Genomic DNA, 144,179 nt, shown 5'->3' on the forward strand with positions numbered 1-144,179 from the left:
CACACACACACACACACACACACACACACACACACACACACAGGTTTACTTTTGATAAGGGAGATATTAAAAATGTTCTTATTTCATAAATTATGTTTCTCAATCATTTTTAGCTCAACCCGATCAGCTCAGGCATCAAATCTCTCTCTCAAGGCTTCTGCAGAAACCTTAAATGTCTGTTAGCCAAAACAACACAGTATAGTGGCTCAGAAAAATGGAAAGTGTTAGCAAAACAAAGCTTAAAATGTTTTTAAAAAGAACAAAAAACCCATATCTATATTTCAAACAACTTTCCTTTTCACACCAATTTGCCAATTTTCCAGTGCTCTTTTACGTTTGGCTCTCCTCCCCATCAGTGAGGCTCGCCAGAACTTCGAAAAGCTGAGTGGACTGACTGGTGCCTCTTAGCTCACATAAATAAAAAAGTCCCACATGCAGGATGGGTGTCAGAATAATTTAACAAAAGATGAACTTCAGTGGCTACAGAAAGTCAAAGACTCATAGATAAATCTAAAGCACAGCAAGAGAAACAGGAGATTGAAGAGGCGATGTAAACAGCCAAGATAAACTGAAGACATGACTATACACTCATGTGCCACTTCATTAGGTACACCTTGCGAGGACTGAACCCTGTCTTTGCCTTTAAATCTTTGTAGCATTGATTCAACTACATGTTGGAAACATCCCTCAAAGATTTTGGACCATATTGTCATGATAGCAACCAGTGTTGGTCAAGTTACTTGAAAAAAAGTAATCAGTAACTAATTACTGATTACTTCCCCCAAAAAGTAATCCCGTTACTTTACTGATTACTTATTTTCAAAAGTAATTAATTACTTAGTTACTTAGTTACTCTTTAAAAACATGATTTACAACCTGAATAGGTGATAAAGTGATAGATCTTTCAGCCCAATTCTACTTTTTCTGCATAATCCATCATACAAAATGTAATCAAATGGAAAAGTCTCCTTTTAAAACTTGTTTTATTAGTTTTTCTTTTAACTTTATGCATCAAGCAAAAATGTAATTATATGCAACATTCTCTGACTGGAAGAAATTAGTTTAACATGTAAACCTATTTTCTGCACATTCCAGCACATAAAATAAAATATTTTTTGTGTTTACACTCAGTCTTTCAAATAGATGCAAGTAAAACACAGCAGAAAATAAAATAAGTCAAAGACTCAGCGGTCCTGTTGCTCTATTTTCACCTGTAAAGCAGGAGTAGAGTAGGCGGAGGTTTACCCTGGTGCAGGTGTGCCGCGGTCAGTGGAAGAATCCGCGAGTTTCTCTGTGAGTTTCCCATTACGTCGTAGCTACTCGGTGCTTGTTGGAAGTTTAGGGGTTTTTTCGCTGTAAAAAGAAGTTTTCTTCCCACGCACAGCGGACACTAATGTTTTTGTCACTTTTTATGGAATCAAGCTCAAAGTAAGGTCAGTACTTCCACGCTTTAAACGCTGCACGCTCATACTCTCTCCCCACTCGATATATGATCCACTGTTGATCTGCACACAGCTGTTGCCACAAACGTCGCACTCGCTTACGTCACTGTCATGAGACATTCTCGCAAAAAATCACGGTTTTAGTAACGCAGTAACGCAGCGTTCCTACGGGAAAGTAACGGTAATCTAATTACCGTTTTTGCAACAGTAATCCCTTACTTTACTCGTTACTTGAAAAAAGTAATCGGATTACAGTAACGCGTTACTGCCCATCTCTGATAGCAACACACAGCTGCAGTTGTTGGTTGCACATCCATGATGGGAATTTTCTGTTCCATCACATCCAAAATGTGCTCTGTTGGATTGGTCAGTGTGGAGGCCAAAATTAAGATAATTTGAACATCACCGTGATGGATTCCACCATCAGAGGATGGTACACTCTGGCCATAAAGGAATGGACATGATCAGCTACAATACTTTAGTGTTAAATAAGGCTCAGATGTATGCCAAGAAGATATCCCCCACACCATTAAACAGTAGCTTTTGATCCATGCATTTATGTTGTTTATGCCAAATTCTGACCTATCATCCAAACGTTGGAGCACAATTCAAGAGTCACCAGAGCAAGCAACAATTATTCAGTCTTCTATTATCTGTTATTATTATTAGTGGTGCAACGGGTCAAAGAACTCACGGTTTGGATTGGATCACGATTTTAAGTCATGGATCGGATCGATTTTTGGATCAGCAAAAAAAGAAAAAAGACAAGAAAAATGTAACTCGCCATTTATTTATTTACATATTTTTTGCCCATTAAAAAACATTCAACGTAAGACTCATATAAAAACTCATATAAAACAAATTAATGTGCAATATAGGGCAGTACAGAGCTTTGTATGTACCACTCTGCTGTGATATAATGCACGGTCACGGTCACGTAGCTTTATGTTGCCCTGGAGATCCACCCATCTGTAGTTAGGGAAACAGAAGAATCCTGGGACAGTTCAGCCATAACTTTAGACTTTTCCTGCTCATACATGCTTTTTACTGAAGTGGACGCGCAACAGGATATCACAGCGTGGCTCAACCATGTTCATCATATGTTTAAACCACTTGTTTTGCACAACGGAATACGTCCTCATGTCTGCAGCTATAGACCCCAATAGCTTTTGTAATAGCTTTAGCCCGGTCGGATTGGGCAGCAAAGGGCTGCTTAAATGCCGCAAACTCTGCTCCTCGACTTGGACCGCTTTTTTTTCTTTTTCGAATCTTTGGATCACGTGCGTGCCAAACCGTGGAGTGGGAGCGGTTCGGATCACGGATCAACTGTGATCCGTTCCACCACTAATCATCATCATCATCATCATTATTATTATTACTATTATTATTGTGAACCTGCGCTAATTGTACCTCCTGTGTCCTGTTTTTAGCTGCAGGAGTGGCACCCAGGTTTCATGTGTTTGATGTTTGATGTGTTAATAATCTCTGGCTCTCTTCCACAGCATGTCTTTGTCCTGTTGTCATCCACTCATGCCCAACTAATCCTGGCAGATGGCCGCCACTTCCTGCCCTGATTCTGCTGGAGGTATCTTCCTGTTAAAAGGGAGTTTTTCCTTTCCACTGTTGCCAAAGGAAGTGCTCCTAGGGGGTCATATCGTTGTTGGGGTTTTCTCTGTTTTCTTTGCATTATTGTAGGGTCTTTACCTCAACAATATAAACCCCCTTGAGACAATTGTTGTTGTAGTTTGGCATTATATAAATAAAACTGAACTGGTTCCAGAGATACTTTGAGATGAGTGGTTATTTAAGTTTACTTTAAACCTTACGTTAGGCTCAAAGCAGTCTGGCCATTCTCCTCTGACCTCTGAGATCCACTTCCCCCAGAGAATTGCTGCTCACTGGATATTTTCTCTTTTTCAGACTAGTCCCTGTAAACTCTGTAAAAATTAGTAGGTCAGCAGTTTTTGAAGTCACTTAAATCATCTTCCTTCCCCACCCCAATGATCAGTTTGAACATCAGCAGGTTGCCTTGAGCATGACTACATGCCTAAAAGCATTGAGTTGCTGCAATGTTATTGACTGATTAGATACTTGTGCTGACACATAGCTGAACCTAAGAAAGTAGCAGGAGAGCAAGTGAAAACTAGGAGGCAACAACAGAAAGTGACGCTCAAATGAAAATTAAACCTCAAAGCAAAACAGGAAATAACAAACAAAAAACAGAGGCAAGAAGAACAAGTGGTAGTGTACAGAAGAAACACAGTGTGGAACTGAGAGAGGAGCCTAAAACACAAGAAGCATAGTAAGAAAATCCAAATAGAAACCAAAGCTAAAAAAAAAAAGCTTAAAAACAGCAAGACAGTAAAGAAACCTCATTTAGTGCTGCGTAATTAACACATTGCAAACCCATATCTATTGGACCACAGAAAGCTGATAATGGCCCCGGGGCCTTATGTTTGACACCTCTGACACTGAGCTGAACTTTCTTTTGTGGGGCACAATGGTATCACTGAACTTCCCCAGAAACTTTCATTAGGATTCTTTGGGGTGAACAGAAAGGGAGGGCCGACTTGATGTGTGGTTTTGGGTGCTGTAGGTGTGCAGAAGGAAACTGTGGTTTTCCTCTGAGATGACCTGGAAATTCATTAAAAGCTGTTAAAGAGAGGTTGTTCCTGTGTGTTTACGATTCCTATCATCATCTGCTGGAGCCAACAGATCATAGCTTTTGAGTATGAGGTTAAGGATTTTGAGTGGTTGATGGAGCTCATTAGTCCTTTTCAAGTCAGTGAATTTTCGCCTGACTGTTGATTTCTTAGTCAGATTAAGTTGCCATAAGGTCACATAACTATAAATCAGATTTTAACAATGCATTGCTTAATATTTTTCAGGACAAAAACAAAGAAAAAGTTTCAGTATTTGCTTTCTTCATGCTTGCAGGTCTCAGATAACTATGTGAACTTTGTGGTCAGAAGTATGTGGACAACTCCTGATTTTAGTGTGTGGTTTTGGGTGGTGCAGTAAATGGTTTCATTCTCAGTGTTAAAATGAATAAACATTTTAGTCAGGGTTAAAGGTTGTTCACACTACTGTGTACTCATAGGTTAGGGACTTGCAAAGCATGGCCTGCTTTATCATAGATCATAATAAAGTGAAGTGATTAAAACACATGTAGCTGCTATTAGCCTCTATTACCGTCTGTTAGCCTCTATTAGCTGCTGTTAGCTACTGTTAGCACATCTAACATTGTTGAAGTTGGACACTTATCAAATAAGCTCTCATATGATGTGATGTTTTCAGAAGGAAAAAGTGTTTTTTAGAACAGTCAAGTCCAACATTAGCTGGCATAATGTTCGCTTATAACTAGAGATGGACCGATCCGATATTATGTATCGGTATCGGTCCGATACTGACCTAAATTACTGGATCGGATATCGGAGAAAAATAAAAAATGTAATCCGATCCATTAAATATCACGAAAGCACCTCACAAAACTTGCAACACGCCGTAACTCACCTCAGAACGTTAGCACGTCGGAGCAGTATGCATCACGTGATAGAGCGGCTGTGGCATGCGGGACCTGTCGGTGGTCTGGATAGCATGTGGAGCTTCGCTAGCAACCCGGCATTTCATCTCCGACAAAGTTATCCCCGAGAGAAGTAAAGCAAGTGTGTAAGTCCATCTCTGAATGTTTGTAAAGCATTCCTGCGTTAAGCTTAACAAGCGATATATGGAGCGACTGCCTCTTCTTGCTGCTACTTCAATCATGAAACTGCTTAATGATCAGCTGATTGGCTTTTCTGTCGCGAGTCCATCTCTCTGGTTTGTTTTTGGCCCACTTTGCACCAGAAAGAGGAAACCAGCGGCTAAACAACAGCAGCACGTTTAAGCTTGATCAGCTGTTGTTAGAATTTATTTATTATTACTTTCTACTCGAGGATCTTTTTCTACGTAGCTGACGCTGGTAACTGTGCAGGGGCGGATCTAGCAAAGTTTAGCCAGGGGGGCCGATAGGGCATTAACAGGGAAAAGGGGGCACAAAGACATACTTTTCTTTCTTATTCTCATTTAAAATGTCTAGCTTTTAATAAATAATTATCCGAATCTTACACCGAAAGTTTTAATTTGATGTAAAATGAATAGAAGTCCATTACTGTATATAGTGACTATTAAGTCTAATATATATACCCTAGTAAGCTATAGTACTTTTTCCTTTGGGAAGGTACCATCTGTGCAGTCTGCAATTTTGTTGAAGAAAGATGTTGAATCTATTTAATATTTCTTGAAAAATAATTGATTTCTGTGCATTTTTTTTCACACTGCATCAAATTAAGGTTGATTACGTTGATTAAGCTTCATGAGGTGGAGCGTGAGGGGTGGTTCCCTATTTTTTATTTATTTATTTTTGTTGTTGCTGGGAGTTGGAACCCTATTAGTTAGGTTGCTTAATATTTACGCTAAGTACTCTTTAAAATACCAGAATAGGGAGGATGGTGTAGGTTTAAGTTTATTAGATTGATCAGTATTGCTGAACTATAAATATTTTTTTTTTGCATACAGGTATAACAGAATAGCTTTAGTGTAGTTGTTGTTTTAAACTTGAGTATGAACTTATACAAAATGCAGCAAGATATTTAAAAAACAGTTTTATTGATTAAAACACACTATATCGGATTCATATCGGTATCGGCAGATATCCAAATTTATGATATCGGTATCGGTATCGGACATAAAAAAGTGGTATCGTGCCATCTCTACTTATAACTAGCTGTTGTCTTCATTTAGATAGCTCATTGTTAGCTCTCCGGAGACGTGAGGGTGATATGTTTCATCTGCTATAAGTATGCATGACAATAAACATGTTTATGCATGCTTTCACGTGTTAGAGCCCTGAAATCAGTTCAGGAGATGATGATAATGCACAAAGGAGTTAGGAGGAGAAAGACATAGTAGACAAGAAATTATGAAAACATCCATCCATCCATCCATCCATCCATCTTCATCCGCTTTATCCGAGGCCGGGTCGCGGGGGCAGCAGCCTAAGCAGAGAAGCCCAGACCTCCCTCTCCCCAGCCACCTCCTCCAGCTTATCCGGGGGAATACCAAGGCGTTCTCAGGCCAGCCGAGATATATAATCTCTCCAGCATGTCCTGGGTCTGCCCCGGGGCCTCCTCCCAGTGGGACATGCCTGGAACACCAACCCCAGGAGGCGCCCAGGAGACATCCTTGTCAGATGCCCGAACCACCTCAGCTGGCTCCTTTCGATGTGGAGCAGCAGCGGCTCTACTCTGAGCCCCTCCCGGATGGCCGAACTTCTCACCCTATCTCTAAGGGAGAGGCCAGCCACCCTTCGGAGGAAGCTCAGTTCCGCCGCTTGTATTCGCAATCTCGTTCTTTCGGTCACTACCCACAGCTCGTAGCCATAGGTGAGGGTAGGGACGTAGATCGACCGGTAAATTGAGAGCTTTGCTTTTACACTCAGCTCCCTCTTCACTATGACGGACCGGTGCAGCGTCCGCATCACTGCGGCCGCCGCACCAATCCGTGTGTCGATCTCCGGCTCTCTTCTCCCATCACTCGCAAACAAGACCCCGAGATACTTGAACTCCTCCACTTGTGGCAGGAAATCATCCCCGACCCGGAGTGGGCACTCCACCCTTTTCCGGCTGAGAACCATGGCCTCAGATTTGGAGGTGCTGATCCTCATTCCCGCTATTAAATGCACATATACAGTTGTAAAAAGTTATTTAGGATGTTTCAATTAAAAGTAACTTATCAAATGTGTAACATATGCGACCGGTCTCTTTCGTCAAGCAGACTGAGATCCCTCAGTTCAGCTCCAACATGAAACAAAGGCCTAAAATCCAGCTTGTGTGTGGGTGATGGAGCACAGAGCAACAAAATGTAATATATGTAATTTTTTTGGTTCCAGATTTTGTTTGATGTCGATTTATGTAAAAAAGGTTTTTGTCTTGCTGCCCCCCAAAATAGAATATTCCAGATATAACCTGAGGCAGGTGGAGTATAAAAGGAAGCCAGTTGCTGTCTGAGAAGTTGGTCTGATTTTGAAGTCAATAAATGTCACAGTTTGGTTCTTGAATTTTATCTCCACTTCAGATCTCTTTGTTTAAACTTTGAAGCTTTTTACTTCCTCTTTTATTTTGGAATTCAGATCCTTGTGTGGTTTTCTGTGTGTTCACTTCCCTCTTCTCTTATTTACCTGCTACTTATAGTGTCTGAGTTAATCTATTCCTTTTTATGTGTCCCTCTGTCTTTATAAAGTAGACCGTGTTTTCGTTTTTTTTCCGGCTCTCAATGTTTCTGGATTGATCTAATATTCCTGTTTGAGATGGGGGGGGGGGGGTTCCTGCCACACCTTTATGAACAATGAACATATCCTTTATGTTCTTCAAAGTTAGCAGTTTTAGCAGTGCCATATTGACTTGGTCCATAGTCCCATCAGTATTTGAGTCCCCCCCAGAAGTTGTTGCAAGACAAAGACATCAGTATTTCATAGTAGCAGAAGAATGTAATTGAATGTACAAAGTGTCCACTCATTAAGAAGGGCATCTAAACAGCTGCTTTAACCTTTTATAATGTTCTAGAAACAGTAAATACAAAGTCATCAGGCTACAAATGTAAGGACAGGTGGTGCAACGGTTCCCTGGCAGACCACTGGTTAATTTTCGGCCGCTGAACTTTCTTTTGTTGGGCACAATGGTATCACTGAACTCACCATAAACTTTCGTTGGGATTTTCTTAGGTGAACAGAAAAGGGAGGGTTGGCTTGGTGTGTGGTTTTGGGTGCTGTAGGTGTGCAGAAAGAAACTGTGGTTTTCCTCTGAGATGACCTGGATTAAATTTAAAAAATGTGCTAAAGAAAGGTTGTTCTTGTGTCTTTATGATTCCTAGGGCACGTAAACCACATCTTTAACCTTTTATAGGGTTCTATAAACAAGAAATACTAAATGCCCCAGCAACTCATCCTAGGTGTTATGAACCGAGTGGGTCTGGGTTTTTGTTTTCTTCTTCCCTTTTCCCTTCTCTCTCTCTTCTTCTCTGTCTCTCTCTGGGTCAGCCCTTCCTCACCCATTGATATATTGAATCATCAGGCTACAAGTAAGACTCTTAAGCCTCTTTTCCATTAGTACCTACTTGGACTCATCACGGTTTGCCATGGTTTTCAGGGTTTTCCATTAGGTCATAGTACCTGGTACCAGGTACGTTTTAGTACCTGCTTGTCCCGGGTGCCAAGCAGGTACTAAAACATACCTGCTTGGTACCTACTAAGTAGTAAAATGTGAAGTTGTCACACGGCATGCCACCGATTTGCTGGTCAAGTCAGTTGACGAGTCATGAAAGTGTCTCATTCACAAAAATTACAACCACCATTTTTGAAACAAAAACAATGGGGCAAATGGTTGCAAAACCCCACTGTGGTCCCCGAGACTGACGAAAAGCCACAGACCAAGCAGCAGGTATATTCTTGCCTCACTGTCCACCATTGTTGTAGCACTCGTGTTGCATATTAATCAATCACACCCAGACCCGTAGCTATGATGGCAAACACGCACACTGGGTTTTAATGGAAAACCAGTCGATCTGAGTTGAGTCGTGTTGATCCACGGCAAGTCGATCCGAGTAGGTTCAAAAGGAAAAGGGGCTTTAGGTCGCCCCAGTTAGCAACCTGTCTGAAGACTTCACAATCAAAGATCACACATAGATTTACCTGCAGTTTGGGAACAACTCCACTCCACATCACCACCTGAACTTCCTAAACATCTGTGATCCACACTCAGCCTGCCTGCTCCCAGTTTCTTAAAAACACTTTGCCACAATAAAGATCAATACAGTTCAACTTAAAACACGTTGTTGAGTCTGGTTTGTGGGTCCTTCCAGTTCCTGAGGAGGCCTCGATGAATCACCACCTTGTGATGGTGCAGGGGGGTGACATATGTTGACCAGCGCAATTTGGTGGAACGATATGGTCAGGTGCTTTGAGGAGTGGTTAGTGGCGGAAGTTGGAAGCCTTAGTGGTTTTAAAAAGTGTCCATAAATAAACTTTTTGGTCTGTGATAAATGACAAAACTTCTTGCAGAACTACACGAGTATCATGTAAATACTTTTTTGTTTGTTATTATTATTCTTAGGGTGACATTTTGGGGGAAAAAATCTGTCTTTCTTCCAGTTACACTGAAAAAAACACAGACTCATATGTTATATATAGACACAAAAAAGATGTTATTTTAGGTAGTATAGTTTATTTGCATATACATTTTCCCTCTATATAGATTACACAGTCAAACTATGCAATTAAATATGTTGCATATTTGTCAGTTAGACAAAAATGAAACAAAATAGCAAACTCAGTGCTGTATCATTGTTTTTTAAACATCATGTTCATAACATCTCAGCCAAATTGTCTTTCAAGCGCTTATGCATAGCTGCTGATGTCTACCACGCAAAGTGAAAGTGTTACAATACTCGTAAAAACACAAGATGATTTAACAAAGCACATTTTTAACCACATTTAAATGTATGACTTAAATCTTGTTAAAAAAAAATACACACATCAGCCTCTGGAGTAAATTCTTGTGTACAACAAGTGCACGTCTAACTCCGAGCAACCATATAAACCATGATGGGGATGAAGCTCACAGAAAGGAGAGTGAGGCCAATCACCACCTTCTGAGGGGCATCTTCAGTCATCGGATCATTCTCATTGGTGCAGTTCTGGAAAAATTTCAAATGGATGTCGATAAAGAAGTCTTGAATATCAGGGTTTGGGAAGAAACAGCTGGTAATATTAGCCAGAAATTCCACGCAGTGTGTTAGGTCACTGTAAGCTCTGCAATAGATGGAGAAAAGTTAATGATGGGGGTGAAACAACTCCTCTGATAATGAAGAATATTTGCTCAAATGTGGTAATGTACTTGTATTTGTTTTTTCATCAGTTAAAGTATGAAACTTGCAATGTTTGAAAGTGTCTTATTGAGCCTGCAGTCACAATTTGACTTGAATGCAGCAAAAGTACGTAAAAAAGTAGAAACCTCAACAGAGTCAGATATAAAAACAAAAACAAAACAGCACATAAAATATGGGTGTAGCCACTCTTACATCTCACATACGTCCTTAGTTTCCTTCTGTCCCTTGTTGCGATCTCCCTCTATGCTGTGTTTGTCTAGTTCTGGTTCCCTAAAGTTTTAAATTTTTCTGTTGATTTAGTTCCTTTAAAGCTGACGATTTTCTTTCATCATCCAAAAACCTCCCATAACATTTAATTTCTTAGTTTTTATCACAAACATACACCAATAACTTTTAATTTGATATGCTTTTGTGTGGGGTGGCGGCATATTTCATAAGAAATTATAAAAACATAGATTTTAAGATTATGAGATGAAACTGTTGTGCTGGACCCCCAGGCACTGAAACTGAGCAGCAAATCAACCTTGAGAAAAACTGTTGTGGTTAAACTGCTTCCTGTTTGAAATTAAACAGAGGAGAGAGTGGGCTGAAGGAAGAGACCACTGCTCATATTAACCCTTCGGCAGGAGAGGCACTCGTTCTCTTTAAGCCTGTTTGGATGTTGAATATTTCCCTTTGTGACTTGTTATCGACCTAATGGGCTTTTTGACTTCTTTCCTACTTACTTTGTAATTTAGATGATATGATCACTGTTTTACAGTAAAGAACCAAAGCAAACACTACTATATTTGAGTATTTCCACATATATTTAAAAACTGTAGTAGCCAGTGACTTTTAAGATCAAAATTTACACCCAGATGACGCTCACAAAAGTCACATGTCAGGAGTTGTTAAGCACTTCATTGAACAGTCATTCTCTAAAACACATGCTTTCATTTGAGTAAACCTTCAGATGATCTGAAAATTCCAAGGTTGGATATTCAAAGCCAAAAAACTTTTTGCAGTGACTCCCAAGCTAGGCGAGTGGCTCCAGCAGATCCCGGGAACAACATCGGAGATCTCTGTCTAGAAGAGCGCAGTCCTAGGAACTGCTAAGATACTGCACAGGACCCTCAAGCTCCCAGGCCTCTGGTAGAGGACTCGAGCTTGAAGGATTGACCACCCACAGGGGCAAGTGGGGATTTATATATATATATATATTTAAATACATATATGAATTTTTAACTTCTTAAAAAACTACTACTGCTACTAGCATGCATGTTTCATTTTGTTCTATTTAACAAATGAAACAGCGCCCCTCTGGTTAGAGGTCAAAAGGGGTACTGCAGACATTCGTCCGGTATGTCGAGTCAACTGAAAATGACATCAGTTGATCAAAGTTTATCACAAAAATATTGTTTAATTATTCATTTGGTGTCATGTATTATTGTAGGGTCTACCTTAGAATATGAAGCACCAATTGTTGTTGTGATTTGGCGCTGTATAAATAAAGTTGAAAGGAAAAATTTTTGCCACTGGAAACTGAACGAAAGAACAAGCTGCAGAGTAAAGTGAGAGATGAAGAAAATAAGCGAGAGGTTAGCTTGCAGGAACTATGGACCACTTCAGAAGAAATGGGGCTTGAGGTAAACACTCTCTGCATGCTTTCCTTCCTGCACGTGGACAGTTATGGCCTGCTGAGGCCAACTGTTGATGTCACTGACAGGAGTACTTTGATACTAAGGTACATTTGGCATGTAAACTGTTAACACTGACTTTGCACTCTGACAATTATTTTTAATTTTTCATTAGTTCATGATTGTTGAATTACATGTACAATGTCACTCAGCAGTCCATCTGCATCTTAAGGATAAAGGACACTCTTTCGAGGATGCCAATGTTCACATTTTGGACAGAGAGGACAGATGGTTTGAAAGAGGAGTGAAAGAAGCCCTCTATGTCCACTGTGAGCGACCATCTTTGAACAGAGGCGGGGGTTTACGACACCAACTCTCTGCCATCTATAATCCAGTTTTGAGATCCCTTCCCAGACGCCTTAACGCCCACTCACATCCTGGGCCATCTGACCTCAGGAATTCGCATGATAAGGTGGGGCCAGATTTCACAATGAACACACCCGAAACTCTGGCTGATTGGGACCCACGCCCAGTTTCCCACCTTGGCTCAGGCGATTAGAGGATCATCAGGGGGTCCTTTTGTCCCTCTGTGGGGGGAAACTCCCACTAGGTTTATATCTGGGACTCTCCACCATTTGACCTTAGAACTGAAGAAGCTTCTCGGATGAGAGGTGAAACGTCTTCAAGCAACTTAAAGAAGTCCAGACGCTTTTCTTTGCAAGCTCCTTTGACTACGATGACCTGGATGACTGAGAACCTTCACAGACATACATGTACAATGTACATGTAAAAACACCTCTGTCCTCACCTAGTCTTCAGGCTTGTTCTAATCGGAAGGTTGGCGCTTTGATCCCTCTCTGTTCCAGTCTGCATGCCAAATACCCTTGGGAACGATACTAACCAAGTTGCTCTCTGATGCATCCATCTGAGTATATATGTGTGTGTGAATGTTAGGCTACGTCTAATCCAGATAAATTTGAAAAATGTGTTTTCGTCTAAAAACGCTCAGCATCCACACCATAGTTTTTCCCTCGTTTCCGAAGAGTTCAGTTGAAACGACTGAAAAAAGACGATTTGACCTGCATCATTTCCGTCTGCCGTTTATTTACTTTACGGCTCTTTGAAACGTCGCGGCAAAATGTCGAGAAAAAGCGCAACATTTTTTAAAAGGACTGACAACGCTGCAAGTAACACAAGAGTACAAAGTACCGAAACCAAGTCAGAATTAAAGAATTTGAAGAAAAGCTATCTGGAGCATGTACAGACTGATATTAATCTTTAATAGGGCTGTCAAAACTGAGAGCAAACAAAACAGCTGCTGTCCACCATCTTAGTTGAATTGGTCACGTGACTGCATCACATGACTAAAATGCTTCATCGTTTTCAAAAGGCTCCATTTTCGTCCCCACTGCGACTCGAAAACTGTCTTTTTAAATTTACCCACTTTGGAGAGCATTTTAAATCTCAGTTTTCCTTGACCAAAAACGCCATCGCAGTGTGGACGGAAGGTCAAAACGGAGAGAAAAAGATGCGTTTTCAAACAAAAACTATTTAGTGTGGATATGGCCTTAGACAGAAAGAGCATAGAAAAAGGTGCTTGGATAAAAGAGGCAAGTTTTGTGCTCAGAGTAGCAAAGCGCTTTAAAACAACCCGTCCATTACCATTTCCTTTTAAAGCTCTGTATGTAAGTATGGACATTTTTTTTTAATTAAAATTGACTGGGTATTGATGTGTTTTCTTATTCCCATAATTACATTCCATAAATATTAAAGGGGGCCCTATAGAGCCCATCTGTGGCAGCATCCCACTGCAGTTCCTCGAGTGGCCACATGGGGCTGGCACCAAAAGTGAGTCAATCCCCAGAAACACTCACGTTCAAATATGTGAAATTTCCATCCAGTTTATGTTTTTGGTGCCTTTTGAAGAATTTTTAATCGAATTGACTCTTTAAAATTGAATATGTGAGGCTGTCCAAAACATTTATAACTTTTGTGAGTGAAATTCTAGTATTTTATTAGCCTGTTATTCAACACTCTATAGATCAGAATTATGGAATATTTTACAGTTTCAGGAGCAAAACTTCACCAGTTTCATGTCTATGACATAGATTTTAGTGAAACAGCACTACTACCCTGAATCTTTGTGCTTTTTGAAGATTTTCTGAAGAATAAAGATTAAAAGGTCACGTCATGTTTCTTTAATACTGAAAATTAATGCAAAGAAGTCCAGAAAAGATGATTACATATTTCTCAGCAATAATTCTAATCATGCTGTTTTGTCCTTCAGAATATTGAGTTTTTAAATGCATAACGAGTATTATTCAGTGTGTTAAACATGGAGGTTTGTGGATATATTTATTCAGTTACCCGATGAAACGTTCCTGGACACACCAGTTATCTCTGCCGATATTCCACATGTCCTGGTGAAAATTTTCACCACAGTAGGTGGAACTGAAGAATTGCAGTGACTTCCAATCACAGTTTTCCCCAGTAATTTTATTTTCCTCATCCTGGAAACTCTCTGCAAAGTAATCAAAGATTTTTCTGACACATATGAACTAAAAGGAGGACACACGTAGAAAACAGAAGCTGACTCTCCGACAAATTTTTCATGTTTAATCTGCACTATATGCAAAGCACGTAAATAAGACGCGCTGATAATCATTAACTTACCTTCACCTTCTGCGATAACAGAACCTTGGTTACTTTGCAGTTTTTCCTCGACCGCCTTCTTCTCTTCGTAAAATGTGGATGTGACATTCTTTGGTTTCAGTGTACCTGCAGGCAAAACATTTTGTTTCACTCTAGGTATTATTGCACCTTGAATTCATAATGGTTGTTTATCCAAAGTGGAAAACGTTTTGCATTTAAATTTGATTTATGCATCAATAAGTCCTGTTTAGAAACAGATATGTAATTGGTGGACTTACAACAATACAAAATTCCTTTAAATCTGCATTCTTCCTTATGTTCAGAAGGGGGTAATTCCCTCTGCTGCAAAACAACTAGATGTTTCCAAGTCTATGAAAAAATAGTTCCCAACTGCCTTGATCTGTGTCTCAAGCAGACAATTTCCTGGCTTCCTGGCTGACTTAATCACTTATTTATTCTGTCCATTATGAAGACAGTTGCATGTCATTTATCAAAATCACCGTATCAAAGCAGTCCTGTCAGTAACTGAAGAAGTCACTTGGATGAGTGGCGAAATGTTTCTCCCACTGAAAAGGCTGGAACAAAACGCTCTGCAATTATTTAGACAATCCAAGGTACAGTGCACCAAACCTCTATCGCCCCCTCCTGCATCGTGGGCCCATGCCTCTCTGTTAGGCTGGGTTGGCTTTGTCTCATGGTCTAAGGCCACCAAGTGTTTGGTTTGAGCCCATAAACCTGGCCCAGGGCTGGAGCTTTGTAACCCTGTTCTGAGCAGGATGAACTGGTTTTTTGAATTGCTCTTTGGCTAGCTAGTATAACACACTTTTTGTGATCACTCAAGCATCCAAATCTGTCCAACACAGGATCCAGTCATTACATGTGCTGTGTTGGACAGGTTTCTTTTAATCCTAGTGGCATTTAAATGATTATGAATATATTCTGCAGTTTTGCGATTAGATGTGTTAATCACAGCCCATGTCTTATACAGTATGTTGGTCTGTTACACAGAAAGAAATCAGTAAATATCTGTATTAAATATCCTGGATGTGACCTGTGACATCTTGGACAAGAGCATTAAATGCATAAATGTATGAATGAAAACATTTGTGTGCATTTAGTTTGTATAGATGCCATCTTTTCAGATACACTACTGGAGATCAGTCACTTTCTGCAGTCAGGTGCGCTCTGTCCTCAAAACACATCATCAGTGTTTACAAACATCAAAAAGGGTGTAAAAATATTGATAAGGTAATGAATTTGCCAGACAGCACGTTTTCTTACTTGTTTAATTATGTTGCTGCATTTTATGAGCAATCTGTTTATAAAACACCTCAAAGGTTACAGTCTACTGTCATCAGATTTATGTTACAATTTATAGGCAACAGTTGCATTTTTCTAATGGAAAAACAAGAGTAAACCATTCACCAGACCAAAATGGAGCCTTTGATGGTCTATTTCTGGCTTCCACTTCCGTGTTTGACACTGTTGTACAAAGTATTTTAAGTAAGAAATGAACTTACTGTTGAATGTTTGGTTCCTCACAACTTCATCGAGCTGTCCCGCTGTGCTGTTGGCTGATTGTGATGTCACAGTACCTGCAAACAACAAATTCAAAGATGTTCCTTACGATCAGCTATGCCAGTCGGGCCACTTTTAAAAGGAATGCTCTCACTCTGACTTTCATTTGCCTCTGCTGTTTCCTTCATTACGCCCCCACACAGGGGGAAAACAATTCATGGAAATGTTAAAGCAAATCCAAAAAGCAGGAAATGTCCACAAAATCTAAAGAAAAACTCTCAAGTGAAGGCAAACACATACCGAGGACAAAAGCAGGCAAGAGCAGGTAGAGGATCATTGTGGACAGCAGTCGAGGCAGGTCTGTGACCCAACGTGTCTTTAGAGGCTATAATTTCCCTCCTGGAGCTCAGAGGAAGAAGGAAACCCAGCCCTCCTTATCTCAGCTTGCTGTAGATGCATCTGAGTGTATTTGTGCCAGGGTGTCATTGAGAGATCCTTGTTAAACATGCCTAGTGTTGGAAAACGAGCAGATGAAGATGCTGATCTGACAATGACTTAACATGATCAGATCAAAGACGAACCTACCAAAGTTAGAGAAAGAGCTTACCGAAGAAAATAAATCACAAGTTAGTTCCATTGTTACACAGTCAGAAAAAGCTTTGACTGCAACCATTTCAGCCTTGCGAGTGTCCGAGTAAAACCCCCACATATATTTTAGTAGCTAATTTTAGACACTGAATGTTGAGAAATGAGTAAAAAGGGAAGCGCAGATTAGCTTATAAAGTGAAATTCACTGATCAACATGTTTAGTTCAGTGGTTTTCAAATTGTGGGTGGAAGCCACAGCAGCTGCAATGTGATAGACAGGGCAAACTTGTGGTGGCTGCTGCTAAAATAATATTAACTTGGGTGATAATTTTGTATTAATAATGGGTCAGAAAGTAATCTTTGTTTAGCTTCTAAAGGTCGGCGCACCAGAAAAAATGTTGAGGACTCTGCACTTATTCTGCTCGAGCCAGTCAACATAACCCAGCACGAAAAATGTGTATGTTGTAAAAGGTTTTAATTGGTAGACTTTTCAGAAGATTCACTTCACAGTTACAGCTGCTCTGCATCACAGAGGCTTTCTAATTAATGCACCATCAAATGCAGCAACCTGCTTGTTTAACTGTTAAACAAGCAGGTTGTTGCATTTGAGTCAGAGTTGGATTTTCTATGATGTGTTCAGTAAACATCATCTGAAAAGTGACTGAACTTCCTTAAGTTTCTTGAAATTGTTTTAACCCTCATTTTTTTTGAAGTGTTTTCAGTTTTAAGACCAAATGGCAGAGATTCCCAGGAATTTAAAGAAGTCCAGTTGCTTTCTTTCTAAACTCCTTAGATTACTATGACCTGGATGAATGAGAACCTATACAGACATATTACCATGCACTTTGGGAGGAACATTCTTGAACTGCTGTGATATGAAAGGGAATCAAGAAAACTAGCAGATTATGGAAACCACCTCCACTTTAACCTCAAACGCAGACAGAGCAGACTTATTCCCAAGAGTTTGCACCATGGATCCACGGTCAGGGGACATAAAGTGAAGTTGATTCTGCAGAGAGCACAAAACCAGCTTCAAAGTGAAAAGATAAGACACTTCTCAGAAGACCCTTATGAGGAAAACATCAAGGGAACAGTTTACCCTGCCCGGGATAGGGTTACCGGGGCCCCACCCTGGAGCCAGGCCCGGGGAGGGTGCCTCAGGGCGAGTGTCTGGTGGCCGGGCCTTAGTCCATGGGGCCCGACCGGGCATAGCCCGAAAAGGGGACATGGGCCCATCCTCCCGCAGGCCCACCACCCACAGGAGGCGCCGTTGGGTGCATTGTGTGCTGGGCAGTGGCCAGGAGCGGAGGCCCTGGCGGACTGATCCCCGGCTACCAAGACTGGCAATTGGGACATGGAATGTCACCTCTCTGGTGGGGAAGGAGCTTGAGTTAGTGCGTGAGGTTGAGAGGTACCGGCTAGATATAGTCGGGCTCACCTCTACACATGGCTTGGGCTCTGGAACCAGCCTCCTGGAGAGGGGCTGGACTCTCTTTCAGTCTGGAGTTGAAACTGGAGTTGTTCGATCATAAGACTGTCCATAAGTGCACGTGGCACCAGGACGCCCTAGGCCACAGGTCGATGATCGATTTTGTTATCGTATCACCAGACCTGCGACCATATGTTCTGGGCAGTCGGGTAAAGAGAGGGGCTAAGCTGTCAACTGATCACCACCTGGTGGTGTATTGGATCAGGTGGCGGAGGAAGACACTGGACAGACCCGGCGTGCCTAAACGTGTAGTGAGGGTGTGCTGGGAATGCCTTGCAGAGGCCCCAGTCCGCGAGATCTTCAACATACACCTCCGGCAGAACTTCAACAGTATTCCAAGGGAGACTGGGGACATTGAGACCGAATGGACCATGTTCAGCATGTTCTTTGGCGAAGCTGCTGCAATGAGCTACGGCCACAAGGTGGTTGGTGCCTGTCATGGTGGTAACCCCCGAACCAAATGGTGGACACCAGAGGTGAAGGGAGCCACCAGGCTGAAAAAGGAGTCCTATTGGGCTTGGTTAGCTTGTGGGACTTCGGAAGGAGCTGACAGGTACCGACAGGCCAAGCAGGATGCGACTCAAGCAGTGGCCAAAGCAAAAACTCGGGTGTGGTAGGAGTTCGGAGAGGCCATGGAAAAAGACTTTTGGACTGCCTCGAAGAAATTCTGGCAAACCGTCAGACGACTCAGGAGGGGAAAGCGGTGCTCTACCTGCACTGTGTATAGTGCTGGTGGAGCGCTGCTGACTTCAACTGAGAAAATTGTCGGGCGGTGGAAGGAATACTTTGAGGACCTCCTTAATCCCACTGAGGAGGAAGCAGAGTCTGGGGATGAGGGGGATGACCCGCCAATTTCCAGGGGTGATGTCACTGAGGCAGTTAAACAAGTCCTTGGTGACAGAGCCCCTGGTGTCCACCCCGTGTTCCTGAAGGCTCTGGATGTTGTAGGGCTGTCTTGGCTGACACGCCTCTGCAATGTTGCGTGGAGATCAGGGGCGGCACCCCTGGACTGGCAGACCGGGGTGGTGGTCCCCATTTTTAAGAAGGGGACCACCACCCCGGTTTTAGTCACGGTTTTAGTCTCGGTTTTAGTAACGCAGTAATGCAGCGTTCCTACAGGAAAGTAACGGTAATCTAATTAGTAATCCCTTTACTCCCTTTACTCGTTACTTAAAAAAAGTATTCAGATTACAGTAACGCGTCCATCTCTGGTTATGACCAGAAAAGAACTGACTTATTTCTGATGTTTTTTAATGATAATGAATGCTTTATTTATGGGTGGACATGTGAGTGGAGAACAACAAGGAGCCAAGGATGGAGCCCTGTGGAACACCCCAGAAATAAACAACTCATTTCAGTAATGACGTTTGAGCTGGAGTGTCATTAACAGTCAGTCCTGTACGTCTTTACCATACAACCCCAAGTTAGTAGTCATACTAAATAATTATGAATTTTTTTTTCTGTTGTCAGGTGGCAGACTGTATAGTCATATTATTCTGGTTTTGCATTAAGTAATTGGATGCACTCTGTCCTATCGACATATGATAGGCCTGCTGCAGTCACAAAGTTTCTAATTGTGCTGGGACTGCCCATTAACTTCCACTGGACTCCCAGTGGAAGTTAATGGGCAGCCCAATTTCCTGATTCTTCATGATCCTTCATGTATGACTAGTAAAAAACACTCATAAGGGATTTCTTCTTTCAGGAATCAGGAAGAATGTGCAGCATGAATGTTAGACAGGAAACCCATAAACTGTGTGCCTGTCTGGACCTATTTACTAACACGACATGTTGTTGTTTTCTCAGTATTGTTGTAGAGTTTACCTTCACTTTACAATGCAAAATGTCTTGAGGCAACTGTTGTTGTGATTTGGTGCGATGTAAGTAAAACTGAGTTGAATTGACCTGAATTGCTCATATTGTCATGATAACTTAACCAGATGTTGGGAAAAATAGGCGGCCTGAAAGTAAGTTTACATTTCACACAGACAAGCTTTTACCCACTACAGATACACACAGAGGTATGAAAACAACAACTTCCTGTGTTTTGTGGTATTAAATGTGCAGGATGTCAGTTTTTTTCAGCTGGCTTGTCGGAGACAGGAAACTAAACTGGCATTCGGGGGTTTGCTGCTTGTTGACAGACATTAAGGGACAGTCGAAGGGTTTTAAATGGACATCTGCATCCTGGTTACAATCAGGTTTTTAAAGCAGTGCTTTTGTACTTCAGAAACCTAGTTTTGAGGTACACAGTATGACAGCAAGAGGAAAAGTGAGGGTGCTATTCAGGTGTATAATGCTGCAAAGACAGAGTTCCAGCCAGGTGACAACGACTGAGGAAGCATGAACAAGAGTGAAGGTTAAAGGTTACAGGAAGCCAGGATCTTAATGCAAACAAGTGCAAGTTAAATGAACAAAGTCAGATTGATTTCAGATTAACAGTTGCAGGAAAGAGAGCTTGATCGATCTAATTTATACATCACAGGGGCCTGCTAAATTACCACACTGTAACTGGATACTAATATTTATTACGCGTGGTTTTGTATGCATACTAAAATAATTTTAAAGAGCATTTGATCCTTCCCAAAGAGGAATAAACAGAAATAAAATTTTTCTTAAATGTGAGTTTATCATGCAGATCATTTGTGCTTATAATAACCTGTTAAAGGCCCCTAATAAGCCAAGAAAAACTCTGATCGGTTATACAAAGATATGCAGAACTAACATGTTAACACGTTAAACCTTGTAACAGAGTTAATCATGTTCATCTAGACGTACTGTCTTCACTGACACCACACAGGCTGTCCCTCTACTAGATGAAAATCTGGTATGTGGTGAAGCTGTTTTCCCCCCTTTCTTAAAGAAACCACTTAAATGCAAGTGAGACGTTCAGGTGTTTCGAAGTAATTTTTCCCCACACGTCACTTTTCACATGCGTGAAATCTTTCAAAGTCAGTCTTTGGTGGTTGATTTATCAACCTGAGTAAAACAACAACAACAAAAACTCTGCTTTACATTATTTGACTGAAAGATAAACTGACACAAATAAAGGATGTCTGAGTAAACAAACAAAAAAAACATGTTGATTATTTATTTTCAACTCATGAAAAACACAATTGTGCATTTGAGCTTTATTGATTAAGGAAATGATTGAACTAAGTATGAAATATGATGAGTGGTCACTTTTTTTAATACATAGTTTTTATGTAATTCAAGTTCCTTTAACGCTAACACTACATTATAAATGCATATCTATATTTAATGTACATCACCCACTAATAACGGCCTGTTCTTATTGCATATTGAATTTTATTATTTTCATTTGTTAGTAATAGTAGTTCTACACTACATGAAGGGTTATGCGTGAAAGCCACTAATCAAAGAAATGTATCTGCTTAAAATAATTATATGGGGAACATGAAGGATTTTCTGGCTTAAAATAGATCTTGGGGGCGGAGGTGTGACGTTGTGCATAAGTACCATAGTTAAGACACATTGTCAAGGCAGAGAGTGTGTTTCCTGTTATTTCTAGGAATTCAATACACAGTTGTGTATTTTTGGATGATTTCCCTTTAGTTGAAAGTCACAACCTCTTGTGGAGCACCCACAATTTCTGTATGAATGAAAAAAAAAACCCTGTAATGGTGAATGCTCATATTAAACATACAAACCTGTCAGACTGCTCCAAACACTTTATTACACTTTGATTCTTGGCTCTGTATGACATCATTAAAAAGGGTTATCCCAGGCACACTACTCTGTCTGTGAGCCAAGACACCCCATCAATCTGGTGTTCAGATCTTCTACTTGTGACGTGTAGCAAATCAAATATGATCTTAAATGCATTGAGGAAATCAATGACTGGTTGTGCCACAATTTTCTCCAGCTAAACAAAAACAAACTGAGGTAATAGTCTTTGGTGCCAAAGAAAAACGATTACAGGTCACCAGAGAACTTCAATCTATACACCTAAAAACCACAAACCAGGCGAGAAATTTGGGTGTAGTGATGGATGCAGACCTAAACTTAGAAAAACACATTAAGACAATAACAAAGTCAGCTTACTATCACCTCAAGAATATATCAAGGATAAAAGATCTGATGTCTCAACAGGACCTGGAAAAACTAGTCCATGCATTCATCTTTAGTAGGCTTGATTACTGTAACAGCATCTTTACAGGTCTACCTAAAAAATCAGTCAGACAACTACAGCTCATTCAGAACTCTGCTGCTCGAGTCCTCACTAAGACCAAAAAAGTGGACCACATCAGTCCAGCTCTGAGGTCTTTACACTGGCTGCCTGTCCGTCAGAGGATAGACTTTAAAGTTCTGATGCTGGCCTATAAAGCTCTGAATGGTTTAGGACCAAAATACATCAATGACCTCCTGACCCAGTATGAACCATCCAGATCCCTCAGGTCATCTGGATCCGGTCTTTTATCAGTTCCCAGAGTCAGAACCAGACACGGAGAAGCTGCATTCAGCTTTTATGCTCCTTATATCTGGAACAAACTCCCAGAAAGCCTCAGATCAGCTGAAACACTCAGTTTATTTAAATCCAGGTTGAAGACTCACCTGTTCTCAGCTGCATTTGAATAAAGCACCAAATCCACACTTTAAGCTTAAATTTCAAAACTTACATTTAACTACTGATTTTATCTACTGTTCTGATTTTATCTGTTTTGATTTTATATACTGTTTTGTTTGTTTGTTTGTTTGTTAATTAGTTAGTTAGTTTATTTGCTTGTTTTATTCAATTTTAAATCATGCTTTTTATTTGTTCTTGTTTCTAATGTCTCTGTAAAGCACTTTGAATCACCTTGTTGTTGAATTGTGCTATACAAATAAACTTGCCTTGCCTTGCCTTGCCTTAAAGGGGGAGGAGCTAAAAAAGGTTGTTTCAGACAGAGGATGAACTCTTCTAAATTGTGAATCCTGCAAAAGCTGCTATAGTAGAGTCCTTAAAGGACATATGAAGCTAGAACTGAGTACTAAAGTTTCCCTTTTGTACGTATATACATAATTTAAAAAAATCACCACAAACACAACTTTTCTGTGAAAGTATTCTTTATTATTGTGTTACAGGCTTTATCTGCACAGCACCTGTCACGCAGTTTCATGCAGTTGAAAGTCTTTCACGGATGACTGAACATCTTAAAAACACTGATGGAGAACGTCTGTAGGTGACAAAGATTGACTCATAAAACACACGTGAGGGTTTAGAAAAAACTATCTGTAACCCTCCCACACATCAAATAAACCACTGCAGACTACTACACTGTAGGAGGTACTCAGAGGACACAAATAGACAGTGAGCATTGGAAACAGCGTGCAAAACGAACACACATTTACCAAAAAAACATCACAAAATCAGTGTGTTGTACTATCTACCCATTCTCTTCTTATGCCTATCAGGGTCACAGGGTGTCTGGCGTTTGTGTTTTGTTTTATTATTTCCATAATAAAGCCACAGTACACTTTCATTGGGCAGAATTTTAAAGCCCTTTTGATGCTGGACTCATTCACATGCAGTGGAAAAAGGAAGCAGTTTTTCTAGTTAGTGATCAAAGACTTTATCGTTACATTTAGATAAAAGTAGAAGCAGCTCAATAGCTGCCAGTTTGCATATCTCATGTTTTGTGGTTTTGCACCCTTCTCCTCAGCAGATGAGCCTCCTTTCTTTTAAAATGAGCAAATGACTACTTCGTCCGCAGCAGCACTAAGCATCATCGTGATTCTGAGCCCAGGCTGTCCTGGTGTACTACTTACCTCACAGAACTGCTATCATAGAGAATACTGTAGTGTTCAAATGTAAAATTGGCTTTATGTGTGCTGAAACACTCCGTAGTTCTACATTAGCGGCACCTGTAGAAGCATTTCTATGAAATGGGCCTATCAGTGAAATATTTCAATTTCTTTCAAGTTCAGTTTTATTTATATAGTGCAATAATAGGAAGAAACCTCCAGCAGAACCAGGCTCAGGGAGGGGCGGGCATCTGCTGTGACTGGTTGGAGTCGAGGTTAGGAAGACAGGACAAAGAAATGCTGTGGAAGAGAGGCAGAGATGAATAATATTTAAATGCAGGGAGGTGTTTAAACACATAGTGAGTGACAAAAGGTGAGCGAAGAAGAGGAACACAATGCATCATGGGAATCCCACAGCCGTGTAACTAAGGGTCACCTGATCCAGCCCTAACTGTATGCTTTATCAAAAAAGAAAAACAAGTAAGCCTACAATCTGAGAGCAAAGTGCTTTAATGGGGTGATACAGTACTATAAGGTCATTAACAGAAGATGGGGTCTGATTATTCAAGACCTTCTATGTGGGGAAAAAATTGAGGAATTTTATAATAAATATTAAAACACAGACAGCAGATTTTGTTATGTAGACCTCAGTTTCAGTAAACAAATTCACAAATTCTTCCTCTGGCCTGTTGGAACAACAAATTTGAGTAAATAAGAAATTTCTGGTACATTTGCATTTTATTGTAAAAGATAGTTTCTTTCTTAATGTCAAATGTTTGCTTTGTTTTTGCTTTGTCGTTTATGGGAACTAATGTCTTTTCACACCTTAGTTTTGTTTTAGTTAACTGTAATAGTCTTGCTAGTTTCAACTTGCAGAACATTTGATACATTCACACCTTAAATGTGCTATATAAACCTGAACAACATGACATTTCACAGTGCAGTACATATAACACGTGTGTGTGTGTGTCTGTTGCGGCAGCGTTGACATGACTATATAAACAGCTGTGCATAGAAAATGATGTAGTACAAGAAATAAATGGAAAATATTTTTCAGGTTTGCTGTAAACATGTGTGCAATTTTAAGTAGCACAGACTATAAAGTCACCACGTGATGTTTTGAGGTCAGAGGTGAGAAATGATCTATTGAGTATCCTTTAAAGAGTGTGAACAGAATTAAGAGTAGTTTCTGTGCTGTGTACAAATTAAAAGGCATCATTGCATTACGTGCCATTTCATTATGTACAGTTTACTGAAATGATGATTCAGTTGGGCAGAGGAAGATATCCGAGGATAAAACATTGGACTTTATCAGATGATCAAAATAAATAATCTCCAGATTAAATGATAAATAACATTACTCACAAAAAGAAATGCAAAGAGTAATCTGAATTACAGACAACATGAAAAGAAAAAAAAATTCTAATTGTCTAGCAAAGTTAGACATAAAACAACAATTATGATACCCAGACAAACCTGCAGGACTAAGTCAGAACCTAAGACTCACGCTTTATCGCTCTTCTCACCTACCGATCCTTTTCTTAGTTTCAGAATTACGCTTCAGACCGAAGACAGTTCAGCCTCACTGCATGGCTGTTTTTCAGTTGCGGCACAAAAATGTTAATTTTTAATAACTGATATCTGTGTTTCAGCAAGAGTGCATTTTTTTCAGCAAGAGTGTATTTAAAAATACAATCAAAGTTTAATGAAAGGCATGCAAACCTAAAAGAGTCTGGGGAATTAAACTGCTGCTTTTTGGCGGATAAAACTGCAGAATAATATAGTATGGGCTAATTATGCAGTGCTAAACATGCCATATCAGCATTTGTCACAGTGTTTCTATCAGTAGTTGTCACATTAAAAATGGAACATTTGAACTGCTGTCATAGAGAATACTGTAGCTGCATGTGTGTTAAACACTGTGTAGTTCTTCATTAGGGGCACCTGTAGAAGCTAATTCAATTTAATAACATGGCTGTATGATAGGTAAAGTTATAGTAAAAAACACAAACACAGAGTGATTTATAATAAAACATCACAGCCTTAAAGAATACAAAGAAAAAATGCAAAGAAAAAAAAAGGTTTAAAAAAGTCTTTTTCTAATAAAATATGTTGAAGGTTACGTTTTTACAGTTTCTTTAGGAACATCGTATACTGCGCCTTTTGTGGATCAATCAATCTATCATTGTAGAAAATAACAGATGTGATAAAAATAAAACTGAGACTTTAACATCGTTTTATAACTTGAAATCCACTCTGAAGATGCCTGTTTCTGTTTCTCCACCTTTACATTTGTTGAATCCTCCAGAGAGATTTATCTGTACTTATATCACTGTGAGGAATCACAAGGTCAGTCAGCTTATGGAGGTCTTATTCTTGTAAAATAGGTTCGTATCACTGAAATATTTCACACGTGATAAAACCAGGATTGACTCATTTAGTAATGTATTTTCTTTATGCGTGCCAATTTTAATAAACTACAAATATGTCTTACACACATTTACCTGCAGAATTTTTCAAGGCAGTTTAGCAGCATGACAGTGACTTACTTTTATAAAAGGGATGATGTCGGCCTTTAAAAATTTAGAAAGTTTATAATAAATATTAGTGATTGCTGATGAGGTCAGGAACAATTCATTAGTTATTCATTAAAATAAATAATAATGTAATAATAACATGAAAATATAATGTTTTGAAGCTTTGAAAAGCTAGACATAAAAGACCAACGGTGATACCTGGAAATCTGCTGGTTTTGGAGGAAATTGTTTTATATATATATACAAACACTGAATTTCGCCATAATTGTATTCTAATAATCCATTAATGTCTAAATTATCCAAAGTCAACACTGCACTTAATATTATTTTGTTATTGGAAGGTTATTGTTATGTGATGATGTTACGATTTTTTTTAAAATGCATAGTAAATTATGAGACTCAGTTGACACACTTAGCTGCTTAGCTACAGGCAGTTGTTGGGATCCCAAACTTGTTAATGGTCTTCAAAAAATATAAACCAATGAAAATTTGCACATGTTACACACTGACATGGTGTAGATCTTATTATAACACAGTAACAGACAATTAAATGTTCACTTTTTCAAAGTGAGACTGAAAATGTTTTCCTTTCGATTTTTGGTAGATCGTAGTCATTTATTGACCCTTATTGTCACATCGCCAAGCACTTGACTAGACCTGTCTTTAAAGACCTATATTTAAAGACAAGTTAAATTGAGAATATTTTTTACAATTACTGGTCGGATATCATTGGTGAAAAAGATATAAAGTTCTTCAGATATGCAAATTCAAAAGTTGGAAGTGAAGAAAAACGAGCCAATGACTGTTGAGAGGTTGTTCACAGGTTGAGTAGTAGGTCACCACTTTCACATCGTTTGCACCAACCACACGTACAAACATGCATGGAGGTTTGCAATCAGAAGTTAACTAAACCACACTGAGGATTAAGGATTGACAATGTGCGAGCTCAGCTGTCAACATGCCAACAAGTTCCCATCAGCAGAAACAGTGCAGAGAAACCTATTGTACAACTTTCTCATGGCCTGCAAAGCAAACGCTGTGGTCTAATCGCTGTTAACGCCTCCACAGCGATCAGACAACTAGTTTTGCATACCCGTATAAATATGCGTTCCTGCACATTTAAATCAGTCAGTTGATCTGACCCATTTCTCGAATGATGGGAAACGTAATTAAACTGGTAATACTGCTTAATTGGATTCTAGAGCAGCTCGAGTCCAGAATGGAGTTAATGATGTTGCAGCCTGACGTCATTTGGAATAATGGATGCAAGCGCACATTAGGGGTTATTTTGTAATGTCAATATTGACTTCATTTATTTATCCTACTTTACTTACACATAATTCAGAAGATTTAGATTTTACAGCAGCATGAGCTTTGGCATTTCTTCATTTGCACTGGTACAGTGCAGCACAATGCAAACTTCTCCATTTGGCCTACAAAATTTCCACTGAACGTCTTGCTAACCTAAAGCATCAAATGCATCGATACTGAAATAAAGGGTAGGAGTTAAGCTGTGTAAATGGCATGGCTAGGGTGACCAAATTACAACAAATTAAAAGTGGGTCAAAGACTGTGGTTCTGTGGGACCAATGGTTAGTGGTGAAAAATTTGCACATCGTGTTGCTCACTGGAACAATATACAGTGTTTGTCTGTTTCCCCCAGGTTTTAACAAACAAACAGAAGCCAGTGATTGCTTTCATAGTCTGCGCCACTCTGTGTTACCTTTGTTGCATTGCAGTTGCAACATATCTATGCATCTAAACAAACGTCTATCTATGAGACATGTTTACTTTTGCAAAATGTCTGAATATTCTTCTATATTAGATAATCAGACTAGCTATGTCAAGGACCACAATAAGGCCTATCACTTTCTAAGTATCACACCTTCACTCAGGGAAACTACGAGGACTGAAAATTAGACTCCGCGTGCTTCAAAGGGTTGTCTTTAAAAGTTTTATTCAATAAATAACCCAGAGAAGACTCCATTACTGTGCACAATATGATCTAGTTGCTAATCTATGACCTAAAACAACTTAATAAAAATCACTTGTATTTGTTGTTAGTGCTTTCATGACTAAAATCTGAAATATTAGGTTGAACATGAAACTTCAACACAAAGTTTGAATACGAAACTTCTGGTGGTTCTGAAACCACTTGAAGTAACAACTTTCAAAAAACAAAACGTAATTGCAAATTTGTATTTTGGGCATGTTGATTGTCTTTACATTTAATATAAATTTAAAATGTAAATTTTGTTTTAGGAAGAGGTGCAGAGAAATATATTTTGTCTTAAACAACTTTTGGAAAACATGAAAGGCAGACTGAAGACTGATGAGTCAAAGCCCGAGAATTGAAAAGTCGTTTGCATACAACATACTTTAAACATACTCTGCTATCATGTATCGAAATAAGATACAAAAGATTTAACACTAGAACATGCTGAAGAGTCATGTAGCATAAGCTAAATTCTAGCTAGCTGGCTAAAACTTTCGTTTTTGCTAATATTATTAGTAGCAAAATTCTAAACAATTGCAAATGCTTATTGGACAGCTTCTCATATTATTTTACCAGCTGATGTGGTCCATGATAATTTATATTAAATGGTATATAACAAAGAAGCAAAGATATAACCTTTAAAGTGAGGTAAATTTATGTGGCGTATTTGGCTAATGGGTTGTTAATTGCAGGTCATTATCCAATGAGAATGAGGTAGTTGTGTTAGGAAAAGCAAATGAGCTTTTCGAAACTATGAACAGTCATTTGGAAATTACAGTGATCTTTGAAGAAAAGTAGACTAGTTCCCAGTGAATATTGATTATAACTTTTGCTTGGAATAATTGCTGATTATTTATTTCGGTGGGCAATGACAATGCTAGATCAGCTAGCTGTAACTTGGCTATGCAGCATTCATCAGGTCTAATCACTTTGTACTCGGGGATAAAGCAGGGGCATTTCCAGAGCAGGTAGCAGTGCCACGTACGTTTTTAGGCCTCGGTCACGTAGGCCTAAAACCCTCCTGCAACCACCAGTACTGAGGGGGGAAAGGGTATTCCCTGAATAGTTATGAGTGGTTGCGGGAGGTTGCTAATGTCAAACAAAGAGGCATACAGTGCTGTCCTGAGAACCTCCTTACAATTACTTTAGTCACCTACAGGTTGCTGGGATCATCAGTATGGAAGATGCTAACTTGTCTATAAACGCTTGCAAACTACTCATCAAGCTGCAGTGAAAAGTGGGACGCAAACCAGAAATGAAACATTTTTTCCTTTCACAGTAAACTCTATACCTTTGTTAATGTTTTGGTTTTGGTAAGAAGGCAAAACTTTTACAGTAATCAGTATTTATGTCTGATGAAATTTCTAAAACCCCCAGTTTTGTTTTTGGTCATCTTCCTTTACCACCTCGTCGACAACCAATGCTCTTGGTATAACCTATATATATATATATATATAGCAGTCGATGTACAACGTACATAACATCATCCAACATGCACGGAGTCTTGTGGCTCATCACTTTTTTAGCTGACTGACAGTTGATCTCATGTCTTAAGGTGTCAATAATAACGGTTCTGTGGTGGTTACACAGAGAACCTTTGGTCTCACGAGGGATGACTCTGAGTTTGGTTTGAGAAAAAATGCTTGACTGAGTTCACAAGTTGAGAGACTTATGTGGCCAGGGTCCTCAAATGATCATAAACTCTCGAAACGAAGCAGGCAGAGGTTATGAACTGGTCCTGGCACCAGTATGCAGTCACGCCCCAAGATGTGGTTTGTTACGTTTGACCTGCCAGTTGAACCTACACCAAAATGCATTGTAATATTCAATCTATAACAAGAACAAAGACAAATTTTGGGAAATAACCTGTATCTAAAAAGGCCAATTCACATTATTTTTTTCTCTACTAACCTACTATCAGGATGATTCAACATGATCATACACAGATTTTCAAAACAGAAGCTTCATTGAGCTTTTATATATTTTATTTTAATTTAGAGCTGAATGAGCATTTATTGAAATAAGCTGCATATATAAGTGAATAAAAGAGAACAGAAAGAAGCCACAGCATGCTAGGGAGTCGACTTTGTATGAGAGAACAAAGCACTGATAGGCAAAACCCATTCTAATGATTTATCTAGATTGCACTGTTTTAATAAAGCCAAGGTACCATAAAGATCTATGTGAATCATCACAGTCGGTTCACATCCTCCTGAGGAAACAAACAGCTGGGGTACGGCGAGGTCAGCAAAACACAGATTGTGTTTCATTGGTTAAGGTTTACCCCAAAGGCGTGTTTTTAAACATGAGAGTTTCACTGATCTCTCCAACTGCCACAGGAGGAGCACCAAGGACATGCTCAACACCTCTAATAGTACAGGTAAGGGCTCTAAGACACGTAACTATAAAAAAAAAAAGCAAAATGTAAGCTAAAAGACAATGCTTTCACATGTTTTGATGTGCAGATGCATATATGTAACAGTAACTTTACAAAGAACCAAATTTAGTGATTTTAATCAGTTTGCTGTGAAAAATCCACCAAGTTGAAATGTCTGGGAGTGTGGTTGTGGTTCATAACAAATCTGCAGCCACATATGACTCATAATCACTTGATTTGTGAAAACTATACCAAAGGTATGACTACCAAATTGTCAGAATTATTTCTCCCTAACCATAGAAGTGACTGTAAATTGTAAAGCATAAGCTGGGGGTTTACTCCGTCACAATGCTATTAGAAAGATGTATGCTTCAGTTAAAAATATAGTATTCTTATTTGCTACACTGATGATAAAAATATGAAACTGGCTCTTGAAAGCTGCAGGCCGACATGAAAATGTGTGAAATATAACAACGCCTGCCTACTCAAATAAAGCATTTTTGAGTTTGGTGGGGTTGTTCTCACTTTCAGGTTGATTGTAAGAGGAGGTAAAAGTTTCCTGATATTGTGACGTAAGGCACAGTATTCTGTTGTTGTTAATAAAGATTAAAAATAATAATTTTAGTGCAAAACATATTTAGAGTTCAAACTGAATCAGGGAAAAATCCATGACCAATATAAATGTCTTGTTTTTTAAAATGCAAAGTGCAACAGCAAGAAAAATGTTTCAGTTTGTTTAAAATCCACCCAAAAAATAATTATTCTTCTCTAAATATTTCATGACAAACCATTTGTAGACAAATAGCTGTAGCAGCGGCACAAATGCTGCACATCCTTTGCGGATAAAAGTATATCCGTGTTGAACATTGCATTGTTTTTAAAAATTTATAAACAAGAATTTGATAAGCCTTAAAACCAAAAAGAAAAAAACCCCAATTTTTTGTTTTACTTTTTAATTTAACATTAAAGTTTAGGAACGTTGCCCATAATTCTTTTTATTTAGACGTGAAGTCTTCATCGCCTCATCAACATAAAGAAAATCAGTAGCAAATTGAAAAAGCAGCAAAAAGTACTGCTGTGTTATATCTGGTGCTTCCATGACTAAAATCTGAAATAAAGGGATGAATTTAACGCCTCTAATGTGCCAAGAAACCCACATCCCAATGTTTACAAAACAGTCTTTTGGATGTCCAAGTTCTTCAGATTTTAGTCTTTTAAATTGAATCAAAATTTTAAACCATAAATGTTGTGATATATATAATTTGTCTTTTATGCATTTACAGAGTAAGCCCACTACTGAGAAAAGAATTAGCTCAAAGGCAGATTGAAGGCTGACGTGTCAAAGTCAGAGAAGACGAACAATCAGTGGCACGCAAAGTGCTGTTATGAGTGTTAACCCAGGCATTGAAATGCACAGTAATGTTTTGTATATTTTATAATATTTATAAAATGCTGTCTTATATAAACACATACGTAGAATATGAATTAGCATGGACCAGGAATATATCCAAGTCCGCTCCTTTGTCCATCGTTAGAGAGCGATATTTAAAGTAAGCAGCTTGCAAACCTTACTTTTAGCGGTCAGTGCTGTTAAACGCTTTAATTTACGTGTATTACTAGATTATGTTTTTAAGTAGTTAAATGCGGAAAAAACACATCTACTAGAACAAATTAGTGTGCAGAAAGGGGAAAGTTTTTCTTATTTTATTAAATTACACATGACAAGGTTATTAATGCAGGCTTTTTCTTTCAACCCTGACCCTGTATGAACTAGAGAGAGCTAATATTGCTAACAAATTATAGTGTTCTGTATGTCAGACATCTCCATTCGCCCAGACGTTTCTAATAAGGGAGATTTTCTGTTAAGTATTGCACATGACTTACATTATTTCGAGTATTGAAAACTTTACTCCCATCCTGACTGATTCCACATTTAACTGCAACCCTCACCTAACTCACACTTTAAGAGCAGAAAATCACACTGGCACCAAACCCTCTGACACTAGCCCGTCTACACGTTTTCCTTTTCCTCTTACCTTAATGTGTATCCCCACCATCAAACCGACAAGTTAAGAGAAGAAACAGGATTGCTGTAATAAACTTAACATTGTGAGCAGCCTGTTCAAACAGGCACATCGCTGAAGATGAAATGATAAAAAGGTGATTGTGGAAACTGTCTATAAAGGCTGTTAGCACGCGACACTGACTGATCTGTAAACCTTAAGCTACCCACGATTTCCCCTGTACCAACGACCTGATGCCAGTGTCACGCAACATGCTACGAAATGACTAAAATATCACAGCCGCCTAGTCAGACTGAAGAGCTTTGCTGCAGATCTCTCACTTTCAACCTGATTGTAAAGGGGTTGGTATTTCCTGATATCGTGACGTGCAGGGCAAAACATTGCTCAAAATCAGCCCCAGCTTCATGTAAAAGGAGCACTGCAGTTTTTGAACAATAATAAGTACTCACGCAAGCTGGTCTTTCTGTGGCATTTTGGAGAAGTACAGAATGACTCAAGACATTCATTACAGACATGTCAAAACAGCAGGAAGTTTTTCATATGCAGTCTATTTGCCCACAACTGACTGCTTTAACTTTATGTTGTAAATAAAATGCAGAAGGCAAAGTCTGTTCAGGAAAATTTCAGGTCCAATCTTTAGTTATATGTTGCCGTTGCACTCAACTCCATGCTTGCTTACTCTTTATTAAAGCTTAATATCATGGCCTGAAATGACATGGCCCTGCAGCTGTTGGGGTGTTATCAGTGAATAGTTGAGATGTGCCCTCTACTATATGAAAGGAAACACAACTCATAATGGGGGGAGTTTTTCAAGCAGCACATTGTCGTTAGCTGCTTCACAAGAGGGTCCTGGATCCATAAGAGGACATGCTTGGGCAGGTTTTCTCCTGAAACTCTGTCTTAGCCCAGCACCCTCATGCAAAAAAGATTAGAAATCTTCTTTGCATGAGTTTCACTTCCTGCTTAGATAAATGTTAATAAATGTTGCAGTGGTGCAGCTACAAATAATAGAGGGAGGAGACAAAAACCACAAGTCAGAGCAGCTGTTTAGTAACCAGCTTTCTGGTTGTAGTTTGTGTACATAATTACTGACAAGAGTAAGCAGAATAACTCACTTGATGAACAAACATTTAGAAATTGAATGCATACAGGCTATAAGAACAGCAGCGACTACAGGAATCAACATATGACCGTAAATTTCCTGTAATATCAGGAAATAAGCTAATGTACTGAAGGGCCTTTTGGAAAGACCCAATCAATAGTATACATGTCTGCTGACCATGTCCCTCAAGTACCGACTTTCAATTTATGACCCAAACATGTCCTTATTAATCTGTCATAATAAGTGTCAGTCTTACAATCACAAACCAATCCTGACCTGGTGGTGGCCACAGAGTGTGTCTGAGCCCAGTTTATTCCAATCTGTTTGCTAGTTTTCAAGTTGATTTACTGAAAGGCAAAAAATGTCAGCCTCTTGTTGCTCCAAGAGCAGATGTGGGCAATTATTTTTTCCCTAGGGACCGCATGTGATACTGGGATACTTTAGGCTTAAATGATACAGTTAGCCCCAAATTACGTGTGAAAGTTAAAGTGCCCACAGTGTAGGGGAAATGCTGAGGATCACCAATAGTATTTATTTATTTATTTTAATAATTCTTTGACTTACAAGTTTTATTTTCTCCAACAGCAATGCCTGACTTTACTACAGAATATGACTTCTTGAATATAATTAATGACTCATATTCCGAAGATTATCCTGACAATGAAGACTGGTGTGAAGCTGATGACCACCAGGAGGACGTCATCAAAACCTTCCAAGCTTGCGCTTTCACCGCCATCTTCCTGCTTGGCGTTGCAGGAAACTCCCTGGTGATCGCCACCTTTGCTCTCTACCGCCGCTTTCGACTTCGTTCCATGACCGATGTCTTCCTGTTCCACCTGGCGCTGGCTGACCTCCTCCTGCTCCTCACACTCCCATTGCAGGCCATTGACACTCACCAGGGTTGGATTTTCTCCTATCATCTCTGCAAGATCATGCGTGCAACCTACGCCATCAACACATACAGTGGTCTGCTGCTACTGGCATGCATCAGTGTCGACCGCTACATGGTAGTAGCACGAGCGCAGGAAATGCTCAGGCTGCGCAGCCAAATCCTAAAAGCTGGGAAGCTCACTGCTGTGGGGGTATGGCTTGTTGCAGTGGCTCTAAGCATCCCTGAAATCTGCTTCTCAGGGGTTTCAAAGAGCTTCTCTGGGAATTCAAGCAACAAAACTGAAGCGTACTGTGTCATGCAAGTAAGTGGTCAAATAAGACTGGTTCCCAGTGGCGTGATCATCACCATCTTCTGCCTGTCCCTCGCCATTATGGTGGCAAGCTACACTTCGATTGCTCGAGTGCTGTGGGAAGGGCACGCACATCGGCGAGGGAAGCAATGGCAACGGCAGCGTACACTGAAGCTGATGGTTGCCCTGGTGCTGGTTTTTCTGGTATTCCAGCTGCCATACACTGCGGTGCTGTGTCGCAAAATGTTTGGCCCGTTCTGTGGTCTGATGTTGGAGTACATCACCTGCACGCTGGCGTACACCCGCTGTTGCCTCAACCCTATCCTCTACGCCCTGGTAGGTGTGCGTTTCCGTCAGGACGTGTTGAGGCTTATCTACGATTCAGGCTGCCCATATCGCAATCTGGTTGTGCCACAGACGGTGAACTCCACATCAATCTCCGCCTCCTCACCTGCTCTCACCGTGCTTTCGGCATGCTCTCCAACATCTCCCGATGGTCCCGTTGCCTTCAAGTTTTCGGAAACCAAATAAACTCTGAGTGGACGATGAACTGCTTTGCATATATTGTATTATATTGTATTTTTTATATTTCGTACAGCTGTTATGAAAAACCAAAAATTTAAATAAACATTATTAGAAATGGAACATCTTATATTCAGTTGTTGGTAACTTGTTGGTAAGTCAAGCTGAATGGGTCACCCCATGAAAAATCAATACGTTTGTCCTACCTGACCCCTTTAGCTCTATATAGATATATATTAGAGGTGCAACAATACTCGTATCGATATTGAACCGTTCGATACAGTGCTTTCGGTTCGGTACGCATGTGTATCGAACAATACAAATTTTTTTATTTATTTTATCAACTTTTCTTCTGACGATGCTGTCTGTGTTGAGCGCTCAGTGAATCTGCGTTCGACTACTCCGCCCGCCTAGGCTACACTGTCGAGTGCAGATCCACTGAGCGCAGCGCAAGCTAGCAAGACAGAAGCTAAGCTCATTGCAACATGGCAACTGCCTCAACGCTACCCGAAATTGAGCCCCCCCCCACCCTCATTCAGATCTGGCGTTTGGAACTATCTTGGTTTTCATGTGAAGCATGACCCTGATGGTAAGCGCGTCATGGACAAAAGTAAAACAGTATGTATCTCAATTGGTGGGAACTAACAGTTAGCTTGTTAACGTGTTGACTCCGTCCAGCCCCACGCACGGGGTGATCCGCGGTAACTCGTTAACGGAGATTTGCCGCGTTATGGCGTTAATGTCATTTTAACGAGATTAACGCTGACAGCACTAGTGGGAACACAACGAATATGACTGCACATTTACGCCGACATCATCCTAGTGCAAAGACAAGTGGAAGCAGACAAAAACAACAAGCACGCATGCTACAAACTTTACCCGAGTCCTTTAGACAGCCGTTAGCACATGATTCTCCTTATGGGGACCTGATATGTTTAATATGCTGCTGAGAATATAGCCCAGAAGAAGCGTATAGTATAGCTTTTATTTTGTAAAGAGACATTTCTCTGTAATAAACTCTCTTTTCCAAAGATGAGTGATTCCACCATCAGATAGATTTTTTAATTATTATTATTTTGCTGTTTCAGCAACATTAAATTCAAAAACTACTTTTGAGTTAAATATATATTTATAATTTTAATAAATGACAAATTAAAAAGGCATGAACATTTTTTTGTATCGAAAAAATATCGAACCGTGACACCAAAGTATCGAACTGAATATATGCACCCCTAATATATATATATATATATATATATATATATATATAAAATTTTTATTTTATTTTTTGCTTTTTCAGTGTCATTTCAAACCTAACAAACTTCATGTAATTCTAGAAGAGCACCAAAATATAGGTAAAAAGGAGATCTTTCATGTAACACCTTGTCACATCCAACCACCTATCCCAGATATGACCAGTGATGGCGCTGTTCCTTAAAAAAAAGTAACATATTCCACATGACTTTTTTTTCCATTTTGTTGAGTAACGCCGAACGTTATTTATTACTCATTGGAAGATTGATTATTTCATTCATTACACTACTCTGCATTACATTTGTGTTGACCCGTAACATGATCTGAATGTATTGTCACATAATTACCAGTAAACTTTAAGCTACAGCTCCACCAACCAACCCAAATCCCTATCCTTTTTTTTTTTTTTTTCAAATCCCTATCCTGATGACGACACACATTATGTATGAACACACAACTGACAACACAAAGTGGCAGTGAAAGCCTGAAGAGACTTCAAAGCTACGATCTTACAAACCTGATGTGTCATCAGTGAAGATCAGGATCCAGCCGTAAGCATTAGGAGGGCCAGCATCGCCAAAGCATTCATAGCATGAAGACAATGTTTGAAAAAAGGTTACTGTACAAAAACGCAGCTTATTTGAAGATAGACCACAGCTTAGTTATATGTGCTGTTATTCACCGCAGTATACAACGGGGTGACTGACAAGACTGTCAAATGTTTGTATGTAAATATCCGATGTTCTTACTTCATTCTTACTGTGACTCTGTAGCCCAATTATTCTTGCTTTATTTTGTTTGTTTGTTTTGTATAAATTACAATAAAGTTTCATTTTAATTTTGTAGATATTTGCCTTAAGACTTGCTTTTTGTTTGAATCAACGCCTTACGGTATATTTTAAGAGCTATAGCAGATCTATAAAAAAACCAAAACCTTTCAGAAAGGGGTTGAAACAGCCAGTGAAACCTTTGAACACATTTTGTCTCTTGAATTATTTTAGTGTGTTTGATTTACCCAACAAAAGCATGTAACTAGCAGGATTAAATAATCTGCATTAACAGACTCCGAGGCAGAGGAACTAGTTGAAGACAGTTTGGTTAACTTTTAGCAGAACTACATTACCCAGCATAAACAGAGTTTCTAATTTAACTCACACTCTCTACACTTCTGGTTTCACTGGGAGTTCTCACAAGATAGTCCAAAATGAATGAAGCTGTTGTCTAAAATGTTACATTTAGGGCATTAACTGTATATTTTCTTTCATTAAAATTTCATGTTGCTTTTGATTTAAGGGGTTGACACAACAGATTTCTATGGGTTTTATGAGTGTCAGCTATTTTAAAATAACTTTTTGAGAATATTTACCTTTTAGATTAGGTTTAATTACACAGACCTTCCTTTTACTTTGGCCTTCAAACCAGAATATTTATATTTGCAGGTCTTATTGAATAAATTCAATAGAATTAGGACAGTAAGAGATAATACATTTTGCCAATAAGAAATATAGAGATGCATGTTTTTGGAGAAATTTTAAAAAACTTAAGAAAGCTCATTTGTGAGTAGGAATGCAAAAGATCTCACTGGTTCTATCAGCTTTTCTCTTCCTGCAGAATTCAGAGCTGACTGGATTTGGCTGACCTTTAGTCTTGTTTCACTCTTTGGTGACACAATAAATCCTCAGAGCTTAGAGGAGTGTTAAGTTTCCAGTCATAAAATTACTCAGAGATTGGTTGAGTGTCAGTTGAACCATTCACAGAAATGAACACCAACCCCCCTCTCATTATCCGGCTCTACAGACTCATCATTAGTACGGCTCGTCTGCCATGACTGGTTGGGAGCTAGAGAAAGGGAAGAGACATGAAAAAGAGAGCATAGGCAGCGACTGATGAAGAGACAGAGAACACAAACAAGCCAAAGTGGTATACATACACATGGGGAGTGAAAATAATAATGAATTGCCATAGTTAAGTTAGAAGTAATGAATGCATGAACTAGTTTTTGAGTATCACCCTGCAATAGAATGCTTCCAATTTTAGAGACAGTGCACGGATGAAGTAAAGCAGTGCTACATATTTGTTTAATATCTGCATTGGAGGACATGTCTTCATCAAAAATGACACCAAGATTCTTCACAGTGTTACTGGAGGCCAACGTAATACTATCCAGGATGGCTATCTGGTTGGCTGGAACGTTTATATGACTTTTAGGACCAAATATAATATTCTCAGTTTTGTCATTATTTAGTCATTCAGGTCTTTGTCTCTGAGACATGCCTGTGTCATGTGACTTCATGGACAGAAATAACTCATCATCTGCAAAGCAATGAATATCTATGGAGTATTTTCTAATAATGTAAACAGAGTTGGTGCTTGCACAGATGATTCAAACCACTGCAGCACATTTCCTTTAATAGCAGCTTGCAACAGTCAAGCTCTGTATGACATTGTTGTGATCGGCAGTGTCGGAAGCTGCAACGAGGTCTAGCAGAACAATCAGACATGAGACGCTATAAGATTAGTTGTAACCTTCAGTAGTGCCGTCTCTGTGCTATGATGGATTGTGAAACCTGACTGAAACTCTTCCAATAGACTGAGGTCTGTTTTCTTTCACCACTGACAAATACGGAGGCTTTTTTGTAGAGCAACAAACTATTTTTCTGGGCCAAAAAACATCTCTTATACTAGTGCAATATCATTTCTACTCCAGCTTTAAGACGTGCATTTGTGAGTTATACCCCGGAGTCAGGCACTTCTGATTTATTTTTTATTTTTTTGTAGAGGAGCCACAATATCTAAAGTTGTACGTACTGCTCTGCAGTAATCTCGTAGTGGGAGTAGGATTTAGGTACCTGCATGTGTTGGCACTGAAAATGATAAAGAGGGAAGGTTTTTTTACAGCACTTTCAGAAATACATATAGCGTACTACAGTTCTTTGAGCTAAAATGAAATGTTATTGAGAAATGGTTTTCAATGTTATTTTCCATGTCAGGACAAAATCCACAGTGTGACTAAAGCTGCGAGTGGGCTCATTTACACGCCAGCTGAGTCTAAATCATAAATAAAAACCTGGTGTTGAGTTTGTTTTTTTCAGTCTCTACATGAATGTTAAAATCAGCTACTGTCATTTTTTCTCTGAACTGAGCACAGATAAAGATCAGACAGAAATCAGACTGGAAACTCTGCGTAAGGGCCAGCTGTGACGATAGACGACAACAAATAGAACTGGGTCCTATTTTTCCATTTTAAGACGAAGAGTCAGTCAAATAAATCAAAACCTTGTCTGAGTCTACAGTGAATTAATAAGCTGGAACGTAAAATTGTTGCTATTGCTCCTCTTGTACCTGTGCTTCAAGGATTTTTTCTAGCATTTTCTTTTTGTTTTAGGTGGACTGGGAGCAGACAGCCTCTGGGGTTTGAAGTAACCGTCATCAATCTATTGGAATAAATAACGTTTTGAATTTGCGATCTATGCCTGTTGTAAGTGGTGATTAGACTGGAGCAAAATATCTGGCAGTGGTTCACTTTTCCTTCCACTTTTCCTCTTGCCTGGCTGCTCCATATTCCATTTATTTCCCAGCATACCCACTATCTCTTCCCTGCACATGTCCAAATCATCCCAGCCTCGCCTCTCAAACTTCTTCTTATCGAAGCCTCTGGGAAGAAAGGCTTTTCGGACTTCTCTAACCACATTGTTGCTGTCACTCATGCTGAGTCCTACTGATTGAAAAATCTATTTTGCAAACCTTGGTCTTAACATTTTTCACAAGACTTTTTAGTCACTTAGTTTTCTGCTAGCTCACTGGATAATGAGAGGTTAATCACAAGCACACTCAGACACACCCCTGCTACTGACTGAAGTGACGACTAATGTGATAGATAAAGCAAAATATTCTAAACCACGTTCGCAACAGTATGTTTTAGACCAAAAGAGCTCTTCAGTCATGCAAACACGAACTTTTCATAGTTGAAGGAAAGGAGAGTATTGCTAAATATACAATGATAAAAATTATTTCTTGCAGGTGGTTTCCTCCTAGCTGTTGCTTTCTCTCTTATAGTAAATGGGCTGATGTCACCAACATGTAACTTTGAGGGTAACTATCTGTAAAAAACAGGGTTATAATTGTAACAAGAAGTAACACCTCCACTGACCAAAAGAGGAAAAAAACATTATGAAGTTCGCGCCTGCAGAGGAACGTTCATATGCCGAAACTATCCTGTTCTGGTAACTGACATTACCGTGTCATTGTGTTTTGTTTTGGGGTTTTTTGTTTTGTTTTGTTTTTCTTTTGGGGGGGGGGGGGGGGGGGGGGGTCTCTTTGTTGAGTTGATCCTTACCAGGCACACACACAGGGTCAAGTTTCTGTAATTCCAAACAGCTTTATCTTGATTTCTATCAAGGCCTTCACAGACTTAAGCACAGCCACTGGTTGAGTAACGTTAACCTCAAAGTCAGCCTTCGATGGGGATTTTTTTTATCTACCAAAGAGAGGCAAGTTTACAGCGTTGATCTGAATAAACCAGATTCTGTACCCACAGCACAAGTAATATAAGTACACACACACATGTTACAGTGGCTATCATCAAAGCTCGCTGAGGCTCTGTTTTAGTCACAGAAACTGCAGGCATATTTGCAACTGTCTCTCATTCTCTCTCCACATCACGCTGCAGTTAGACAGGTTTACCTTTTTCATGCATTCCTCTCATCTATATGTGCCTACACACGTTTTTCTTTTATAACCTGCGGTACCAGCATGTTTTTCAGAGAGAGGTTTGGTGGTTTTCGCTGCTCCCCAAACATGTTAAAGCTGCAACTTGTGAAGCTGCTCAGCTCTGGTGATAACAAAAACAGGAACATCCCAAACAGGAAAGTCACAGTCTGACGCAAGAGCAGCCACACAGGTCTGAAATTTCACACAGCTTTGGATGACAAGATGAAAGAATGCAGAAGTAAGTTTAATTGTTGAGGAGGATAAAACTGAGATTATTGTACTTGACCTTGAAATTTAGTATCTAAGCAGATACTTGCTCGAATTCAAAATCCTGCTCCTCACAAACAAGGTCTTGAAATATCAGGCTCAAGACCTCATACACTGAACACCTTCACTTTCAGACTGTAGGCTTACTTGTTCCTAGAGTATTTAAAAGTAGAATGGGAGGCAGAGCCTTCAGTTTTCAGGCCCCTCTTCTGTGGAACCAGCTTCCAGTTTGGATTCAGGAGACAGACACTATCTCTACTTTCAAGTGTTTCTTTTTCAGTCACCTTCTTCACTCACTATGTGTTTATACACCTCTCTGCATGTAATTCTTAATTATTATTAAAGACACAGCATGTCTTTGTCCTGTCGTGTGACAAGAACCGGTCACAGCAGATGAGGCTTCTTCTAGAGGTTTCTTCCTGTTAAAAAGGAGTTTTTCCTTCCCACTGTCGTCAAAGCAATTGCTCAAATTGAATTAAAACACTTTTTGACATTCTTTTTCAAGTTTGCATGATTAATAGGTCAGTTTTAACAAACAAACAAAAATCGTTTCTCTGCAAACGGCTGGACTGAAGATGAGTGAAAAAGTATTCAATGTTTCTCAAGACCACATTTTGAAAAATTACAAAATTACCAGCTGCTTGGAAGCAAAACCCAAGACTTGCATTATACTGTTTGAAGCTGTGTGACGCAGGTTTAAGATCCCATGCAATAAATACGTAAACCCCCCATCAGCTGTTAGACCTGAAGACGTCTTCACATTAGAGGTAATCATTGAGATTCAGAAATGACTGAGTAATATAAGTTGAATAAGCTTAGATTGTATTTTATCAACATGCAAAACAAGCAGATTTCAGAAAACTACAGGATGTTATCATGCTTACATTAGGCCCTCTTAGATTTTCTATTACAAGAATTTCCATCTACACACAACACGTAGGTGACATTTCAATAAAACAGGAGCATATTAATCCTCTCATAAGTTGTTGCACCATAATCCCGCTAAAGTCAGTCTAAAGTGCTCTGTGTGACAGAAGTCGATTTGTATCAGCTACCAGTGTGAAACTTTCCTGAAGTCAGTTTCATGGCTTAGATAATTCGTATCTGATCAAACAACACATTTAGCAGTGGCCAAAACGGAAAGTTGAAAAATTGCCTTCGGTCCTCGGTTTTCTGTGGTTTGACAAGAATCCCATGTCATCATTAGTCCCAGTGGCCACAGTACAAGAAAAAAGCAGCGTGGTCACCGGAGTTGTTTATCACCCTTCAGCAGGCGGCTGGAGTCACTTCAGTTTTGAAATGTCTAACCACACACTGCAACACATGAGAAAGAAGAAACAGAAGGTCATAAAATATCTTCTGTTTTTCAGTTTGTTTGTTTTTTTCTTTCAAGCAACCGCAGAATGCGTTCATGCTGATCGTTTCCACGCAATTAAACAAAAGCCTGAACTATGGGCGAGCGAGCTGAGAGGTGAATTTCATTTTCTAAAATGCATTTTTTATTTCAGTGCAAATTTGTACATAACGCACGCACATTTTCCAGATGTGCGTGCCGATCAGATACATGCTTATGAATCAGGTTATCAATGTGTTTCTGTAATCTCACACAAAAACATGGATGATGTTGTTATAGTAGGATTAGGACTTTTACTTGGAGACTAAATACTTCAAAAAAATCTATTTGGAATAAAGCAGTGTTTACATTTTTGTGTAGTGCCACATCTGTATGAGGAGCATGTGCATGAGCCTGAAATGTTTTCACCACTGTTTTTATTTCTGCTCAAACACTCTGATGTCCTGTGGTCCCCGTTGTCTTTTACTTGGTTCACCACTTGTGTTGTGCATGTGAGCACCCGTGCCTGCCATCTGCACCTTTATTTAACATGTAAAATTGAAAAGTGTCTATAGGGTTTTGTATCCACCAGAGAGGTTTTGGCCTTTCACCAAACAAAACTTGGACATTGATGACTCTTTTTTGTTTAGGAAAGATTCATTGCTGAAGGTTTGTTTACAACATTTTCAAATGTCCGCAAGCAGTGTCAACTGTCTGTGGGCATCTGCTTCATATGCAGTGCGGAGCTTATGGGCATAGTTATAGGAAAACTTTTCATCATAGCATCAGATCTCCCACAGAGCCTCTCAGTAATTTAGTAGTAATAACTGATATAGTGTATCTTGTGTCTTTGTCCCTAATGCAGGGACAGGGAGCCAAAGGTTACATATATCATTTATCATATCATCTATCAGGAAAAATACAGATGAACTAATTCTAGGCCAGTATTGATTGTTTAAAATCAATCCAGTCCAAGTTAGTCTGTGTAATGAAAATAAGCTTTCAGCTTGTTGTGTTATTTTTGATGAATTTTCAGCCTAGCATAAATAAACACTGTGTTTCCTCCTTAATTAGTTTGTCTGTTTCCTGTAATTTGTCAGATTTTTCTCATTCTTGTTTCATAATTTTACTCCCCCCCATCCCCTCCTTTTTTGTGTGTAAGACCTTCAGTGGTCCTAAAACAAAAATTGTGATTTCCTGTTTTATTCCCTCATTGTGCAGAAGAAGAAAAGAGCATCTGGTTTTTGGTCATATATCAGTATTTTTCTGATATTTTTAAGACATATCAAGTACATTTGTAATGTTACAGTTAAATTGATCCTTCAGGCTATTTTTGCATCTGTTATCTCGCTGAAGGATTGATCTTTGAGATTCTCAGTATGTGTAATTAAAGATTAATATCATACATTTCCAGTTCACAAACACACACACAGAGTTGGGTTTCAGAGTGCTGTAACGACTCACATTCATGGTTGTGGAGATTTGAAGCACCGCTTGCTACATTTTAACCTCCGTCCCAGTTTCCATACTATAAATGAATGATATACCTTCTGGGGACCTTGTTTCTGTTCCCAGTAGAGTGACAGGTGCACAGAAGTGGACTGAAAAAAAAAACTAGTTTATGTGCCCACAACACGAGTAATGCATTTACACGCACATGCAAACACACACACGCTACCGTGGCTATCATCAAAGCTTGCTGAGGCTCCATTTTAGTCACAGAAACTGCAGACAAGGGTTAGCCTATTTCTCATTTCCAGCTCTTTATTAGACTCCACATTGTGCTGCAGTCAGATGGCTTTGCCTTTTCAGTGCATTCATACGTCTCAGGTCTGTTTGTGCCAGTATGTGTTGCTCTTTATAATCTCCGGTACTTGCATGTTTTTCGGAGAAAGCTTTGGTGGTTTTAGCACCCATCCGCTGAGGCATCTTTCTGTAAACACGTCTGAGCTGCAGCCCGTGAGGCCGCTCTGTTCCCTTAGTGAGAGGAGCCTACGAGTGTTTGCAAATGTGTTTTTGGACAAATTGGCACATGCTGTTTCTTATTTATGTAGTATTATTCCCATATTAATTAATAGAGATGTTTGCTACTTTAATTGGACGGCTAACTCACTAATCATGAATAAAAAGCCACAACAAGACAGTTTGACACAAGAAAATCCAGGTGTTTGTCTGCATTGTCAAATTAATTTGCTCATATTTGAAAACTTTGGAATTCTGAACCAAATGAGACCATCCATCTGTCCAACCTGTCTAACTTTAACTCTCTTCCCTTATAAATGTGATATCTGACGTCCTCCTCTTTACTCTTAATGATGAATTTTGACACAGTATATGTCAATAAATATGTGGTGTGATGCCCATTAAAATAGTTTCCAGGTTTTTCCAGCCTCACTGGCTTCTGATACACACCCAGTCATTAATTGTCTTAAAGGAGGCCTGAAATATGAAGAGTTTCAAGGGTTTCTTCTAACTGTCTTTCAATGGTAGTAGAATTAAAACAAAAATTATCCTTAAATTCAGCTTTACAGCCTGGAAGGCCAGGTTAGTGATTTCCATGTTAGCATGTTCTGTAAGTATGAAAATGGCTGAAATATACAATTCAAAAATGTCTGAGAAGCCAACGTTTTTTCGCACCGTGGTGGCCTTTAGTTCCTGTGTCATACTTTTTATTATTTCAAAGTATAATAACAAAAATAAGAGCTTGTTTGTTTTGATGTAAGTAGCAAAAAGTCGATTGAGTTTTCAAAGTTTTATTGAGCTCAGAGGACAAAACCAAACCAAAGTTGCTGACCTAATCGGAATTCTACTGACTGATTTCGTTTATTCAGCCTCTTTTGTGCTGAGCTGTTATCAAACACAACCCTCCAAAATTCCCCGAGCATCCTGCACACACAAAATGGACAGATTAAAAGCTCGAGGTCATGCTCGGTCTGTGGGCCCTTTTCTCACTTCCTACTTAGACTTAACTTCTTGTTTGTACTTGAAACTTTGTTTATTTTTTAGATGATAAACAAACAACAGATTTGATCTCACTTAGAACATACATATTTGATCTCATTTTAATCAGAGTAATACAAAAAAATTGGTATTTCTGCACACACTAACATATGAATGTTCTCTTGCAAACAACAGCTTTCCACTATGAAGTAACCCAAACGGAAAGACACCATAAATATACCATTAAAAGATCTATAGCATCTCTCTCCCTCTCTCTATTGTGTCTTTGTGAGTCTGTTGTATATGTCTGTGTGTCAGGATAGGGTTTTGACTCCCCTTGTGTGGGGTCTATTTCCCCCGACCACACTCCCTGCCAGTGGCATTGGTGGTTCTCGGTGTCCAGTGCCAGGTGATTGTGTACTGACTCACTTGTGGCTGCCTGCCCAGGGCCCCTGATGGGGGTGGGGTGCCCTTGGGTGTCCAATCTCTGGTGTGGACCACGGCAGAGCCTGTGGGCTCAACGTCACAGCCCCTTGTGGGCTCTGCACTGTGGCTGTTGCTTGTATTATTAGTACTGTGTGCTGTTCAGTAACATTACTTATTTATTATTTACTGTTTTTTAGGCACATGTTGTGGATTCTCTGGTGTGTCTTTTTTTTTCTTCAGCAGATTCTCAGTGTTTTTTCCTCTCTCCCTCTTCTTCTTCTCTATCTTTCTCTTCCTCCCCTCCTGTAAACTTTCTCCCCATCCTAAAAAAATCAGTAGGTCTGATAGCATTCCTCCCTATTTCTTACACCTCGCTGCAGGTCTTATAGCCCAACCAGTGTCACATATTTGTAATATTTCCACTCAAACTAATACTGTTCCTGATGTTTGGAAAACAGCTTTCACACTACCCTTAGAAAAATGTGGCTATCCCACCTTATTAACTAACTATAAACTCAGAGCTTGGAAAAAGGCATTTTCCTACAATGCTCCTTATACTTGGAACGAATTACAACAGTACTTGAAGTTGTGCAGCTTAAATGAACTGAAGGGTTTTTTAATAAATTGTAAGGATGATAGACAAAACATCATTGCATGGCTGTTCCTGTTTGTAATGTTTTATTTCTACAGTCTTTTATTTTATTTTTAGTTGAATTTTTCCAGTTAGTTGGTTTTATGAAATGTAATGACTATAGTGTGTTTTAACACATTCAGGCTGCTCTTGAAAATGAGACCTTGTGTTTCAATGAGATTTATCTGTCTAAATAAAGGTGATATAAAAAAAATAAAGCAGCTCCTTTGACTTTGACCAACTGCTCTGATTGGGTCCATTTCACTGCTGCGTGTCATCTTTAGCCCACTCTTTGAAAACTGTAATACAGTTTTGCCCACAAGATGTCAGCCTGATACAAAGTCTTAGATGACAGGACACTGTAAAGCGTACAGGTACAGAGCTGAGGAAAGTTAAACATATTTAATATAATCTAAGTCCCCTTTTTGATTTAACACAGTGAGACAAGAGTAAGTCGGATCTCACCTCCACACTGACCATCTCTGTTTTAATAAATCTGCAGCACTGTGATGTTCTTGGTTTAATAAAAACCCTAGAAACTAAGCATTTAGTACTTCTGTCTGTAGCAGGTATGAGTAATAGATGCACAGATTTTGAAGGAACACTTGTTTGGTGTGTTTGTGGTGACAAAAGTCTCTAAAACTTTGGTGGAAGAAAAACCCCAAAGTTGTTCTGGGCTTGTATCTGCAAATACACAATAAATAAACAAGCATTTATGACTCTCAGTTGTTCTAAAACTGCTCTGTGATGCTGAGGAGCAACACATCCAACACATCTTAATTTGAATTTTTAATCTGTTTAATTACTGCATTCTGTAAAAAAATGCTGTTTTTATTTTGAATTCAACAATGTTTTTTTTTTTTTATGAGTGTTTAATGTTTATCTGTAAACTCACTTTCCATTTGTACTATTGATTGATGGATTATTTATTAATTTAGAAAGACTCATGAACTGCTTTATTTTGACTTATATAAGTACCAGTCCTCCAACGTCTGTGGCTTTAAATTACACATCACGTCAGTGTTTATGATTTTAAGGCTGATGTATTGTTTTGGAGTTTTCCATTAAAGTTAAAAATAATAATAAAAGCTATTTTATTGTTGCTCCTCAGGATGCGGTGGTGGTGAAGCTCTGTCAGTACAGATGTTTAAAAATGTGGTGTTTAAGAATAGTGTGACCTCTAAAGAGGCGTTTTCTCATTATTTCTATTTTTGTGCGAGTGAATGTGAGCACGAATGGTTGTCTGTCCCTGTGTGTTGGCCCTGCGACAGACTGGCGACCTGTCCAGGGTGTACCCCGCCTCTCGCCCTATGACAGCTGGGATAGGCTCCAGCGCCCCTGCGACCCTGAAAAGGATAAGCGGAAGCGAATGGATGGATGGATGGATTTCTCCTTTGTTCAAACAATGCAAGACACAAGACATGAATGGATTTAGTGTCATAAAATTGACAAAGAATTTTTTTTGTAGTTAATCAAAATCTGATCAAAGTGCAGATTTGAGCTTTAATTTGAGGGTTATTTTTTGTTGTTGTTGTTGTTTTTTTATGCAAAACATTCACATGAACTCTTCAAGAATTAGATTCGTCTTTATGCACATTTAAGATGCAGAATTGTTTGTAATACTTGGATGAAGACAATGATTGCTTGCAGTCTTGAATCGATCAATGTCACCAAATGCTGTAGTAAAGCAGCTCCCTCCTGTTCATTGTAGACAATGATATGCTTGCCTCCTTCAAAGTCTTCTGGATGTGGTTACATGTTATATTATTGTTTTTCTTGACCATGTCATCATACTCTTTGGTTGTCTTCTGCCTTTGGTGTTGCTGAGGAGGCCAGTGCCTTCATCTTATTTAAGAATATGCCAGATTCTTGAATCGGCTACTCTTAAAGTTTATGCTTTATTCTGGGTCTTTGGTCTGATGATGTTTTTCCTGCACTGGCCCTGATATCTCTTTGGACCTTATACTAGTTATCTGTCATAAGAATACTTCAATAATATTGAAGTCCGGGCTCTGAGGAGGCCAATCCATGACTGATAGTTTCATTGTGTTTTTCTATCCGTTTACTGCTCTCGCAATATGTTTGATAGTCTGCTTATCTGTCGATCCTGCTTACCAGTTACAGTTGCACTTTTCATTTCATGTGTCTGAGGTGGAGAATAGCGATGCAGTCTACAGCCTGGATGTGAACATAACTTTTACTCGTTTGCACAAAAGGACGAGAGCACTTGTGGTAAATGGTACACTACATCCACGAGCAAAACAGCTGCATCATTCAGCTAACATCACTTTGGCTCTTTGCAAGCATCTGCACAGACACCATGCTAACGCTAAGCTAGCCAGGAACCCAGAGTGATGCTGACACTGAATGTTTGCTGACCCCAGCCCAGCCAGACCCTGAACTTCAGCAGGTATGCGACTGATGAGCTCAGTGTTTGATCTTGACCTTCAGTGCTTGGTCTAAAGAAATCAAGAAACCACATCGAGTAATATATCACATGAAGAGGCATCGGAAATTTGTTTTGTCACAGCAGAAATTGGACAGTGCAAAGTTATATAGCAAAAATTAGAGAACACTGGAATACAATAAGAATAAGATACTGTACACAACTGTACAGAATAGAATAGAATAAAATAATATATACAATAGGATAAAAATAGAATACAAATGCTATACAACTGACTAAAAATACAACTTTGTCAGAGAACGAGTATTGCACTTAGTCTTATTGCACATGTGTGGATGTGTGTGTTTGATCAGTTGGAGTCTTTGTTGTGGAGTCTGACAGCAGTGGGGAGGAAAGACCTGTGAAATCTCTCCGTCCCACACCGTGGGTGCCGCAGCCACTGAAGGAGCTGCTCAGTGCTGTCACAGTCTCCTGCATGGGGTGGGAGATGTTGTCCAACAGGGATGACAGCTTAGCCTCCATTCTCCTGTCATTCACCACCTCCACTGGGGCCGGAAGGCATCCTAGAACAGAGCTGGCCCTGCGGATCAGCCTGTTCAGTTGCTTCCTGTCCCCGGCAGAGTGGTTGCCATCCCAGCAGACGACACTATAAAAGATAGCTGAGGCCACCTCAGAGTCACGGAAGGTCTTCAGGAGTGGGCCCTTCACTCCAAAAGACCTGAGTCTCCGCAGCAGGTACAGCCTGCTCTGCCCTTTCCTGTAGAGGGCGTCTGAATTATGAGTCCAGTCCAGTTTATTGTTCAGATGAACACCAAGGTACCTGTAGCTGTCCACAGCCTCGACGTCCATACCTTGGATGTTCAGTGGTTGCAGAGGAGGATGTTTGTGCCTGTGGAAGTCTACCACCAGCTCCTTGGTTTTATTAGTGTTGATCTGGAGGTAGTTCTGCTGGCACCAGTCCACAAAGCCTTGTGTTAGTTCTCTGTACTTCCTGTCGTCCCCATCAGTCATGAGGCCGACTATTGCAGAGTCGTCAGAGAACTGCATGTTATTTAGATTGTAAATTAAATTAAAGGTAGACCCTACAATCATACATACAGAGAAAAACCCAACAATCATATGATACTGTAACTTCTTTCATTTTTTCTTGAGATGCTCCTTTAATTTATTAATTATTCTTTGTTTAAGCTATTCTGTTGCTCTGGTTGAGTTTAATGTTTTCACTGCAGCAATCTCATTTTTTCTTAGAGATTAGTAGCTGTTGATCAAATTTTTGTAAACGAGTTCCTCTTTAAAAGTAAAAAAATGTGATTTTCAGAATGTACTTCTTTGCATTCATGAACTAAAGATATTTTTGTATATTGTTTGGCTTTAACTGGTTCGGCCCACTTGAACTTGACTGAGTGTCATGTGGCCTATGAACTAAAATGCATCTGACACACCTTCTCTGAAAGCTCCCATGGTCAGGTGCAGCCTGAATAGGGAGGCATTAGGACCCAGAGTGCTCTGTGCTATTAACTAATGCCACTGCTGCCTTCAGTTTCTCTCCTGTTGGATAGACAGAGTAGCTGCCTGCCGGTTCTCTGCTCTTCCCTGTTTTTTCCCCTCTTTTTTTCTTTTACTCTGGATATGGAGTTCAGAGGTCCACCGACTACCAGCATCCAGCAGCAGATGAAGAACCTCCACAGATCACCTGGAGCTCCAGCTGAGTGTGCTTACCTGCAGCAGCTTTGGGAGTAGTTTCCTCCTGAGTTTCCTCCACACCAAAGTGCTGCCTATATTTTGCTGTTTATCTTCTTCTGTTGATTTTTTTCCTGTTGTTATTTCAGCCTGCTGTTCAGCAGTTGCCTCAGGCTCTGAAGTCTCCCTCCTCCCCCTTTCCTCTGTCACTCGCTCAGCTGTCAGTCCGTCCGTCCCTGTCAGGATATCCCCTTCCCTCTTTCTAGGGTTTCATAATACACTAGGACCTGAGCCAGGTCTGAGCTGTCATTCAGAGGCTGGGGTGGATTTCATTCTTCTGTTTGTCAGAAAACTGAAAGCTGACAAGTAATAAATGTTAACCAACACAGAGGAGTTGTGGAGATAATGGAAGGCCACAAGCTACACAGAACCTAACTTTGGATGAGCAGACAGACCCACATTTGATCCTTTTTGAGACTCTGGCAGTGACTGTTCTTTTGAGTTTTGTGCATATGTGTGTTTTTTGGATCTATTGGATTGCCAGTCATGGGGAATGCAGCAGGAAGCCTTGAGGTTTCTCAGGGAAAGGATGGCAAGCCATCGGGCCCGGGGTCCACAGGGCCCCAGAGACAAACAGCCGGAGCGAAACTCCCGATGCCACCTGAAGAAGAGCTGGAGGAACGCTTCAACGCTGTGCTGGTGAGTCACGAATGCATGACTTCGTGCTGCAAGTGGAAAAAGCAAGAGTGCCACAATAGAAAGAAACAAAGAATGTGGAATATGTTGAAAATGTGCACGTCCTCGGGACAAGCTTATCGTTGTGCCAGGTACACAAAGCTGCTGTGAAAAGATACATAAGAGCTCCTTTATGCTCAGGCTTACCGCAGCTTTAGGCTCACTGCTCCCTGTTAGAGAAAGAATGATACGAGGAAGTCAGGTCTGTTTACAGCTTAGTAAAAGGTGCCTCTATTCTTTACTGCCCTATCTCAGTACTTATACTAGTACTTATAAATCACTCATGTATCAAAGTTTTACCAATGAGAGAAGATTACGTTGCCAAAAATACGCTTGGATATTAGGAAAGAGACAATGTAGATTAGGTCATATGCTGCATCACCTTTGTTGTTTGATTTTACATTTAGTGAAATGCAGGTGCCTTAAGTTGGTCCTCGTTAGTCTTCTCAAAGTCATTACTTTATTATTCCTGTAGGGGGCGCTTATCAAATCAAGAGAATTAGTAAACAGAAGTAAACTTTAAGCTCTGAAAAAGAAGCTCAAATGAGAGGAGCGTAGCTGTAAGGGAAAGAAAATCAGAGAGATAGATAATAATTCAGAAGCTACATCACTGAAATCTAACGACACTGTGATACTGAATGGATGTAGATCATTACAGGGGCCATAAATATATTCTGTCAGTGTGTGTTTTTTAGTCCTTCTTTAGATACTCAGGTGTTTTGGGATATCTTAAATGATTTTCTTGTGATTTATTCGGCATCACAGAACTCGCCGACAACAACGTTTGTTTTTGGTGTTGGGCTCATAAAAGTAACTTCCTTTGAAAACAGGTCATTACTTTCCTCATTACTTTACCTACCAGACAACAGTCTAAGACTAAGCTTGTCACCTGCCCACATATCTGCTTAAATCATTAAATCTAGAATCTAGAAACAGAAAGTAAACTGAAATGAGCAAAACAGTTAAATCCACCTGAAACAGCAGCATTATCGCCCCGATTTTTTCCATGCACAACATAGATACAGTCAGCATGAAATACCAACATGCAGACACGTGCCTTTGTTTCTTAACTTTTGATTTGCAAAAAAGATGGTCACACAGTGTCCTCGCCATATACGCTACAGCCTTTCTTTGGACAACACCCATTTTTTTGTTTATCCACACTTAAATTGTGCCTCATTTGTTGCATGGTGAACTTAATGTGCCTTAACTTTTGGAAAACATCCTCCTTGCGTTTTCAGCATTATAAACCCCCGGCTAGTTCAGATAATAAGAAAGCGGTTACAGCATAGGTGTCAAACTCTGGCCCGCGAAGCCATACCAAATTACTATCAGAGCTGGCCTACTGGTATTATACAGCTAATATATATATTGTTTAGTATTAAGCTTTGCTTGTTCCATATTCAGTTTTTCAGCAAAACGTGTTTGAGTCCATAAGAAAAGATTCATTCTTATATCTGGAGGAATAAATATATTTCAATAAATATTAGCGTTAGCCCGCGACTTTGTTCCAGTTTTGAATTTTGGCCCACTGTGTATTTGAGTTTGACACCCCTGGGTTACAGGTTAGGACTGGGAGTCGTCCTCAACATCTGCACAGATGTTGGAACAGTTCTTCTACCCAAGACCAGATGTTGAACACAAAGATGTAAAAGCGATTAAAGCACCTCTGCTGATAACATTACTTTGACATTTGCTCCAGGGGAGGTCACGCTTGTGCCCCGACCTCAGTGCTGCTCATGAGCTTGAGGTGGAGCAAATTCCTGAAGCAAAACTTTAGTAGGAAGGCAGAAACCAGAAGGTGGGTGTCATGGTCCTGGGTCGTGTGACCCAGTGTGTTATGTTTAGCCTATTTTGATGTTTATTGTTTGTTTAGGTTCTCTAAGGTAGCCCAGCCATTTGTATATATTACCCTTGCATTAAGTCTCCCTTGCCCTTCGTGTGTTTATGTCTGTGTGTCTTGTACTGTCAAGTTCATGCTGTCAGTTATGTCATCTCCCCTGTACTAAGTTTCCCTGGGTCATGAGTCCTGTCTGCGTGGTTATGTTTAGTTCTTGTCATGTCTAATTTCCATGTTTCCTGTTTTACTTTGTAAGTCTGTATTCATTGTCAGTGTATTCAGTTGCACCCTCCTGTCCTGTCGTTAGGTTCATGTGTGTCAGCTGTGATCCCATGTGTGGCCACTTCCCCTGATCATCCCTCATGTGTATTTAGTCTCTGTGTTTCATGTAGTCTGCGTCGCGTCGTCTGTGTTATCTCCCCTACCCCTTGTCATAGTTTCCCAGCCTTAACTAGTCCTAGTTTGTACTTTGTTTAGCCATAGTTTTCCCAGTCTATGTTCAGGTTTTCCCTCAGTTGCTTTGCTGCCTTGTTCCTTAAGTTTTCGGCCCTAAATAAAGGCTCGCCTTCTGTTAAGTCCGGTTTTGTGTCCTCACCTCTGTTTGCTCTTGGGTCTTCCACTCACTCCACACGGTCTGCCCCGGCGGCCCGTGACAGTGGGAGCCTGTTGTTGTGATGTTTCTCCAACTTCAGCAGCATACTGTGTTTTCATTGAAAAGCCCGCCTGTTTTCCACACCACCCAGTGGGGTGGATGACAGAATCATTAAGTCTTCAAAGCATTGCTTGAGTGCAACTCCAGCTGTGACTGAGCTGTTACATGTGCAGCAACAGTGACTGAACTCGTGTCTACACAGTGACAGCTAAAGTGAAAGACGGCAGCTATGATCAATATGTGGTCAGACAGCTTCTTCTATGATTAACCGCATTCCTCTTTTCTGAGTCCTATCATAATGATGGGCTGCACACTGAAGAATTGATAGTGTGAAACACAGCTAACAGGCCCCAGACGTGCTGTCAGTGAGCATACTTAGCAAAACCGGCTCCTAAAGGTGAAAGGCAATCAGTTAACGCCCTGATAAATGCTGCTCCCTTCCAAGTGAAGCACTTCAGTCAGTGTGTGTGTGTGTGAGCAGAAAATGCTGCCTGTGAGAGGCAGAGTTGTAATTTCCTCTGCTGAGGAGATAATGTTTTATTTTCCTTCAGTGGGATATCTCCAAACCACTTCAGCTGATTTCTTTGATATTTAGTGGACAGTCGGGATGAAATTCATTTAGCAGAATCACATGAGCCCTGAGATTCCAATTAATTTACCTTCGATTCTGAAGTGATGTCAGGGTTTACCAACTCAGAGCTGAGCCGTAAGCACTGTCCAAGCAATGCTTTCAGAAGTTTTGACCAAAATCCTGAATCCTAAGCTTCAAAATGTGAGTTCACAAACTAATGGGTGAAGCCAGGGGCGTCTGGCAAGCAGGAAAATCCTAAAATCTGATGTAGTACTGTAATGTGGAGAAAAGAACGTCATCTAATCATTTCCTTGTGAGCTCCAGTAGATTTGTTTATAGGCAGTGATCAGCTGACCTGCTCTGCTGCTCTGAGATTATTTGGATTGAACCTGTTCATTCAGAAGCTTTCATGGCTCTGAGTCTAATCAGCATCTTCAGTCCAACATGACGTATTACCATAAACTTCACCACAATGCTGCAAACTACAGAGTTTTGCCAGTTTGCATACTACCCTGTATTTTCAGATAGTTTTCAGCACAAAATGATAATAATTCTGTTTATTTTTTTTAAGATGTTTCACAAAAAAAATATTATAGGGTCCCCACCTTTAATCTGTGAGTCTTTTTGTCACTTTACATGCAGAATATAATAATAACATCCTAATAACACTCCAGTTATCAAATAAGTCATGTTGAATTACAAACCTTTTTTTCATTATTTCAATATTTTTTTTTTCTAAGCCTAAACTGCAGTCTTTGCTTTCATTTGAATGTGTTTACAGTATCAGAGTAAACTCGGCCAGTGTTGCAGTGGAAGGATTTGTGTGAAAGATACAGCAATGAATTAATGTGCCAGCAGCAAGCGTCTTGTGCCAACTGCTGCAGGCGTCACTGATCGCAGAGCTGCAGCACTTTGTATGAATGTTCAGGTGTCTCCATAATAATAACAGCCTAAATCCTGCAACCGCGTCTCCCCCCAATCTCTCTGTCTTTTTGCTACATCACCTCTCTATCCTACCAAATATAGATTATCCCTCACACCCTTATGTCTTCTGCCGAGTGTGCATAATAAATTGAATCTCCTGTGCTCAGTGTTGAAGATACTCTGTCTGCATACAAACCAGTTTCTGCCTGTTGGTGTGCAAAGCGCTGCTGGTTTCCTTCCGCAGTGGCTCAGAAGGACGAGCGGAGAGAGTGTGTCAGAGGGCTCGGAGATGGGAGGTGGATAGTGCTCTGTGTGTTCAGCACGTGCGCATTTGCATGTATTTGTTTGTAAAATGAGCCAGCAGGTTTGTTTGTGAGGCAGCATTTATGATACTTTACTCACATTTTGATGCTTTGATGTGAATCCGCAATAAAAGAATCAATGCTAAAGCTGCAGAAACCTGCAGAGAACATAGAGCACAGAATGACAAAGTGACTGCACAAAGGCTTCAGTCACGTCCAAATTTACAGTTAGTACTTTTCCCTTCAGTGTTTTACATAACACTTTGCATATTTCCCAACAGGGAATGCGGCAGGTGGGTGGATTTGTAAATGTACATCTGCGGATTTGTGTACTGTACTTATAAACTGATGCACAAAGTCAGGAAGAAGCAGAGAAAAGAACATTCAGTTTCTTTTTTAGATAGTCTGTACTTTTCTACAGGCTTATAAGTTATAAGTGTTGGGTTCTTTTAAGCATTGATGGGCATTAACTCCACTTATTCAATTTTTGCAGTAAGTTTCAGTTCTGTGCAGTTAATCACATTTTAACTCAGGGCACATCCTTATCAAAACAATATAGTTAAGATAAAATAGTTATTGTGATGCACTGCTCATCTCACCTTTCAGCACACCCATGTGCTGTATTTTTACCCCTCTATAAAAGTGTGAATTCAGTCCCTCCCTTTAGTTCATTTTCTTTTTTCCTCATCATTATAATTAAAGCTCAAGTAAAGCTATAAAAAAAACAACAACTTTTTTGTAACTCCAATGACTCTGAAATTTTTTTAGAATCATTATCTCCGACCAAAATACAAAGATGCTGTGTCTGGCAATCTGTGTGAAATCCCAGAATCACGACGATTATCACAGTGGATTCAGTAGCGTTGTGAACTCAACAATTCATAATCACATTTTGCCAGTATCAATCTATTGTTTCTTATCTGAGCAGCGTTATAGAATAACCAGCTTCTTTTCTTTAATTATTGGTGGGGTTTTGTTGTTATTTCTGTTTCTTCATCATCTGTCTCCTCTGTAACCCCACTGATATCTATACCCAATATCCCACAATCAGTTTCAAACTAAATATAGAAAACACTGGCTGTATTTCCATGAGACATTTTAAAGAGATTTGTGGAAGTACATTAAAAGCAGAGCAGATGTGGATGCAATTCACTGCAGCTTGGGGTGTCACGCACTTTGCAGAACATTATCATGCATCAACTCAGTACAGCAATAATGTAATAATAACAGAATGAAAATGAACAAGAGCCTGTATTTGTGGAAATCCTGCCATCTCGAATTCTACCTTCATCTTTGTATATTGTGATAGAATGATGCCATACTAGCCTAGTTTTCCCATCATCCTGTTATTGTGTGATTATTACCCTAGCAATCAACTAAACAACCCTCAACTCTCTGATGGTTTACCCCACTAACAGTGGATAATTGGGGGACTCCATTCAGGCCCTCCTTATAACGAAACGTGTGCCAAATTGGGGAATTCCCAGCACCCTCACAATCATTTTTGTATTGCATCAATCTATGTTGTAGTTTTTCTCAAACATCTTGATATTTAGGAACTGTGAACAAATCATAAAGTGACAATATTGCAGCAGGTAGTTGATAACAGAATGAAAACAGAATGTCAGGAAGTTGTAGGTCAAAAAATACAAATCATCTGAAGATGTCATCTTGAACTTTGGAAAATCATTTGGGGTATTTTTCCCAATTCTACTTTTCTAATTAGCTATTTGGGGGATTACTTAAAGGTAGATTAGTGAGCAGTGATGATCGCCTTTAGCATAAGATGAAAGCATATACATCCAGTAGGAAAAGATAGGAAAAGCACTGAATCATAAGTAATTATTCATTTTCTGTGAAGATAATAATTTCACTGATCCATCCTTTTGGGACAATCAGAACCATCAGGGATTCAGGAAGTCAGCATCATGCATCATTTAGCTTTACTCTGCTTGTAGAAATGATACCCTGTCCTCCATCTCTGCTGCTGCGTTGAGCCTCTGAGTCTCACCGCTTCTCTGGTGGTGTAGTAGCAGGTGTAAAGGTCACTGATTTTATTGTGTAACGCCACTTAATTTTAAAAAATAGCCGGGGGGATTCGTGAGCCTACAAAGCACTGAGGCAGTTACGGTGCAGGTTGCCATGGAGATTGCCACATGCCTTCACACTTAGCAGGTCTTAAAAAATAAAAATGAGCCGCAGAGGGCACACAGCCAAGAGCAAGCTCGAGATGAAAATTAAACTCATTAACATGTGAAGCCTGATGACTGCAGCACCTCACAGATTGTGTTTTATGTTACTGTCACATGCACAACTCCCTGCTGACCTGATGATGTTAGAGAAGATCGCGCCTTTAACGACACACAGGGGACGTGATTATGTGATCAGCTGCTAGCACAGAATATTTCTTTGTGCATCCGAACATACTCGGTGGAAAAAAAAGATGATCTTAATTTAGAGAGCATTTAGACATAAATGGGGTTTGCTGACAACCTTAAAGTCTTTTGGAAAACAAGCTTTGCAGCATGCCAGCTTCATTGTTTCTGCCTAAATTGGAGCACACGTCTAGTAATATTCTTGGTATTATAACTAAATCACGTGTAAAGACGGAAACAAATAGTTTCGTCCTACTAAGAGAAAAAGTGAACGTATACAGCAACAAGCACACAATTGGCATTGTCACAACAGAGAGTTAATGACAAGAATTAACAAAGAAAAAGGCTCCAAGAGTGCCAGGAGTGACACAGTAAATACATTAATTCATTTAAATTTAAATTCTTATTTTTTAGAAATGTTTAAAGAAAATTGAACCGATTTAAAAGAAAAAAAGGAAAAAGCAAGAAATAAAATACAAGAAGCTAAAAAATAAAAGATATGTAAGCCATAGCAGAGTTAATTTCATCAGATAACTGAACTTTAACAGCACCTCCTGCTGTCATAAATGTCAAAAATTGCCAAAATAATAACTGTTTTGTTAATCTAAGGGATTAAAAAGAGGTAACAGGTTACAAAAGCTCTAAAACATTATTAAACTGAAATATGCAAGAAACCTAAAAATAAAGTAATTGTTATCATTTATTTTGGGGTTTATGTTACATGTAAAACAAGTTCATCCTGTCTGTGTTGCTGTTTGTTGAAAGGGGAATTTTTATCTCCGGCACCTGAATCGACCATCAGCAAGACTGCCTGTGTCCTCCTGCAGAAGGAAAAGTCTACAGTTACACACCATGTCTGTTTATAATCATCATTATATGCCTCTCATAATCTTCCTAGACCATCAGAAGATTTCCATACAGGTTATAATGGCTCATTTATGTAAAGTATTTTTATAGCCTCTCCCTGCTTCCATGTTTAGCACTGCAGGCTGCCTGTTGTCAGTTTATGTTATTAGTTGGGGGCAAATGGCTTTAAAGATTTAAAAGCATTTCATCGCTGAACCAGCTGTTATGGAAAAGCAGCTGTATGAATACAGATGTTAGCATTTTGTAGGAATATTATTTTACTGCAACAAAATCAATACATAACAACCTCGCTCGTGTTTTTTGTACATGTACGTATGTGTAGGTGCACATCTGTAGTAGCCTCTGCTAGTGCTTAGTGTTTAGATGAGAGGATCGAATGAAGGTCTAAGCTAGCTCTTCTGTGCTCCAAGCTGCTTTCATTAACTGTTGTCTTTTTCAACTCTTGGGCTCATAGTTTGCCGGACACTAAACATATAAATGCTTCAGAAAAGAGTGGGCATGAGACTTTTTCATAGCGAGTAATCCAAACCACACAGCAGCGTGTTGACTGGTTGTCCCAGGTCTTCTCTGGACTGAAGTTTGCTTCGTTTTCAGCATCTTTTCTCTGACATATGATTGCATTCATCTCTTTTACACCCTCACACTGGTTTATGTTGAGAGATAAAAGTCTAAAATTCATCCTCCATCTTTGCTTTCCTATATTATCCTAACCATAGGTCTGTAGGCAGCCACCTAGTAGCACACCATTATATGCTAGCTAGCCCATCTTCAATAACCCCATAAACATGGCTGCTGTTTAACTTTCTGTCTTCATTTATGAAGCAATACAGCTGCACGTTTCAGTTTTTATAAATCTCTGAGTCATAACGTGGGATTTCATCCATAGATGGAAACTAACAAGCCAACTTCCCGCTAACGTCTAAGTCAGTTTAACCTCTAAATCCTTTTTTTCATCACTGCCATGTTGTTGAACTTCAGTGTGACACCTAAGAGAGCAGCCATGCTCACAATTCATTGAAGATGAAAGTAGTTGGGCCATTTTTAGCTCTCAGTCATGTTTGAGTTTTGGAATCGAAGAAGAGTTTAGACCAGATGGCTGATCACATCAGACTTAAGAGATGGATAGAATCTTTCTAGTTTTACTGGTCTGATTAATTAACCACAACAATCCACAGAATCTAGAAAAGCACAAGCACAGTGAGCTGTGATGACACACCTGTCAGTGAACTGCAGTTTTTATGCTTCCTAGTTGGCATGAAATTTCATACACATAGTTTGCAGCCCTCGTGCAAAACATCTGGTGATTGTATTGCATGACGGTGGAGAATAAAACACATCAAACCCCTTGCATATTGCTTTAGAAAACAAGTACTGCATGTAGTTCAGGATAATAATCAAATAGACTGGACTTCCTTCAGGGATTTTGTCTCAGACTGACTATAAGTTTGAACCGTGTCAGGCATTTTCGACTGGTTCATCAGATGTGGTAGATTAGAGACTGGGAAGAGATGACAAAAGGGCCACCCCCCCCCCACACACACACACACAATGTGATTTAAAGTCTGATAACTTACAAGGTTTTTGTGTTTGTGGGTCACACACAGGTCTGTGTTATGTTACTATATTGGAGCCAAAGCCGTGTCGTGTCCTGCTAATGTTGTATTTTAAACCCAACACTGGAAAATGCCAGTGCTGTTTTTCTCTTTCAGTTTCCATCCGGCCACACATAACCAGCACGTATTGACCCACCAGCTTCATTCATCAGGCTTGATTTATCAGATGCACATCCAGCATTAATCTACTGACCCATTTTCCAGATTGACATGCCTGACAGCAGCTCTCCATCTTTTAGCATTTAGTGGGATTCGGCCTCTACTTCTGGATGAATAAAAAGCCTGACTTAAATTTTTGAGAAGTTCAAATTCAGACAGTGGTGTGAATTTGTTTGTTGGTGACATGACAGGGACATTCCTGAGCAGACTGAGTCAGTGTCACTGACACCATGCTGAGGTTGTGATGCCCGAGTTGCTCAGGATACCAGATAAGATACGAGGAGCTGTGTGTCATGCTTGAGCGGGATTCTCCTGTCGACTAGCCTAGTTTCACAACGCTGTGGGTTATAGTCGGTGCCGCTCGTGTGTCTGTGTTTGTTGTTTGGGACACCACCCAGTTGTGAAAATGGGAGGAATGTGGTGACAATCTTTTATCTTTACTTCTCAGCAACTTTTATAATCTGATATCAGTTATCATAAACAAAAGCAAATGTCTGGTTGACAGTATCTGACTCATCTGTCAAACAGCTGACATCAGGAGTATAGAACCAGCAGCATCCTGACTTGCACTTTATCAGAGGGGAGGATCAGCACACACTCTTCAAAACACAATGTGAACTAAAATCCCGCTCTGAGACGTAGGCTATATGTGATTAAACTGTAGTGTAACATGACAGCATACAGCTGATAATTACAAAGACCTGTGACTCTCAGAGTAACTCACTGCCAGACTTATAACGGCCTGCAGCAGAGTCTTTAATTATTGAAGATGTCGTCAAAGGGGCTTGAGAGGACCCCGTGCCTGTGACCATGTTGGTTCCTGGAAGATCTCCATATTCACACATTCACATGACTGTTTTTCAACACAGAATGTATCTGTAAATAATTCAGAGCACAGAGAGATCAATGAGAATATAGGTTACTGTGGCAGCATGGTCTGATGCTGTTTAAAAATGAAAAATAACGCACAGTAGGCCTTCTTTCACAAGCCTCTTTAAGAAAGAGCTACAAGGTAGCATGGTAGAATTATATATATGGGTATTAGAGCCATTGTAGATAAAAAATAAATAAATAAATTACAGACCAGAGGATGAGGGTAATCGACTGTGTAAACAACAAAATAGAAGAGCAATGCAGATATCTGCTGTTTAGTGTTGAGTAACACCGCTAAAATGCTAGAATTTGGATGGTTTGTACTACACAATAATGCTGTTCTTCTTTTAAATATGTCATTAAAAAGCCCACACACAGTGGAGAAGTTCAGTTTAGTGACTCCAGCTAGCGGCGGTGAAGCGTAGTACACACTGACCACTTACAAAAGCCTGTGATAAACGGGTGCATTTAAAGTCTCCACATTCTCAGACAAGAAACGCCTCAGTTACTCCAACATCCAACCAGAAGAGCAGTCTGACCACACCTTGCATGTATGTGAGCCATTAGCACAATGATCAATATTAATCTTAAATAGCATTTCTTAAAAAATGTCAAATTGTCCTTTTGTCCTCAATAGAACATGTACCTCACTATTTTATTTTTTATTTATTCATTTTTTGTGGTAATTGCTGTTGCATCATAATAGGCTAAGTATATGAACTGTAACTTGCTTGTGTTGAGCAACATTTACCTAGTTTGTACTTGTAGTTGTTGTAGTTGTACACTAAGAATGCTGAAGTTATTTACTTTGCAGTCTTATTGTAGATTTCAGTGGTGCAGCAGCTCCGACACACCTTTAGGACACACCTTTGTTCAAAATACAAATTAGCATTTGACTACCAAAATGAGTGATTTCACATGGACCTGAGTATAATCAAACTGTAAATGTGGAACATTTATATGATTCTAATGATCGCAGTGTACGCATATGAATGTCTATGTGTACTGTCTGCTCTGCAATGGGGTAAATCCCAGTTATTTTGATTTTCCTATGTTTTATTTTCATTCATCGTTCCCCTGTGGATATCATGTTACACCCTTCATTTGTGTTTGTTTCACATGTCACATTCAACATAAGTGCTCGTACATAAGTGAACCATCAACAGCGTTTGTATCTCTGACTTTCTTTGACTTACCTCTACATAAAAAGTGAACAATGTGAAAAAGTTCTGCAGGTTATTGCTTCCAATCGACAGATTTGACTTTTTAACATTTATTTCATGTGTTTCTGCTGCCAGAACACGATGAATCTTCCTCCAGACAAGGTCAAGATCCTCAGCCAGTACGACAGTGAGAAGAAGTGGGACCTGATCTGTGACCAGGTAGACTTTCAATATTCTGTTCAGGACTTATTTACTTTTTTTTTTTTTATTCTAATAAACTGTAACTGAGTTTTTCTGTTGCAGTGGGTTGAGCTGCAAAGAACAAAAAAGGCCTGCAAGGAGAAGTCTATAAGGCTTAAGAAAATACAAATGTTTCGGAGACAACAGAAAAAAGGAGAAATAAAGATGTTCCTAAAAACATGCATTTCTTATTATTTTATAGTCATAACAGTGAAAGACAAAGATTTTAAAATCCTACAGACCCTCCTACTACTCTACCTGCACACTGGGGTTTATACTCAGCAGGCAGTGATACAGCACAAATTACCACAGCAATGTAAACACTGACAATGAGGTAAATGTAAAGTTACCTCGCTAAGCAAGAGATTCTGCTTTGTAGTAAAGTACATGTTAATAGGCTTGGAGTGTAAACAAACATGAGAAGCCATTAAAGGTAGATAAAAGAAGAAACGTTAAAGGACGGTTTTAATCAATTAATCGAATTGAACTTCTTGTAAGATGACTGAATGCCAAAGTTAAGAAACCAACACAGACTTACGTATACACTAACACAAGGAAGCTCATCAATATTGTACACCACCATAGCAACTACAAGAGAGTCCATAACAACCTGTGTGTTGACGCGAGAGCGATAGATAAACCCGTTGCTGTCATACAGCTTCTCAAGTAAACAGTTTGGCACATTTCAGAAAGTGTCAGTTTTTCGGTTTAACTAAAGGCCGTGAACAGTGAAAAGTGTGTGTGTGAGAACGTAGCCGCTGCATGGCAGTCGAATCATTTCAACCATTTGCATAACTGAGGCGGTGTAATCAGCCTGTTCCTGTGAGACCCCGGCTGAGCTCTGCCCTGCCTTCCCCATCGCTGCAGCGCTGCAATCAAACATAATTAGAGGTCTGAATGTTTCTTTCCTCCATCTTTAGGAGCGCTTTCAAGTGAAGAATCCACCATCTGCTTACTTGGAGAAGCTGAAGAGCTTTGTGGATCACGGAGGAGTCAGTCGAAAGGTATATCGGAGCAAACTCAAATCAAACATTTTAATTTCAAGCTTCTGTTTGTTTTCGAAAAGTAAACATGAACTTCTTGAAAAAGCCTCATTGATTTTAGACCTTTTGATAAAATTCTTGAGCTTTTTGAGGCAGGAAATAGAACGGCACCACAAATATTCTACTGTAAGAAATATTTGTGGGTTGAAGTTGGCCCTGTCTGTTCAGGCAGAGTTACTTTGTGTGCTGTGATTACTGTTCTGTACTTATTAAAAATATTTAGGACACCCCTGTTCCTGACTGCAAATATATCCAGCATTCCTTTATCATGTTATGTAAAGCCAACACCTGGATAAGCCAAGGTTCATAGACTGTAGAGCCTTGGCTATATGTTTGGAAAAACTGAAATGTTTCTATTTAATTCTTTAAAAATAATAAAAGAAAACCTCCAAACTCCTCTGGTTAGTCAGTAGCTATGCAGTGACACACCTCCAGCTAAGCCTTCTGGCAATATGCAGTCTTTTTTCATCACCTGTAATCTAAAAGTATTTCAAATATTGGTATTTCAGCTGTTTTATCCAACAAACTAAGTGCAAACTAAATCCAGTCCAGTCCAGTCCATGCAACTAAAAGACCACCTGATAGCTCCGTAGCTCGCAGAACCACCTTTAACTTTAGTAATGTTGTTTTTTTGTTTGTTTGTTTTGAATTATCAGTTTCTCGAACCTGAAAAAGCAGGTTCTTTAGGTGGATTACTTTAAATGGATGAAGAGCAGAGAGGCACATAATGATCAATTACTTAATATATTATAATGAATATAATAAGATATCTTTAAGTATTTTTTTGACCTCATTCTCACCTTGTATATGCTTTATCAGTTTAGGAGACGGGTCCAGGAATCCACACAGGTCCTGAGAGAGCTGGAGATTTCCCTGAGGACCAATCACATCGGGTGAGTCTCTCCCATGTGGGTACAATATGATTGTACCATTGATAGAGATAAGAAGCTGATTATAGCACACAAAATTACACCGAAGCAATGAATTCAAATAAAAATGTGAATTCTTCAACCACCTGTAACACATTTAATGAAATATAGTGAGTATTAGCAAAATTACAACTTTTAACTCATGTTTTTAAAACACTTCTTTACTAACTTTTCCTGCCATGCTCTGCCTCTGAGTTACATTTGTTTTGTGTTGTCCTGCTGTAGCTGGGCTCAGGAGTTCTTAAATGAGGAGAACCAGGGTTTGGACGTTCTTGTGGATTATCTGTCTGTCGCCCACAGCGCTGTCACGTAGGTATCAGCTTACAAGATATCTCAGAGCAGTCGCTGCTGAACTGTCTCAGCCACACAGTCACTCACTAGTCCAAGAAGGTCACAAAATTTAATTAACATTACTTTTTATGGTGATACTCACAGGTATGAGGTGGAGACTGTGGACAACGGCACGCTGCCCACAGACAAAGGCAAAACTACTGACAAACCAGGGGAAGATCTGAAAAGAAGTGCCAGCAACTCACCCACACACAGCGCCTTGAAGGGTGGCAAGGCCTTCACAGTCAGGTACAGTGTGACAAACACCAAAAGCACAGTGATAAATTTATGGGCTACTTTAATTTATTTCATTATTATTACATTAAAATGACTTACTGATGTTATTGATACTCCGAAAAGTGAGAAAAGTAACATTTTAAACTGACTTAAGTGTTTATCCAAAAACAAGTTTTCTAAAAATAGACACATGGCCGAGGGTATATCGACAGCACGCCCATGATCCACATCTCACTGCAAAACTTGTTAAGGATTTCTTAAAGCTGGCTGCAGGGACCTATTTCCATTCAGCTGATGTAGTCGTAGGAGCTCATTCTCAACCCTGGAGACTCAATTAGTACCACTTTAAAAAGCTGCCGATGTGGCTAATTTACACGTAAAGTGTCCTTTGGAGTGTGTGCTGTGATGCGCTGTTTTAATGCATAAGTGAGAGTGATTGGTCACTCCTAACAGGTCATTTGGGAATGAGCAGGGTCACATGCTTTTAAACTCAAATCATGATCTCCTCCTAGCCTTCACCTTCAGCAGCTGCAGACGTGTCCTTCTTATCTTTCTGATGGGAAGTGGCTGCATTCCTCTCATAGCGAGTACGCCTCCTTACGTAGGTGTTTGGGGTCCTTTTGTTCAGACGGGGTGTGCTTAGGTGTGAATGTGAAACATGTCGCTAAGTGACGCAAAATACAATTATGAGAGCATGCTCTCAGTGGTTTTGTTTTCATCTGGTGAATGATGGCTGGCATGAGTATTATTTGAAGTATTTACTGCAGAAGTTTTTGAGCTTCTTAAAACAGAGTCTGCAGTTTCTGACGATGGACTTTATTTATTTATTTATTTCTAAATTAATTCATTAAGAATTAGTTGGCACATTCTTCTAAAAAAGTGGGTAAATGGGTAATAATTATTGGCTTTATTTTCAGTGCTATTCTAGGTCTTATTAAAGCGGCTCTTCAGTTAAGCCTCAGTTAAACCTGGCTGATTTACCTCTCTAAAACAGAAAAGCCTTGAGGAACTCGCGTGTTGTGAGCCAGAAAGATGATGTTCATCTCTGCATCATGTGTCTGCGTGCCATCATGAATTACCAGGTATCTAAAACCACTTACACACTATGTATTATTGTTATTTATTAATTGATCCTTAGAGTTTAACTTTTATTTCCCATCAGTCATTCTCTAAAGATAGCAAAAAATGTCAGAATAGGTAATGTAATTTTTTCATGTTGATATTCACTTATTATACACTTGTCCTTTGCTGTTTTAAATTCATATTAAGAAACAAATGCCATATGTAAGGTCAGAGTTCAGTTCAATTTTAAAGTATTGTTTCATTTCAGCAGTTCATATTGTTTTCTGGTCCACACAAGAGCCACTTAATCTGGTCATGTTTCATTTCATTCTTTAATCTTATTTGGCAAACTGTTGGCAGATTTTTGTGTTTTTTTACTTAGTCGGGGTTTAACCAAGTGATGAAGCATCCCTCCTGCGTGAACGAGATCACGCTCAGCCTGAACGACAGAAACCCGAGGTAAACACCACGCACAGCCTGAACATGAAACTACAGTGGCTTGCAAAAGTATTCGGCCACCTTGAACTTTTCCACATTTTGTCACATTACAGCCACAAACATGAGTCAATTTTATTGGAATTCCACATCAAAGACCAACACAAAGTGGTGCACACGTGAGAAGTGGAACAGAAATCATACATGATTCCAAACATTTTTTACAAATAAATAACTGCAAATTGGGGTGTGCGTAATTATTCAGCCCCTGAGTCAATACTTTATTGAACCACCTTTTGCTGCAATTCCAGCTGCCAGTCTTTTAGGGTCTGTCTCTACCAGCTTCGCACATCTACAGACTGAAATCTTTGCCCATTCTTCTTTGCAAAACAGCTCCAGCTCAGTCAGATTAGATGGACAGCGTTTGTGAACAGCAGTTTTCAGATCTTGCCACAGATTCTGGATTGGATTTAGACACCAGATAGGTCAGAGATAAAGTTATTGAGAAATTTAAAGCAGGCTTAGGCTACAAAAAGATTTCCCAAGCCTTGAACATCCCACGGAGCACTGTTCAAGCCATCATTCAGAAATGGAAGGAGTATGGCACAACTGTAAACCTACCAAGACAAGGCCGTCCACCTAAACTCACAGGCCGAACAAGGAGAGCGCTGATCAGAAATGCAGCCAAGAGGCCCATGGTGACTCTGGATGAGCTGCAGAGATCTACAGCTCAGGTGGGGGAATCTGTCCATAGGACAACTATTAGTCGTGCACTGCACAAAGTTGGCCTTTATGGAAGAGTGGCAAGAAGAAAGCCGTTGTTAACAGAAAACCATAAGAAGTCCCGTTTGCAGTTTGCCACAAGCCATGTGGGGGACACAGCAAACATTTGGAAGAAGCTGCTCTGGTCAGATGAGACCAAAATGCAAAACGCTATGTGTAACTAACACTGCACATCACTCTGAACACACCATCCCCACTGTCAGATATGGTGGTGGCAGCATCATGCTCTGGGGGGGCTTCTCTTCAGCAGGGACAGGGAAGCTGGTCAGAGTTGATGGGAAGATGGATGGAGCCAAATACAGGGCAATCTTGGAAGAAAACCTCTTGGAGTCTGCAAAAGACTTGAGACTGGGGCGGAGGTTCACCTTCCAGCAGGACAACGACCCTAAACATAAAGCCAGGGCAACACTGGGATGGTTTAAAACAAAACATATCCATGTGTTAGAACGGCCCAGTCAAAGTCCAGATCTAAATCCAATCGAGAATCTGTGGCAAGATCTGAAAACTGCTGTTCACAAATGCTGTGCATCTAATCTGACTGAGCTGGAGCTGTTTTGCAAAGAAGAATGGGCAAAGATTTCAGTCTGTAGATGTGCGAAGCTGGTAGAGACAGACCCTAAAAGACTGGCAGCTGGAATTGCAGCAAAAGGTGGTTCTACAAAGTATTGACTCAGGGGCTGAATAATTACGCACACCCCACTTTGCAGTTATTTATTTGTAAAAAATGTTTGGAATCATGCCTGATTTCCGTTCCACTTCTCACGTGTGCACCACTTTGTGTTGGTCTTTCACCTGGAATTCCAATAAAATAGATTCATGTTTGTGGCTGTAATGTGACAAAATGTGGAAAAGTTCAAGGGGGCCGAATACTTTTGAAAGCCACTGTATACTAAACTATAAGCTGAAAAGTGTACAAGAACTATGGATGTGATTATCTGCGAGGTGTTAGTGTTCAGGACGGACTTTAAATGTCCCGCGTCTTTATTAGACATGGGACTAATAAAGGTATCTTATCTTATCTTAAAGTAGTTGCTGGGCAGTGCATAAACGTCAATCGTCTTTTCAGGACTAAAGCTCTGGTGCTGGAGCTGCTGGCGGCCGTGTGTTTGGTGAGAGGAGGTCATGACATCATCCTCGCCGCCTTTGACAACTTCAAAGAGGTCAGTAGAGTCATTGCAGTGGCTGACAGTCATCACATGTATTTTTGAGGTGTGTCATTGGTAGCTGCCGCTTTAGGAGATTCCTGCTCTCTGTGTGAACATTAATTAACTGAATTAATTTGAGCTTCTGATTGATTTAATCAACATTGGTGAACAAGAAGATGACCAGAAATAAGCTGAGACAGCTTCTAGTAGTAATGATGTGTTTTGTTATTTAATTTTTGAAGTTTTGGCCCTCCATACTAAAACATGCACGTTAGATTTAAGCTGGGTGCTCGCTGTAAAGGGGATTTCTCCACCAGTATCTCATTTAGAGCACGAAAAGTTTAGGATTTTTAAGACTCATATGGATATTTAGTGATTTTAAAATGACTATTTTTTTATTCACATTCATTATATGTAGTTTTTATGAGTTCTTACCAAAATAATATGAACATATAACTTAAAATATAATGGAAAATATCAGTTAATCCGCTGATCTGGCTGAAATTTAAAGTTTAGGTCATTTAGTAAATAATTTGTGCTGCAAAAATCTGCTTTGTTTTCCAATTTTCTGAACCACATATTCATTTCAGAGGTCTAGGGCTTACCTTGTTATTAGGATACATCCTGGATGGACTGCTTATCCATCACAGGTCTAACATAACTATAGCCAATTTAGAATCACAGATTATCCTAAAAGCAGGTCTTTGGACTGATTAGAATCCCAGAGAAACCCCACACAGGAACAAGGAGATCGTGCAAAGCCAACCATGGTTTTAGACCTTCTTTCTGTGTTCAGCAGTGATGACTCATCTCACATTCACACTTAAGGGATCAGAAGCTTAACATAGATCTATGGCACAGCACTCACATACCAGCAGGTTATGGGGGAACCCCAGGTCGAGCTGCCCGCCGTCAGCTGCTCCGTCCAGCTGTTCCTCTGCCAAACAACACTGACCGAAGAGGTATAAATATGTGAAACACTTGCTGAGTGGCCTCTCACCTCTCCTTGACCTTCTTCTGTCTTTGATTGAGAAAGCAGCACCTGTTGCTTCCTGTGGCTGTGGAGACAGAAGCTTAAACCTGAACCAGGAGAAAACATTCAGGAAGTCAAAAGCTGCTCTGCAACAAGCAGACACCCATTAAGTATTTCTTTCAGTTGCTTACAGTGAGCTAAACTGACCCCTCGTATTAAATTGCTTCTTTGGTCACTGTTATGTTAATTTAAATATTCAAATTTAAGCACATCTCACATTTGAGCTCATTTTAAATAATGGATTTACCCTGGAGGAGTACAAAACACAGAACAATTTTATTTCAATTTATACTTAAAGAGGATCTTTTCTCTATTTCTCGCTCTGCATTTTTTATTAAAGGATCTGATTACGGTAGCTTTGCATCATTCACAGTTTAAAATAATCCCTATTTCTCTTGTACTGAGTTTGATTGATCTTCTGCTTCTGAGGCCATGTTGTTCGGGGCTTTTTGCACTTGGTTACGTCTCCCAAGGCAAATTAGTCCTGGGTGAAGGGGCAAATGAAGAGTCATTCGGATGATGACATGAAAAACAAAAAATCCAGGATCCAGTTTACCCTGCCTGGCATAGAGTAACCGGGGCACCACCCTGGAGCCAGGAGCAGGCGAGGGGGAGTGCCTACTGGCAAGGCCTCACCCATGGGGCCTGCAGGGCACAGCTTGAAGAGGAGACATGGGTCTGTCCTCCTGTGAATGCATGGATGAATGAATGGATGCCATTCGGAGATCTTTAGATGCTCTGAAATCTCACCTACCACGCAATATCCTTGGGAATTGGTTGGTTGGCCAGTCGTCAAGTTGTTAAGACAGAAAATAAGACCCCTGTCATCTCTAAAGCAGCTCTGTGTGTTCAGGTCAATGCCATTCTTTCATGTTTTGGTGTTTGCGGAGTTTCTTTAAAAAGACTTCTATATACATGTTAAAAAAAATGAAGTGATGAATTAAACACCCGTCCTTTTGTAAACCCTCTGGCTGCATCAGCTTTAACCCGTTTGATTAATGTGGCATTGATTATCAGAGCTGTGACTCGAGTGTCACCGTGAGCGGAGCTTGTCGTCGGTGCCGCAGCAGTGTCGGCATGTGTGTGTGGGCGAGAGCTGGAAGAAGATGGGGAGAGCGATAGAGGCGGCCGGGCGCAGGGCCAGGAGCTGGCTCATGTGTCCCTCAGCAGCAGAACATGGGCTTTGTTTAGGGTTGTGCTGGCTGTTCGATTGGCCTGGTGCATTATTCAGTGGACATGAGTGGGCAAGAAAGGGGCAGGTAGATTACCACACAGCAACGGATGAGACAGGGAACTTGCTGACATGCCAGCAGTTAGGAAAACACAGTCATAAAGAAGCCACGTTTTCTCTGCCAGGAAATCATGCGGCACACAAACACCGGGGATTGTTTACACCTGCAGAGCGAGCTGCAATCATCCTGTGCTGCTTTTATTACAACCATTATTTCTGTTTGTCCCTGAAATGAGCTGAATTTCTCCACAAACAGCCGACAGAGCCTCCTCTCTCTCTCAACGCTGCGCTGTTTGATTAGACCGCATGTTTGCTGAAATCCTGATGCATCGTTACAGCTGCAACAATGTTTCTGTGTGAGCACACTGCCCCCATGTGTGCACACACGGGGAAGGCAGCAAGCTCCAAATCTCCACGGACGTCACCTAGATTTATAAACCTGCAATGGGCACAATAAAAAGAATAAGAGGGTTGAATACTCAGCTGCTGTTTGATCTGATCTTTATTATTATTATTATTGTTTTCAGGTTTGTGGGGAGAAAAACCGATTCGAGAAGCTCATTGAGTATTTCCACAATGAAGAAAGCAACATCGACTTCATGGTAAAGCAGCAATTGCATTCAAATACATGCATGCAAAACACTTTTCAGGTTCACTATGTAATGACAACATATGAACATTTATATGTAAAGTAGAAAACATCAACATAAAAAAGAAAAGTGCACGGATAACAAAAGAACAGGAAATAAAAACATGACATAGAACCAGAAAAAGAGTGTGATTAAATTGGAAGACGACAGGATTTAAATATCAGGTAAATCTATAATGTGAGAGCAAGACTGTGCAGGGCTTCAAAGTAATACGTTTGTTATTCTGAACCTGCTCTATAAGCTGTCCTTCTAAAGTTTTCATGCAACGAGATTCAGCTGATCTATAAAAATACGTCACATTTGTCTTTTTGGCAAATGTTCAGTTTTTTGTCTAACAAGCAAAAGATCCCAGATTTATTCCCAGCAGGAGACACAGATCCCTTTGGGGCAGTGTCAGAAAGAGCATCTGGCATAAAAACTGCCAAATCCAACATGTGGAGCTGCCAGATGTTGAGTCCCCTTAAGCAATTGACAGAGGTAGACAATTCCTGTCATCAGGAATAACGTTTATTCTGTGATCTACCTGGTCAGTCTCCGGCCTCTTAATGAGTGTCAATGTTATCCTCAGGTTGAATAAGGTCAGCTCTAAACTGACATTACTACATCCCTCCAGGTTGATGCTCTGTCAGCGTCATTTCAAAATGAACATTTTCTTTGAATTTGGTGTGCAAATCATGAAAAAAGGCCCTAAATTAAACCTGCTTTTACTCTGCAGTAATAATATGATTTTTTAAAGAAATGCATAATCATCAGGGATGTGAAATTCCCTTGAAAAATGTTTGTGTTTGTAACATCTGTGATTTAACAATCTCTCCTCGTGTCTGTACAGCTGCAGCAGATTGTTGTAAATCATTTGTTGATTGATTGATTAACTGTAGACCTGAGATGGGGCTTCAGTTGGAGTTGACTGGTGGTGTTTTTCTAATACTGGTAACTGCCAGAAAAAAAAGAATAAATCTATTATTTATGTGCACAATTTGCTCTGGGACACAAAAAGTCCTCCTTTGTGTGAGAATTTACAAAAACAAGCTAAAATAATAAAGAATAGGGGTAATTAGTTTTTATAATTGAAAGCTTTCAGGCTGAGCCTTTTGTAAAATGACAGCTTTTCTTTTAATTAGACAGATTGTGTGCAATTATATATAATATGCAGAGTGCTGTGAAGAAGGCTTGTGTATTCCTAAAAGTTTGTTCTCCACTTTCTTTTACACAAGATCAGAGCTATAAGTAGAACAGCTGAGGACGGTAATCCAAAGTCTGCCACGAATTCAGAATTTAATTTAATGATGTCGTAAATTTGCAGGAGAGGCGTTTATTTAAGGTTACTTTAGGAGACGGGAGGAACAAAACTCCTCGACTAATCAACGAATCGATCAGGAAACAAAAAAGAAAAATGCAAACTGCAGCTTCCCGGAGCCCAAGATAACAATCTAATAACTAAAGTTAATGAGTTTGTAGTAACAAAAAGAAACGCAACACAATTTCACCCCTGAGAAGTGATTATTGCTGCAGTTGATTATTGGGAAAAAAAAGAACAATTAGCGAGTTTAGTTTTAACGGTTTTCAGTGTTTCCTCAGTCAGCTGCAGGAGCAGCTGCCAGCTGTCTGGAGCTGTGTTTTAGTCCGCTTGAAATCTGCAGAACTTTTAATTGGCCTCTTTAAACTTAACAAACTCAAAGTGGGAAACTCTGGACAATTACCAACAACTTCACTGAGAAGCAGATGGTCTGAGGTCACAAAATATGCCTTCCACCAAAGTGAACATTACTGAGCCTGTGTGAAACATTTTATGTCAGCGGTACTTGTTCACACGTCGTGTTCTGAAGCTCGTGTCTAATATTGTGCAGCAGCTGCTCGTGTCAGCAGTTTGGCCTCCTCACTTTCATTAGCTCTACTGACGTTCTGCTCTCTGTAAGCAGACTTTCTTTACGTCGCGCGGGTAAACTTTTAAACTTGTAGCCCCTGTCCTGGTGATGGTCCTGGTGATGGTGTCGGACACTGGTCTGAGTAGGTGACGCTGCTTCCTGTTGCACAAATGAATTCTTTTTGCCACCAGGTTGCCTGTATGCAGTTCATCAACATTGTGGTCCACTCAGTGGAAAACATGAACTTCAGAGTCCACCTCCAGTACGAGTTCACGCAGCATGGCCTGGATGAATACCTGGAGGCAAGTGTAAACTTGTTTGCCAAATTAACAGCTTTAAACTTATCTTAGACTCAGAGTCACAGCTTTCAGTTAAACTGAGTTGATTATTTTTTACTCTGGTGTTTTCTCTTTGTAGAAATTAAAGTTCACAGAGAGCGACAGGCTGCTGGTGCAGATTCAGGCCTACCTGGACAACGTGTTCGATGTTGGCGCTTTGCTGGAGGACGCTGAGACCAAGAACGCATTGCTAGAACACATGGAGGAACTGCAGGAACACAACGCGCAGGTCTGGATGTAAATGCATTAAATACAAACTAACCTTAAAGACAGTCTGTATCATATCAGCATGATTTCTATCAGTCTGGCCAGGACAGGTTTTCAAATAAACCTGTGAGTGTGGATGAGCACGCTCACAGGTGCAATGGTCACATGGACCTGCTACATGCAGTGTCGTTGTCAGAGCTGATATTTATTCACCTTTCAAAAAACACTACAGAATGACAGGAAATACATCAAGCTGAAATAAACCTGAATATTTTCCAACTTTATTGCTTTAAAGCAAAACTGTAATTGTTTCTTTTATTAAATGCAGCTAGCTTATTAGTTAATCCAAGTGTAAGTCTAATTGAGACATTTCCTCCATTTTTGTGTTTAAGAAATTAAATAATTTCACGGCTGCCACATTGTATCACACAAATGAAGCAGCAGCTGAATCTGTTGAATGATGCAGTTAACAGGAAGCTGATAGACTCATGGCTCTAAAGCTAACTACCTTAGCCTAGCTTATTCACATTAGCTTCCTTCTCTGGTAAAATACTTTTTTTTTTTTTTAATTAAGCTACCGAAGAAAAAAATCATACTATGTGTTAAACTCTCCAGCAGCAACATGCGGTTGCTATTTAGATTATCTATACAGAAAAATGTTTGGGTGAAATTTCATGACTTTGTCTGGTAAATGAAAACTTTAAACATTACTGTGATATTAATCATGTAGGAATTCAAAATTACACAAGCAGTACATACATGAGAGAAAATGTAATACATTATAAGTCCACTTTAGTGTTAGTTTTCTTCTATGTTTGCTGCTCTCTGTGTAAAAATACATTTACCCATTACCCATGACCACTCTGGTGTCACAGCTCACCAGCAGACTTCAGGAGACCGAGACTGAGGCGATGGAGAAAGCCTCCGAGCTTGAGAAGAAGCTCATTCAGACCACCAAAGAAGTGGAGCTCCTGAAGGTAGAGAACAGCAAGTTCATGCTTACATGTTTTTCATACAGAAACACAGACTGTGCCAAGCAGTCAGATGGTAGCAGAAACATCAGAGCCAACATATCAAACATGAATCCACATCGTGTCACCTGACAGATAAAGGTTCCTAGAATAAGGTAAATGGGCGAATGTGGCTTAGTAACAGAAAAAAAGGCCTTAAATAGAGACATAATAATCCATTTCATGTTTCTGTGCTTTTATCTGTGTCTTCTCTTAAACACCAGAAGAGAAATAGTTCACAAGTAATCACTTTTTAAAGAGTACAGTACATTTATGGTTTTTACTCCAAACATTAACAAAAAGAAAATATTTGAACTCCTTTGTTTTTAAATTGTGCGGAAGATAAAGTCAAATAAAAAGTGCAGTTTTGCTAAATTTAATAATAGTCTGAAATAACTGATCAGCTTTTCTAGAACTGATAACTCAGAGTTTAAAGTTAAACTCAGAGTTGCTTGAACCTGTTTTTTAGATCAGGGCTCAGTTCAAATCCATTTACTGATAAAGACTTAAAAACCACTCAGTTCTGCTTTATAGAGTTTTTTTGCTGCTTGATATTTTTGTTTGTGGTTCCAACACGAGGAAGGGCAAAAGCTCAGCCAGCGATCTTCGTCTTTTTGTTTGTTTTTTGAGTTTTACAGAGAGGAAAAAATCAATCGCTCAGCTCTGCCAGTATCTCAGTAACCTGTAGCCGTTTGTTCTTTTCCATTAGGCTCAAATTTAATTTTCCCTGTTTTGCTGTCCCAAAGCTGTGACCCACTATGATAACTACAGTATACTGAAACCTCACACCTACACCACATGTCCGCCACATGGAAGAGATGTGATTTGATTTTTAAGCACCTTTCTGCATATATTTGAATGCTAACGAGGAAAGAAATGCTTCTCTTTCTCTTTCTCACTTCAGGCTGATGAGTTCAAATTAGTAGCAGACATGTAGCATGCAGAGACAAACGTGTTGGCGTTGAAGTACAGCTTTGAAAATAGAGGAACTAATTGGCTTAATTAGGGAGAGACTGATTGTTCTTGTGAACGTTAGTTAAGAAAAAGCACATAGCAGCACTCTCACCGCAGGTACCCCACCTGGTGAAGATGATCTGATTAGAGTTTAGTGTTGCAGCTGCATAAATCTGCATATTAATGAGCCAAAGTGTTGTGAGCACGCATGTCCTTTTGCCAAGACGATCACACCAGATCACATATTTCTTTTTTTTAAGCTGACAGAACTGGTCCAGCCTGATTAAAGACACTTATGCTCTGTGACACAGGAGAGTCTGCGGGAGTCTCGCTCGCAGGTGATTCTGCTGCAGCAGCGAGAGCAAGAACGTGAGCTCAAGCAGGAGAAAGAACAAGACACCCAGGCCCTGAAGGAGCTCGAGGTCAAAGTTCAGGCTCTGGTGGACCAGGGTCTTGTCCAAATGGGGCGCTCTTCCTCTGGACACCTAGCTGTTCAGGTGGTGCAGCAGAACAAGAAGCAGAAAGGTCGGCAATGTTTTATCACACCTTCCTAAATCCTCAGTAACCACACATACACTCACAGCGTGAACAATTCAAGTTTGAGTTTTATGAGCTGGATTCAGAAGTTCCCTTTTTTAGTGACCAGATAGCTGTGCTGCACCTATCCAGGTAACGTCAGGGTGAACTCTGGGTTTACAGCATTACAAAGGTGATGCGCTGGTGGTACATCTTCATGGTAACTTACCTGCACACAGACAAGGCCTACCTCCAATTTCTGTTTTTGTAACTCAAGATAAGAGATCAAAAGATCTGAAACCGCCATTGAGTCCGAAAAGTGCATCGCCAGTCCGAGATGATACTTCAGACCTTGGTGTGCGGATAATTAGAAGCTCTTTGTATTTCCCTGACGGGCATCATTATGGGATATTGATTCGTGTAATCAGATTTATTCCTTAATTACAGCTACACTGTAACTGCAAGTTGATGTGTAGACTATTTCCTGACAGCTGCAGATCAGGTTGATACAGGAAACAACCTTCAGGCCGTTCCTACAACAGAAGTTCCTCCACAGTCGGTACAAGCTCCTCCTCCCCCTCCTCCTCCACTTCCAGCTCCGTCCTCAACCACAGCTCCACCTCCACCTCCTCCACCACCATCAGCTCTCCTGCCTTCTGGAGGCGGTAGGACGGAGGCGTCAGCAGGGACCTCAAGTGAGTCCACAATCAGAGCAAAATGAAGGTCTTAGTAAGTCTTTAAAAACAATCAGGTTTAGCAATTTTGGTTCATATTTTATTTTCTTGTCCTTGATATCTTAAAGAAGAGATGATTTTTTTCTTTTTATACATCAAACTTGAAAATGAAGAATGATTACAACAAGCAAAAGTTTCCAGCTTTTATCGAACTGATTGTAGAGATTTAAAAAAATGTTAAACTTTATAGAAAATCAAGAAATACCACAGAGAGGAGACATGTTGGAGAAACCAAAGTTTTACCCCCTTCCTGCCTTGGTAATGATTTTCCAGCTCCACTTTGGGAACTTTTAGTAATGATTTCAGTGTCTTTTCTTGTGAAAGTAACAAACGGCAGATTCCCCAACGCAATATTTAGGAAGATATCTCTGTTACAATACGAACATTTCTCTTACAGACTGTAAAAAGAAGAAGGCCATTCAAACCAAATACCGCATGCCGCTGTTCAACTGGCAGGCCCTCAAATCCAACCAGGTCGCAGGAACAATCTTCAGTGAGGTGGACGACGAGTGCATCTTAGAGGTTTGTTCATGTTTCCTCTGCTGTCCCAAAAACATCTGGACCTGGGTTCCTTCATGGACAGTACTTACAAGATGCACGCAGCCAACATGATCACACCTGCTGGTTTTTGTTGCTGCATTTTGGAGTCAGAGGGTACTGTGCTAAGTTTTCAGCTAAGTCTAGCTAGTCTGGTTAGGAAAAGCAGCACACAGACAATTAGCTAATTAGTAAGTAACAGACTAATTATGCTTGAAAAGTCACTAAAGTGGAAGACAAAGTTCTTGGAAAGTCATTTTGTCAGATAATTTTATTAAAGATCCAACAAAAGGCATCGCAAACACTGGGCAGATGAATTATTTAAAAAAACAAGCAAACAAACAAACAAATAAACCCTCACCTCCTGAACAGTTGATGGTGGAAACTACCCGTAGGGACCCAAACAGTGTTTTGTGCCAGGCTGTCAACACACTTTGCAACGTGTTGGACATTTTTTACATGAGAGTTATGGGGATGAGCACTGGTTTGGAGTCAGCCTCCAGTGGCCATAAGTGGAACTACAGTAGTTTTGGTATTTCTGCACTGGCTTCATTTTCAGACGTGGAGGTTGCAGGTTGGGTTTTAATCCAATTGTGGTGCAAATCGTTTAGCAGAAAACAACAACATGTAATCTATGCATTTCTTTTCTTCTATATTAGTGCAATCAATCCTATTAAGACAGTACTGTGTTTTTGTGTTACATTGGAATAGCAGTAATGTATTATCATGGGAACTTGCATTTATTCTACATCACTTAAATCCATGGATATTCTTCCATGCTTTTCTCCATTTGCAAACCTTTGTGAGTATTTTAAAAAGAACAAAACGAAATTTACAATAATCTTTAGAACAAATTTTCCAGGAATTTTTCCAGCAGTCACATGCTTTATCAGGAAGTAGTTTAGTCTGTAATAGGCTGCTACGTGACTTACAGTAAACAAAAGTGAAAGTTTAATCTGAGTATTAAAAAATCTTAATGGTCTCTGTTTCTGTATTTGAACCCTGTTATTAGGAGCTAAACATGGCTGCCTTTGAGGAGCAGTTTAAGACCAAAGCCCAGTCGACCCCTGTAGATCTGGGAACCCTAAAGAAGAAAATGGCCCACAAGAGTCCCAGTAAAGTGTCTCTAATGGAGCCCAACAGGGCCAAAAACCTGGCCATCACCCTGCGTAAAGAAGGAATGGCTGCTTCTGATATCTGCTGTGTCATTGAGACGTATGTGTTAAACCCTGTTTGTGCATCAGCTGAATAATACGGCAATAAAAAGAAAATCTGAATATATTGCAAAGACACTTTATATTCAGAACGTGCACCTTCCCCGCAGGTACAACCTGAAAGCTCTGAGCCTGGACTTCCTCGAGCTGTTGGAGCGTTTCATCCCCACAGAGTATGAAATGAAGCTCATCCACAACTACGAGTGCGAGGGCAGGCCCCTGGACGAGCTCAGCGAGGAGGACCGCTTCATGGTGCGCTTTAGCAAGATCCCGCGGCTTTCCCAGCGCATCAGCACTCTCACCTTCATGGGCAATTTCCCTGAGAGCGTCCAGCTGATACAGCCTGTGAGTCCACGGTTGAACTGTATTTGAGGAAAGAGAATTAAGCAAAGTTTACAACAGGGGATTTCACAGTCATGCCGAGGAAAAGGCTGTTATTCTCTTAGAGTTTATTCCTAGAAGTGGGCTGAATAAAAGCCCACTTCTAGGAATAAAAGGCATTTATTCAGGTACTGAGGTTTAACACGGGGAAATTTCTCCTTATCAGCACTCTGGCTTTATATTTACAGTGGAATCACTCTTGTCCTCTGACTCTGCGAGAATTACAAAAAAGTAGAACTAGTCCTTTAAAATAAAAATGTTAGTGTATACTGTAATGTGCACGCACTGATCTTTGCATTATTTCTTACAGCAACTGAATGCCATCATCGCGGCCTCGATGTCCATCAAGTCTTCCACTAAGCTGAAGAAAATTCTCGAGGTGATTCTTACTTTTATATTAAGTGTCAAAGAGCTTCAGTTCATGACTAAATAATAACCTTTACTGGTTAGGACTGCTTCTCTGTGACTTCCTGTGAATCCTCAGCAACGGCAAAATGGAATCAAAGTCACTGACCTCCTAATTAGCATTAAAAATTACAGTCAAATCCTGGCTTATAACATTTTTAATTTGTTTATTGTTCTTCTAATTTCATTTTAAAATACTGGTTGATGGGGGGCTCTCAGCAAAACAACAGAAACACATTCAGCCAAGATCTCACATAAGCTGTAAATAAACGATGGACCATCCGTTTGTAATGGAGCCTCAACGTTAGCATTTTGTGGTGTTTTTTTGTTCCCAGAGGTGACCATATTTAGATGAAGTAACAGTGGTAAGATGTCAAGTAACACTAGTTTAGGTAGGTGCAGGCTTGGCCAACTGTAGGCCTCGAGGACACTGGGTCAACACACCTGAATCAAATGATTACCAGGCCTCTGGAGAACTTCAAGACATGTTGAGGAGGTCATTTAGCCATTTAAATCAGCTGTGTTGGATCAAGGACACACAAAACCTGCAGGACACCAGCCCTCGAGGCCTGGGTTTGGACAGCACTGGGTTAGTGAGCTGTATCAGTGCACTGTATACATGCAATACACAAACACTGATATTAGTTAATGGTAGAAACCTGGAACACTAGAAAAACAGAGCCTTGTAATTTGTCTCACAGACTGGTACTTATACGCTGCTTTCTGCTATGAGCCTCATTCACCCATTCACATTATTCTGTGCCAGAGTGTTTTCAGGCTTTGATGGAAATAATTTCAGGTCCAGTTCAGCAGTTCTGGGAAAATAGCCTCCAAAGCTTGCAAGAGCACAGCTGGTGTAATATGAGACCAAACATGCTGTGTCTTTAACCCGGAGGAATTTTTTTCCTTCAACTTTGGTTGTTGTTTTTTCTCCTAAATTTAAAGTGGCATAAAAACAACGATGAGTTGTTTCTGGAAAGGGAGAGGTTTTGTGTTTTACCTCTGTGACAGATTTCAAGTTTTGTTTTTCACTGCAGGTTTATTTTTGAGTCTGTGTGGGCTGCATATCACACATGCTGTCACTTTGTGTCACATCTGACAACATACTTTTCTGTCTGTTGCTGATGTAAAGATCATCTTGGCATTTGGAAACTACATGAACAGCAGCAAGCGAGGAGCAGCATATGGCTTCCGTCTGCAAAGCTTAGACTTGGTGAGAAAATTAATGCAGTTTTTTCCTGCAGCTACAGATGGCTTTTTGCTTCGGTTGCTATTTCTGTAGATAATTCAAAAATATTTTGTGCAACCTGTTGTTTTTATCGATCTAATGTCAGACTTTTCATTCTTTGCTGGCTCTCCCAAGCTGTTGGACACCAAATCTACAGACCGAAAACAGACACTGATGCACTTCATCGTCAACATCATCCAGGAGAGATACCCAGAGCTGCAATCCTTCCCCACAGAGCTGCACTTCCTGGATAAGGCGGCACTTGGTAAGCACATCCTCACATGTGTACAGTGATTAATGATGGCTGAACTCCTGTCACAGTTTACAAAGGTCCAAGATCCAAGCAGATCCACTACTTCCCTCCCAAATTAAGTAATTATAGATTAAACTCTAAACTATGAAACAAAGCTGCAAATAAATAAAGAAATAAAGCACAGCACAGTATGATTCCTGACAGTAGCTCAAGAGTTGCTGCTATAAAAGAAAAAAAAAATCAAAAAGAAAAACTAGCATTTGATCTGATCAACATTTGGCCTAAAATCTTGTTTTTATTAACTGTATTTGTGGTTTGTAGCCCTGTAGTAATCGGATGTTTTGACCTGTGTTGCCTTTTTAACTTCTGACTTCCTGACCCCCCCCTTTTTTTTAAATTGTGTGTCCAAGATGCTGTGAGTGTAGGCCTGAGGTCATTTTTTAAAAATGGTTTTAAAAAAAATGTTAAATATCTCCATGAACATGAAAAGCCCCCCAAAAAGATCTCAAAGTCTGTCAAGTGCATGCCAAAGAAACAGGTGGTGATATAATCCTAAGTGTGAAGAAATGCTGGCAAATAAAAAGACAGAGTGTAGTCAAAAGGGAGGTGAAGGCACATAACTTTGATCTTACGAGACAAAAATCGCTGTTTCTCTTTTCCACGTTTAAATGCAGCAGAGTTTCTGTAAATGAAAAGCTTTATTTTTAGTGACCCTCAGGACAAAAGGACAAAATTCACAGAAAAATCTGTGTTTACCAAAATATCCGTGTACATGTGGATGTAGCCTGAATCTCCCTTGTAAACTACACTTGATTAAGGCAACCTGCTAGAAACCAAAGCAGTCATGGGGCGTTTTCAGTGTAGCACCATGTTTTCACCTTGTAACTGACATGAAACTACTCCAACCGCTCACCAACAATTGGAGAACACCTAGAAGTTTCTATGGAGATGCTGACTGGTATGTCTGAGATGACCAAGAGGATAAAACCTACACAAAGCCAGAGTTATTGGCTATACTTTTGAAACTTTTATTATTACCGTTAAATGTGGTCAAACTTTAATCACATACATTTTAGTTTAAACTAATACCACAGATTGTAAATACACTGATGATAAAATGACAAATGCTTACAAGGTGTTATGACAGCAGTAGAATCACTTTATTCATGCAACACCTTGCATAACCCTTCAGTCTTCTAAAGTACATCATAATCTAGTTGATGTTTGATAAGCAATGATAAGAATGTTAATTTGAAGCTCTAACTTCACCTTGAAGTCTTTGTCTCTTTTAGTTTCTGTGGACAGTATCCTGCAGGACCTTCAGGCTCTGGAGAGAGGCATGGAGGGGACGAAGAGGGAGTTCTCCATAGAAAAAGACAATCTAGTGCTGCAGCGTTTTCTCAACACCAACGTGGAGCTGCTCAATGGTCTCATAGCCGATGGAAAGACCGCACAGGTCGGATTTAATTATCAAAATCAGAATACTTTATTAATCCCTGAGGAAATTATCCAAATTTGTCTCTGTCAATGTTAGGAACAGGAAGTACTTGTCAGTTCATGGCTGATCATGACCTTCTTTTGCAGGATGCTTATGACTCAGCTGTGGAGTACTTCGGAGAAAACCCCAAAACAACGCCGCCCTCTATGTTCTTCCCTATTTTTGTCAGATTCATCAAAGCGTACAAGGTCAGATAACAGACAGCTGCTTCACTGATATGCACCAAGAGCTTTTACATTACACCTGCAGCCATCAGTGACTGTTTATAATCTGACCTCTGAAACATTGGTTTTGTGTTTGCCAGCAAGCAGAGCTGGACATCGAGCAGAGAAACAAGCAACACGAGGCTCCTTTAACTCCTCCTAAACCTGAAGTCATGGGGAACAAGGTGGGAACGATAAACAGTCAGTGCAGGAAAAGTACTTTCAAGTGTGTCTACAAACTTTCCAAGCACATAAAGATGATTTTCTCCTGAATAATTAGACTGTGTCATTTTGCAACAACACTTTAAAAGCTGACAGTAGACCTCAGACTTTATCTGTCGGCCCTTTCTTTTTTGATTTTTTTTAAAGTGATATTCAGCAAGGGAAACACCACCCTTCAAAAAGTACTTCTTCTCAGTGAAGGACAGAGAGAAATACTCTTTTCTGAAAGCCCTTTTCCTCTGGTAGAGACATGAATGATCTCAGTTTAGAGGAAAACTGCTTTGCTTTTAGAGAAATGTGTACAAAGACCCACGACATTAAAAGGTCAAAGTATCAACAAAAACTAGTGTGATGCTCCAGTCAGCCATGTCAAGTACAAAGACAGATAAACTACCATAAAATATAATAATATAAGGTATTGGATCTGGAACAAGCCTGGAGCTGGACTGCCCTGTTCGATGTCCAAACAGCTCTCTTCAGTTCCCAGTCATATATGAACTGTTATTAACGAAAGTGGTAAACATGGTCCGCGCTGCCATCAAATTCAAAATAAGACAATATTTTTCTTTCTTAAAATGGTCAATTCTTTTTGTTTTAGTTAGTTTTAATTTTCGAATTGAAACATTTGATCAGTTCTGTGTTGCTGACCGCTTGTACTTCTTCACCTATCAGACTTCCACACTTTAAGGACATTCCTTGAGATTATAACTTTCATGCATAAAAACGACCAGACTATTGGACATAAAAAGAACTAAAACTCTCAAAGCATGTTGTAAAAAGTTGCATTCAACTAAATCTGATTTGTTGTTTCAGGGTCCCATGATGCCCAGACCGCCCCAGATGGACCTGATAGCAGAGCTGAAGAAGAGGCAGATGTCTCCTCTGGTGAGGGAGGGGAAAGACGGAGCCATCGAGGACATTATCACAGGTACACAACAAACTGTCTGTTTTTTGTATATGTGTTGTGAACCGTTATCAGCAATTATCAGGAGGGGTTAGTTACACAGAGCTCACGCTGCCAAGGCAACAGAAAGATGCAGCTATGCAGTTACAGGTTCGTGTGGTGCTAAAGCTACACAGTGACAGCTACGTAATTAAAGTTCAAACATTGTATCAAGTGAAGTTTAGCTGCTAACATAGCAACACTTACACACTAATGCTTGCTAATTAACTAGCTAACAACTAAACTGATCACTTTTTCATAGATTAGAACTAGATTTTTTAATTTGTTTTGTTTTTTGTTTGTTTTGTCTACAAACTTTGAAAGGCAGCAGCTAAATCAACATAAGCCACAAACTGTTTCTCTGCACTTGTTTATGTTGTGTTCCAGCAACCACTCCCCAACCGATTGGAGAGTACAGATTTTTCCCAACAGCAAGAACTCGTCACTGAGCGCTGACTAAGCTAAGCTAACTATCTCCTGATTTCCAGCTCTAGTTTTGATGGACGCTCTAGTCCATTCATTTTTATTTTTCTGTACCTTCTGCTGTCACACACTTTTTTCACACTAATCGTCCTCAGTGTTTTTACTTTCTTATCTAAGCAGCTGTTAATCTCATTAACATTTTATCCTATTTCCTCTCCAGCAGTGCTCTTTTTTTAAATTTCCTTAGTTCAACAAACTTTCACTAAGGCTTACATCCCTCTCCTGTGCCCTTGTTTGTCCCTCCTCTCTTCCTGTCCCTGTTGTTTTTTTTTTCTCTTCTGTCTTCAGCTCTTAAATCCGTGCCCTTCACGGCTCGCTCTGCCAAACGCTCCTCTCGTCTCTTCTGCGACTCTGTCTTCAGTGAAGAGGTGATGTTTTCAAATCCGCTCCTGCTGATCATGACACTGTCATTGTATTTATAACCAGGAAGAGATGGTGGATACAGAGTGTAGAGGTCACTTATAATCCTTTGAGCCCAGCTTCTATTTCTGCTCCAGTCATGGACATGAGACAAACTCAACAGTGAATAACAACAATAAACACAAAATATTAGAAACACATTATATGGCACTAAAACTGCATAGAAATTGTCCTGCTCTGCCTTCCCAATGTAACTGTATCCCAGACAGTCTGCCCTTGAAGGAATATTTTGGGTGCTGTTTATTGGATTTATGCCTCGTGACTGAGTTCTCTCCAGAGGTTTTCTGACACACTTTAAATGGCTTTCAAAGAGAAGGAGAGCAGCTCAAACTAAAACACAAGAATATGCTGTAGAATATGCTTGTCTTGGATTTGAAGGTTAAAGGAGATCTATTATGTTTTCCTTGTTTCCAGTCATAAAAGTACTGTTAGAGTGCTTGGATAATAAAGATATATTCAATATATTAAAGGGAACTAAAGTAAAGGACATTTAGCACTGTTGCCTCATTTGTTAATGGGTCCTGGTTTCAGAGCCACACAACGTCCAGCTGTGTGGAGTTTGTTGAGTTGTAGTTAATCCTGCTGATGCAGGCCCGCAGCACAAAAGACTTTATCTCAAGAATTTCACAGGCTTGTTAAATAACATCATTTAATGACTTAGAGGCTGAATTTAAATTGAACAAACAACGGTAATGGAGATATACGCTAATTCTTAGACTGATAACAGTGATTTTTAAACTAATTTACTCACCCAAAAACTGTCAAAGCTCTTCCCTTTTTATTTCAATCTGTGGTGCAGGACGTACGACATCTCTGTACTACGCTATGCTGTCCAAAAGTATACTTCTACCAGTCGTTTAAAAAGTGTTGGAAGGTTCATGTTGGTCAGTGTATGTATCAGTCATCACAAGCACAGCCTACTCTGAACACTTAAATTACAATTACAGTTTTTTCTATGCAGTACCCACAAAAACATTCTGTGTAGCCAATCAGAAAAGAGAAAGCTTAAATGATGGAGGGGCTGAAGTATATCTTTAGATGAGCTGATCACAGTACATTCATATAATTCTCTACAATGATTATTTTGAGCTGTGAATGCTGTAAAGTTACTCCTGTAACGTCCAACAACAAAAACACGAAGTTGGAAATCAGCGTAATAGATTCCTTTTAAGATTGATCGTACATCACATCACACCTGTGAAGAGACGAAGGTGAGAAAGACACAAAGGTTTAAAAGGTGTTTTTTTTTTTTTTTTAAAGCAGCAAAACACAACAAAGATTACCACAAAGCAGCCTCACACACCCACAAAGATGTGCAAAATACCACAAAGACATGAAAAACAACTGAGAGACAAAAAGTGAAATGCAAAAGAACACGCTGGTGCCTTCTGTGGGTCTTTTAAAAGCTTATGCTGAGGGGCTCATTGTCCCACACTCTATCCATGTCTGACACAGATTCTAATTAAGATTTTATAAGAGCCAGGATGGCTTGGCAGTGACTCTTTCATACCAGACGTCTTCGCATTTTCCTGTTTGTTTTTGTGTTGTTGTTTTTTTATGGCCAATTTGATGAGTAGAAATATGTATTTTATGGCTCAGTAAATAAAGCCCAACAGGCCCTTAGTTTGCCTTTGACATATGTCAGCGGGCTGTTCTGAAGCTTCTTGTCTCACGTGGATTATTCGTGTTTGTTCTCTTTCGTCAGATCTGAGAAATCAGCCGTACAGACGGGGGGACGTCGGCCGACGCAGCGCCAAGTGGAAACCAGGGCAACAGCTGCAGGTATCCTCAGACATCTCCCTCTGAAACACAACAACGTGGACTGGGTTCATCATCGTGGCTTTACAAGCACAACGCATTTGACTCACTATGGTGACAGTCTTATCACTCTCAAGCATGTGGACGAATGCAGGGGTGGAAATGCATGCACGAAGATCCCTAAAGAGACAAAAACATAAGCTAATGCACACACACACACACACACGCACACACACGCACATTTCTGCTGCATTAGGGCGCCTCTCTGGATAAACTTCAAACTGACTGTAGAAATGTTCTGTGATTTGAGTGATTAAATGTTAAAGAGGGCGAATTATTAGCTGTACTCAGCACTAATGACACTGGATGCCATCCGAGGTAATCAAGACAATTACATGGAAGAACGAGCCACTCAGCTGAGAGGTAACACGAGCGCTTCATTACTGCCGCTAAGACATCAGAGCCTCACCAGAAAATTCATCTTCAAAGGCAAAAAGCTGATAGACTCGTGGATCATTTTGATATTTTTTTATTAGTTTTAGTTTAAACAGAATTTTAATCGCAGCGTCCCATCACTCTTTCCGTGTCTGCAGTAGGTCTCAAAAATTATGGGAAAGATTTATAATATATTTAATTTATTTTTATTACTGTGTAAGTACAAAAACAGCAAGCTTCTACTTTGCTTCTGCATTTCAACAAATAAAACATTTTATACTGTTCTGGGGTTTTTGTCTGTTTTATTTGTGTCTATCCTAAAACTCAAACTTTTGTATGCTTACATTTCATACATTCAATACATTTCATTACAGTAGATGTCTTTCTAAAAGTGCTCCAAGTTTAAGGATATATTTCTTCATCTTCAACGCCATGAGCTTGTACAGTACAGCACAACTACCTCGACTCTACTCCCTCAGAGGTTGACAATAAATGGACACACATGCTGGAGTTGCAAGTTGTCCTAAGCTGCTGTACCAGCAGAGGGAGATATTTTATTTCAAGCAAACGTGAAAATCATCATGTTTAAAAATGTTTAGAGTCATTACTAACACTGGGGTACAAGGAGCCTGAATTAGAGACTTCATACCTTCCTTGGTCACTAACGAGTTCTTAACTTTAAATATATATAATATAAAAATATATCAATGTGTGTTCATTTCACCCAATGGAGAGGCAAAGTGTAACATCCCATCAAGTTACACACTTTGTTGTGATTGGGTTGACAAGTGTCATCTCTTCAATCGGTTTGACCCTGGATACTGTGGCTGCTGTGCTGTGCCTGGTATAACTCACAAAAACACACCTTAAAACACATGATTCATAGGTTGGTGAGGAAATAGCATCTTACTAATTTTGAAGGGCTTCATTAAGCCTTTAAAGAGCTTCAAAGTGCCTGTTGCTCTACATTATAGGACTCTGTAAAGCTGGGTTATCTTAATATTCATCAGGTTTCTTTTCAGCACAACCAATGATTAAAATAAAATGGTTAGAGAAAAAGGTTATTCACATCTGTCTCAGATGTTGCTGTATGTTATATATTATTATGTACAGCAACTCCTTAAGTTAACTTCAACAGGTCCTTCCTCTAAACCATCTGTTTATTAGACCACAGAGTGCTTAAGGAAATCCTTCCATTAGTTATTGCTTTGATCTAAAATACAACCAAACTTTTGCTATTAATGGCAAGGTGGCAGTAATTAAACCATTACTTAAAAAGCCATCCCCTCACCCAGCTGTGTTAAGTAATTATAGGCCAGTGTCCAACCTTCCTTTTATTTTAAAAAATACTGACACTCTTCTTCAACTACTGTACAAGCACTTAGTCCACCCCTACCTAATAACTCAGTGTACACATATACTGGTGACTACTTCCAGCAGGATAACATGAGTTATCACAAAGCTCACTTCATCTAAAACTGGTTTCATGACTATGAGTTCATTGTGCTCAAAGGCATTTACAATCGTCAGATCTCAATCTACTACGGCATTGTTGGAATGTGCTGGATGAGCAACCTGCAAATTTCCAATATTTGTTTATAGCTTGAAGCTGAATAACTCAAGAATGTTTCTGGGGAATTTTGGATCAGTGCCATGAGAAATAAAGTTAGTTTTGTAGGGATAAAAACGACAATAGAAAACTGAAACATTACAACACAAATAAATCACAAAAACACAGTAAACTCAAAATGCTGGGTCAACTGATCCAGAACCATGGCAACTGTACAATGGACTAATTCTTTCAGAAGTGCTGTGATGGTTATTTTGTGTCCATGTGAGATGTGGTTCCCAGCCTGTGTTGATGAATCTAAGAAATCTGAGGTTGTGCACATTTCACAGTTGTTGCTTCAACTTGGTACTGCTCCTTGCGTCTGTTCGTTTTGTAGCCAAAGATAACTGTTGTTGTGAAATCGATAAGCTGGTCGGTTTCAGTGATCATAAGGATTTTCTGTGATGCTGCATTTACATCTTCACTTCTACCTAGTGCCCGTGAGCACCGCCAGCAGCCATCTGTGCCAGAGTGACCGAGCCCCAGGCTGAGAGGTCGAGGGCACCCCACCCCCGAAGGGGCCCAAGCGAGCCCCAGGTTCCAGGTCCCGACAAGCACCCACCAGGAGTGAGCCGGTGCGTACCTGGATGCCCATCCCCGCATAGCTTCAGTTCTATATCTCTCACTCATAGGTAGGCTTTAGGCAGGGGCCTAGCCTGGAGACCTCTACTTACAAACCTTTACTGGTTACATGCTCTGGTCAGAATTTGAACCCACAGCCTATTATTCAGAAAACCCTTAGTGTGACAAATAGGTATTTACTAGCTGGGCCCACATCCTCATTTTAGGTTTGACAGCATTTTAGTAAGTAAAGGTGATGCTTTGACATTAATTGAGCTGCGGTTCGGTGAAGGCCTCGAAGGGGACTGGCGATGGCTCCTGGGCCTGGCAGATCCCCATGCACTGAATAGAAATGAAGAAGTTAAAGAATTGAGATCATGGAGGGTGGTGATTCTAAAGTGGTTAAAGTTTATAGGGAAAGAATTGGTTAATGTGGCTATAAAAATGTTTCAGTGGCAGTGGCACTATGGTCACAGTGGCTCAGTTTATAAAGCTGAAGTGGAAACAGGATTGAGGAAATTTACAACCATTACAGTCAAATCCTAGACAGAAAAATAAAATCAATGCAGCTCCCCAGTGACATTTTTAATCCAGTTGAAACACAGCTTCATACACTTAAACAAACTTAACAAATCCTTACATGTTCTAAAAACAAACAGGTTTACCCATGTATTATAGATGCTGTTTGACTGCTGCTATAATGTAAAAACAAAAAACTTCTCTTTCAACACGACTGCCAGGAGATTAAGATTTGGCTGCGGGGCGCTGCGAAATCTGAACATCTATCTATCTATATCTATCTAGATATCTATCTATATCTATCTAGATATCTATCTATATCTCATATATATATATATATATATATATATATATATATATATATATATATATATATATATATATATATATATATATATATATATATATATATATAGATATAGATATATATATATATATATATATATATATATATATATATATATAGATATAGATATATAAATCTTTTTTATTTAATTGTATGTTAAATATGTTAAATATTCACTTTACTGTATAACTGCTTTAGATCCAGATAATTTATTTTTGTAATTATTTTTAATTTCTTTTAACTTTGTCATTCTGTCATTCCACTTTAAGCTTTTTGTTAGAGGTTTTTTTTTATGTTTTTGCCAGTGTAACGTGCAGATTCTGAATTTAGAATTTAGTATAACAGTATTTTGTATAAAGATGAGACAGCCAACATATATTAACACAGCTGATTCTGTATGAAGAGCGTATAAGAACTACAAAATGAGCAGTTAAAAACAGAAACTAAACAAATAACAAATGAACAGCTACGTAAAACAGATGAAACCATCAAGACAACAGAACAGCTCCTGTTTCACCGACAGCAACAGTGTTTCTACAGTGAAACCAGAAGTTTCTCCACTTCCTCTCTCATCATCTGCAGCTCCACAGGGATTATCTTGCATTGGCTCGATGCTTCTTTAACACAGCGGAGAAACTCTGACTCATCTGCCTCCATCTGACTGTGGTTCATCGTTTTCTCCATTGCGTTCACTGCAGCCAGAGTCTTTGCAGTCTGATTAGCGACGCCTTTCACAGCATCACAGGAGGCCATTTGGTCACAAATCTCTTGCACCGTTTTTAGCTCGTCCACCAGCGGTTCGATGCTTTTAATGAAATCTGCTCCAGTTTTCTGCATGGTGACTACTTCTTTCGTTAGCTTTCCATTTCCTTTTCGAACTTTTGTTTTAGAAGGAAAATCGATGGCTTTTCTGACCAGATAAACTGCAGCTTTTGTAGCATGCAAAGCACCAAAACCACCACCAACAGCACCACCTGCTGCACCAATTGACCCGCCAAATGTGCTACCAGTTGCACCACCAGTGGCGAAGCCAACAGTAAACCATAATGAATCACTCACGATCCCATGAGCTTCTATACCCACTGCTAGAGCTGCAACACCAACTGATCCACCAATAAACCCCGAAAATGCTCCTCCCACCACTCCCCCAAAGACACCGCCTACAAAGCCCACAGTTGCACTTGCTGCACTAACGTTGCCACAAAACTTGGCATAAGTTGCTGCACTAACTGCTCCCAAAGCAGCCCATACACCACCAGTAACACCCCCAAAGACTATACCAATAGCCCCTCCAAACACACCTAACAGAGCCTGGGCCATCTTGTCATCCTCATGCTTTTTATCAACTAGAGCTGCTGCATGCATGAAATGCTCAGAAGCTTGCTGAAGATCATCTTTGCGTTGGCCATAGAGCCTCACAAAAGTCTCCAGACTTGTTCTGAGATTTTTACTGATGTCAGCCGAAGTGTTGAATCTCAATGTGCTCCACATTTTTACGTTTCTGCTGCCGCCCCCCAAAAAACACCTGAAGAAACCTTGGTGAGCAAAGTCGAGAGTTCAGGTCTTTAGAAGTTGTAGAAGATGCGTGAATCGAGGCTTGTCTTTGAAAAGGCCGAGGTTAATATTTTTTTTCTTCCTGCAAGTCAGAAACAAAAAGGATCTGAAACTTATGAGATAAACTATCATCATCTAAAAAGTTCTGTGCAGAAAAAATGCTTCAACTTGATCTTTTGGGGAATCTAAACTTTTTGGCCTAGACTGGGGAACTCGTCATAGGGGATTTTGAATTCTGATGCCACTGTTAGGTGTTTGCCACAGCTGAGCACTGCCAAGATTCTCTAAAGAATTTCTAAATATTGTTAGCAAACGTAGATTTAAATTAAAAGAAGAAAACTGTACATGTCATTGTTCAGCACCGTCTAAAACCAAATCTATAAGCAATTTTTAAACATAAACACCCAGCAGATGTGGCTGAAACGCTGATGTCATAACACTGGTAATTGATAGTAGAAATAAAATGAAGACAAACTTTTTCTTGGTAGAAAGTCCATGTTTAGGCAGGTGTGAAGAAATGCTGTAAACAAAGAAAGCTTTCAGAAATATAAATGATTGTTTATTGGCCCCAAATGTATTCTGCAGCAGGACAACGACCCCAAACACACACAGCCAAAGTCATTAAGAACTATCGTCAGTGTAAAGAAGAACAAGGAGTACTGGAAGTGATGGTTTGGCCCCCACAGACAACATCTTAACATCTCAACATCATCGAGTTTGTTTTACATTTCTCTTTTATCCATTCACTGCATTTTGTTGATCGATGAAAATACATGATTAACACTTCCATTTTTGAAAGCACCCTTTGTTTACAGCATGTTTTTCTCACCTGCCTGAAACTATTGCACAGTCCTGTGTATATGGACTGCTTTGCATGCTGTGCCTTCTAATAGGGCATAGCATAAGGGAAGCACGAATATTATAAATACAACTGGTCCCGACACAGAACCCTGTGGAACCCCATAACTAACACTAGTGTGTGAGTAGAACTCCCCATTTATATAAACAAACTGGAATCTAACTTTTTATATATTTATTTTAATATAAAAATTAATATATCTAATATACATTAACAATAATATTGAAGACATTATGATTATTCATCTATGATTAGTAGAGATGTTCAGAGTAAAATACTTCCCACTGAATAGCGTGTTTTTAATGAATGAGACTTGATCTGTGCTGCACATCCGTAGATATCTCTTGTTGACTTTTTGAAAGAGAAGTTTGCCAGTTTAACTCTAGCTGTTATTTCAGCTCTGCACAGGTAGATGGACTGGTTTATCAGTGGCTTCACTTTGATACTGAAACAATCTTAAACAGCTGAAGAATTCAAGAATTCATGCTTTAAAGCACTTTCAGCAGTATGTGCAACTACACATGCTCGCTGCACGATGTGCGGCATTTTTGTTTAAGTTTCCTTCTTTTGGCCAACGCTGTTGTTAACTTCTGTTCACAAACTTCCTTTCCAGATCGTTGTTATAATTTTTTTCTTCTTCTTTTTAATCAATCTAAAAAGGTATGACACTGTACCACAGACTAATGGGACAGGAGTGCAGAGGCTGTCCCTAGGATCCACAGTTCCTAAACATTACACTAATCTCACAAAGCAACCAATAACTGTGGACTCTGAAAACTATATGGTTTAAAACGGGTTTCCTTTGACCGACGCTCTCCAAAATGTCAAAATTAAGGTTGAATCATGCAAGCAGCTCTGAGAGCAGAGGTACCTGTAAAATTATGAATCTTCACATAGCAGGCACTTTTACTTATGTGACGGCTTTTTTTGTGTTAGTGTATGCAAGGAATTAAGTTACGCAAGTGGCAATAAATCTTCAGAATATGTTTTTTCTCAGCTTGGCTTTTGACATATATAATTGCACACAAAGCTGCTATTGGATCACTGAACAAGTTAACTTGATAGTTTTGTGTTAAATTGAGTCAACGAGCTGAAGTGACACATTTTTGTGTGGAAAATAAGTGTACAAAGTATGAACTTGTTATGAATGAGGGATTAAATTTGACGTGCCGCTGACAAGGAAGCCGGAGTTTCAATTCAGTGCTTCTGTAAGTTCATCTGTACTCACTGTCTGTCGGCTGCCCCACTTATTTCAATGAAGCTCTGACTGCTGTCGGCTCAGCGATGCCTAGAAATGCGTCGTTCATATGGAATCAGATAAAGTAACGTATGCAGAGCGTGAGGTTTGTTCAGATGAGGAAGCAGGAAATGGAAGAGTGAAAGCAGGGCCGGGCTGTTACTAAAACAGTCCCAGATGCCTCTAGGGGAAAAAAAATGGGGCGTGTTTCAGCATGCAAAAGTAAAAAGGGGAGAACAGTTGATTGTAAGTGACGTTTAAGCATTAAAAAAAAATAAAAGTGTAAAAGAATATAATGTTAATAAAGAGGTTTATAAGGTGTGTTTTTCAGGAACTGAGTGTCTAAAATCAGTCCAGTCGAGCCGAAGGGGTCCGCCTGACAGCAGAGGATGAAGGTCAAGCTGAAGTCTGCTTTGCATAATAATTCACTTTCTGCTCTTTGTGGAGCTGATTGAGTCGCGGATCATCTTAAGCCTCCAGCTCATGTCCCTGAAGGTAAACAAAGAGCTCTTTAACACTGATTAGTGTCCACTGACACTCTGATCCCAGCTTCAGTTCATTAAAAAGGCAAAACTAGTGCGCAGACACATTTTATAAATGAATACAGGTCTTTGGCTAATTCACTGATCTCCTGCAGAAATGGAAAACGCACAAGACCCAAAATTTAAGGATCAACTGAGTAAAAGCATCTACATACAAAAGGATGAATAAATGCATTCAATGTAAATGTTACCAGATGCTACCAAGGTTAGACTTGATGAGCAGGTGAATGCTTGAGCTTTACAATGATTTTCAAAAATAAGCGTCAGAAATAGTTGTTTTATTTATTGATTTTTTATCTCAGTCCATGTGCATTTTTTCACCTCAGGTTTTTGAACTTTTCCACAATTTTCCAAAATTATTTTAAAAAGCGTGTTAGATGGAGGAGTTGTACAGAGAGATGGCAACAGGCAGGAATGATTTCCTGTGTCGTTCATTATGTTCTATCATATATGTATATTGTTACACTGGAGGATGTTTGTATTATAAAGGTTCATTTTTTGTCCACTCTGTGTACAATGTGAATGAGAGGGAATATCCCTGCCACTGAAGCCCCGCCCACCAGCAAAACAATGTTTATTTTGGAGGATCAGCAAATCAGAAGGAAGTCGAGGAGAGATAACCAAGTAATGGTTTTTTTTCCCCTTTTGACAACTGGGCTGCAGCAAATAGACGATTTAAATGATCTTATTTCAGTGGAGTTTTCTTTTCTGATTTGAAATAAATGACGCTGTAAAATTAAGTTATGATTCTTCACACTTTTAATTTTTTAAATGTTTAAACATGGCTCCAAATTTGTTATGTGCCATTGTTCTCTTTCTACTAAAGCTACAGCTCTATAGAGGCTGAATCATGGCAGTCCCTGTTTGTGGCCCTCTCACCATATTGAACTGGAACAGTAATAGTCCCGCCCTTCCACTCCATTCTTTAGCTTTCTGATTACTCAGATATTACTGTGCCTCCTTCTGTGTGAGAATCATCTAAAAACTAAGCACCAAAGGCATCACCGAGGTGAAAACAGTTGCTGGTTCATTGAAACACTGCGTACAGGTAAACATTGCAAACTCAGTGCGACTTTTGGAGGTCTAAGTCATCATTGTTGCAATAACAATATCAGGATATATCATTTATTTATTTTTTATTGTTCTCTGAAGTATTTCAGTCAGTGTACAATAGAGATAACAATTCTAGTATGCATTGAAAACCGTTTACACTTCAAAAAACCAAAGACTTCAGACTTGACTTGGACTTGTACAATAAAGACTCAGAGTCGAGGTTTGGGACTCGAGTCTTGCATCCAGCTGTAACAAACAATAAAGTTCAAATTTATCGACTTCAACTGAGCAAGTTTTCACTTTACTTGTTTTTATTCATGTTTATTGAAACAGTCCTCTTAAGTGAGTGTGCTCTAATTGTGGAGCATCAATACAGCACAAACCATATAACATAACACAAGTTGTTTTGGGGAGACCATTTGGTGTTTATTGGACGTTAGAACATCAATTTCAGCCGTTAGAGACTTGAGACTTGCAAATAATGACTTGTGAACAGCACTAAAACATCAGATTTTACTCCTAATTTGCAAGAACGTTTTGCTTGGTACCTTAGTTAATAAGCTGCCACACCGACTTTGTCATGGCTCGGGTTCAACTTCTGAGGTTTTAGTCTTCATCAGCAATGAAACAAACATTAATCCTAATAAAACCAAATATGTCGTTTGGGGGATTTTTTGGTTTTATTTTCACATTCGTTATTACCAGTTAGACCTCAGAGAGTTAATATACACTTTAATGTCAACCTAGAACTCTGTCATGAAAAAACAAACAAAGCTGTTGGAAAATGTAAAAATTGCAGCAGGAATGTAAACGGACATTTTTTGCTCACTTCCTGCTCCACAACTTACTAATTGGAATTTACATGGAGGAATGTAATGTAGTCACTGCCGTCCTTTCTCTGCTGTGGCACTCAGGAGAAAGGACCCAAGTGCAGAATTCAAACACGGGGATGAACTGAAGGAGGCTGCTTTACTGCAACTTACACAAAAAAAAAACACTTAAAAAACCAAACTAAAACCTAGAAACTGGGACCTAAAAGCAAAACACTGGGAAACTAGGGATGGTGATCTCAGGGAGCCCAACAGGAGAAACCCACACAGCATAAGGAGACGACGCGGCACTAACAGAGAGAAACACAGGGCTAAAATACACTGAGGGATAACAAGGGAATGGACACAGGAGGAGAGCACAGCTGGGACTGATCACACTTGACAAGACAAGGGGAGGCTAGAGACACAGACATGAGACAAGGGACCGTCAAGTAAAATAGCATGAAAACAAAGGGCGCACAGAGAACACCTAAACACTGGAAAAAAAAACACCAAAAAACTAGAAAACACTAAAAATTGATAAACACAAAACATAAACATGGAGTCACCAGACATGACAGAAAGAGTTTGATGTGGATGGACCTCAGTCACGCGTTGGTCCCTTAATTGGCACTCAGTGATATGCACTCTGTAGTGTGTTCATTTACTCATTTTGTCATTGCATCACATCCAACAGCTGATCTGCATAAAAAAAGACATATTTTCATGCCAATGGAAAGAAATTCACAAGTTTTTTTTTTTGTTTTTTTCATTGGACACATGTGTGACTACCTATCAACAGACATTGTATCGTGCTCTCAGGGACTGACAGGCTGGCTGACCCTTGGACAGTCTTGCCACTTCTTGGTATGGGTCATGTCACTGTACTTGTGTTTCAGACTCTGTCATTTTATTATTCGATTATTCTTGTTCACAGTTTGGGTTTTCTTTAGCTCTTGGTGATTGTAGTCCTTTCCCCCCTTAGTAGTTATCTTGGCGTGTGTCTACATCTCCCCGTGTAACTGCTTTCAGTGTTAGTTCCACGTTTCTTAGTGTTTTAGTTCTCATTTCCAGTGTTTTGTTTCTAGTTGTCATTTTCTGTGTCTAGTTTGGATTTTTGTGAGTTTATGTTTATGAACAATTCTCCCCAGTTACTGCGTTAAGCTTGTGTGTCCTCAGTCTAAGTTTCGGTCTGTGTGTTTCTTGTTTTGTTTTCATAGTCCTTGTCCTAGTATCTAGTTTTTCTTTCCCTTGTTTTATTTTGTCTTTTAGGCCCAACAGTGTTTCCACCAGTTCCCCATCCTGTCATGTTCCTGCCTGTGTATTTTAGTCTTCCCCTGATCGTTGCTGTGTCACACCCTCTCCATGCTGCGTTTTCTCCTTGTGTTAATGGTGGCTTTCGAGTTCTCTGTTCACAGTTTTGTTTGATAGTTTCCCAGTTTTCTAGTTGGTGCTTATTGCTTCGAGTTTCTAGTTTTGTTTCCTTGTATTCATGTTCGAGTTTTCCCCAGCAAATAAAGCTGCCGCTTTGAGTTTAACTTTTGCTCTATGAGAGTCCTGCATTTGGGTCCTTCCTCCTGCCTGCTGCAGCACACATCATCACAGTGCACACCAAGCTTTGGTACCTTTCTGATTTTGAAGCTTGTCTTTGGTTATTTAGTGGCTTTGTCTACCATTTCAATAGAGTCTGAGGGGTTTTCACACATTGACAAGTTTTAGACGGTAAACAATGTTAGATTTTAAAGCAAAATTGGAAAAAGAAAAATCAGAATCTGATGGACAAGTTTGAAATCTTTTTGTTTTTATTTTCAGGGAAAGACTCTTAACCTGAATCTCTTCAAGGAGAAGAACTCTGTTTATTAATGTCAAACTACCTCTGAGCCTGACCTCTCATTCCCACTCAGGCAGACGTGCTTTCAGTTACATGTGGATTTGTGTGCAGCAGCGACATGTGGCTCTACAGTGAATGCAAACATCTTCACCAGTCAGTTTCCACACAAAGAAAGAGAGGAGAGTTTTGTGAAAAGGCTCCAAGCACTATTTACTATATGTGGAGCAGTTGGAGGGGAGTTTATGGATGCTGCATTGGTGGAGTATGTGGCACTTTGGGGGCAGTTTGTGCAGCAGCTTTCAGCTGATTTTGATGAGATGTTGATGCGGTCGGTGCGACTGCTGGCTTTGTGAGCAGTTTATTTGGGTGAATACTGCTGCATTTTATTTTGAAAACTTTTCTCTTGTTACTGTCAGTTTAAGAGGTAAGCTGTTGTATTTTGGTTTCAGTTCACTCCATATTAATTCAGTTTAATTCTGGCTAATTTGCTTTAAATTGAGTTGAATTTTTTCTATGTTGTGATTTGGTTTTTGAGTGTGTGGGCAAGCTTGTGAAAGGGCATTATTATGCCCATTAGTCCACCTTACCACCGCACCTGACTGTTGTGCAGCCCGTGGAACAAATGATCCTGAATTCACTCTTACTTTTCCTGTTTTGCTTCCACCACAATAAAATCACACTTCATGCAGAGCTTGCTGTCTCTCTCTCTCTTTCTCTCAGTTTCCCGTCTAAAAATCAGTTTTCTACATTATTCGCTTGCTTGTTACGCACAAGTCTACCGTTGTTTACAGGCTGTCGGCCGATGTTTTTTTCCTTTTACTTACTTCCGAAAAGAAAACCTCATTTCTGCTGTTTAATAGGTTACTGAACAAATTTAAACTTTTTAAAATTATGCAAAATTGCAAAAGGCTCAGCTGTGTCTCTAATAAAACCTCTGTAACTTTGCTCTGCTTCACTTCAGCAGCATCAGGTAATGTTCATGTGTTGATTAATGGTTTTCTTTCATTTTTGATCTACTGCAGAATATTTTAAGGCCATCTGCTATAAAATCAGGCCAGGAAAGTCGCCTTCATGTTTTTCTGTGTTTTATCCTGTTACTTTGACACAAAAGCATCTGCTGTGATGCTCACACCTTTGATAAAGTCTCGCAAGTGTCAGCTTTCTTTTTATAGAAATAAAGATATGGAAATGTACTGATACGCGATCAGAATTACAATATTTTTGACTGTCTGAGGCAAAATTGACCCGATTCAAATCGAATTGAATTGGATCGAATCGATTGGAAACCTTGTGAATCGAAATCGAATCGATTCTAGAAATCAGTGACGATACCCAGCCCTAGTGATCAGGGGGAGTGGAAACACATGAGGAAGCAGCAGACACAAATGAGCCTAACGACGTTACAGCCGAAGGGAACCTAAAAACAATGATAACGACACAACAGACTTTTACAGAACATAAAACAGGAAACACTCAGAACATACAATAATCAAAGAATAAAACTAAAATACACAAAACACTGAGTTGCAGATCCAGTACTGTAACAATAAAATTATATTAGTACATAGAAATACAAACCTTTTTTTATTTCTTATAAATCTTCTTGGGTTTAATCAGTTAAGTAGAACATGAGCTGAGAAAACTCTGTTTTCTGTTGCTTCCGTTGTAGAGGGTGACTTGAGTATAGAAGAGGTTACAGTGGGAGAAACTTTAAGTCCATCACAGTACAGCAAACTAACCTGTTCATCCTGCATTAACCTGCAGTAGTTTCCTGAATATTTTCGTTGAACCTTTGAGGGCTTACATCTAAGCTTTATATTTCCAGTTTATCAATCGCCACTGAGCAGTCCTTATCTTTAAATCGAAGCGCTCTTCTTCCTGGTCTGTCATGCCTTTCTTATCTTTCTCCATCTCTGAGTGAAGTTCACTGTTTCTTTTCTCTTCCTGTAAAATACAGCAGCTGCACCTTTAGCTAACAACACACTGTGTGACAGACTGCACACAAACAGGTTGTGTGTTTGCTAATGTGTCTCAAGCTGATAAAAAGGTTGCATTTCAAATAACTTGAGATTTAAAAACTATCACTCCCTTCATGCCAAAGTACCGCAACTTATGGACCCCTGCAGTCCTTAAATATTGATAAATAACCCCCCGGCCCACTTTAACCCCTGACTGTGGTACAGCAGTCCCTCGTTTATCGCGGGAGTTACGCTCCCGCTCGGTGAAATCCGCAAAGTAGCCGACTTCATTTTTTACAATTATTATTATTAACCATTTTAAGGCTGTAAAACCCCTCACTGCACACTTTATACACTTTTCTCAGACAGGCAGGAACATTTACACACTTTTCTCTCTTGTTTACACACCCTCAGTCAAACCTTCGTAGAAAAATAAGTCCACTATTATAGAATGAAACCAAAGATCAAACCCTGTTTTCAGGTCCAGAACATGAGAATAGAGCAGCTGTGAGAGAATTCAACATTAATGAATCAATGGTACTGAAGTGGAGGAAGCAAGAAGAATGAGTTGAGTAAAGTTTGACTTATCTGAATGTTTTGTTTCGCTTAATGAGCCGTATAGTCTGGGAAATACGGTAACTTCTACCTTCCTTTAGCATGTCCAGAAGTCCAATTTTTTTGTGCGATGGTTATCATCATCCTCTGCCTTCTGGGTGCTACTGCAGGTGCCTTTGACAGTGCAAAACGTTTCCTCGACATTGTTGTGTTTGTTGGGGGGAAAACTTACAAACATACAGTGCAGCACTTCAGAGTCACACTGCTAGCAATCAAAGATTTATCTAAATTTGACAAACTGAACACATTCTGTACTGGACAGGAGACACGGCACAAGATTGATTGACAATGTTCTACAGCCAATCAGGACAGAGAACACAACGTGCTGTAAAAACAAAAAGCATGCAAAACTGCACCGAAAAAAAAAAATCAGCCAAGCAGCGAGGCAGCGAAAGGTGAACCGTGTTAAAGCGAAGGACCACTGTATACAGTTTTGCCTCTTTTATCTCTTTTTACCTGGTGATTAATACACAAACAGGATTCCCTTTGATGTTTTACTGTTTAGGCGCAAATCAGTTTGATGTTTGAAGGTTCGTAGTGACTTGAATAACTAACTAATAACTAGCCTCAAATACCTTAAACTAAAAGTAACAAGCCTGTTCTGAAAATGTAAGGAGTAGAAAGTAGATATTTGATTTAAAATGTAGGGAGTAAATCAAAAAGTTGTCAGAAAAAAACAACTCAAGTACCGTTACCTGAAAATTCTACTTAAGCACAGTAACAAAGTACCTGTGCTTGGTTTTTGGTAATATTTAGTTACTATGTTCTGTGATCCCTTTCTGATTTCCCAGTCGTGTCTCCATGTTGAGCTTGTCCTGGCCTTCTCTGATTTCCCATGTAGTTGTGTCAAGTTCAGTTACTTTATACTTGTTTCTAGTTTCCTCCCTGTTTAGGTTCTAGGTTTTTGTTTAGGCCCCATATCCAATCAGCCAGTCGAGCCCACTGTTGACACAAAGCTCGAGGTGCACACCACCAGGTATTCATGAATATTTTTATTTTATCCCTTTACAAACAATTTAAACAACAGAGACGAGTTACTTATCTGATATGTTAACCAAACAAATTCAGAGCAGTGTGTGAAACCTTCTGCTGCGGTATGTCTTTGGAGCTCTATTAACAAACTATGTGTCACGGACCGCCGGGGCAGACCGTGTGGAGTGAGTGGAGGACCCAAGAGCAAACAGAGGTGAGGACACAAAACCGGACTTAACAGAAGGCGAGCCTTTATTTAGGGCCGAAAACATAAGGAACAAGGCAGCAAAGGAACTGAGGGAAAACCTGAACATAGACTGGGAAGACTATGGCTAAACAAGGTACAAACTAGGACTAGTTGAGGCTGGGGAACTATGACAAGGGGTAGGGGAGATAACACAGACGACGCGACACAGACTACATGAAACACAGAGACTAAATACACAAGAGGGATGATCAGGGGAAGTGGCCACACATGGGAACACAGCTGACACAGATAAACATAACAAGACATGGCAGGAGTAAACAACACTGACGGGAGACTGTCAAAGTAAAACAGGAAGTACACAGAGGTGCAAACAGGAGGAGAGAGAGAGAGAGCACGGGCATAGTGGGCTGGGGAAACATGGAATAAAACATAAGGAGAGACGAGGGCTCACAGATACACAGAGGGGCACACAGGGGGCAAAAGCCACGAATGGAAAACACTAAGGGAACAACACAAGAGGGCAACTCAGAAAACGTGGCCTAAAATAAGGAACGAAATACAAAAATACAAAGAACTAAGAATACTGGGCCCACATGGCCCAGGACCATGACATCACCCCCCCCCCTAAAGGGCTGGCTCCCGACAGCCCAAACCCGAGAAACAAAACAAAAACAGAAAACATCCCACCCAGGGCGGGAGGCGGGGGACCAGGACGGAGGGACCAGAACGGGAAACAAAAACAAACAACAGAAAACACAGGAGCACATGACCATAGTCCGAAGAAAGTTCAGGGGGCCGACCCAGAGCCCACAGGCACAAGAGTTCACGGGTCACACGGTCGGGGGGCCGACCAGGCGGGTGGCACAGGTGACAGAGCTGGTCCGGAGGCCGGCCGTGCGGAAGGCAATGGCGGCTCTCCAGTGTCAGGCATACTGGCCGAGGCCCGGTGGGCACAGGACCAATCGTGGCGGGACCAGACGAAGCACAGGCCGGGGCCGCAGCAGACGAAGCACAGGCCGGGGCCGCAGCAGACGAAGCACAGGCCGGGGCCGCAGCAGACGAAGCACAGGCCGGGGCCGCAGCAGACGAAGCACAGGCTGGGGCCGCAGCAGACGAAGCAGATGCAGAAGCCGAAGGTGGCTGGATGGGCGACTCGGGCCCTCCAGCTGACGAGGCGTGAGGCTGGACGGGCCTCTCGGGCCCTCCAGCTGACGTGGCATGGTGCTGGACGTGCTCCTCGGGCCCTCCAGCAGGAAGAGACGGCTGAAGCAGAAGGCAGTCTGAGGCGGAGAGAAAGCTCACGCCATTCCTAGCAGGCCGAGAAGCAACCTGTACAGCAGACATGGCATGAGGCTGAACGGGCCCCTCGGACCCTCCAGCGGAGACAGGAGGCTGAACGGGCTCCTCGGGCCCTCCAGCTGGAAGAGACGGCTGAAGCAGAAGGCAGTCTGAGGCGGAGAGAAAGCTCACGCCATCCTTAGCAGGCTGAGAAGCAGCCTGTACAGCCGACGAGGCATGAGGCTGAACGGGCCCCTCGGACCCTCCAGCGGAGACAGGAGGCTGAACGGGCTCCTCGGGCCCACCGGGCACACCCGGGCATCCAGCAGCACATGCAGGTCGGGCTGCGAACTGGGCAGGGAGCTGCGCTGCTAGCTGGGCTGAAGCCTGTGGCGAAACAGACCGCTGGGACATAACTCCACGCTCTGAGAGGGCAGGTGAAGAACTGTCCTTAGCACCTGCAATCTTCAAACAGGGGTCAAGAAAGTGAACGCTTTTAATGTTCACAGTACCGGCGTTAGACTCTGAGAACACAATGTCTCCTGAGTCAACAGTCTTAGAATCTTTAAACTCAGAGTTCATTGTCTCAGGTTTAATGTGAGAAAACTTGGTCACATGGACGACCTCCACATGGCTGCCAGCGGAAATATTGCCTAGGGGTACGTTTCCAGTGTCACGATCAGTAACACATACAATGTTATTCGTCATGTCACAGAAAACCAAAGTAGACTGCACTTCAAACTCAGCCTTGGGATCATTAGCTTCATGGGGCGTGGCTGAGGGAGCAACACCTGAAACAGAACTTTGTCCTTTTAAGCCATTAACGTGGCTTCTGCTGCCCTTGGCTGCCCTCGCTGTGGAGCTAAACACAGTTTCCTTATCTCTCACAGCATCCAGAACACAGTCCAGGTTATCCATAGACCCTCTAGCATGAGTCATGACTGTCTCAGGCCGAGCATGTTCTGACACACAATACACCTTCTTGGCTAACGTGCCCATGTACTCACTGTTTATCAGTTCGCCACCTGGTCTCAGGTCCTGGACTGAATTACTCCTGGCAGAGGTGGAAACAGGTGCCCTGCCCTCACGGAATGGAGGAGGGTCAATTTCTGGGTCTAAGTTCCCATGCCTAGAATTCACAGTGGCGTCCTCACCAACTAGAGTGGGTTCATGGTCACAATTCTCAGACGCATTCAACTGGGAGTCAAAAGGCTCAGTTATATAAGCCACACAGGAAACAGTCTCTGGTTTCTCTAAATCATTAACATGGTATCGAATTTCCTTATCTGCTCCCTCAGAACAGGTAGACACAGCCCTTCCATCCTCGCTACATGACATTGGCAGGGTTTCTGTTGGTGCTTGTACAGCCACATGAAGAGCTTCTACATCACAATTCCTGGAAACCCCACTTAATGGGTCACGCTCAGTTTTGCTCACATTTCCAGCAACAAGAATGCCCCCAGACTCATCATCAGTGATTGAGTGGTGGTTAACACAGGTCACACATGGAAACGCTAAACATTCATGTTGAGACACTCTACAACCCTTGGGGGGCCTCTCTAGCTGTTCAATTTCAGTCTTGCTGCTCGTAGTATTACTATCAGCTGGTCCATTTACAGTCTCTTTAGTCTTGGCCGGTAAAACAGATATTTGCACGGACTCTGGCTCTTTGATACGATCGCCTCTCTTATGGCTGAGCCCGCAAGGCAGCAGTTCAGCAGTGGGCATGATCTCGCCCATGGAAAAGACACGTGGAGCAAAAGCACAGTCACTCACCTCCATTTCGGAAGGGGCACGAGATGAAACGAGACCCTCCCCAACCGCCAGCTGCCGCGCGGCGCCACGGTGACGTCGCCGTCGCCTCTTCCCTGAAGGCGACGCGGTGACGGAAGCTCCGGTTGCAGGGGAAGTGAAACGGGGCAGGCCCTGGCAGCTCCGCGGGCCCCCAAGAGCGAGGCGCGTTCCCCGAAAGACTTGCTCACAGTCGGGGGTCAGCCACGGCTTCCACCGGAACTTCTCCTCCAGCTCCGCGAGAACCACCTGCTCCCGTTCAGCGATGTCCCGGGCAGTGATTTGTGGGGACATCTCCTCAGAGCCGAAAATCACTGCTGACACGGACTCGGAGGCGGCTTCGGCCAGCGGTTCCGGCCCAGGCGACTGCTCTGACGACACCCCGGACTCTGGCTGCGCTGACGTGCGGCGGCGACGAAGGCGCCGCTTCCTCCTAGCAGCGGCTGTTGACACAACATTGATAGCTGTGACGGCTGGCTCCTCATCCTCCGACCACATCCGTGCCAGAAAGGAGGCTGGAGAAGCGAAGTCCGAACGAAACGGCGAGGGTGAGCGGCTCGTGTACGAAGGAATGGATGGTAGCGACCCCAGGTTGCGTCCGAGTCTCAGTGAGCCAACTTTAATCACCCCGGAGCCGCAAGATGGTGGAGGCGGTGATGGGGAAGTTGCGTGACAGCGGAACGGTGGTGACGCGGCCCGTGCGCTGGGCGCCTGCTCCTGAGGACGGGGTTGGAGGATGGTGCGGAGGTAATCAGAAATCAGGGGGGGTAGCGCCTCCCACAGCCAGGGGAACACGGTTACGCTCACCCGCAATGGGTGAAGCAACTCCTCCGTATCCTCCTCCCCGGAACGCTGCATCCACTGACAGCATAGCGCTTCCACTGTCTGAACGACCTCCCTTCTCTGTGTCGCTGGGTCCATACTGGTCGCGTCGTACTGTCACGGACCGCCGGGGCAGACCGTGTGGAGTGAGTGGAGGACCCAAGAGCAAACAGAGGTGAGGACACAAAACCGGACTTAACAGAAGGCGAGCCTTTATTTAGGGCCGAAAACATAAGGAACAAGGCAGCAAAGGAACTGAGGGAAAACCTGAACATAGACTGGGAAGACTATGGCTAAACAAAGTACAAACTAGGACTAGTTGAGGCTGGGGAACTATGACAAGGGGTAGGGGAGATAACACAGACGACGCGACACAGACTACATGAAACACAGAGACTAAATACACAAGAGGGATGATCAGGGGAAGTGGCCACACATGGGAACACAGCTGACACAGATAAACATAACAAGACATGGCAGGAGTAAACAACACTGACGGGAGACTGTCAAAGTAAAACAGGAAGTACACAGAGGTGCAAACAGGAGGAGAGAGAGAGAGAGCACGGGCATAGTGGGCTGGGGAAACATGGAATAAAACATAAGGAGAGACGAGGGCTCACAGATACACAGAGGGGCACACAGGGGGCAAAAGCCACGAATGGAAAACACTAAGGGAACAACACAAGAGGGCAACTCAGAAAACGTGGCCTAAAATAAGGAACGAAATACAAAAATACAAAGAACTAAGAATACTGGGCCCACATGGCCCAGGACCATGACACTATGTAGCCTTTCAGTAAGTAAGGTCAGCTTGACAGAGAGACATTTCCATTACATTTGGTGCATTCTTCACAAAATGAACTACACTTGCACAGAAATAGTGAAAGTAATGTTTGAGGTTGGGGAGTGTTCAGAGGAGGAGGGCGGGCCTGTTGCTGTGAAACTGTGCCACTTCCACATGATTACAACGAGACAAATAAGGAAACATCAGACAAGCCTCTTTGTAAAAAGAAGCAGAGGTGTAATGAGCAAAAGTTAACCAGAAATCATTTTACATTTAAAAAGTGTAAAAATATCATTATATATTTAATTTATAGCTTTATTTGTATAAAGCTATAAATTAAATCTTTATAGCAGTCACTTTATAGCAGTGACCTTCTGACCCATGAACCTTCCAGATCCCTCAGGTCATCTGGATCCGTTTTTTTATCAGTTCCCAGAGTCAGAACCAGACACAGAGAAGCTGCATTCAGCTTTTATGCTCCTTATACCTGGAACAAACTCCCAGAAAGCTTCAGATCAGCTGAAACACTCAGTTTATTTAAATCCAGGTTGAAGACTCACCTGTTCTCAGCTGCATTTGAATAAAAACACAAAATCCACACTTTTAAGCTTAAATCTCAAAACTTATATTTTTACTACTGATTTTATCTACTGTTTTTTTTATCAATTTTAAATCATGCTTTTTATTGTTTTTGTTTTTTAATGTCTCTGTAAAGCACTTTGAATCACCTTGTTGTTGAATTGTGCAATATAAATAAACTTGCCTTGCCTTCATCTTTGAACAGTATCTGAGAGGGCAGGGATTTCCCCTCTCTGTGGGGGTAACAAGCATCATAAAGAGCACAAAGTAGAAAGAACAACAGTAGTTAAACAACATTACACAGAAATCTGACAGCAGTTGTTAAAGCATCCCCAAATCCCACTGACATGTTTAACAAGAAAAGGGTTGAGTTTCGATATTGTAGCATTTTGGAAAAATTAATGAATCAAAAAGAGAATTTAGGAACTCAGAAAAAAAATCAACTAAATATAAACACTAAATGTTCAGAGCTGCTGTTTCACCGACAGCCTCAGAGTTTCTCCACTCCCTCGCTCATCCTCTGCAGCTCTTCTGGGATTGGTGCTTCTTAAAAACAGGAGAGGAACTCTGACCGTTTGCCGTCCACTGACTATTCGTCACACATTTCTCCATCCCTGTCACAGCAGTCAGAATCTTTGCACCCTAATCCACGACGTCTTTCACAGCATCGCTGGAGAACATGTTGTTGACAGTCTTTTCTATTGTTTTCAACTCTTTTACAAGTGTTTGGAAGCTTTTGTCTCCCCTAGCGTTCCTCATCATTTCTGCTTTTCGATTTTTCTTATAATTATATTTGATTAAACTTCTGCTTAAACGAACTGTGGCTCTCGTTGCATACAAAGCCCCAAATCCTCCACCTATAGCACCACCTGCTGCACCTACTTGCCGACCAAAACAGCGGCCGATTCCGTGACCGATTGCCCAGCCAACAGTGAAACATAACACTTCGCCAAAAAAGCCATAATCTTCTCTATCTTTTACTAAAGCTGCCGCATTCACCGACCCACTAACTGCACCGGTAAACGCTCCTCCGACTACTCCCCCAAATACGCTGCTCACAAAGCCAACCGTTGCACTAACTGTATCAACATCTCCACAAAGTTTGGAGTAAATCATTGCGCAAACCGCTCCCAAAGTGGCACATGTTGCACCAATGATGCCTCCAAAAGTTCCACTAAAAGTGCCTAGAAACCAAACAAACGGAGCTTGGACCACCTCGTTCCGAGAACCCTCCAGATTTGCATCATCTGCAGCAGCTGCCTGTACAAAGCACTTAGAATCTCGCCCAAGGCCATCTTCAAGTTGGTCGTACAGCCTCCTAAATCTCTCCAAACGTGCTTTGCCATTTTCATCCAGGTCAGTTGAAGCCGTGAATCCAAATGTGGCCCAAAACATTTCCATTTTTATGTTTGCGCTGCACAATAATCCACCTCAAGCTAAATATAAAGTCAACTGCTGTTTAGAAGAAGATAAATAAATCAAGTTCTTGTCCTTGAAGTGGCCGATGTTAGTATTTTCCTCCCTGCAAAGAAAAATAACAGGACGTGAAACCAGATGATTCACGTCTTTTTAAACTCTTTTTAATGAACCCCTAACACCTTTTTTTTTTGTTTTTTAATTTTGCACTGCCTTAAAATTCAGTATTTTGTGCTGTGAAAACACAAAATTGTAAAAGTTAGCCAATAGCCCACCTGTTAGCTGGAGACGTCGTAATGAGAAAGTGATCATGTCGTGCCTTTTTTCCACTAGCACCTGCTTGGCTCGACTTTACTCTGCTTGGTTTTGCTTGTTTTCCAATACAACCGAGTCACACCTCAGTCTGGGTGGGGTTGTTATAGCGAGGCAGCCTGAAAGAGCTGTGATGTCATTTGCCTGCCGCACAAACACAACACAAAAATGAAGGACATGGAGGTGATGGTATACCTGCTCCTCAGTGTCGGACCACCGTGTTGGTTTGTGCGTGCCCACTTCTCTCGTTTCAAAAATAGGGTTTGATTCTTCGCGAACGGGTTGCTTTCATGACTTAGCCAGTGATTGTCACTCCCTGGCCAATCGGTGACTTTCCATCTGCTGACATCACATTTTTGACCCAACTCAGCTCACTTGGAACCCTGGGAAAGTAGGTACAAAAAAGTACCTGGTAAACTCTATGGAAAACTCTAAAAACCTATTAGAGTTTGGTCGAGGCAAAAAGGTGCTAGTGGAAAAGGGGCAATCGTCAGGGGTCCCCAGAGTTTGGATGACTCAGCCATGACTGTCTCAAACAATCTCATTCATTGTTTATGAAATCTACAGTCTAATAAATGAAGAGGGGAGATTTGAATACATTCTGAAGTGACTAGATTTTATTCAACCACATAAATTTGATCAGTCAGATGAAGAGTGATAAAACAAACCTGTTTTTTTCAGGAAGGTTGTTTTTTTATCACCCTTCATCTGACTGATTAAATTTGTACAACAGCCTTGTCACATTTCAAATCAGTTATCTTTGCATCTTCTGTTTTTCCCAAATGCTTGACAACCTTTTAAGTTGCTATTGAAATGTTTGACATTAAATTCATGTGGTAACATAACACTGCACATAACAATACGTTCCCACAGCACTTTCTGTGCATATGCTTGTCTTCTAGTGTATTGTATCGTACGTAGTAAACATTTGTACATGGTATAAATTAATTATGAATAATAATAAGGACAAAAAAAAAAACCTGACCTCTATCCCAAACCCTGACCCCCGTGTCGTTACCCAGCCTTAGAAGAGCAATTTAAAACAAAATGACATATTCTCACAGGTTATATTTAGGGTCATGATGACTTAGATTAATTTTGAGGCTCATCCATACTCACTGTTATCTGTCTTTCGATGCCTCAACGATGCTTTTGGTTCTTTCTTCTTGAAACAGACAGCACTTTCACAGAAGTGGGTAAAAGAGAATATTAGGCTGGGGTTAGTTCAGGGCAGGAATCAGGAAGTCAAGGATCGGAGTAAGAGGGAAGGGCTGCTGGTATGAAGCTATGTTCCTGTTCTATATGAATAAATTACAGATGATTGGGAACGCCTGACAAGAGCCTGACTTTGAAATGTAGCCTGTTCGGTATGCTGAAGGAAACAGTGCCAAAGTTAAGATAAAGGCGGACTCTAAGTCACAGCATGCAAAAAACTAAAACTAAATATGTGAAGATATAATTATACATGACTGCGTCATCAATGCAAGGTGTGAAAGTTCAGTGTGGCCTCTGGAGAAAAAAAACTTTATATAATTTGCATATAAACTCATCTTGTTATTTCTGATCTTTGGCCATCTTTTTCAGTTTTTTCTTCTCTAACAGAAACTTCACAGTAAAAGCCTGAACAAACAAATGCGTATGAAAGGATCCAGATGTGTAAACGATATGAAACGTTGGCCTTTCAAATCCAGATGAGAAAACTACCAAGTTAAAGCAGTCTATGATTTAGCCAACACTTTATACAGCTGTGTTTCCTTTTTTATTTTCACTGTGACCCTGAAAAAGGACTCTTTGTGTTAACCATTAGTAGTTGCAGGAACTAAATGGCGGTAAATCAAAAGGGGGATCAGTAAAAATAGAAGCTGAGTCCACAAGTGAGGTAGAGACAGAACTAGATAAACAAGTCCAACATGGAGGCCCCACCTTTCAACTTACGGGATCTGTTGCTAACATGTTGGTGCAGATACCGCAGCACACCTTCAGGGGTCTGATGGAGTCCATGACTCGACAGGTCCGGGCTGTTCTGGCAGCAAAAAGGACCTGGACAACACTGTAACTGTGCAAATTGTTGACAAGTTTTGCATTTTTCTGTTTCATTTTGAATGTTTGTTTGTTTTCAGTGGATTTTCTTACCAGAGTAGGTGTGACTGTAATTTCAGTCTTTATACGTGGTGTAATATGTAGGGCAAAGGCAACGTTGATAGTAGATAATAAAATACAAAAAAGAACTTTTTTCATCATGGGGAAGTCTGCAGACTTGACAGTTGTTCAGATGATGTGAATAAGCCACAGAAGGGCGCTGCTGAAAAGGCTTGCTGTATTTGTCTTGGCCCCTGGGTCTTGAATTTCTCCGTGGATTTGTGATACCGTTTGTTTTGAAGACATTTGTTTCTCTCGTTTTGTTACATCAGTGTTAATGTTCCTGTTTCCCTTGATTTATTATATCTTCCAGGGTTATGTTCGAGTTGGGTTGTGTGTCTGTAGTGCCTTGTTTGCTCTAAGCTAAATATGGTTCGGTATTTCCCTTTTGTGATCCTATTCTGTTCATTTAGTCTTGTCTCCATGTCTGTATTATGTCTCTGTCAGTCTCAGATGTTTGAGTCTCTGTCTTGGTTATTTCCAGTTTTATTTTGATGGTCTCTTGTGATTTCTATCTAGTTTGACTTCCCTGTCTTGTTATCTCTGATTTGTTCCAGCTGTGCTGTCTGCTGTTTCCACTCCCCTCTTTATCCGGTGTGTATTTATTCTCTGAATCTCCTCTTGTCCTTTGTCACATCCTTACTCAACGCCGTGTGCTCCTCTGTTCTGTCGCGTTCCCTAGACTCCTAGTTTTATATTCCTGGCTCCAGCCCTGCCCTATTTTTGTATTTTGGAAAGTCTTCAGCATTAGAACTGCCTTTTTTTCACATTCTGTCTCCTGAGTCGTGCATTTTGAGTCCGTATCTTGCCTGCCACACAGTGCTTTAAGACAGTACTGAAGCTTATTAATGGAAAGTTGGGGATTACCAAAGGGAAAAGTAGGACTCTAAGGAAAAGTTGAGTCAAGATCTCAGCAGAGCTTCACAAGCAGCAGACTGAGGCTTGTGTTAGAGCATCAGGGGCCACCTCACTGTCCCCTTACTGATATCAAACCACCTCTGAATAATAGCATAACAGTCTTCTTCAGATCAAGGTAAAGTTTTCATTTTATTTAGTTCTAAAGTCTGGAGGAAGACTGGAGACGGACTGAATCCAAGGTGCGTGAAGTCCAGTGTAAATGTTCCACAATCTGTGAGACTTTGGGCCATCTGTCATCTGCTGGTGTGGGTTGGTCCACTGTGTTTTATCAAGTCCAAAGTCAACACCGTGTCTAGGAAGATATTTTAGAGCACTTTGTGGTTCCGTTTGCTGATAACTTGTCTGGCAGGACTTAGCGCCTCCATATATTGTCGAATAACTAGAAAACGGTTTGCTGACTGTTGTCAGACTGGACCTGGAAGATTAGAAACAGCCAACCTTAAAATACAGACATGGTCTTCATAAGTTGGACGTTTGAGAAATCAGTTTTACCCCGGTTCTTTTATTCGTCGAAACTTCCAGAGACGGCACCGGGACTCAGTAGTCATTTCACAAAACCTTTATTCATCTTCATTTAAGCATGCACTTCTAGAAGGGAAGACGAGGCCGGTGTCCCTCTCCAAATCTTCACCCCTTTGTTAGTTACAGCCAGCTTTATAGAGGCGTCCCCATCATAAAACCCCCCACGGTGTGCTGCAAACTCTGTCTGTGTCTATGTGCACGAGCACATGAATGCCTACATGTGCGCATTCCCGCGTGTCTATGTGAGTGCTCGTGTGTGACTGTGTATGCATACCTGTGTGTATGTATGAGTGCACATGAGTGAGTGTGCGTGTGGATGTGTGTGCGTGACAGTTAAAACACTGTGGGTGTAGGTGACTCCCTAGGTCATAAAACCCATCTCTCTTCCAGACGACAGTTATCCAGTTACAAATGTTGAGACCCCCACCCAAACATCCTCTGGGGAAATTCCACTCAGCATTAACTCCTCTCTGTTTTACTCTCACAGTTCAAGTGGGGGAGGGGTCTCCTACAATCTACTCCTAAGTTCACGACACAGTGAGGCCTTTATTATATTGAGGGCAGTGTCTCTACAATAGTTCTACATTCTATGTTAACACATTTCTAAACTCTAAAATCAGCTAAACATTCTACAATTACATATCCTTTTTTGATGGATTCTAATAACTTGATGCCTGGATTTCAGATTTTTCCTAACCTATAAACCACCATCATTCAAAGTAAAGCAAAAAAGGGGGATTTACACAATATATGAGTAAATGTGAAAGTTTGCCTTTTTAATTGAATTGTGAAATAAATAAACTTTTCATGGTTTTCCAAATTCTTTTGTACTATGTATGAACTAGTAAAGCACCTTCAGATGACTCTAGCCACATAAATACCAGCATGTTTAGAGGCTTACACCTTCTCTTTGTTAATCTTCTTCATTACGCTCGGCTTCCCTTCATAATTCATTAAACTTTCATCTAATCTAAATGAAAGTTGATCCGACCTCATCACACCGCAGCTCAGGTTTAACCGAGCGCATATTTGGTTAGTGTTTAAACTAATCTGAGACCTTTATTTGTCCAGAGGGAAGGCTCCAGAATCAACAAGATTAAAGCGGTTCCTCTCATCGTTACACGGTAATACATTTATCATTCATTATTAAGGATGAGCTGCCCGAGTCAAATAAATGAGGCGCCGACACTCGTCGTTTATAAGAGGGTCACCTTTATTGTCACAAAAACACAACAGGATGTACAAAAGCAGCAACCTTTTTCATTCGGTTGGTTTTTCTCACACGAAGCAGCAACTTTTAGCTTCCACACACAAAGTTGCGCAGTGTTTTTGCACTGTTTAGTTGGTCTTTAGTTATACTGACTTTGTAGTAGTTTATCATTCTTCTTCACGATTCACAAACAACACTTACCCCACACAGCAAGCACCACTCATCATTTAGTTGATATACAATATCGTTCATTTCTCTGAAGGTATAATAGTCGTGTTTTTTCTTTTCTTTTTTTTTCTCTGGGGGCTTTACTTTGCCATTTGGAACATAATACAAAAATCTAAGTAACTGTACAATTTTTGTTTTACTCTATCATACACTCACAAGTATACACAGAATTTTTGACAAGAAAATGAGACCTCTGTTGACCCAGCGTGCAGATTTCCAGGAATGTATACAGTATGCATGCCATTTTGGAGAGTTTTTTCCTCTTTTTTTAATTCCTTCTATAAAAGTTTCACATAAAATCCATTTTGTTATATATTATCTGGGTTTATATACATGATTTGAACACCCACAAATGGTTTGAACAATCACACATTCATCAAGAAACCATCGATAAACAGTTTGAATTGTATCATCTGTGTAGTGTATGCACACTATTGGTTATAGTAGAGGAAAACAGCTACAAAATGAGGCCATCCTATCAGAGAGGTGATTGTTTCATGTGCTTTCTATACATGTTCCTGCCCGCCGCGAGCATCTGGCGCCTCTCCTGGTCTCTACGATACAATGTGTTAATGGTTTGTTTCATGGTTAGCAGAAAAAATAAAGAAATCTTTAACGCAGAAAAATAAAAATTTACAGAATAAATGTGTTAAACGTGCGTATGAATCCTCTTCAAGTATAAAAATACAAAAAAAGCTTGATTATATAAAACATAGATGACACTTTTTTCTTTTTTACATGTTCTCTCCCAAATTTAAACTAAATGATTGTTAATATACATACAATATATCTGAAGTGGTTTAGGTTATACTTTAACTGCGTGCTAGCTTTTAATGCTATTTCTGACACTACTAATACATTCCATAAATGTATTAACTATATAATAAAATGTCTGCTTGTAATTTACTGTGTGCCGGTGGTATAAATACACAGTCAGTGTCAGATTTCCCTCCAGCAAGATGTCACGCACCGCGTCGAGCACCGGGTGCGCGCAGGATTATTTATCTTGTCACTTTAGATTCGGTTTACATGAAACCTTTCGTCTCAGCTCGCTGCATTTCTGCGCTTTAATCCAAACTCAACTTGTCACATTCATTAAAACTTTTATAACACACCGATTTGGGAACGGGTTAAACTCTGACAACACACGTGTTGCAGACAAAAGGTAAGGGTAACACGATTCGCTGTGTCCCAGTTTCACACTTTCACACACCTGCGAAGAGGAGAGTTTATTTTAGTAATGATCATCATTTTCATCATTTTATTTTTGACTGGAGTTGCAAATATTTCGCATTGTTTATTTTACAAATGGGAGTGAATGAGTGGGAGTGGCTAAAGTCACTGGGCTAGTGACTTAGAAAAGGGGGCGTGGTTAGAGAGGATAAAACTCGCAGTATGCATGACTAGTTAAATAGTAAAAGTTTAAAAAAGTAGTAAAAGTTTGTTTGTTATGCATCACTTTGTAGCTAACTGTTGGTCACTCATCGTGGACGTTCCAAGCTCCGGCTAGGCACCCAAATCTATCCTCCCTCACTGAAAGCTCTGACATTTTTATGGTTCTGTTGCTGTGTTACTGCTTATCATATGCATTTCGGCATAGTCACAAATTTTAGGTTTTTTTGCCCTGTCTTTTTAAGCTTTGTTTGTATATTCTTGTTCAAAAATCCCCCAAAGCAGCATTTTTTTACTGAGCGTAAAAGTTATTTTTTAAAGTAGCTGAGCCGGTGCGAAGCTGGGACACAGGTATTGTGTTTAGCTGTTAGTTATGGTAAAAGATGGATTTGCGACATACATGTTAGAGGTGAAATCCTCGCACTGCTTCACAACGCAGGTCTGGAGCCGATGGAAAAACCTCCAAATGTGCAGAATAAATTTTACCCTTTTAATTTGGCTCCTTAATGTGAAAACGACCTCTACAGCAGCCGAGAGAGTCAGACAAATTACGCTAATGACAAAATGTCACACCTTCAAGGTCTGAGCTAGGATTTAGGAGTCCAAAACCAGAACGATCCGAGTACTCACTCCTCACGTTATTAGTCCAGCTGAGGCCTGAGAGACCTGAGAAGCAGACAGAGAATGAAAAAAGGCAAAGCAAGGAGAGAGAGGAGGAAGAAAGGAGACTGGCTCACGGACCAAAATGATGTGCGAAAAAGCAGCGAGGGGAAAACGTCAGCGAAACTGATGGTGATGTGGTGATGATGATCGCCCAGATCAATGAGCGGCGTTTCTGCTGTAGCGGTGACAAAAGCTCAGCACTGCCCCAAAAAAGCAAGCAGAGAGGGAAGATTCGGGAGCAAAGGAAGAAAAAATTAGAATGGAAACGAGAAGCGGTGAAAGGGAAGGGAAAAAAGAAAAAAAGACAAAAATCAAATTTTACAAACAGACAAATGTATTTCAAGTTTCTGTTAAATCATCCATGATTTATGATCTCCTCCACCGCCCCTTCCCCCTCCCTTTCCCCCTCCTGCGCTACCACTACTTTCCGCTTCGATGTGATTGGCCGCCGGGGACGTCAGGTTTTTGGTGCATCGGCGTGACAGCCCTTGTGCTTGTGAGTAGACTAGAGAGAAGAGTGCGAAGCTGTCGCTGGGCTGCAGACGAGCAGAAATGATCACAGAGCTGCTGCTGTCAGAGACGAGGGACAGAAAATCTGCCCTTATTCAGCTCTTCTTCCTCTTCTGTGTGTGACGCAGTGACAGGAGGAAGAGGAAACGGGAGTGGAAGGAGGATGAAAAGGAGACGAGGAGAGAAAACAAGAAGACGACAAATGACGAGGGGTGACAAGGAAAGGAGGAATGAGATTATGACACAAGGAAACAAATGCATCAGACAAGAAGGACAGGGAGGAAGAAGACAGGATGAGCAGAGAAGCTAAAAAAGGAGAGGAGAATAAACAGCAAGGGGAGACAAGAGTAGGAAACATTGAGAGGAGAAAAGGAGAGGTAGCCAGGGATGAGGAAAGAAGACGAGGAAGAAAGAGATGTAAAAGGCAAGGAAAGAGGAAGTGGGGACAAGAAAAAAGGAAAGATGAGAAGTACAAAATAGAGGAAACAAGAACGGCAAGATCAAATGAGGAATGAGGGAGAGAAATCTAAAAGAAAAGGATGGAAAGGAGATAAGGAAGGAAACAAAAAGAAGAGATAAGGGAGAAAGGCATGAGTGAGAATAAAGATAGGAAGGGAAAGGAAGGAAAGGATAAGGAAACATGGGAATGAGGCCGATGGAATAACAGGTTAAAACAGATTGAGAAAAGATGGAAGAAAAGGAAAGCAGAGAGAAGAATGGGAATGGAAGGAGGAAGCAGAGGTGGAAATGAGTGGGAATGAGGAAATGAAAAATGAAGAAGATACGAAGGGGAGATAAGGAAAGAGGAGAAGAAATCATGAGGGAGATAAAGAAGGGATGGATAAGGATAGGAACGACTGGACGAAGAAAAAAGGGATGAAAGGAAACGTAATGAAGAGAGTAGAACAGTGGAAAAAGAAAAGGAGACAGGCAGAGGAGACGAGGAAAGGAACGTGACGTAGGAGGAAAGATAAGGTGTAGCAGAAGCAAGTTTTCCTCTGACCACAGCTCGGTATTAGCCGGGGCTCTGGGGTGTTCCTGAGAAAACATTTATGTTTCTGACCTGCTCTCACTTTAAACACCTCGCCTTCAGCAGCAGCAGCAGCCTCTGCAGCTCCTCTTTGTGCCAAATAAATAAACCAAGTGGAAAAACAACCAGCGGCTGGCCGTCCCCCGGCCCCCTCTGCTGCCACTGCTAATGAACGGCTCTGCACATGAGTGGGCTACAGATTTTCCCTCCCATTACACCTCTATGAGCCACACACGGCCCGAAACGGTCTGTCCATCCAAATGTTCGGCCGGCCGAAAGACAAACAAGTTACGTTCAGGAAGATTGACGATGGAGATGGTTTACCGCACTGGGTGTGTAAAGAGAAATTTGATGCATGTGCCAAGAACGTCGTCGCGACTCTTGTTTACCTGATGGATGGGTACTCGGTGCGTACTTGAGTAGCAGCAAACTTAAAGGACTTCTGGTGTTTTCTAGAATTATCTCAACGTTTGGCCACAGACTCTATATAAAAGATGCCACCAAAGGAGGCATAATCTGGCAGCAAGAAGAAGCTTGAGATAAATCTGCTTTCTCTGTCAATTTATGACTTCTTTAAACACCTAACTATGGTTGCGCTGGGAGGTCAAATGCAGTGCAACGGAACAAAACACCAGCAAATGGAAAAATCAGTTTAGGCCAATAAAAGGCTGGTTGGATAAAACGTGTGAGTGCTGGTATTGTCTGTAACCTTGTTGGAACAGGGCGTACAAAGGGGGAAGAATCCAACTCGACAACAGCTTAAGTTCAGCAATAAAAGAAAACTGTTTGTGGTGACAAGGTGCTGCCTGGAGCCCCGGGGGGGGGGGGGGGGGGGGGGACACAGGTACATCTGAGGCGCTCTCGGGAACAAAAGGACGAGCAGAGACAGACTCCGGAGGGGATTTTTAAAAGCGTACCGCCTCCTCTACGCAGCACAGCAGCTTCTCCGTCAAACTGAAGAATGCTAAACAGCAGCCGATACCACAAGAAAACCAAAACAGTGAAGCAAAAGAGTAAATCTAGTCAAGAAGAGATCAAATATGTTGCATCGCTTCACATTATTTTGGCAGATCCCGATGCCTGACACTCTGAATCTAAAAGCATTCGTCTGCCCGGAGCAACATCACACCAGTTCAGCTGATGGAGACGCGGGCATCATGTGAAGTTTACCCGCCTACAGCGGCAGTGCAGCAAAAACAGAAGCAGCGTGGGGAGGAAAACGGTTTAACTTTCCTCCTTTTCACCTTCATAACTTTACACAGCAGATCCTTCAGACTACCTAAAACTGCAGAAATGGACACTTCATCTTCAAACTGCTCTTTCAACTGTCTTGTTCTTTTTAATTGAGCGATCGTGGCTCAAGAGTTGGGAGTTCGCCTTGTAATCGGAAGGTTGCCGGTTCGAGCCCCGGCTTGGACAGTCTCGGTCGTTGTGTCCTTGGGCAAGACACTTCTCCCGTTGCCTACTGGTGGTGGTCAGAGGGCCCGGTGGCGCCAGTGTCCGGCAGCCTCGCCTCTGTCAGTGCGCCCCAGGGTGGCTGTGGCTACAATGTAGCTTACCATCACCAGTGTGTGAATGTGTGTGTGAATGGGTGGATGACTGGATATGTAAAGCGCTTTGGGGTCCTTAGGGACTAGTGAAGCGCTATATAAATACAGGCCATTTACCATTTAATTTTCAAGAGAATAAGCCTTATTTTACAACTGCAGCTTATGGGGAATTGGTTCCATCTGTCTGAATACTATTAACACTCATCACATTAACATGTAAGCCAATATAATAAAATATAGACTTTAATAGATTTAACTATGTGATTTAAGCATCGATTCACTTTTTAAAAGGTGTAATCGCAGCTACAGAGAGCTGCTAAGCTAGTTAGGTCGGCTACAGTTTGATTCATCTGGATGTCTTTATTTTGCTGTTTTATTTTCTTTAATGTGCAAAAATTCCATATTTGCCAAATACTCTCGAACTTATAATGTGGCTTTGAAGTCATGTAAATTGCTCAGTGTTTGGCAAAAAAAACCCCAAAAAAAATCACTACTTGGGGGCAGGGCATTGTGGGTGGGAGCCCACCATTGGATTAGGGGTCTGACTCAGTAATATGTGAGGTATCCTGCACTGAATGACCAGGTTTGTCTTCCCTGATGGCATGGGCTTATCCAAGATGATTCGTCAGCCTCAGATTGTAAAAAAGAGTGGTTCAGGGAAAATGAGACATCATTTCCACACATGGATCGGACCCCACAGAGTCCAAACCTGAACCCCACTGAGAATCTTTGGGATGTGCTGGGGAAGGCTTTACGCAGCGGTCTGACTCTCCCAGCCGTAACAAAAGAAGACAGCAGCCCAGAAATAAATGTGACATTGCATAAGCTTACTGCAATGATGCCACAGTGAACGTGTGCCAGAGCTAACGGTGGCCAATGAAGTATCAATGTGTGACCTTTTTTTTGGACCAGTGGTGTATAAGCTTGAGATAAACCATAGTTACATGCTTCAGTTCCTCTTTGTTACTGTTACTGAATCATATCTGTACATAATCGCTTCTGCTGGGGAATCAGTAACAGGATGTAAAGTCAGCTTTATGAGCACGTGAACGGCCCCCTAACAGGCGTCCTCATCGGCTGCGTGTAGGGGGAATAAACGGCTGGCCACACTTTGTCAGTGGTGGCCGAGGCCTTGCTGAGGTTAGCCCTTTTTCATCTTGATACCAAATATAGTATCATGCACGTCCACCAATAAAAGCTTCGTGCTGCTACTGCTGCTAAATACCTGGCTGCAGCAAAAAAAGAAAAACAAGCTGGAACCACTGATGTCAGCAGGTATGGAGCTGCTACTGCAGGAGTTTCCTGCCATTTTCCTAAAGAATGAGTGAAAGCAGCAGCAGTGAGAGATTTTTTGGTAAGAAGCAGAGCTGAACCCTTGGTTCTGTTCATTTGTCATAAGGCAGACTTCGCTCCAGGTCACCGATCCTGAGGGAAAAGAAGCGTCTGTCGAGTCGTGGCAGAAAGAGCGATCGCGACTTCAGTTTACAGACAACAAAGTTCAAATTTAGTTCCTACGTTCTGGCTTTGACCACATTTTTTTGTAGATTTCTGCAGATCTGAAACACAATTTTGACCCATTTTCATTTAATTTAAAGTAGAGCAGAAGCCAAAAGGAGTGAGGCAGCCACTGAGTTTGGAACAGCATCTTTGTCCATCAACAGGAAGAAGGTAAAACATTAACATTCCTGTGAGGTGGTTTCTAATTCCAGCTCCTAGCTTCAGTGAGTAAACTTGCTGCCGCCTCCCCCAGTTGTGTATTCTTTACTCTTCACTGCCTCCCTTCTCTTTACATTAACTCGTTTACACGAGGCTTCATTTGGCCGCATGGTTGTATGTACAGTAGAGGCTGACATTGACATGACACAGATGAGCCACGCTGTTATCCCAGCGTTTCCATTACAAGTGATGCTCTACAGTTAATTTAGCCGGATGCGATAAGAGAACATGTTTGTGCATAATATTAACAGCACGTTCGATGACATTATCTCAGCCGTGCGTTGGCTCCGGCCTGCGTAATAGAAAAATTACAGTACATTATTTGACCATTTGCTTTCAGGCTGTGTGGTTATAAAATCATGAATTTTTAAAAAGCAATAAGGGAAATGAGGTGCAAAAAAAAAAAGTGAGTTAATATTCAGACCGGTACAAGATGGCACCGGAGCTGAATACTAATCCTCACGGCCTCTTCGTCCACGAGCGCCCAGATGGCATCGCGTGTCAACTGGAGGTCAGCCATGTTGGCCGCATGTGAACGGCTGTTACTGCTAATATCAGGCATTGTTAAAGACGCTGGCCTGCTCGCATACATGAAAGCGAAGTCTATAAAGATATCTGGGCTCATGTGGAGGAGCTGCTTTGAGTTAATGACGGATATCTCATGGAAAAATCATTAATCATTAATCAAAACCAGTGCTGACAAATGAGAGGATGATTGACAGTGACCCGCTGCCTGCCTGCCTGAGAGGCACCAGCTGGATGCGTTTTTATTTTCATTGTCAGTATTTACTCAAAAAGGATCGTAGCCAAGGATGGGTCAAGGCTGTTACGCTCAGCAGGTCAGGGGCAGCCCGGAGCGCCTGCAGGACCAGATAAGAGCGAGTGGAGCTCCGTGGCGAAAGGGCCGTGTTTGAGGGTTCATCAGCCAACTTTAACCTCCCGTTTGCACAGACACGCTCAGGAGGAGGCGACGTGTTTTACACCGAGCTGCTGATTTACTCACCGATTTCTCTCTTTGTACTGTGCTGGTGCACGGCGACATAGCGGATGGGAATTTGTGGCAGATTCAGAATCAGCTGCGAAAGGCGTGCTAGCGTACGCGGCATTTTTATTTATTCAAGATGCCTGGATTAGCTCAGAAGCCTCTTTCTGTGTAAAAGTGATTAAACTGGAGGTTTAATTTGCCAACAAACATCGTGGTTAAGTAGTTTGGAATTGTACAAAGCCGTCACAGCACTTTAATAATGAAACACTGCAGGAGTCCATAAAAAATTTGTAAGGTTTACTTTTTAGTCTTTGTGCAACCAGGAACTCACAAAAAAAATTTACTTTATCTGCATTTTCTACAGATAACTCCTGAATGTGTGCACTGTAAATCGTCCCAGTTCTGCTCCTTCTGTCACACGGACATACTCCAGGTTTCCCCCATCCTGAATATTGGCTTCTCATGCCTCCTTTTCTTATCAAACTTGCCTGTTAAGGATATTTGAGGGAACCAAGACAAGTCTCAAGTTTGTCTTGCGGAAAGGAAGGTCGCGGTTGTGTTTGTGGTAAGAAAGAAGTGTTAGAGAGTTTTTTAAAGCAAATAAATGCCTGGTTTTGTAATTCAAGCACAACTGGAGCTAAAACAGAATAATTCACCTGTTTATCAAGGTCAAAAGCAACAGCAAATAAAAAGGTTCAAACAAATTATCAACTGGGAAAATAACGTGCAGCTTAATTAACTGAAAATGACAAATCCTGCTCTCAGCTTTACAGCCGACAGTCTGTTGCTTCTGTATATCTAGTTCATCTCCAGTTAGTGTTCGCCTCTGTCACTCGCTTCAAAGTTAAGAAAAGTTTAACTCGTTACCCGACCACTTCTCGCCGCCGGTCATTGATAAAAGTGGCTGATATTCAGCCCCACTTCCTTTAGTGTCAGTGGTAATTAAAATGACAGATGGTTACTGGGTCACATGACCAATAGAGCCACAGGCAGTATAAAAGATGGACCGAATGCTCAGGTCTGATAGGTGAAGCCAACATAAAAACCTGCATTCTTCTAACAGCCAGCAGGGGGAGACTCACGTGACTCATCTTTGATAGGAGACTATGGGACAGCAGCCTTGTGATCTCAGAAAACACTTTCAGATCATTAAATCATCATTTCAGGTTTAGTTAAATAAACATGAAGGCTGTTTTGTAAATAATTTTGTAAATTATTGTCATTATTAGAGTCAGAAAGGAGGATTATGTAGGGGGTGTTCATTGGCTACTGAGTTGTCACATCTGGTTTTAAAATGCCAAGATTGACAGCGGTGAAAAATTAACCTCGAGGCTTCAAAACAGGACTTCTTACTGATGTGTCCATCTTTTAAATACAGTCTAAGGATAGAAGCTAACGAGAAAGTTTGAATTTTAAGTTGAATTTTTAGACGTTGAAATGAAAATAACTTTTAGAGAACTTGACATTAGTTTAAAAGTTTTTCCTGAAACTTTCCTTACACCCCGTTTTATATTCAGATCAATGATTGGAAATAATTTATCTGAAGTTCACTAGCACGACACCCCAAAGACTCCTCTTCCTGTCACATATCTTTAATGTCTGCTTGCCCCACACACCCCTCCATCACAGCCCTGCCCATCCAATTCTGGTTCCTTCCCCTCTGTAAAGTCAAGTCCCCACACTGTCTTGAATTTGCTGAGGTTTGGTTTCTGACCTGGCCCCTCCTTCAGTAGTAGAACAACCACGTCTGCCTTCAGCAAAGGATTCCCACACAACCTATTCAAAGTCACGGTCGCTTCTACCAGTTTTACAACTGCTACAGTTTTCAAAATGTGCAAAACGCTCAATCACTGCTTCCAGGGGAAGGTGGCTTTCTTTGGGGATCTGTTCCTCACTAAGGTCTTCCCCAAATTGCAGCCTGTTGTCTCGCTGCTTCTCGTTCAGCTCATCTTCATTATCTGTTTGGGTTGTGGTCCTTGCTTCCATTCTTTCCATCGATTCGTCTTTGTTTTAACATCACTGCTAAGGGTGCTACTTTAACTCTGCTTACTGCAGACACTAAACTGAAACCTGCACACCATCTTCTGCTGACCTTATGCCTTGTGTTCTGCGCTTGGTGTCTTGCAAAATAATCATAGCATCCTGGCTTTAAAAAAAGGCAAGTAAGCTAGCGTTATGGACTGGCCTAGCGGCTGGAATGTGAACCCTTCAGGTTTTTCAGCGCCTGCTGCAGCCCTGCCTGCTGACCTTGAGGTCTAAATGATGGGTAATAGAAAAAGAGCAGCATGTGGTCATTACTGGATGAACAGACTGAGAGATGAGGAGGATTCAGTGAGAGAAAACATGGTTGGATCAGGGTGAAATATCATCTCTGTGACTCTGAGATATGAAGTCTTTCCGTGGCATTACTGAAGCTTATTTCACACAACAGAGGCAGATGACGTATCGGAATAGATCTATCATAATAAAGCTAGTTTAGTCAGTCACAAGCACCGAGACCTTCCTCAGGAAATCAAAACATTGACGTACTCGCACGACAAAAACTTGACCTCTAAGCAAGCTAGGTTAGATCCAGTAACTCAAAACACACATCAAGAACTGGTAAAAAAAACCAAGGTTTCTGTAGATATTCTCCCCCACTGGTTTGTGTTTGATCTCGTGTCGTCTGCCGGTCAGGCCTATACAGTTTTCATCTCGCAGAAGTCATCGAGGAAGGGAGCGGGACTTCCTTTGGAGTGACAGCAAAGAGGAGAGGCAGAGGCAGACGAAGCATCAGAGGTGGACTTTTTAGAAGTGGAATACCTGCTGCTGACCCTGGACTTTGGGGATCTCCTCTTTTTGCCTGCGGGTTTTGGGCCTCTCCAGGCTGCCTTGCTGGAGGTGTTTGAGCCGGGCGGCGACAGAGGGTCCCTTCGTCGGGCCGGGAGAGTTACTGCTGTACTGTGGGAGCCGAGAGAGAGAGAGCAACGTCATTTTAATTTAACTTATTTCGGCTTGTGTTCATGTTGAACCAGCCAAGTGTTGGCATGAAATCAGACACAGCCTCTCTGTACTGTAATGATTCGTGACTGTGATCTGCAAGCCCTCCAAATGAAAACACAGCACATGCTGAAAGTGTACTTATTTTTTTGGCCATGTGTTGTAGATTATATTTGTTGTTTTTGAATAGCTTCATTAATGGGTCTTTTTTTCTGCACAATCCGATATCCCAACATCACAGTATTGTTCCACCAGTGCAGCTATCATTAAGTCTTTTACCTCACTAGATCACCATGGCAACAGATGCTGAACATATCTTATGGATATTTAAGATATGTGAGTCCTAAAATCAGTGTCTACTTTTGTCTTGTCCTGATTGGAATCTCAAATACTTGTACGATCAGAACCATTCACTCCACAATGCTACTACAGTTTATAGTGATGCTGTATGCAGCCACCGGCCACTTTATTAGACACACCTGTTCAACTGTTCATTGACACAAATATCTGTTAGCGTACCGATTTAAGCACATGGACATGTTCAAGAACGACAAGGAAATTAGATTTAAGGGACTTTTAATGTAACATGACTGTTTGTACCAGCTGGGCTATTCTGAGTATTTCAGAAACTGGTGATCTGCTGAGATTTTCCCTAAAAACCATCTCTAGTGTTTACGGAGACTGGTCAGAAAAAGAGAAGCAATGTGGTTTTCACGTCAGAGGACCAAACTGCTTTAAGACGATAGCAGTAAGCTAATAGCTACTCAGCTGACCACCAAAGTATGCAGAGGAGCATCGTTGAGCACACAAATATTGAACCTTGAAGCAGCCTGGGCACAGCAGCAGAAGACCAGACGCCTCTACTGTCAGCTAACGTCTTGAGACTGAGGCTACATTTCATATTTTCTCACTCAAATTGGGCAAAAGAAGATTTAGAAAAATGTTTCCTCGTCTGAGGCGACTTCTGCTGTAACAATCAGATGGTTGAGTGACAATTTGATGTAAACAACATAAAAACATGGATCCATCCAGCTGCACGTCAACAAACTGGTTCCTGGAGCATGAAAACGAGCTCACTGAACTCAAATGACCTCCACTGTCACCAGATTTTAATCCAGTCTTTGGGATGTGGTGAAACGAGAGATTGACATCATCAAATCTGCAGCAACTTTGTGATGTTATCACAGAAATATGGAACAAACTGCACACTAGAACAATGTACTTAATAAAGTAGGTCTTCATACACTTTTAAGATCTGTATACCAGACTTTTGTAAAAAATACTTCAGATCAGTTGTTTTCTGTGCCAGGCTGCATCAGCTGATGCCCATCTCATGCAGAGCTTCCTGTTTAAGCTCCTTTAGCCTTGCATCCTTACGTCTTCATTAAAATTACATCTGCTGTCACTGACGTTCGCTCTTTTCCGTGCATGTGCAGTGAAGGGTGGTGAATCAATGTACTGTGGAAGGACATCTTTTGAATAAAATGATTCTGACTGAGCTTAAATTGTTAAAAAGTGACAAAAAAATCTTCATTGATGACTGGATTTACATCTATTACAGTGCTGCGCTGTGACGAATGATTGCATAATGTCTACACGTCTGTAGAGAGCAGCTGTACACAGAGGATCTAGGTGCCGGTGTTCACCATTCTTGAGTTTTAACCTTTAACCTTTTTTGCGTCTCTCTGGACCAAATTTCAGTAAAAATATTCTACCACAGGAAAGCACAGATTTAATGACCAGTATTAGAAAGAGACAATTTATTTCTGCTGACTTTAATCACTGTTGGCAGGAACTTTAAAGATGCCACGCTGCTTGAAACGCCTTCAGCAAACAAAAGCGGGATCTGAATTTAAAGCACCTGCATGTGAGAAAATAGATTCTTTCAGAGAAACGTTTCTGTCTGCAGCTCTGAACCTGAAATCCCCTCCCTCGCCCTCCCTCCTCGTCTCACCGTCCCTTTATTTTGACAGCTACCTGCTTAGTGGCGTTGTGCGATAATTCCAACAAAAACAAGACCTCTTTTCTCGGCTCAACGTGCCAGCAGAGCTGTCATAAAGAGCACTCTAAACTAAATGCATGATCTGCTTCGATCCGTGCTGACTCACTGCACATCGCATCACGCCGTCAGCTACAAGGAGGTGCTGCAGCGGTTACAGAGACTTAATGCACATTTTATAAACAAACATCACAATATGCAAGACTGAAAGTCAGCAGAGGAGAGGACACATTAACAGGGTTAGAAAGAGAAGAAAAGTTCAGCCACCTTAAATTTATATTCAGCCTTCTGCCTACAACTGGATTTTTAAATATGAATGTGGAAAACACACATACGTTTTCAATTCGAATATACGCCACCAGAAAATCCAGTTATTTCTTTTAATCTTTGATATATTTCAGCGTCTGTTGATCCCACATAGGAGTAAAAAACTAAAAAAAACTAAATAGGATGTTTTAAATATAGCATACACTTTAATTAGCTTACATTATCACAGAAAAGTAATTAAGCATCACCAAACAAACTGAAACAATCTGATTCACATACAGTGCTGTTGACATGGCAACTTTAATAGATTTTAACACTTTATCTAGTTTTCTGTTAAAACAGGTCATCGTTACTCCCCCAGTCATTTATCCACATAGCAGCAAACAACAGATTAATGCCATCAGTCACGGCTCGCAGTACTGCGTGCACAGTGACAGAAAACACTGTGACGCTGCAGTCACATGACATCCTTCACCGTTGTTTGCACGACTTGTACAAGCGAAACAAATATAAGGAAGTCTCGCTCCTCAGAAACAAAATGCAAAATGTAAAGAAGACTTTTGCATGGTGCCCACGGTGCTCTCTCTTCCTCGCTCCTGTAAAGCCAGTTATTGTATTTAAATTGAATTATAATCAGTAAATAAATTCAGTCACTGCTAGCGCGCTGAGATGAATCACCAGATTTTCCTCGTCGTGTGTTTTTCTCCTCTAACAGAAACCTCACAGTATAAGGCTGATTACATGAAAGCAGAATGTATAAATGGTGGGAAATGCTGGTGTTTTTTTAAACCAAGGTCAGAAAACCACCAGATTAAAGTGCTGTCTACAATTTAGTCTGCTGGCTTTTTACAGCTGTGTTTCCACTGCTTATTTCAGTGTGACCCTGAAAAAGGTTTTGACTCTTTGTATTAGTCGCTACAAAAGCTTCAGCAGTAGTAGGAAATACAAAGAAAGGGGGAATGAGCAGAAACAGAAGCAGAGCCCACAGGTGTGGCGGAGACAGAAGGCAGCTGGAGGTTTTTAATTTACCTTTCTGCCCATGATGCAGGGAGGGGTGGGGGTGGCCTTTGCTGGGCTGCTGTACCCTTTATTACAATCTTTTACAGGCATTCTCTGAAATATCTTTGTAGTTTTATGAAAGACACGTTATCACACCGAGACAACATGTATTAACAGAAATCTGCAACACAAATCAGATGAATAACTTCTCACTTAAAAATCCAGACTAATGTACCTCCAGCTCGGCAATAATCTTCTCTTCGTCGTCTTCATCTTGTACGGCCGAGGCTGCGATCACGGGAGGGGTCGAGGCAGGTCGGGGGGCATCGGAGGGGGTCCGCCTCAGTTTCACAAGGGTTTTTGGCAGGTCACCATCTTCTTCCATCTACAAAAGGACAAAATAAAGACAACAACATTTCTAAGGACTGACCTGCCACGGCAAACAGGTCAAATTCAATTTCATTTAATTTAGTTAAATTCCATTTTATTTATATAGCACCAAATTGCAGTTTGTCAAGGTAAAAACTCTACAATGAAAACAAAAGAAAACCCCAACAATCATATGATCCCCTTTGAGCAGAGCTTTGGCGACAGTGGGAAGGAAAAACTCCCTTTTAACATGATGAGACCTCTGGCAGAACCAGGCTCAGGATGGGGCGGCCATCTGACACGCCCAGTTTGGGATGTGGAGAAGAAGACAAGACAATGATGGAGATCCACTGTATGTAACAGAATATAACAGAACCACCATGGAGAGCACTTGCACCAGAAATGACTGGCTTGCTCAAAAAGGGAGCTACGTTTTTTTTGTGCTGCCACATGTATCACTGTAGAGACGGAGATTTAAGTCCACTTCTGACAAGAGGCTTTAGTTATGAAAGCGTGACAGGATGAAACGACTCTGGTTAGTGGGGGTAGTTTGTATAAAGAAAATAGAGACGTTTATTTCTAATAGATTTGAGAAAAGGCAGACATTTACAGCATATACCTAAAAAAACAAGTAGAAAAGTTCCCACCAAAACAATCCATATGCATTAACAACACTGTGGACCAGAGGGCAAATACAGAAACTTGATTTATAGTGTGAGCTGAAAGAGGCAGCATGCTGCTGTGAACCTGCAGCAAAGTCTGCAGAGATCTGCCAAAATCTGAAGCTGTGTGGTAAAAACCTGTCGACGTAGCAGCATGGCAATAATCCTGAAAGTGCTGTTAAAGCTGTTAAAGCCTGGTTAACTCGCACTAATCTGGGGAAACCTGCATTACTCAAAGATCGCTCAGGTAAGTAAAGTGGAAGACTCAAACATGTTAGTTAGAAGATATGACTATAAGCACACGTGTGTCCATGTTAGCCCTGTGATGGACTGGTGACCGGTCCAAGGAGAACCTCGCCTCTCACCCCTCGACAGCTGGGATAGACTTCAGCCACCATGCGACCCTTATTGGAAAAGTGGCTCAGGAAATAGATGGATGTATTCAAACATGATCAAGTGATTGGTTCTGTGGTTGTTATCTAAAAAACAATCAAGGTATGACTCATATGTGGTTCTGGATACTGAACCCTGACTGAGTCTCACCTTCAGGTTCTTGGACGTGACGATGACTTCTCCAGTACGGTTTGTGGTGAGGCCGTGAGCGGAGGGGAAGCTTCGGCGAGGTGGAGGCGGAGGAGGAGACTTGGAGGGCTTTTCTGTTCGATACTTGGCCACGTTGAGGTCCACTTTAAAAATAAACAGATTTTTAGTATTTTAACTTTCATTTTGTTTAAATAACTTTATTTAACATTTATTTATTTATATTGTAAGGTAATATCCCCCCCCCTCACCCCAGCTGGTTGGGGTGAGGGGAGGAAGACGGCACAAAGGCACTTCAGTCAAAGCTGAAAGCTCAGATTTAAATCTGAAACACAAACTGACCTGAGCCTCGATGCGAACCAGCCCCCTCCATGCTGTTCAGCTTCTGGGCAGCCAGCTGCACCTTTCCAGGCTGCTGGTCCCCGCTGGGTGTGGTGTTTGTAGTGGTGGAGGTCGTGGCTGTGGTCCCAGTGGTCCCAGCTGCAGAGGTAGCTGCGGCGGACGTTATTGGGATGGTGATCTGGGGCTTTGGGGGCACTGCCGGCTTGTTTATGTGCCTGGCAGCGAAGTCAAGGTCGGGGATGGCTTTCATCAGCTCTGCCTGAGTCTCTTCCAGCAAGCGATTGATGTCCTGGGCGCTGAACTGGGTCAAGCTGGCACGCTTCTCCTCCCAGTCCCGCTCGGCCGCCTGACATAAATACAGATATAGACAAATGATATGCCCTAACATGCAAACTACTAAGAGGCAGAGCTGGAAACACATAACCAAGGCAGAGAGAAGCAGTTTGTTTTCTAATGCTGCATGGACAAATGGAATTATAAACAAACTGCTGGCGTGTGAACACGGTCTCATGGAGGGATTTAAGTACCTTCAGATGCAATTTCAAATGTAAATGGATATTTGCCATCTGGCCGATCCTGACAACGTGCACATTAAGATTGTTCACACCAGTAAGATGAAGAAAAACAGTCATAATGAGCAGCTCATTACCAGTCGCACTTCGGCGGACACAGACTTATCAGGAGGACGCCGGCTTGGCAGCTCATCAAGAACTCGATTTCTAAAGGTCATCGTAGGCTGGATGTCCTGCTCGGGGCCTGAGGTGTCCGCGTCGCCGGCAGACACGGGCATCCAGTTGGCCAGGCCGGCGCTGGTGCTGAGATCGGTGAGGCTGAGAGGAGGACTGTTCAGGATGTCGAGATCAGAGGTACGACTCAGGTCATCGGCTCGTTTCTGCGGTTGGCTGGAGAGGTCCTCGGGGCTCTTCCACACCCCCTCAGTGACTTGTCTTTTAACAAAGGGGACAACAGAATAACGGTAAGGTCATCAGCTAACACAATGAAGTCTATTGTCATTGATTAACCAGCTTTTATTACGTTTACTTTAACAAACTCTGGTAATGAATCATAAATGATCCAAACTGTTGCTGACTGACTGCAAAAACTTAAATATCAAAAACTTGAACTGTTGAACCCATAAAAAGGCAAAAATGGTGCCAGATTTAAGTTTGGCCAGACCATTTCTTTATGTTGTAAAACACTGGCTCCAGCACTCCTGCTAATTAGATCGCTCCTGGAAATCTTGTTCTGAGCACCTGTAGAGGAACCTTCATTGCGTCGGACAGAAAGCCTTCGACGTGTCTCAGGATGTTACAGCAGAACGAGGCCTTATGGTCTGATCCTGTTTATGGCTCACAAAGCTGTAAATGTTGAAGTAAATACACACTGCTCCTGGTTGTGCCACCTTTGGGTCAGCTCAGGCAAACTTATTAAACCCAAAGCTCCTATTAAATGTTTTGACTGCCTTTTGACAATCGTGCAAGTAAAGATCAAGAACAAAATGGTTCTGAAAGTTTGTTTGCACATGAACCCGTTCAAACTTGGAGCTTTGATCAGGATGTCATATGATGTCACATCTACACAAAGCTTCAAATCAAACCAGGCGTATTGTAAAGCACTGACTCTGAATGGGTTCTTTTATTTTGAAATTAACTGGCTTCCCTATGATACTTCTGTGTATATCTTCCTGCCCTTCCCTCTGCTGCTGAGAGCTACTCCTCAGATGCTTTTGGAACGTCTGCCAGACGTGCCATCACCGTTCGGGGCGGGCGCCATTAGCTCCCGTGGCCACGTCGGAACCTGAAAGCGACACAGCTGCGCCCGGCACATCCCGGGTTCATCTGTTCTGTGTGACAGTTTTATTTGTCTGTTTGTTTGTGTCTATAAATGTAACGATGTTTGCTGCCATCTTCAAGATGATATTTTCAGTCTGAATGAGACTTTTTTTACCTAGTTAGATAAAGGATTATTAAAACAAACATCACTGCAGATCACCACCGAGGGTAAGTGATATATTACTCATCGCATGAACGATTGAATTACCGCATATGAGGAACTGAAGAAAGATGACACAGCTGAAATAATTGGCCATACTTGGTGTACCGGAGAGGAGTTTCTCACATATTTTAATCCTACTGATCTTACATTAAAGTCCTGCAGCTCCCCAAGAAAACCGGCATCAACATTTTTCTGAGATTTATAATCCCGTTTACAGGATTCAGACGTCTTAATCTGAAGTTCCCGAACGGCTGCTTAGACAGTTTTTAACTTTCAACTTTTTCTTTCAATTAAAAATAAATACAAAAACCTCGATATATGACATGTTATCATTTTGATATCAGCAGAAACGAGGCGTGCTGTCTGATGACCAGAACGTTTAACCATTAATCAGAAATACCAACAGTGGAAAGGAGAGACTGCTGCGCCCGTCAGCTCTCCTCTGATGTTCTCGGTGTTCACACAGGACTCACGGGCATTATTCAGCGTTTGGCAGCGCAGTCATGCATCAATTCTGATTTTACTTCCTTAAATGTTAATCTTAAACACATAATTGGGAATCCCATATAAGCTGCATTCCACTGATTCCACATTACAACAAATCCTTTTTCAATCCTGGACCTTTGTTTTGGATAAAACACGAAATTAAATTTAAAAAAATTGCAGAACTTTTATGTAGTCATTAGCACCGCACAAGCCTTTGTTTCTATTAAATCTGTGTAGATGTTAATATATACCAATCAGGCAAAACAAAATGACCACCTGCCTGATATTGTGTTGGCATCTGGCACCAAGATGTAACTAGGTCCCTTTTAGTGGTTGGAAAAGACCTTCTGATAAAACAGATGCATCAGCTCATCGCAGTTACTGCCTCTAAAATGAGTGTAACCTCAATCTTGAGCAGTTTGTGCAAGCTTAGTTAAATTCTGAGTACAGGTAAAGGGGGAGTAGAGATTCTCGCGAACACACAGATGGACAGGCGCCTCGGCGTGGCACGAGCTCATCGTTCTTTTTGGCTCATAGACTGTATATAAACGATGGATGTAGTCACTCTCACTTGGTTTATAAAGTCGTACTTTTGACATCAGAAGGTGACCATTTTTGCCTTTTGCCATCTCGATGTTTGAAACCAGATGTGGCGAACCAAAGATGGTCAGGACACCACCCGCTCATATTGCAGCAACGTTAAACATTCACAGTCTAATGCATTAAATTCATCCACCCAGGTGGAACTGCCAGCTGTTCTACTGTAACTTGCTGAAGTGTCTGAGGGGGAACTTCTAGGAGTGACGGTGACACGGCAAATGAAAAACTCTGAGCATTTTGCTGTCACCAGACTTGCATCCCTGTGCTCCATCCAAAAAATGAAAATCAAGTTGAAATCAAGATGCTGTTTTTAGACGATGGAGCCGATCCAGAACACATCACAGGGGGAGAAGCATAAGGACACTTCTACTGAGAGATCTCAAATGAGCAGCTGTGATGAAAAGAATTGAGAGGTGAACGGGAAAATGACCATGAAGAGGAGATCAAGTATGATTTTTGATTTATCTGGGCTCGTTCCTAAAACCTCGATCACATGTTGTGTATATATTGTAGTTTAATATCCTTATTTAAGTCCTTTTATAATCTGTAAATAAAGAAAAAACTATTTTTTATAATAATCAAATGATAAAAAAAAAATTTAAATAATTGATTGGTCCTGATAAGACTGACGTCAGCTGTATTATCTAAACCAAATTACTAAAAAATGATGACTGACTGTGTGGTTTGATGTAAATCTTGCAGAAAATACTTGAGCTGCTTTAATAACTGAGCGAGGGTTCATTTCACTTTTAATTCGAGTACCTGCGCAGCGTGCTGAGAGCATCTGTCATGGTGTTGCAGCGCTTCAGCAGGGCATCCAGACGATGAGGCTCCTCTTTCAGGAACTTCACAGCCTCCACCTCCACCCTCAGCACCACGCGCATCTTACTCTGAAGGCTCGGGAACTGGTCTGCACAGGGTGGGGAGGACAGAGGCATCAGTGAAAACAGAAAGCTGTGTGTCAGAGAGATATGTTGAAATGTTGATGTGAGAAGAAATAGAGCCGGAGAGCAGGGACGGCGGGAGGAGGCGGATTACAGGGAAGGGGACATAAAGGGAAGACGGGATGCTGTTTCTGTCACCCAGGATTTTCCTGTCATATCCAGATGATTCCTATGAGGAGGGCTCAGCGGGGGTCAGCTAAACGAGAAGTAAGGACATGTTAGCTTGTTGTAACATCTGAGATGTTGGATTTCAGCAGAAATGGCGGCGCCTCAGGGGCGTGTCCTGGCCATGTCTTCTTATCTGTACATAAACTTTTTTTAACATATGTTTCATTCTTTGTAGTATTTATATGTCCTGTTTGGGTGTGTGTTGGTAACAAGCTGTATATGCCTCAGATTCAGACTCTTCTTCTGTTTTTCATAATAAAAGAAATGCAGAAAAGACAAAGTCGTTCTCCACCCATGAGCAGGTAGAAGAATGGATGGATGTTGGTTGAAGTAAAGTGTTAGATATGTTAGCTTTGTTTTATCCATTGTTCTGTTTTTCTTGCCTACTGATTATGTTTTGTTCTCTCACTTCTTGCTTCTTCCAAGTGTGTTCCCCTTCATCTGAGTCTGATGTTTGTGTGTTTTCATTTGGTCCCTCTTATTTCCCATTTTATTTTGGAGGTTAGTTCCTCATGTGGTTTTCTATAATTTTGCTTCCCTCCTTTGTTCTTTTCCCGCCCTTGTTTTTAAAAAATATTATTTTATTTATTGGTTTTTGTTTTTCCATAAAAACATAAACATAAAGAACAAACTAGAGGCTGTGAGGCACATGGGAAATTGAAGATGATGCGACTGCTACAACGGTCACTTTAAAGAAATATGACCAAGAACAAGTTAAATAAATAACCTCCACATCTTACTGGATGAGAGTAAAGATCTTTGCTTCCTGCTAAATCAAGGTTAAAATCCTGCCCATTGTTTAATCAGGACCCATCTCCTCTTTACCACCTCATAGTACCGCATCATCCTAATAAAGAGTTAGTTGTTGTTCCTATAGGATTTAAAAGTAGAATGGGAGGCAGAGCCTTCAGTTTTCAGGCCCCTCTTCTGTGGAACCAGCTCCCAGTTTAGATTCAGGAGACAGACACTATCTCTACTTTCAAGATCAGGCTTCAAACTTTCCTTTTTGCTAAAGCCTGTATTCAGGCGACCCTGAATCCTCCCTTATTAATGCTACAATAGGTGTAGGCTGCTGGGGGATTCCCATGATGCACTGAGTGTTTCTCTTCAGTCACTTTCCCCCTCATTATGTGTCTTTACACCTCTCTGCATTTAATCATTAGTTATCATTAATCTCTGGCTCTCTTCCACAGCATGTCTTTGTCATGCTTTCCTCCTCTCACCCCAATCAGTCGTGGCAGACGGCCGCCCCTCATCGTTTTCTCTGTATCATTGTAGGATCTTTACTTCACGATACAAAGCGCCTTGAGGCAACTGTTGTGATTTGGTGCTACAGAATTAAAACTTAATTGAATTAAAACTTGCAACTAGTGAGTGATTCCAAGCGATTTCCATCTTTTATAAATGTTGTCACTGTTGTCTGATTTTCAGAGTTTTCTCTCTATTACTGGCCGATCTGTAGCTCACGATAAACAGTGCCTTGAGGCGACTGTTATTGTGATTTAAAGCTGTATAAATAAAACTGAATTGAAATCAAATTGAACTGCTTCTGAGACATATTATGGTATTACTGAAGAAAGCATCCCAATCCCTTATTAAATCAACTCTGAGTATCTGGTTTACACATAAGTAATTCTTCCATTTGAATCATAAATAAAATCTCCTCAGTGTGCAAAGGTGGGAGGAGAGGTAGACGTCCAAGTTGAGTTTGTATTAAGGTCTGATTGGGTTCACCTGCCCCTTATTTTGCTTCTCTGCTTAGTGTGTATTTAGTATGCATCTTCCCTGTTGTTGGATTTTCTTTTCTTTTTCAGTAACTTCCTGTTTATGGTCTAACCTGCAACACTTTTTATGACTTTTAAAAAAATAATTCCTTATTTTCAGTCCCTTTCCTTTTGCTGTCTTGTCCTACTAAGAACTTATAAAACCAACTAAATAAAAACTATTTTTCCATTTTCTAAGTTCACATTAAATATAAAATAGTGGAGGACACTGTTAAACTTGTAGGATCCAGGCTCACAACACAATGAGCTTCAAAGAGATTTGGAATTGCTTGTTAATATTCAGGATAGAGACAGAAGTACACAGGTCAAAGCAGCAGGAACAGAGGCCAACTGGAACTTCATGAATATTAATTAAAGGACAATAAGACTCATAAATATTAATCTGCATGTCTGCATAACATGAAAATAGACAAACACGGTATTTTGGCAGTGTTAGCACCTGAACTGTGACCTGTAACTACAGTACTGTACGTGGGGAGATTTCATGATGATCAGTGTTTGTATGAAACATTTGATTGTAAAGTCATGTTAGTGAGTGTTTACACCATCACACGCTGGCTTTTCTAGAAAAGTACATTAGCAGTAGTAATAAATATTACAGGGAATTTATCTGTTGTATTTCATGGCACTAAAATAAATTTTAAAAATCTGGCTTCTGGACCCTCAGCCACAAAATATTTGCAATTACAGTGACGCAATTATGATGATACGAAGCTTTAAAAACAAAGTGTTTCAGCTTCATTTAGATTCACGTCTCAGCACTTTTCCTTTTGCAAAACAAATAAGTGTAAAAATGAATTTGTATGGGACCACTTTCAGAGGGAGATTACTTCAGCTAATCCAGTCTCATCCTGTAAACAAAGATATGTGTTAATGTCTCGCTGGGCTACAGCAGAGGTGAAGCAACAGTGCTGGAAAGTGCAGCTAAGCCTGGCAGGTGTTTGAAACCTTTTTCCTTTGAATTTGTTGCAGTTTAAAGTTAAAAGCACCGACAGACACAGAGCTGCTCACCAGCGGAGCGGTGGGGTATCATTTGCATATAGCAGTAAAATTAAAAAACTATTATCTTAACTAAGTGGTTAATTTCATTAACCAGTCATCAGTACAGATGTTCCACTAAAGCATCCAAATCAGTTCCAATACAAAGATCAGCATGAACGTTCCCTCAGTTGTTGTAATACAGTTTAATATCCAGAAATTCATGAAAAAGAGGATTTATGACAATTAGCAGTTAGAAGTCAGCAGGAAGTCACGGTAGGTCACTAATTAACATCTGAAAATGATACTGCATGCTCTGAATTCATTCTAAAAAGAAACTCAAAGGTAAAGCACGACGATGGACGTAATCAACGATGTAAAAATAAACACCAGCGCTGTGTGGAGGATTGGTGACAAGGAAATAGACTGATCTTCATTTAGCAATTTTCTATTCCTGATGACTAAAGGAGCTTGGAAAGAAAAGCACCTGGACTTCTTTAGAAGCTTCTTCACTTCTAAGAGAAACTGGTGGAGAATCCCAGGTTTTTATGCCCTATTGAAAGTGTCCCTTAGAGGGTCGTGGACCCACTATGGATCCTCTGCCTAATCACACGATTAGTTTATCACAGATTAACCTACCACACATCTCTTTGGACTGTGCGAGGTAGTCACAGAAAACATGCAAACTCCACACAAGAGCTCGGGAGAGCAGATTCAAACAAATAGCTTTTGTGCTGCGAGACAATGGTGCCAACAGTTCCTCAGTGCAAGTTGGAACATAGCATGTTTGACATATAATAATTTTCTATGTGGCATAAAGCTACAGAGATATGGCCGGGCTAATATAAACAGATTATCAGAGGGAAGATGTAGGATGAGGGTTAAACTTATCAATAACAGGTAAATGTTCCTGGTGGGCAGCAACAAACGGCAGGAAGACGAAATAAACATCAAACTTCAGCTGAGAGAATGTCTGACAACAGTTATTAATATGCTCATCCATGGTTTGGATGACTTTCTATGAATGAGTCTTGATGCTAAGCTTAATGTCCACACTAAGAGTGATTCCAGACTGTGGTGTGCACCGTGTGATTAAAATACCTTAAAGGTGCACTGCACATGAATAGTGCTACTAGAAAGATGGACAGAAAGACAGCTGGAAACTTCTGAGGGTCTCATTTCATGTTGATAAAATATAAACAGCGCACTAAAGAAATGAGAGCCTCATCCAACGCAGGACATGACTGCATCTGCAAACGAGGTCAAAACATCATCACTTAACAAGCAAACGGGATCGAGGGATCAAAGACTGAAACACAGAGACGTAACACAAAAGGTGAAAGGTCGAGGAGTTAAACACTCCAGGGGTTAGGGAAGGGCTTCCTGATCAGTAATGGCAGATGTAGTTTATGTCCTCTAGTCTCGTTAACTGAGAGGATTTTAAAGCGTCGAACATTCAAAGAACAAACAAAACATCACAGATTTGGTCATGACAGCATTTACTTTTTAGCTCAGTGAGTGTCTCTCCCAGCATCCTCAGCTCTTTGCTCTTCTGCTCCACGTCCTGCTCCGTCACGAGCCCGTGATTCACCGACGAGTTCCTCTGGAGCTCCTCCACAGACTTCTCCAGGTCGCTGTGAAGGACAGAAATTTGTAAATGTCTTTTATTTTGAAAATGTAACTGTTCACACCTGAATTCACAGTGGATGCCCTGCAAATTTTAAAACTGAGTGTAAGACTTTATTCATGTACTACTACTCATCTACTACTGGCTTCCAAAACATTTACAAAATAGTCCCAAAATTGTGCTTGTTGCCAGCACCATCGTTTAGCAGATGAATGCAAAAAGTTTTTTTTTCCTGGTTTGATTTTGATGTGAAGCTTAAACCAGGAAATAATGAAACTTCAACTAAACATACCAGGAAACACTGTCTACACTTTGCGTAAACAACTGGAAACATCATGAATCGTTCACCTCACCGAACCAACCGAGACCACCTGACTGTTTGCTGTGCTTCTTACTTAAGCTCAAACTCACTGCAGCTGTTGGATGAGCAGCTCCTCCTGGTTTAGGTATTTGAGCCTCTCCTCCTCCACTAGGAGGCGCTGTCTCTGAAGCGGGTCCTCCTGGGTGCGCATGGCATCCAGCATCATGAGGCTCAGTTCAGACTCCGTCTGTCTCAGCAGGGCGAGCACCGAGTCCTGGTTCTCCAGCTGGGAAACAGAGTCACAGCTTAAAACTTGAACTGGTTTCCATTCACACTATTGGATGAGTGCACGTACCCAAATATTCAAACTGCATTTGTGAGTTTATGAGGTAAATGTACTGAAGTTAAAACTTACTCTCCTGAGGGATCAAACAACATCTGGTGTGTTGGTCTGTTTGCAAAAAGAGCTCCTACTCTGTTAGAGGAAAACTCCCCAGTAATCCTTTATCTTAATCGAGGGACTCAACTCTAACAGTACTGCAAGCTGCACATATTACATATCCCCCTTTGAGGCTACCGCACATAGATAAAACCCTCTTAACTCAATGGTTACAAGGCTCTTTTAAATAAAGTGCAATAATATGAAACATGGATCAAAAAGTAGTTCTTAAAGGATTCTATAAGTTCTACATTTTAAACAATATATAATAATAAATGATGAAAATAAATGTATATTATTCTCCTAATCTTTGTGAACTCGTTTCACTTTAGTTCTTTTCTAAAAAATCTGCTTTTCCTCTGCTGCTGGCGCAGAGCCGAGGAGACCCACCAACAGTGAAACAGAGAGCAAAGGAGGGAAGCAGGTGATCAACGCTATTCAATGTATTGTACAGTGGGGCATTAATATTAATATTTGGTCCAAGCTTGCACAACCTTGCTGACAAAAAATATGACATCACGGGAGGGGAAAAGTGTGGGTGACACGCTAGTTTGCATATTTGAAAATAGTTTTCAGTCAAAATTGTCTGTTTACAAACCTGCATGTTGCGTAGCTGTGACAGCTGTTTGCGCAGGGCGTTGGTGTTCTGCTGCAGGCTTTGTAGGTGGAGCTGCATCTGCAGGCGGGACACCGTCACAGGCTGGTTGGGCCCCGAGGGTGGAGGAGGCATCAGGGCCAGAGGAGCAGATGGTGTCAAAGCTGCCCGGCAGAAAGTGATATTCATTTCAGGGAACTCATTCATTCCTTGTATTGGGATCCTTTAGAGCACATTTAGAGCTGATAGAAAATTGTCCCAGAGTACTGTTACCAAATCAGAGGCTTCAAATGAAATCTGCATTTTGAGAAACATCTGCTGGTTGACTGCATGAATACAGAATATACTGGATGTTTGCACATTTGAAAACAGAAATCCAGGACAAGTTCTATCTGTGCTGCAGGTCAGAGGTGGAGATTACAGTCTTATGTAGACTCAACAGTGATAAACAGCATGGGGAGGCTTCGGGGACAAACAGGATCGGGAGTGAAAAACAGCAGTTCCACTTAATCCGAGAGTCTCGTTATAGAGGCGTCTCCCAGACAGCCACAAAGTGTGAGTGTTTCTAAATGAGAAAATCCTCTTGAATGGCGATGAGTGCTACGTTCTGACACACGCATCATGCAGAACAAGACAAAGGAAAGTAACTGGAAGACAGTCAGTTAGTAACAGAGGAGGGGGTGTAAGAGTTGCATTTCAAGGCTTCTTTTAAAACTAATTACAGCTGTCCACACCAAGGAGGAAGACTGTAACACCCCAATGCTGACACCTGTACAGGTGAGGAAATGGTTCTGTGTATAACTGATTATGGGCACAGTTGCTGCAGCTCTCCCGGTCAACCAGAATTCAGCACAGCCTTCATCTTTCTGTAAGCTTTTAACTGCCAGCACAGAGTCCACAGATAAGAGCTCAAGCAAATCGAACCATTACTGACTAACTTTTATCATTCAGTGAGACACGCAGATAAAAATCTGACAGGAGAAAAAAGGAGCAGCTGGAGTGAATGGGAGAAGTTAAAATATAAAATTCACAACTAAAACGACTCTTCAGAAGAGTCTAATTCAAGTCGCAAGGGACTCAGAACATCCAGACTTATCTGTAATTTGCGATGAAATAAGATATGAATTGAAATTGCAAAATATCATCTTTTTAGATCCTTAATAGGAAAAAAGGAGGCTAAAACTGAACACTTTATGTGAAGAAATCAATGTTTCTAAAGATGTTTCCGCGTTTCCCACAAGCAGCTAATTTTCTGACGCACACACGTTCAAACATCAAACTCTTTTGATCGCCTGCAAATTCATCCTTAGTTGAAAAGCTGAAGGGAAAAACTTTGACAAAGCAAAGAGTTTGTCGTGTCCAATTTAATGCAACTCAGCGATTTCTCACTCAAAAACACAGGAAACTATGGAGGACCAAAACTGCCAAAATTACAATGCAATAAAGAAAAAAAATAAATGGCTCAAGTTTAAAAATGTGCATAATGTAAGGAATAATCCACTAAAGAAATTTTTTTTATTGTAGTTGATATGTTATACCCACACACACATATTGTTTTTCCTATTTGATTCTGTTTTTTAAATATACATTTTATTTTTTTATAGACAGTTTTACGAATCATTTAATTATAATTTTCCAGATGTATTCCCTGGCTTCTTTCTTCATCTCTGTTTCCATGCAACATTTGAGCACAGCTGTCATTTGAAAAAGTGTCGTGAGGTTGAATTTGGATCCATCTGTTGTCTGATGGTAGAATGGATGACAGGAATTAAAATATTCTCTGAGCCAATCATCATATCATCAGATAATTCAAAAGTCTGCCAGTGACAACTTAGTGAGCAAGCGAGCTAAGGTTAGTCAGCTACTGCAACGAGTAATATGTCTGGATTATCATATAAATAGTATTTTAGGCGTGAGGTTAAAATTATGATTTACAACAGAAACGTATTCGATTGATGGAGTGCAGCCCAAAGTCTTCTAAGAAAACCCTCCTTATGCCATTACGGCACCGCGAAGTGGCTCCCATGACGGTGCATTCAGAGACACTGCGCTTCATGTCTTACTTATAGTGTGTTAAAGTGTCTTATTAACCTGAAGAAGTCTGGCTATTCTCTTATGACCACTACCATCAGCAAAGCATTTTCTGAGAGAAGACACCTTATTCTGCCAGCTCAATAGATATTTTCTTTCTTCAGACATTCTCTGTAAGTCCTACAGGTGGGTTTGTGAAACTCCCAGTACATCTGCAGTTTCTCTCAGAGAGCCTGTCTGGTACCAACAACCTTACAACCTTCAAAGTCACTTAAATTGCCTGATGATTAGTTTGAACTTCAGGAGGTTGTTCCATGTGACCATATGTACATCCCTAAATGAGTTCCTGCCACATGATTGGCTGATATTTTGCCCTAATGAGCAGCTGTCCCTAAAAAAGTGGCTGATGATTGTATACTTAACATTTGCTTTGTATAATACAAACTAACAGGGGGCAGTTACCCAGCTGGCTATTACTTAGCTACTCAATGTGCTTGGCATGGGCAGTCCGAGTTAAATTCATCAGTAAACTGATAGTCAGGTATAAAAGTCTCCTGAGGTTATGAAGAGCAAATAAAAAGGTGAACTAGCGAAAAAACATGTTATGCAAATGCAAATAAAACAGAAATATCACATATTTTAAATTTTATTAAGCCAGTTTTATTTATTTGTTTATTTAATCATTTCTAATTTTGGCAGTTTAGGCCCTCCATAGAACAAAGGGGAAAGTGAAGGACACAAGGTGTCAGAGAGGCAGATCCTTCAAAATGACATGTATACATGTACTAGGAACTCATGGGACTCCAGATAAAAACAGGGAAGGGGTGAGACGGGGGGTACCAGACACTTCAGGAACACATACAGTAGCTACCTTTCTTTTTTATAGTTCGTCCAGCTAAAACAAGAAGCATGGGCACCAGTTACAGAGCAGCAAAAGCCAGCGTGTACAGTACAGTACAGTATGAGGAAGCTTGCAGAATCAGCCATTACAATCACATATGAGGCTCCTTAAGAATTATGCAGAGAAAATGAAATAGCAGCAGCTCTGTGTGAGGAAAAAGAGCTAATTTATGTGGCTATCAAACAGGCAGCAGTGTGAAGCAGTGACAGGCAGTGATAGGAAATACTTTGTCTCCTTTTCTTTCTTTTTTTTTGGTAGTGAGCACTTACTGTCAGTTCCTGAGCAGTCACTGGCTGACTCAATCTTCTCCCTGGAAGAGGCAAGTGTTAAAGTACTTACAGCCAGAACACACTATCGACTGAGCTACTGAGAAGCTATTGATATATGGTGGAAAATGTGTGAATGTAGTGTGCGTGCTGCTGTAGTCGGGATTTTTTCCCTCGCTCCTTCACTATTCCCTACATGATCTACCGTAGTGGGAAGATCGCTGTTTAACATAAA

The 144,179-nt window shown here is 40.8% G+C and overlaps 6 protein-coding genes and 1 long non-coding RNA gene across 13 annotated transcripts in view; 2 read left to right on the forward strand and 5 right to left on the reverse strand.

Moving 5' to 3' along the window:
- The first annotated feature begins 5,031 nt into the window (after positions 1 to 5,031).
- ccr10 (chemokine (C-C motif) receptor 10) lies at positions 5,032 to 36,925 on the forward strand. 2 transcript variants are annotated; one of them, XM_082545165.1, is made up of 2 exons: positions 5,032 to 5,111; positions 34,593 to 36,925. In XM_082545165.1, exon 2 carries the CDS (start codon positions 34,595 to 34,597, stop codon positions 35,717 to 35,719), a length of 1,125 nt encoding a protein of 374 aa, XP_082401291.1. In that variant the 5' UTR covers positions 5,032 to 5,111; positions 34,593 to 34,594; the 3' UTR covers positions 35,720 to 36,925. The 2 variants fall into 2 exon arrangements, with proteins under 2 accessions (XP_082401291.1, XP_082401290.1); XM_082545164.1 differs by lacking the exon at positions 5,032 to 5,111 and adding an exon at positions 30,541 to 30,884.
- On the reverse strand, positions 9,681 to 16,851 carry LOC309712932 (uncharacterized protein). Its single transcript, XM_082544146.1, has 6 exons — positions 16,758 to 16,851; positions 16,451 to 16,659; positions 16,153 to 16,227; positions 14,654 to 14,758; positions 14,348 to 14,501; positions 9,681 to 10,287 (listed from the first exon to the last, which is right to left on the reverse strand). Exons 2-6 carry the CDS (start codon positions 16,485 to 16,487, stop codon positions 10,053 to 10,055), a joined length of 606 nt encoding a protein of 201 aa, XP_082400272.1. The 5' UTR covers positions 16,488 to 16,659; positions 16,758 to 16,851; the 3' UTR covers positions 9,681 to 10,052.
- Positions 36,926 to 49,996: 13,071 nt separating the features above from the next.
- Positions 49,997 to 54,595, reverse strand: LOC309712271 (uncharacterized protein; the record flags this gene model as incomplete). Its single annotated transcript, XM_082542936.1, has 2 exons — positions 54,529 to 54,595; positions 49,997 to 50,719 (listed from the first exon to the last, which is right to left on the reverse strand). The coding sequence occupies exon 2, from the start codon at positions 50,687 to 50,689 to the stop codon at positions 49,997 to 49,999; it is 693 nt and encodes a 230-aa protein (XP_082399062.1). The 5' UTR covers positions 50,690 to 50,719; positions 54,529 to 54,595.
- On the forward strand, positions 51,241 to 88,438 carry fmnl1b (formin-like 1b). Of its 2 annotated transcripts, XM_082542933.1 has the most exons (27): positions 51,241 to 52,057; positions 63,568 to 63,651; positions 64,593 to 64,676; positions 65,535 to 65,608; positions 65,870 to 65,953; positions 66,080 to 66,223; positions 67,206 to 67,293; positions 67,656 to 67,732; positions 69,558 to 69,651; positions 72,428 to 72,502; positions 74,607 to 74,717; positions 74,833 to 74,982; positions 75,836 to 75,937; positions 77,236 to 77,449; positions 77,932 to 78,135; positions 78,572 to 78,696; positions 79,724 to 79,926; positions 80,036 to 80,270; positions 80,617 to 80,685; positions 81,844 to 81,924; positions 82,075 to 82,204; positions 83,485 to 83,648; positions 83,777 to 83,878; positions 83,995 to 84,078; positions 84,929 to 85,043; positions 85,830 to 85,909; positions 87,667 to 87,753. In XM_082542933.1, the coding sequence occupies exons 1-27, from the start codon at positions 51,905 to 51,907 to the stop codon at positions 87,670 to 87,672; spliced, it is 3,132 nt and encodes a 1,043-aa protein (XP_082399059.1). In that variant the 5' UTR covers positions 51,241 to 51,904; the 3' UTR covers positions 87,673 to 87,753. The 2 variants fall into 2 exon arrangements, with proteins under 2 accessions (XP_082399059.1, XP_082399058.1); XM_082542932.1 differs by lacking the exon at positions 85,830 to 85,909 and having other exon boundaries at positions 87,667 to 88,438.
- Positions 88,439 to 91,308: 2,870 nt separating this feature from the next.
- On the reverse strand, positions 91,309 to 95,151 carry LOC309712369 (uncharacterized protein). 2 transcript variants are annotated; one of them, XM_082543095.1, is made up of 3 exons: positions 94,831 to 95,151; positions 93,219 to 93,263; positions 91,309 to 92,825 (listed from the first exon to the last, which is right to left on the reverse strand). In XM_082543095.1, the coding sequence occupies exon 3, from the start codon at positions 92,678 to 92,680 to the stop codon at positions 91,724 to 91,726; it is 957 nt and encodes a 318-aa protein (XP_082399221.1). In that variant the 5' UTR covers positions 92,681 to 92,825; positions 93,219 to 93,263; positions 94,831 to 95,151; the 3' UTR covers positions 91,309 to 91,723. The 2 variants fall into 2 exon arrangements, with proteins under 2 accessions (XP_082399221.1, XP_082399220.1); XM_082543094.1 differs by lacking the exon at positions 93,219 to 93,263.
- Positions 95,152 to 107,504: 12,353 nt separating this feature from the next.
- On the reverse strand, positions 107,505 to 111,093 carry LOC309712889. The gene is made up of 4 exons (XR_014278444.1): positions 110,929 to 111,093; positions 110,005 to 110,192; positions 109,773 to 109,928; positions 107,505 to 109,603 (listed from the first exon to the last, which is right to left on the reverse strand). It is a non-coding gene; the product is annotated as an uncharacterized lncRNA (long non-coding RNA).
- Positions 111,094 to 114,588: 3,495 nt separating this feature from the next.
- The window catches only part of LOC309712267 (SRC kinase signaling inhibitor 1-like), a 144,656-nt gene continuing 115,065 nt past the window's right edge, over positions 114,589 to 144,179 (reverse strand). Inside the window, exons 9-21 of one of the 4 annotated variants that reach the window (XM_082542928.1) lie at positions 143,948 to 143,988; positions 143,649 to 143,672; positions 140,750 to 140,910; positions 139,823 to 139,998; positions 139,288 to 139,418; positions 134,673 to 134,820; positions 131,479 to 131,776; positions 130,830 to 131,175; positions 130,491 to 130,633; positions 129,152 to 129,301; positions 128,947 to 129,039; positions 125,475 to 125,612; positions 114,589 to 117,081 (exon numbers count right to left, since the gene is read on the reverse strand). In XM_082542928.1, coding sequence (XP_082399054.1) covers positions 117,076 to 117,081; positions 125,475 to 125,612; positions 128,947 to 129,039; positions 129,152 to 129,301; positions 130,491 to 130,633; positions 130,830 to 131,175; positions 131,479 to 131,776; positions 134,673 to 134,820; positions 139,288 to 139,418; positions 139,823 to 139,998; positions 140,750 to 140,910; positions 143,649 to 143,672; positions 143,948 to 143,988 — 1,855 coding nt within the window. In that variant the 3' untranslated portion in view covers positions 114,589 to 117,075. Of the gene's footprint in view, positions 125,613 to 128,946; positions 129,040 to 129,151; positions 129,302 to 130,490; positions 130,634 to 130,829; positions 131,176 to 131,478; positions 131,777 to 134,672; positions 134,821 to 139,287; positions 139,419 to 139,822; positions 139,999 to 140,749; positions 140,911 to 143,648; positions 143,673 to 143,947; positions 143,989 to 144,179 lie in introns of all 4 variants that reach the window. The other 3 variants (XM_082542929.1, XM_082542930.1, XM_082542931.1) reach the window with 3 other exon arrangements.

This window comes from Aulonocara stuartgranti (assembly GCF_965226115.1).
Source record: "Aulonocara stuartgranti genome assembly, chromosome: 8".
In the NCBI taxonomy this organism is placed as follows: domain Eukaryota; kingdom Metazoa; phylum Chordata; class Actinopteri; order Cichliformes; family Cichlidae; genus Aulonocara; species Aulonocara stuartgranti.

Coding starts and splice junctions, on each gene's coding strand:
- LOC309712932 (XM_082544146.1), bottom strand. CDS start 16,487: ATGATCCTCTACCTGCTCTTGCCTGCTTTTGTCCTCG. Junction 14,502..14,653: donor TGTTATCGCAGAAGGTGAAG/GTAAGTTAATGA, acceptor ATTACTTTGCAG/AGAGTTTCCAGGATGAGGAA. Junction 10,288..14,347: donor GTCCAGGAACGTTTCATCGG/GTAACTGAATAA, acceptor CATCTATTGCAG/AGCTTACAGTGACCTAACAC.
- LOC309712369 (XM_082543094.1), bottom strand. CDS start 92,680: ATGTGGAGCACATTGAGATTCAACACTTCGGCTGACATCAGTAAAAAT.
- ccr10 (XM_082545164.1), top strand. CDS start 30,860: ATGCTCAACACCTCTAATAGTACAG. Junction 30,885..34,592: donor CAACACCTCTAATAGTACAG/GTAAGGGCTCTA, acceptor TTTCTCCAACAG/CAATGCCTGACTTTACTACA.
- fmnl1b (XM_082542932.1), top strand. CDS start 51,905: ATGGGGAATGCAGCAGGAAGCCTTGAGGTTTCTCAGGGAAAGGATGGC. Junction 78,697..79,723: donor ACGACGAGTGCATCTTAGAG/GTTTGTTCATGT, acceptor CCCTGTTATTAG/GAGCTAAACATGGCTGCCTT. Junction 84,079..84,928: donor CTGAAGTCATGGGGAACAAG/GTGGGAACGATA, acceptor TTGTTGTTTCAG/GGTCCCATGATGCCCAGACC.